Source organism: Neodiprion virginianus, chromosome 2 (genome assembly GCF_021901495.1).
Source record: "Neodiprion virginianus isolate iyNeoVirg1 chromosome 2, iyNeoVirg1.1, whole genome shotgun sequence".
Taxonomy (NCBI): Eukaryota; Metazoa; Arthropoda; class Insecta; order Hymenoptera; family Diprionidae; genus Neodiprion; species Neodiprion virginianus.
In genome coordinates this window covers 21,651,018-21,777,384 of record NC_060878.1, presented here as the reverse complement: position 1 = coordinate 21,777,384, position 126,367 = coordinate 21,651,018, and the positions used below count along the sequence as shown (strand labels likewise).

The window sequence follows — 126,367 nt, the reverse complement described above, 5'->3', positions numbered from 1 at the left end:
CTCATCCGCTACTACGTTACTTTTTCCCGAAACATGTTCTATCAGGAATGAGTATTCCTCCAATCTTAGTCTCCAACGCAGCAGGCGTTGACTGGGGTCTACGCAATTTTTCAGCCATACTAGTGCACGATGATCGGTGCGGATGATGAAGGGTTTATCTGGTGTATTGAGCAAATATACTCTGAGTCTCTTGACGGCCCATACAACAGCAAGCATCTCCTTCTCCGTCGTGCTGTAATTCCTTTCCGCATCATTCAGGGTTCGAGATAAGAAATATATGGGGTGGCCGTCTTGAGATAGTACCGCTCCAATTCCATCGTTTGACGCGTCGGTGGTTACGACGTATTGTTTAGCTGGGTCTGATCTCACAAGTATCGGTGGTGTGACCATTTTTTCTTTCAGGGTTTCGAAGGCTTCTTGGCAGGCTGCTGACCAATCCCATGGGGTGTCCTTTCTTGTTAACCTGGTTAATGGTTTCGCTAACATTGAATAGTTTTGTATGAACTTTCGGTAATACCCCGTCAAACCAAGGAAGGATCGAATCGTCTTAACGTTGACTGGAACGGGTAATTGTTGTATCACTCTGGTCTTTTCCGGATCTGGTTTGCTTCCTTCGTCAGTGATGACATATCCGAGGTATCTCACTTCAGTTTTCATGAAGGCGCACTTCTCTGGCTGGAGTTTCAAGTTACATTGTCTTAAACGCTGAAATACGGTTCTTACATTTCGATGGTGTTCTTCCTCCGTTTCACCAAAAATTATTACGTCATCAATGTAGACGCAACAGATCTTCTGATTCAATCCTCTCAGCGCATCGTTCATCATGCGTTGGAAGGTCGCAGGAGCGTTCTGTAATCCGAAAGGCATTCGTTGGTATTCGAAATGCCCGTCGGGGGTTGAGAAGGCAGTATATTTCTTGGAGTCAGTAGCCATGTTGATCTGGTGGAAACCTGCGGCCATGTCGACAGTAGTAAAGAACTTGGCCCTTCCCATGTGATCGAGTAAATCCTCGATTATTGGTATCGGATAAGAATCCTGAACGGTAAGTTCATTAATCTTCCTGAAATCGATCACAATTCTATACTTGGGCTTTCCGTCGGGGCCCGGTTTTTTGGGTACAACCCAAACTGGCGAGTTGTATGGCGACTCGGATTCCGTTATTATTCCTTGTTTCAACATTTTCTCTACTCCCTCTTTTACAACCTGCTGGTGCAGCTGTGGAGCACGGAAACTTTTCACATTTACAATGCGTTGGGGGTCTGACAACTCGATGCGATGTTCAGTCATTGAAGTTCCATTGACCATGTCTTCCTCCTGTAAGGCAAAGATATCGCTGAAATCCTGAAGAATACTCCAAATTTCTTTCTGGTACTCCTCCGGTAGGTGTTTCAAGTCGACAGTATGTTGGAGCGCCTGCTCTCTTTCATCACGTGGTTGTTGCCATACACCCGGGGTTGACATACTCTTTACTCGGTGGACTTGGATGTTCTCCAGTCAGAGCTCGATATCTTCGTCTTCAGCGGTGGTGATGATTCCATAAGCCGTACCATGATTGTTCGTGTGTACAATCTGCACCGGGATATTTTCCATAGGCATTCCGTCTTTATAGACCATGCGTAACATGAGATCGAGATGAGATCGCTACTAAGGTGGTGTATCTTATTCTTCAGGGTGAGCGTCAAGGCATTCAACTGGAAATCTCGCCTCCTCATAAACGGGTTTCCCATGATTCCATCTTCTTCGTCAGGCAGATAATCGTCTGGTATAATGACAAATTCGTCCTTTAGCCCCATGTGAGTTAGTACAGCAATTTCATTCGCGGAATTTAGCGCTTTGCCAGTCGTAAAGGAAATTTTGCGTTTGATAATTGGACAAATTTGTTTATCCGATGGATAAATAACCTTCCGTTTTATGAGGTTTATTGATGCACCTGTATCGACCATAAGGGCTACTCCTTGCTTTGTTTCTCCAAATTTTATTACAGCACACTGTAGTAACCCCTGTGAAACTGAACATACACGGGCTCCTGTTGGCACTCGTCCTCTAGTTCGTCCTCCTGTCCCTTTATTTCCTCTTCCTCTGACTGGAGTTCCTCTGACGTGCAATTGACTTGGTCGTTGGGCGGTTCGTCTTTGAGGCTGGCGTTTTGAAAATTTGCGTCTCGCTTATTGCCGTTAGTATTACGGCGTTGGTCGTTCTGTGGTCGGCGCGGAGCGTAGCAGTTCCGGCTGTAGTGTCCTCTGGTTCCGCAATTATGACATACTGCTTGTTGTTCATGGGCGGTCCGATGTGTGTTACAGGTGTGGCATTCACATCTCTGGAGTTCTTTATCTTCATCTTGTTCCGCTTCATCGTGGTGGTGGACAGACGCTGGTGGTCGAGGAGTTGACCTTGGCGAGTTCGTCGAGGTTCTTTGTTGTACCTGGAATCTTCGCGTATCTGATGCGCTGCCTGGCCCGTAAATTTGGGACTTGTTCCAAAACGTGGGTTTCGAGGCTGTGTCGTTACTGTTCATCAGCTGTTGTTGATGCATTCGGAAATTCAATTCCTCGCCTTCGGCTTCTTTCGCGGCCTTCTGGGCTTCTAGTAATTTGAAGTACTGACGGTTTTTGACTTGATGGAATATCCTCGGATTAAGTCCGTACAGATAGTACTGGCACACTCTATTTTCGAGGTCTTGAAGATTAGGATCGATGTTCGCTCGTAGTTGTTGATTCGAGAAGGCAGCTACGAGGTCTTGGTAGATCTGATTGAATTTGAGATTGTAGGCGTCCAAAGAGTCGCCCTTTTGGCCTGTTCTGCCAAGCTCCATTTGCAATGTGGTGGCACTTTTCTCAACAATAACGGCTGATCTTATGACTTCGAGTAAAGTTGGGATTGTACGAGGTCTCCTCTGGTTGATGGTCTTCTGAAGAGCTCCTCCTGTCTTCAAGCTGATTACCATGCTCAAAAACGGGAAACGTTGGGTTGGCATAACTACCATATCGGCGGCTTTTACTTGCATGATCCAAGCGTGTACGTCTTCGCCTGCTTTTCCTTCCAGTCTGCAATCAATCATTTTGATGGCTTCAAACGCGTGTAGGAAATCTTGGATCGCATAGGGCTCGTCCGCTGGGCGATTTGGTTCTTCGGGGTATCTTCCGGCAGCATCGGGGCGTAGGCTCACATCATTCAAGTAAGCTTCCGTTCGTGCATACGGGCCTGGGTCTCTTGGATTCCGAGGGGGAAGCACGTCTCGGGGTGGCGCAGTTGCCGTAGTTGAATTCTTGTTTGGTTTCTCCGCGCGAGTTCCTCAATGTTCCTCATTATCTCTTGCTGTTGGCGTAAAGCTTCGGGATCACTCAGCAACTGGGACATACTGAACGTCACAGTGTCCGGACGACGATGTGGTAAAGTACCAGACATTTCCAAGGCTCTTCGAAGTTCATCCTCTTCTTGCTGTTCTAGACGACGACGCGGGACGTTGTTACGGGTATTGCTACCAGTACCTCGTGGGATTTCGTAATCCGTCGGACCATTAGGCCACTGTGGACTAGGCCTTGGTGTAAGGCGTACGTTCGGCATCCGTGATAAACGTCGGCTTTCCTCGAGAACGCGTTGCAGTGTCGAATCCGTATCCGACAAGATATCATGGTTTACATTGGCTCGCGCGGTGGAGAATCGGTCGTTTTCTAATGAGCGATTTTGGTGAAGGATCGGTATTGGCATCGCATTTATACCTTGATGGTCCGAGTCTGAATTGGCTGGGGAGCCCACCTCATTGATGCGCGGTGTCGGTGGCAGCAATCGGTTTTGAGCGAGCCCGTATAATGCCGAGTAACGTGGTGGGTTTGTTACGGTTGAGGGAGCTATCTGAGTAGGACCTTCCACCTCTGATTCAACGAGACGCGCGGTATCTAGTTGAATTCGCGGTATCGCTCCGGTATGGTTTCCGGGCGGTCTCAAAATATTAGAAACATTCGGATCATCGCTAGTTGTTAAGCGATAATAGTTATTGATTGCTTCTCGATTGGTATTACTATTTGTAAGAGCTTCCTCTTGACGGTTTTCTTCGGTTAATTGGTTATTCGGTTGTTGCATTTCCTGAAACATTTGGTTGGTGACGCTTTCAGGCGTGTCTTCGGGACGCGGAACTGTTTCAGAGTTTCGATTTATTTCTACATTATTGCGACGAATGAAGTCGTGTTCACGGCGTTCTTGATTTCTCAATTGAATAAAACGGGTAACCTCTTCTATAGGCAAATCTTCGCGGCGAGCAAGTTGACGCGCAGTTAACCTCTCACCGTTTAATTGCTCTAGACCAAGACGGTATCTGCCCATTGCCGTTAAATCATTACGTTCGGTGGCTTCTTGTAGCCTATTCACAAGCTGAGTCATTTGGTTCGTCAAATCCCAAAATCTCTCCTCAAACCGGGATTCAGAAGTGACGGATTGTCCATCTTCTGCAGTCTCAACAATAGTGGGAGGTACTGCCGATCTCCGGTCATTGTTTTCGTTCACGTCCATTGTGAATTTATTTTTAAATTTACCTCGAGTCAAGCTTTGACTTTATTTATTTGAATGATTCAAGTTTGACCATCAAATTCTTAGTTTCGATCACGATTTGTCCTTCGATAAGTTTATGGTGACTCGAGTAAGTAACAAAATGCTTGTACTTACGCTAGGAGTAGCCAAATTGAGGTGTGAAGCATCACACTCGAAGATCGTGGTAGCCGTCGGTACGAGGCTTCGATGTCCTGGAGTCTCTGACAGGCACCGGGGGCAAGAATATAAGAGCGGTTCGAGTCTGAGTGTCCTTATTCTCACTTCACTTCACTTAGACGGTTTAAACGCGAAGTTTATTGTATCTAAGGAGTGCAGAATTTTATACTTGCTTCCTTTCCAATAAATACACAAGTTCACTATGGGAATTGTCCAGTGTAGAATCAGGCGGTCTACACTCAGTCCCTGGTTATCAAGCGGTCTACACGCAGTCCTTGATTGTCTACGCAAGGCGGCCTTTCACTCTATCCCTTGCTAGGTACAATTCGTAATAATTAGTTATAAACGCGTAGCCGAAGGTTCGCGCGTGAATTTATTGGGCTTATGCACTCACTTCCGAAGTTCGTCACTATGATCCGGCCGTTTGATACGCGCGCCGCGTTCGTTGGTTTAAACCGGATCCTGGCAGGATCGCCAAATTTGTCATGCAAATATTGCGCAACGATTATATATGTATTTATATGTTTATTAAAACAGAGAATTGAATGATAATTGATAACAACAAATGGTAAGAGGAAGCGTTAACGTTATATTATATTAAATTAGACGTGCGTTACGCCTGGAAGCAGCATTGAGACTGCTCACACGGCCTCTCGCCGGGCTCGGCGACAGTGCATATGAAGTGCATAATCGCGTAATTTGAGCACTGCTGCCGATAAGAAAGCCAAGCGCATAAGGCGGGCTACGCTGCATGATAAATTTTGCACCCATCTAAATGATCCCCGGCATGTTCCTACGAGAGGATATAAACTGTTACATTTCATCAGAAATGTTCCAGCTCCATCACACAATTCTCGGAATCGTCCGACGAGAACAATACTCGGAATCGTCCGACGGTGAGCGGAATGCGGTCAAAGGATTTCGGTGCGACGTTGAATTTGAGACAAACAATTCTCGGAATCGAGCGGCATGCGGTCAAAGGATTTCGGTGCGACGTTGAATTTGAGACAAACAATTCTCGGAATCGTCCGACGAAAACAATACTCGGAATCGTCCGACGAGTTTCGACTTGACGGCGAGCGGCCTGCGGACAACGGATTGCGGTGCGACGTTGAATTCTGGAAGGTTCTGAAATAAACTCTTAACTAGCGGGACAGAGGTTCTGAATAAACGGTTGTTATTGACGATGCAAAATATTTTATTGAAAAAAACAACTCAAGATTACAGTTTTACATGAAATTCGTAATGCTGATGTATGAGTGTTCTTACTCAACGGTATCGCACCCATGCTTTAGGCAATGAGAATGAATAACTGTTCGAGGAGATACCGATTGTTTTTTGTGTTTGAGTAAAAAAATTCGCAGTAACAATACGTTTTGAGCTGTACAGTTTGGACGTGATATAGCGTGATGCGTACAGTTTGAATTCGTGTCCGACATTTTATTCAACTTCTGCAACGACGGACAACCCAAATCCATCAATTCAACGACTTCAACTTTTTCACCCTGAAGTTTCTGCAGCCAACTTTTCTTCTCCAAACCTTTCACGTAAACTGTTGAAGCCTCACGCAGCGACATACATTCGATGGTGAAGTCGAGCTTCTCGAAAGGTAAATCACCACCTTCCCAGGATAGTCCATGATAATTCCGTGACAGCCACAAATTTTCGCTTTTGGACGGAGCGAGTAAATAATTCCAATCGTATGGAGGTTCGAAGAGAAAAATTGACGGGTTGGTCTCTTCGTCGAGTGACACAACTGCCAACTCTTTTGGTGTAAAACCGGGACCCGGTCTTCTGAATCCTTGTACATCGACTACGAACTCCATCGTGAAAAAAAAATACTGAATCGATTGTCACAACGTTCAACGTTTTTATACCAATTTTCTCACCCCACCACTCAGCGGGTTATATTCAATTATACGATCATGTAAAATCAAGCAGTAGGCAGATGTACCGGTAGGAAAGTTATTCTTCGCCTCAAATTATCTACCGGTCCAAATTTCAGAGCCTCGTTTTGTTTCGAACAGTCAATGAAAATCAAAGGTTCGTACTGTAGAAATTCGCTCTTCGTCAACAGAGGCTCGGGTTCTTTGCCGTAATAGGTGGCTTGAAAGTTTGCGTATATCTCGTACAGTAATGCAAAGCGATTGTGACTCATGTCCAAGTTCAGGTGACCGTACGGATAATACTCGGAATTGAAGAAGAGCTTGACGTCAGTAATGTTACAGTGATCAAGATGACTGGCATTTTTGCCGGCTTTGTTTTTTCGATTCGTTTGAAAACCGAGCATGACAAATCGCGGTTTTTCCGAATAGGTGGACGTTGTCACAGTCCAAACGTGTTTCATGGTTGCCGGTAGCAAAGGATATTCGTACAACTCCCAACTGCGGAAGCTCATGGAGACTGGTGTATCTTTTTCAATGAAATTCAACAGTGCGATTTTTCGTTGATCCGAGAGCTTCACATAGGGTACTAACCATTCCACCTGATCGATCACGATTCTAAAGTCTTCGTCTTGATTTTGAACGATGGCATTCAAATCACTTTTTGATCTTGTAAGAATCAGCTCGTGTTTCGCGTTGACGACGATCTTGCGATAGTCTTCAGCAAATCCCAATATCATGCTCAAGGGAATAACTACGTCAAAGTTACCATCGGCATCAGTTAATTTTTTCGTTTCTTGAACATCGAGCCATCCAGCATTTTCCATAAGCCAACTTTGACCAGGGTTGAGCGAAGCGAAACCTTTCAGCAGGCTGGTCAGACCGACGTTTTTACATTTATCAATCTCTACGGCGTTTAGTTCGTACCGTACATCTTCGAACAAATGGCAGATGGCGTTATTGACCAAAGTTGTGATCGCTGCTGCGGTGCCGTCCGATTTGAGCAATTTTCCAGAGATATGCAGCGAACTCTTGCTCGGTAATACGCATAAATCCTGATGCTGAACGGTGATTCGAATCGCATCGCTGTTGTTGAAAGTTGAAGATGCGTACGGTCTGTGTGCGTGTATTTCTTGGTGGGCGATTGATTCGTCAAAGACGACAGGTGTTTGAATGCTCAAGATTTCCTCCTCAATGGTACGTATCATACAACGAAACAGCAGAATCGCAGTTTTATTTGTCGGAAATGCCTTTTCCAAAAGGTGTCAGCTTTAGACCCAGAGCTATCAGGAACTCCACGTTTCGACGTGTTAGCGGTTCGGGAATCGATCGATGACTGACTTGATCGGGACATGTTGACTTACTGATATAACTCTTTTTGGACAATCTGTTATATACAATACCCATCGTTTATTGCGATTTGATGTGCAGTCTCACAGTTATAACTTGTGACGTGGTATTTCGTACCCCGTCACTTTGTTTAATTATCGCATTCCCCTAGGTGCAGATATCGCTAAAAATAACGAAAGCACGTCTGAGGCCAATACTCCAAAAATGAACGACTAATTATCTTTAAGTTGAATTCTCTTTACTAAGCTAATTGTATGCTATTTTCTAATTCTGTAATGCTCTTCGAGAACCATCTGCGAGACCTTCGCGTCAGGATACCAGGACACTGCCTGACAGGGGTCACGTACCAGCTCAACATCGACCACCACCGACTACAGACGAACGAATACCGCTGAAACCACTCCCGATGGATGCCTATCTAGTTGTCGAACAGGGTCGTGCGTGATGCACAAACAGCACCTCCAACTATTTGAGACTTATCGGCCAGGAGCCGAACCACGAACGAATGCTTCTACCGCTCGGATGCATCGTCAGGCGGCGTACAGGGCTGTGCGTCAAAAACACAACAAAGCCTCCCGTCGACGATACTTATCAGCCTGGAGCTGAACCGACCCTAACATCTACTAAGTCGTTGACTATCCAATAGAAGACGGTTTTCTCTTCACGAGCCGTCTTATCGAAGGACTGCGGCGTGGAATCGGCTAATGATATGCTGACCACGTGGATCTGGTGGATCTAGTGTGGGGATCCGGGTTGAGGGCCATCACCACCAGATCGTTCCGGCATGAGGGCTTCGATGAGCGAGGGCCGGGATGCAGCGCCGACGAAATAGCTACAACGGGAGTACCAGTAAAGCAAGGAGTGAGTTACAGTCTGTCGCAAGTCCAGAAGACCGGTGACGTAACATTGCCGCACACCTCAATATCGCAATACATGAGCAGTACGACCCCCCCCCCCTCTCACCAACGATACCGCATAGCTGAAGGAAAACACCTCTAACCACCTTCCGACGTCCCGATACCTCGATACCTGTCGTCGAGGGAAAAGAAAAGCAAGCGGCGAGGGATTATCGCCGCCTATCCGTGGACCAGGCCACGCGACCTGCTGGTCCAATTAAAATACCGCAAATTTTAGGAAGAATCACGTGACAGCAGCTCGACGAAAATCAGGATCATCGCTCATCTCGTCACTCTACGTTCAGTTTTCGCAGTAAACAGACGTGTTCTCGTTAGAAAGTTTCTCGTATCATTATCGCATCTATATCGTATATTATACCAGTTTCTATCTTCTTTCACGTAAGTGAGGTCCCTTTTCTATTTTGTGAAGCCACGAGATTACTTGCAATATATCGTACCTTTACCTTTATCTCTTTCTCTCTTTACCTTGCAGTTGGTCTGCTTGAGCCAATTGGGCTCGTATCTTTTCTCTTTATCTTGCAGTTGGTCTGCTTGAGCCACCTGGGCTCGTACCTTATTCTCTCTTATCTCTTATCTTGTCCCTTTCTCTGTCTTATTGCAAGTAACTTCGCGACTGGTTGACTATTACTTACGCATTGTAGTGACTATCGCTTTATCTTATTATCTTTCTCTTCTGGAATATTTGAATATCTAATATCGCTGTCTAGCAGCGCGTTCCGTTAAAGGATCAATTTTTATCTTAGCTATTGAGCATTGCTATTCCGCTATATTTTCTCTGATTAGTTATATCTGTCTCTTTACCTATTATCGTTGATTATCGTATCTTAGTGAGTGTACCGCGGAAGCGATCTTATATCGCTGCGCGGTCCCGCTCGTCGTTCATTTGACATTGGAGTATTGTGCCGTATCGCATAACATCTTTTTCACTATTTCCTTCGCTAATATCGCTGATCGTAGTTGTCCGTAGTCTATTTGGTTTACCGTACGTTGCATATTAATAATCTTAAATATTGTTTGTCTTATCTTGAATTGCCTTTTATCGTACCGAATATTATCTCTCTTTCTCTCGCACTTACCGCAAACTAGAGGCTACGTATTATCTGTTATTCTCTATATCTTATGCTAATTTTCTAATTGACCTGTCGCTTGAATGTACTTTGTAATTCATAATTCCCTGTCTGCCTATTTCTGATCATTCTGGTAATGTGATAACTATTACAATTGTTGTATTTCGCATGTGTTTATAATCGCTTCTCATATTTTATGATTTATTTGCTTACCGCTTAATTTAAGTACAGTATATCTTTTTCTGTTCTGCCTATCTATCATAAAACCGTGTTAGTCGTTACCTTTAATATCGCGAGCTTGCGCATATTTCCCGCTTATTCGGAAAACGTTCCGTTATTTATTAACTCTCTCGCTTAACCTTTCTCTGGCTGTAACTATTGTTAATTATCGCATTTATCGTACTTGTATCGCAAACTCTTCAGCTACTTGCTTGTCAGTAAACTTATCGCTTCTTGTTTAATATATTTGATATTATTCCTGCTTCACCTGTTTCTTATTTTATCTATTGGATTCGACTCCGCCCCTCTACCATTATCTTGTCTCTCTGAGCGAACTGTGCAAAACCGTCGTAGAACCTGACCTTACCTTTATCTATTACCTTTATCTTTACCTTTGTCTTTTTCTCTAATTATCTATTTTTGACGCATGTGCGTCTGGCGCCCAACAATCGTATCTTTCTCCCTTAGTATCTCTCTCTCTATCTAATTATTCAGGTTAGTGACTGCGTCGTAGGGTAACCAATTATCGTTCTATCGTTTTTACCCTCAAATTTATATTGGTTACAAACTTCTCCGCGAAAATTAACCAGATCTCCGTCTTGATCGACTAACCGAAGCTGTACGTGATCTATGGTCTTGACGGTGATCGGAAGGTAAATGACGTGCGACGGTACTTCCACGATCTTATATCCCGGTGGAACGATAGGGAAAAATTTGTGAATAGTATGCACTTTATGTCCATTGACGTAGGCGCCCGTTGTAATGCTGCATTCGACTCGCAACGCGTTGACCTTGAGAATAGTTACAGGCATATCCGAATGGTGAGTTTGGTTAGCTGCCAATACGCGCGGTGTAAATCCGAGAAGCTGACCAATAGAATCCTCAGGTTCCAAATTTACGATATGGTTACATTTGATTTCGCTGCGTAATGTATTATTGTTAGGCTTTATGCTGATTTCAATGTCGGTATTTTTTAACGCGTCTCGAACATACTTTTCAATATCACGAAAAAAACTGCGAAAAAACAAGTATCCAAAAAAGTCGTCGTCAAGAAAAAGACTGTAGTTATTAAACAAGTCAAACCTGTTAAAACTGCTGATTTGACTATTAAGTTAATGAAAAATTTATCTAAATATTACGGACTGGCAGTACAGAGAAACAAAGATTCAATCGATGGGATGCGTAATGAAATTTGGGCCGCATATTACCATAAGATTTCGACCGACGCGAAGCCGCAGCATACGCACTGCCCAACTAGAGATGAAACCTGGTGCAAGTATAAAAAAGCCGAAGCAAATAACACCTTAAAGGACTACGAACATCCTCCTGCACTTTCTCAAGACGTTCAAGAGGTACTCAAACCCATCTACGAGGACCTGACAAAGGATGAATTGCTGCAGAGATGTTTGGGTGGAAATACCCAAAACAACAATGAAAGCTTCAACGCTACTGTATGGAGTATGGCACCAAAACATATTTTTAATGGCAAAAAAGTTGTTAAGATCGCCACTCTTACTGCAGGATGCATTTTTAATGACGGCTTCAAAACAGTTTTAAAAATCATGGATGTGATGGGAATTCAAATAGGCCACACTGCTTTGGAGTATTCCAAGGCTCGCGATCGCAACCGTATCCGCAAAGCCAACCGCTCCTCACTGGAAGCTTCAAAAGAGAACAGAACGATACGCAGGCTGGCTAGGTTGGAACAAACTCAACGCCTGGAGCAGTCTGAAGGCATTTTGTATGGTGCAGGCATCGCTGAGTAAGCGTAAGTTATTTTTTTTTAGATTTTTTCAATAAAAAAAACTTTAAACGCGTTTTTCTCGAAACAACGTTTTAACAACTTACGTTGATGAAATTTTCGAAACTACTGTACCGATCTGTATGAAATTTTAACTACAGATTCTGTACACCTATAATTTGTTAACAATCGTTGGCTTTATAAAAATTTTCATTTTTTCTATATTTTTTTTGCAAAAAAAGTCGAAAAAAACAGCAATTTTTGGTATCGAAAGAGATTTTTGGCCGCCATTTTGTTATTTTTGCAAAAATCGAAAAATCACACGATTGCAATATAGGTTTTGAATATTTAAATAAAAAAAAATTTGTTTTTTTGGTTTCAGATGCTCCAGTCTCGAGATCGCATCAACGTAAGTTAGATACCTATTTTTGGAGGCAGTGTGTATGATGGGTGTTTTTGTGATTAAAATGTGTATGAAATGAATAAAAAAAATTTTTTTAATGTATTTAAAGAGTGTATTTACTAAGCCCAACAAACCTTACGTTAATATCTTTCTTAATAAATTCATAAAAAATTCTGAAAAATGGTGTCTTTTTCGAGGGTTCTTAGGGGAACTCCCCCCTTAATTTTGTAGCTGCCAGTGGATATAGTGACTACCTTATCGGCTACGCATATTTTATTGTGACCGACATCAACGTTGGGAATGGAATTAAAGGTTAACAGTTCAACGAGACCGAGAACATAATTTTTGTTCAGAGCAAGTTAGATCGGAGGAAAATATTGCGCTTCGAGAATCGAAGACGTTCCCGATATCGTTAATGTAGACGAATCATCCATGACTGCGAGTGCTCGACTGACGTTATTAAATTACGTGTCATGTTTATATAGCTCATCGCTTAGAAATTTCAGACACGACTGTCCGCAATCGAATGTACCGTAATCCTGATACCTTTCGTCGTTGTACTCAACGCTACCAACACCGAGATATTTCACGAGGTCTAACGGCGGTTGAAGATGACCGAAACTGTCGAAGTAAACTACATCGCTGCCGCATTTCTTATGTGCCACCCAGTGTGTCCCAGAGTCATCTTTATCGTCGAGCTTGACTACAGCTGTTTCGTTTTTACGCGGCCCGGTTTTGGGCATTTCGTTGCGCATAAAGACACCTCTAAAGTATGGAATTTTCATGATTTTTGCATACTTCAGCAAATCCCAGTTGGTCAACGCTCGGCGTGGTAGCTTGACATTTAGTTTTTTGAAAGATGAAGACCGAAACCCTTTGTATAAGGTTTGAGATGGAGACCTTTACCTAAGGCGATCGCTTGCATCGTTTTGTTATGCCGTTTGCTTTCCTCCAATTCTCGTTTAGCCGCGCTCGCATCGTTTACAGCCTTTGCTATACCCGCAGCACCTCCCGCTAACGCACTCGTAGCGCTGAGACCGGCAAAAATAGGTATGAGAAAAGGTGGAAATCCGCCAACTTTTGAGGGTACCGGTAGAATGCGCGGTGATCGTACATTATGTTTACCACCTTCTTTTTTCACAGCTTCTCGAGCACCTTTGAGTGCAGACTTGATGATCGTTTTCGCGTCGTAGCTTCGAATCATAGACTGTTTTGCCACTCGTATGATTTTGTTCAAGGAAACGTTCTTAGGCTTTCGACACCCCATGCCTAACTTTGTTTTCACCTTCATCGTGTTAGCTACAGCCCAAGCGGCTGCCTTCTCACCCAAATTCGCGTCCTTTGCGAGAACCCGTTTTCAGGCTTTTTCGGCTTACATTTTATCCGCAACGCTTCTAGCTTCAAGATTCTCACGATTTTTCGAATACGCTATATCGTGTTCATTACACGCTGCATCGAGAGGATTGATACCGGAATCGCCTCTCGCGAGTCTTTCCGTCAACTTGGTACCAGGACCGCAGCATTGGTAACCGGGAACATGCAACTCGATCGGAAGTTTGTTGATAATGCTATTTACCAAACCTTTCCCACTTGATCGCTTTTTTGACGATCGTTTACGATCACGTTTGTGCACAATCATGTCCGCTCTGCGACTAAGAGCAAGTTGTTATAAACGATACATTTATAGAAAATCCAGCCAGTCACGTTCGAGATGAGTTTCGAGACACAATCGACCAAGCTGCCCGTGATGAATTTTGACCAATTTACGCAGCAGAGTACAAAACGGAAGGAACGTCATGGCGAATTGTTGCCGAGTAGTGTACGTGCGGTATTCTGCGGACCATCTAACTGTGGCAAAACCAACGCATCATTTGCGCTTATAACGCATCCGAACGGTTTGAGGTTCGAAAACCTGTACGTTTACTCAAAATCTCTCAATCAACCGAAATACAAGTTTCTGAGTCAAGTGCTCGAAAATGTCGACGGTGTTGAGTATTACCCCTTTAACGAGCATGAGTACGTCATTGCACCGAACGAGACGCAACCTAACTCGATCATGATATTCGATGACGTAGCGTGCGAGAAGCAGGATAACATACGCGCGTACTTTTGTATGGGTAGACATCACGACGTAGACTGTTTCCATCTTTGTCAGACGTACGCTCGAATCCCTAAGCATCTCGTGCGTGACAACACCAACTTGCTGGTCTTATTCAAACAAGACGAGATGAATCTGAGACATGTATACAACGATCATGTAAACACCGATATGTCGTACGTAGAGTTTAAAGACTTGTGTGCGGCGTGCTGGAACGGTGACAAATATAGCTTCGTAGTGATCGACAAGGATAGAGAGCTCGGTAATGGTCGGTATAGGAGGGGATTTGACAATTTCATAAACATGACAAAAGAATAAAATACACGATCTTCGAAGACGATGGAACAGTAGCTTTCCAGAACTAGTTGTGTCAACATGCAGGAAATTCGTGAGGAAAAAAAAGTCTTGTATCGTATCGCTCAAGCGAGTAATGCGATTCGTCGTAAGCACAGAATCCTCAAGACGGGAAAAGAGTCGCTGCAGGAAACAATGAAGAATGTCTTCAAACCTGTGGTAACCCCGCTGCAGGAATTAGTCAATGTTTCTCGAGGCACGAAACTTGCCAAGTAAGAGGTGAAGGAAGAACTTAAAACCGAAACGAAGGATGAGCCGAAGAACGAAATGGAAGATTCTTTTGCAACTGCAGAGGAAGAGAATCAAACTGTCACGGAATCGTCGGTGCGATCAGAGGATGAATATCTTGAGATGCTCAACGATAAACAAAGACAGCACGAGTTGGATACCGTGTACGGGGTACGGAGTCTTTCTACTGCCGGGCTGATGGTTGGTGACTCACCGATAAGCTTCGAGCGCGATTCCGTTCGCATAGGCGGCACGCTCTATCCGAGAACTCAAGGACTGCTGGAGCTGCTGATTAAAAAGATGTCCAACAGCGCTCACGTTACCCACAACGACAGGGAGAATTACAGAAATATCCTTCTCGCAACAAATGCTCACAGAAAGTACTATAGCGCCACCGAACCTATCCGAAACGCTCAGAGCGCCAAATTCAAACATTTAATTGCTGAGCTGCTGAATATTTCTACGTCAGGCAAAGACGTATCACCATCGTCACAGATGTCGAAGCGTACGGGCAAAGGTGTTCTGCTACCTCAGGCTTGGGTTACTCGACAAGGTGTTAAAACAGATTATATTCTCTGGGACGACGCTAACGAGCTGGTGGAACGTCTTCGTTTACTCCTGGCATCTCAAGCGGCTGGGAATACAAGTCACAACAATGAAATTATGTCGATTCTGGAAGAATTGCGGGAAGCCGGAATCATTCATTAGTCAATTCTCGTCGACTCTGCAGTCATTTACGAGATAAGCGTCGACGTGTTTGGACGTCAGCTGAGTGAAAACACAGCTGCGAGCACTCGCGGTCCTCCGGGTGTCGGGTTTCAAATAACAGCGGATGGGCATTACGATATACGGAACAAGAGACTGTGCAATGTCGCAGATCCCGCAGAGCCGAACAATGCTGTAACTTTAAAAACCTTGTGACGAAAATTCAGCGTGCTGCAAAAACAAATCGACAACCTCGATCAAATGATCAAAGCTTTGGAGATCACCACGGAGAAAGCCTTGGATACCTTCTACACAGACTTCAAAATAGGCAGAGACTTGTCGATTCGAAACGCGGAAATCATTTCCAAATTGGACACCAGACTAATAGCGTTGGAATATGAACAAGAGAAAGCAAGCACTGGTGACGGAACTGCATAAACCTGCACGCCGGAATTACCCGCGTCGACGCGTAGACGTGCGCGGCATCGACGAGACCTGGCTGGCGGATCTTGTAGATATGACGTCGTACGCTGGACAAAACAACGGCTACAAGTACATGCTCACAGTCATTGATATCTTTTCAAAGTATGCGTGGGCTATACCGATAAAGAGCAAGTCTGGAGATGATGTTACGAAGGCAATGGAATCTGTGCTTGTCCAAGGACGGGTACCGAAAAATTTACACGTCGACAGAGAAACGGAATTTTACAACTCCTAATTCGAATCGCTTATGACACGCTACGGAATCAAACTTTACTCCACGTACAGTAATTTGAAGGCTTCGATCTGTGAACGTTTCAATCGCACGCTGAAAGGTAAAATGTGGACACGGTTCAGCATGCAAGGAAGCTACAAGTGGCTCGATATCTTATCTGATTTGGTTTCGGCTTACAACAACACCAAAAACCGAACCGTAAGAATGAAACCGTCGGATGTCACCGTTGCAAACGAGAGGCTGTTATTACGTCAGGCGTACGGAGGGCTTCGAGCGATACCTACTATATCGGCAAAATTCAAATCTGGCGACGAAGTTCGAATCAGCAAATTCAGAAATGTCTTCGAGAAAGGTTACACTCCCAATTGGACGACTGAAATATTCACGATAAGTCGAGTGGAAAATACTCATCCTGTGACGTACAAGCTCGAAGACTACCGATATCAACCCATCGCTGGTGGTTTCTACGAACAAGAGCTCCTCAAGGTTAAGCATCCGGATATCTATCTGGTGGAGAAGGTGCTCAAGAAGCGTGGAAGAAAAATATACGTTAAATGGTTAGGTTTTGACAATACACACAACAGTTGGATAAACGAATCGGACATGTAACTTTTGAATAAATGATTTTTTTTTGTAAAAACGTATGTGTCTCTTTATTTTATACCCGACACATGACAAGTATACATCTTTGTTTTTTCAGACAATCGACAGACATATGCATCGTTGTACAATTTTTTTTATACTTCGGAGCGTTCTTATTAACCATCCTACATAATAATATTTTATGCATCATGGTACAGTTGTAAAAATTAAGCCCTACATAATAATAATAATACTTTATACATCATGGTACAGTTATAAATTAAGTCCTACACAGATTACGGTAATTATAAAGCTACGGTGCAGGCTTGTAACCCCACGGAAGCGTGTCGGTCGTGTTTTGAAACACGATCCGCTTGTCGTCATTCCAGCTCAGTGCTACTTTCTGCTGTTCTACGGTGCATACCTCGTGCTTTCGACTCATGATCAAATGCTGATTTGAGGATAGATTTTCACGTTTCAACGCACAGTCCAAATAATCGTTGAAGGTTATTTTTCTTAACGCTGATCCTCTAACACCTTTGGCACGTTTGTTGTCTTTTTCATCTCCCAAGACTCGGAATGCGTACAATTTAGCTCGTAACCCTACAAATTCCGACATGATTTTCCCGTTATTCTCGTCTTTCATCAAGCCGAGAACTTTTTTGTTTGCTCGAGGTATTCCGTAAACGTTGTCAAGAGGATAATCCGACGTGTCGAATTTGTGCAAGTCCTCCTTTATGTGTTCGTATATGTCGGGGACGGTAAAATTGTAAATCAAACTGTCGGTATCCGTGTACATTAATTTTGCTCGGTTGCAAATTTCTGCTTAATGTAATTGTAATGAAAATCATAGATGTATGTTTTAGATAGATCCAGGATGGAGAAACCTGCATACAATGGTTTATTCAATTTGACTTTCGTCTTACTCATTTCGACGATAACCATCTCTTTGTCGAAAACGGTGCAGCTGTGAAAACTAGGCTTGGCTATGGTAGCTCTCGCACCGTACCGTCCATCCCATTCGGTGATCAATCGAACATCTCTGTACTTTCGCACGTTTTCCATAGTTTTGCCAAAAACTGCGTTGTTCATTAGCTTGTAAAAATTTTTCTCAAATTCGTTGTCAGATTTTTTTCGCAAATCGGTATTCAAATCTATATATTCTTTGAGCCACGGGGTTTGCCTGAATTTGAGAACTCTGTGAATTTGGAGTAATTTTAAGCCTAATTGTAAGCATTGTTTCAAAACGCTGTAGTGAACAACGTAGTTTTTCTTGGAAAATAGCGTGGGCGTCAATTTTGGCGGTTTATTGGTCGAAATCGGAGGTACATAGTGCTCCGGACACAATGGTAAATCCTTATGAGTTTCATGCAGTTCCGCAGGATATTCCAAATCTACCTCCAGCACGTAACCAAACTCCGCATCGTCCGAGATGGTAAGAACGTCGCATTGTCTGAAGTCTGATACCCATTCGAAGGAACTGTATGGCAGAGCAAAGCTCATAGCAGCACCGTACAAATTATTAACGTCAAAGTACATGAGATAAGATTCTTCGACCTCAGGATCGAATTCCTCTCCCATGTACCTGTTGTTGGCCTTTGCGTATCTGTTCAAACACTGTGATACACCACCACAAATACCTTTTTCGATAAACATAACCATATCTACGTCGGTGAGAAGCTCGAGTTCGATGCCTGTACATTTTAACATTGCATCAAACGACAGACCGGGCGCCGTGTAGTAATGTAACCGGTCCAGTTTGTAAGTCGTCCAACAATTCTGTCGAAAATTTTGAAAAACGTCAGCCAGTAAAAACACATCCGTCTGTAAATACAAGTCCGAATACTCTCCCAAAGTTTGGACGTTAAAAGTTTGCCATACGTCGCACGCGTGTGCGTAATCGTCGTCTGATATATTCCGGTCGTTCAATTTTGAATAAAACTGTTCTTTGGCTGGTAAATGTTTCTCCTCGAGTTTCTCCCAACTGTCTATGTATTCGTACGGGAAGACACCTTTCCTAGTCAATAACCGAAATTTGTTCAAGCTGCTGCAGAATTGACGTGTTATTGTTTTTTGACACTCGTCCAGATACGACGATAATTTATCGAGGCTGCTAGGCATGAAACGGTACGAATCTATGAAAAGGAACGTTACATCCGTTCCCTTAACGAATTTAGTGAAGGAAATGTACTTTTCTTTGTTGACAGGTAATAGTTTAACAGTACCTTCGAATGACGTTGCCAGGGCTTTGATCAGAAAATGCGAATCGTAACCCGACAGATTGTGGAATAGCACTGAGATAGTGTGCGAATTTTCGTAATTTAGATTACAGCTGCGGTGAGCAGCACCACGGTACTTTCCCGTGAAATGACAGTGATCCCGATGTTTCACGTCTGTGGGCGTGAGCGGTTTTTCACAAATATGACAGACCACCGATAAATCAAATTCGTTGATCTGATTGAAATTTAGTGGTTCCATCGGTACAACAGTCTTGTAGTATCCCTCCAACGAATGTGCCAATTCCTTCAACTCATTCACAAACCATTGGATGCAAGTTTCTCCGCGATTAATTTTGAATTTTAAAAGCGAATCGTCAAACGCACAATGCAGATAGTAAGCTATACTACACGGAAGATGCTTTTGATAAATTGTTCTATTTTCCCCGAAACTTTCATGTGTGGGGTGCAGTAAACATTCTAGATCTGCGTAAACGCAGAACGCAACGGTTTCTTTGTGTTGAAAATTTTCAAATTTGAGAATTTTGTCCTCTTCCGCTGGTAAGATAATTTTGGTTTTGTTGAAATTCATGCAATCTACATTGTGCTTGAACAAACACCTTTCAGATTGGAAGTGTGATAGACACCTATCGCACAACCAAGTACGACCATTACGTTTAGAAATTTGGGAACTTGTCAACCGCGATAAATTCCGAATCCATGCAAAATGATGTGTTATATTCTTTTCAATATTTTCCATACTATCATCGTTATCGTCGTTTTCAGACTCTATTACTAAAAGATGGATTGTAGGTTTATCAGACTTGTTTTGACTTAAATAAATGGGTACAATTTCACTGCGCTTTTGTTTTTCCGCACTATCTATACCATAAACGTTAATTGAAAGTTTGTTAAGTTTCTCAAATTTTGGAATCTGGTCTAAAGACATTGGAAAATGCAAACCGTCGTATTGTAGCACTGAGCTGAAATGTGGATACTATGTGATTTCGCTGGGATTGTTGTTGGCTGGAAAGAGGGCTGCGGTGACCGACCAGAGGAAGCAATACGCGTCTCTGTTGCGGATGTTGACGACAGCCTTCTTATCTTGAATGTCTTTGGATAGTGGTGTGTATGTGAACACACCCCCTCGCAGTGGCACGTACTTGTTGATATTCACAGTCAAATTGATTATTTCAGTCAGCGACCAACCAGAGTCTCTCTTTTGAAAATCTTTCACCTTGGCCAACACTTTTCGCTTCACTTTCTCTTCGAACCATCCGTGTATGTCAGCTGGCTGGAGGATGATCTGGTTTCTGGTGTTAAAATATTTCATTTCCTCAACAAGTTCAGCGTTTTTCGTTATATTGAATTTACAACACAAGACACAGTTTGCTTTTAAACTTTCCACTTTTCGTAGCATTTTCTTCAGTCTTGCAACGACAACGTGTTTCGCATCTCCCAAAAACCTGTTCAAATCTTTATGCCGCAGACTGATAATGGCTCCCGTTCGAATTTGACTCTCGAAAGCTGTCTCCAAATCTTCCCACCGTACTTGATCGCTTCTTCGTCGGCTTCGTAATCCGTCACCCACTTTTTGAAACTGTGGAAATTTGACTGTCAACGATTTCAGAACTCCAATCGTGGTCAAAATTCTTGTCTTCTCCCTGATCGTTAAGGCGTTGTTGCGTAAGATTTTATCCAAAAGCCTGGTATTTCCAGTTCCGAATCGAATCCATTTTGCAATCTCTGCCGGTGACGATTTTTCAGTTAAAATCTTGAACGCCGTTTCCATGATTTGTATTAATTTCAAACACTTTTCAGAATCCATGTTTCTTCTTCTTTCGATCATACACTTGACAAAGATAGAGCTGCAAATCTTGCTCTAGAATGACCGCTCTACGCTGACATGGTCCCTTTTATGGGTAAACAATGACGTGACTAACACACCGAGGCGGCTTCTTCACAGGGCTCACGAACTCAACGTCGCAGCGCAATCCGTTGTCCGCAGGCCGCTCACCGTCAAGTCGAAACTCGTTGGACGATTTCGAGTATTGTTTTCGTCGGACGATGCCGAGAATCTTTCAGGGTCAACAAAGCTCTTTCTCACGGTCCCGGACCACTCGCCGTCAAGTCGAAACTTGTCGAACGCATTGTTTGTCAGCCTACATTCGTTCAGGGTCGAAGCAGCCGCATACAAACTTCAGAACCTTCCAGAATTCGACGTCGCACCGCAATCCGTTGTTGGCAGGCCGCTCGCCGTCAAGTCGAAACTCGTCGGACGATTCCGAGAATAGTTTGTCTGAAATTCGTTCAAGGCCAGAGCGGGTCTTTCAGAATTCAACGTCGCACCGAAATCCTTTGACCGCATGCCGCTCGCCGTCAAGTCGAAACTTGTCGAACGCATAGTTTGTCAGCCTACATTCGTTCAGGGTCGAAGCAGCCGCATACAAACTTCGGAACCTTCCAGAATTCGACGTCGCACCGCAATCCGTTGTCGGCAGGCCGCTCGCCGTCGAGTCGAAACTCGTCGGACGATTCCGAGTATTGTTTTCGTCGGACGATTCCGAGAATTGTTTGTCTGAAATTCGTTCAAGGCCAGAGCGGGTCTTTCAGAATTCAACGTCGTACCGAAATCCTTAGACCGCATGCCGTTCACCGTCGAGTCGAAACACGTCGGACGATTCCGAGTATTGTTTTCGTCGGACGATTCCGAGAATTGTTTGTCTAAAATTCAACGTCGCACTGAAATCCTTTGACCGCATGCCGCTCACCGTCGAGTCGAAACACGTCGGACGAATTGTTTGTCAGTCCAGATTCGTTCAAGGTCGTGAGAATCTCCTCGATCCTTCTGGAAGCTCTCAAAACCTGACACACGCCATGATTCCCGGTCGAACGTTCAAGGATCCACGGGGTCCGCTGATTTATTTGGAGATTTATTTTTATTTTCATTCGTAGATGTGTGTTTCGTAGTATTGTGTAGCTGGGCAGTCGCTTATGTTTCACACACACGAGTGTGCGTCCGTGGGTGTGCGGCCAGCAGCGTGTGCCGCGGCAACAATACCGAGGTCAGCGCTCGAGAAGGGGTACAACAGGGAGAGAGGGGAGGTGCCGATATTTAATCCGTAAACAAATAATAATAATTCACTCAGACGAACAAAACAGCAATTTCCGTGGTGGGAAATCCAGATGAAATGGTGAACTCTGATTGGCCTAACGCTATCGCTTATAATTCAAAAACTATGCGTCGGACGAGCTTCCGGCAAAGAAATTCTTGGTTGGATTTGAGTCAGGTATCACGCTGGCTGGTCCGTGTCCCCCAATTTAGGGACATCCTGTATAATAGTGTGAACCCGAATATTTGAAACACGTTTTTAAAATTGCTCCTATCGATTGTTTACATGTAACATTAATTATTTTCATTGACACTTTGTAGGCGCGAATTTTTTTGCTTGGAACTTGGCGCGAGCGTAGAGTTTAAAATAATATATACCTAAATGGTCTGCCTTTGGAAATGCAGCGCTCCGGATGTCTGCCTGTTCGATTTTCTTCGTTTTTGGGATGATTTTGACCATCAGTCCAAAGGACAGACATGATCAAATAATTTACCACACCTTTTTTTTTTACATTTTTGAAGCCATGCAACTTCAAAAGTCAGCCTTACCATGGTGGCAGACTATTTTTTTGTGGTTTTTCACATTGTCTTTAATCGAACAATTAAGGTCTGCCAAGTGTTCATTTCATATACACTTTTTTAAATCATAAAAAAAAATTAAAAAGTCGATTACTACTAAAGTTATAGGTCTGGATGTCCGCCTCTTCGGTTTCTTCGTTTTTTTGATATTTTTGACCATCAGTACAAACGGCAGATATGATCAAATAATTTACCACACCCTTTTTTTTACATTTTTGAATCGATGTAACTCAAAAGGTCAGCCTTACCATGGTGGCAGACGCGGTCCTTAATGTTTCTTATGATACAAACATCGATATTAATAACGTCTGCCACATGATCAGATCATATAGAAATTTTTGCACCCAGCTCCCTAACTAGAAGAGATTTCTTGTAGTGTTAGTCAGGGTCAAACAGAGAGTGTGAAAAGTAATCCAATAACCACACGTCGTTGTCGAGAAATTAGGAAACCAACCTACCGAAAAAACAATTGCTTAAAGTTAAAGTAAATAGATCAGAGCGTTTAGTACATGCGAGAAATTTTGTACAGCTAAAATCATCTATAATCAGCAATAAATTTGAAAGGAATCAAAATAAGCGCAAGTAGTCGAACTTTGACTCGCAAGTTGATGTATGGAGCGGGAAAAGTACATGATTGTTGTAAGTACGATCCAATGTAATCACGTATTTTCAATGTTTGTTTATCATACTGTGAACTACAAGGTTGCAATGGGAAGTCTGAAAGACATGCATAAACATTAGTAGAAAACTGTAATATTTATTTGTTGAAACATGTGGCTAGTTAATTATAATTTTGAATATGCAAATGTGTGTCTACTCCGGACAGTTCATTTTGGTCCTTAAATTGTATATTATGTTACTAACGCTACATTGTCATCCGTTAGCATTTTTTACTGTTGTATCTTGAGACATATTGTTAGTACAGCAAGTTATTTTTAGGAAACTGTAAAGGAATATTTTATACTTGAAAAAAGAAAAGGATGTTGTATATGTGTGATCTATGTATGCGACTAGAGAGGGCCGTCGAATGATAAGGCAATTGGTGCCAAGATAGCTAAGAGAGAGTTTGTATAGTATATAAATCACCCTCTTGTAATAAAATACAGTAATTAATACTAGTAACTTACATCAATTATAAACATTCCTTCCAAATATTACAGGAAGGAGTTCGCCATGGGGAAACTTTATTGGGGATTTGTATTTGAACTATTGTAAGTGGACAATTACTTAATTTACTACTATGAGATATTTACATGATTTTCAATCATCAAGACACTCAATTCGTAATTCTTATTCATAAAAGCTTTTGGATTTTTATAATGTTTTCATTTATTCATTCATTTATTTATTTTACAAGAGCTTTTTTGACCTCACAAATTCGTTTTTTTTTTATTTTCCTCATATCCAATGTGACTTGTTTTTACCCGGGAAAAAATGAATTTGCCTAATTATATAAGGTTATATATGATTATATATAGCGTATATATAATTATATATGGTTATATGTAGACATACATATAAATATATATAATCATATATAATCCAACCTAAGTATTCTTAACTAATATGGGCCCATATATAAATATATATAAAGTCATACATGATTATATATAAATCTATATATAATTAGATCTGTTCAGATCTAACTGATAGAGGACCATATCTAGTTATATATAATCATATCTAATCGAATATAAATTATAAATTCATTAATAAATGATTTTAGTATATATGTTTATGTACCAGATTTTTTTTATTAATACTTACAGATGTAGAGCTAATATATAAATTATATAGTTAATAATTTCTTGACTTATACTCTAATTTATATTGTTATTATTATTACTTGTAAATCTATACTAAATTAATAATGCAATTGATTTATGTATAAAAATAAGGCATTTATTATCATGCAGTTATATAAAATATTTTCTAAATTTTACATCATATCTTTAAGTCTTTTAATAGAATACACTTTGTTAATAGCATTTTCACCAAATAGTTTTTAAAGTAGTTGGTTTTTTGCAGACACAATTCCTGACTCTTGTAAGTTGTGTGACTTCTTTAACATCAGAATACTTGATTAGCACTGTATCATTCATTTCTGTTATAGGAATAACATGTTCAATAATACTTCTGGTTTTCATGTGATAGAAGAGTTTAGTATGTTCAACAGTGAATTGGTTTATAATGATATACAAATTCTCTTGAAACTCAAAAATATATTTAATTGATCCATTAATTAAAGATTCACCAAAATCTATCTGCACAGTGTGACTACTCGTTTCGGTCATTTTATAAATTTCTGATGTATAAATTTCATTTTTTATTTTGACACGTGCATAGATAGATATATTTTCTAATTCAATGCCATTAGATAGCAATAAGCAGAGCTCAAGGTCATTCAATTTTGCATTTGTAATCATCTTTCCTAAAAATTTATCACCAGAACGCCATGGCGCGGCGCCTCTAGTAACTATACATCACCAGAGCGCCATGGCGCCTCTGCACTGGTAACTAAACAATACTACACATAACTTTCGCACACACTTGCATACACAAATCACAAATAAAAGTCGTAACCGTTTTGATTGCACGTGTCCGCTTCTGTTTTATTTTCTTAAATACTACTTAGTAATATTTAATTATTGATTTAAATAATTTTATTTAAATCTGATAATAAAAATAAACTTACAAAAATAAAGACACGATGTTTATTCTAAAATGCACAAGAGATAATTCTTTTTGTAAAGTTGATGACAATGAGGTTATCTTCAGTAAAGATCGCCCGCCAAATCAAGGTGAAACTATTAAATTCCAGTGGAATGGGAAAGAGGAACTTGGTGAAATAATTATGATGTCTGGTAAGTGAAAATCTGTTAATACACAAGCTAAATATTAATACTGTATTTATTTTGTCGCTTTCGTGTAAATTATATATGTGAGATTAATAAACCCTGAATATGTGCTTGTTGGGTTCAGAACAAAAATTTACTTATATTTATCAGAGTTTTAATGAAATACTATATTTGAGTATACATTTTTTAGATAACATTAAAAAAATAAATACGAAATTTGAGCAAATAAAGAAAAGCTTGCAAAAAAGACCCCGTACACCAAGCATGTCTCCTGAAAGGACGAATGAATCACAAGTTCCTTTAAAAAGACCAAGGAAACCGAATTCAAAGTATACTTCAGAGTCGTATGATGTTGATAGCTCACTAAAAGACTTGTTGGATGATAGGCGGGACAGTAGTGAAAGCGATAAGAGTTTTGAGAATTTGAAAGAATCATGCGCTGATGATAACGACAAGGAAAATGATCCTTCGACTTCTAGATCTTTCAAAAAGTCAGGTCACAATGATAAAATTCCAGTGGGTGTTACAGATGATGACGATGATTGCAACGACCCTGATCTTTACGGTAAAGATTGGCCTGGAGAAAAGGTATGTTTTTTAATTATACTGTAGTATTTTATTATTATATTAAGAAATAATGTTATAGTGATATTTTCTGTTCTGGTACTAGTTATATTTATTTCTAATGATTATTTTTCTATGATAGATGGTTAAGTTGATAGACAAAATTTACTGTAAAGAGACAGAGCACAAAATATGCAAGACACAGTGCAGTCAAGCTTCTCACGTCGTTCGAAGAATGATTCCAGGAGTTTTTAAGCCAGATGGCTATTTAGATGCTACACTGACTGGACCAGCTCCTAGACCTCATCTTCAGGCTGGAAAGCCAACTCCAGTGAAAGCAATGAATGCTTTAGCGAAAAATGAGATTATCGGTAATAAAAAAAAAAAATTTGTAGAAATCTCTAATTATATTCTTACAATATTTTAGTATCGAGTATTTTTTATAAATATTTTTAAGACCTAACTTAACTTTTAATTCATATTCATACGTTCATAAACTGTTTAAATGTCTGCACGTGTATTTAAATTATTTTCATTTTATTAAGTAACATTTTTATTTTTAGAGTTCGCTATGGCTTTAGCGGAGACCAAGGGTTGGAAAACTAAGAAAGGAGTCCCGCAAACTGAAGAACAACTAAGAAGTGTCATGTCGCAACGGATTGGGGAACTAAAAAGAACTCATAAGGCTAATAACGTCGAAGCTAAGTCTTAAATAGTTATTGCACGACTGAAATCTTTTTGTTCACTTTCCCTGAATATTTATTTTATTTTATTAAAGTTAAAATTCTTGTCCTTTAATTTATGAGATTTTATATGTAATTAACAGCAGTAAGAAGTCATGCCAAATATAAAAGTTATAAGTATTACAATACCTAGAATTAAAAAACTAGAATAATATATGCTTGATTATATTGAATAATATTTTAGTAAAAAAATTGTTACATGAATAAGCTGATTTGCAATTATAATAAAAGTTCCTCATCTCTACTTCGGAAAATTCAATAAGTGTTGAATATACTAATATAAGTGTTAAATATTACTATATCTAAGTATAGTTATATGCATAGTTATCACATAAACTGAAGTGTAATTTTTAAATAGCTCTTTGAATATGTAATACTATTATAATAAAAAATAATTTTCATTTCTCTTTTAAAATTTTGTGAATTATTACATGAATATATATAATCATATATGATTAGGCAAAATCATTTTTTCCCGGGTACTGTTAAATTTTTCAATTCCCATTGAATAATTGCGCTTTTGCAGCTTGTACATTTTTTTTACTTTTTATATCAATCAGTTTATCATTCTACAATTTTAATCGTAGATTTTTACATAATTGTTACTAATTTTTCAAGCAATCTTTGTAAGTAATGATTTTTTTGTACTGATTTATTTTTTATTTTCCACTATTTTATAGTCTGGTTGACCAATGGTACCAATAAATTTACACCCTATGTGTTACCAAAATAAAATACTTCAATTAATGCTAAAAATACAAAGTTAAAGGTCCGAAATTATATTTCAATCTTCCATAACCAATATCTGTTTCTCCATTAGAATTATATCTAAATCGGCTATGCAAGCCTTTTAAAAGAACGTATTTTTTGGTCAAAGTACAGTTCAACTATTGTGGAGGTAAACACATGCTGAATGAAGTACACATATTTACTTGAAACATTTGGTCAACGCGTCAACAAACTAATTGTAAGCTTTGCAACGTGTATCTGATCAAAATGTGTTTCCCGCTTCAAAAGAGCCCCAAGTTTTCCCCTTCCTCCGCCCCCCCCCCTGCCCCTCGCCGTCCTAATGGGTCCAAGCTGTAACACGTAGAAAAGGTACCCGTCCACTATCCAGTCATATAGAGATCATTGCGTCGTGCCCATAAAAGAATGAAAAATATCGGTTTTTAATTTTTTTAACAATGACGCACCTTTAGGAAAAATCTACAGAAAATCACAGAAAATCACACAAAACCTGACGTTCAAGATGTCGAAAAGAGAAGGTGGTCACTTGTTAGTATCCACCGGAAATCAGCAATCTAAATGTTCAACAATTTTTAGACTCTCGAGTTTGCTACCGAAAAAACTGAAAAAAAATCCTTCACACGTGTACAGATGTCTGCTAGATTTGTGATTTGTTTCATAATTTTCGGAGTTAAAATGGCGGATTTAACGCGAGAAGACTGAAAATCGCGTGTTTTTTTACGATAACTTCGGGTAAAATGGAGTTAGAAAGCTTAAATTTGGTATGGGTCAATCATTCATCAGCAGAAAACTTGCACTTCCATTGCAGAATCCATTCCGAGCAGGGGCACTTTTGACATGCTTACCCGGCTATGCCCTTTTCCATTCTAACAATTACGACATAATTAGTTGAAACATTTTGTTTGCGGACATTTTTTCTCAGTATTTCCCAAAATCAAATAATAATGAATCGCAAAAAATTTTTAACTATTCATGTCGAAATTACAGCAAAAAAAATTTCAGTAATGCAATTAAAAAAAAAAAACAAAACGATATCCTACCCTCGTGTTGGTTTTCTACTCGTTGTTTCAAATTACAGAATTCGTATTGATTTTCTCAAAAATTAGAATATTGTTTTCCAGATGGCTTAAACGACTAAAAAACCGAGTTGATAAATAAATATGAAAAAAATCTCTCAGGAGTTTTTTGAGTGACGAGTATCATCAAAAATGAAAATAAAGTATACATAATGGTCAAGGTCACAGGCGGTGTTATTTTGCCTGGAATGGCCTATATGTATTTCGTTCAGCACGGAACTATTCGACCAATGCTTAGCTCCTTTTTTTAATATTCTTGAAATATTGCTGAAAATTATTTCATTTCAAACATTGAAATTTGTTTTTACATTTATGTAATAAATGTTTCAAGAAATAAGAAGGTATCCAACAAACATTTCAAAGGTGCGCGAAAAAAGTCGTTCGATAGTCGAATCTATTCTATCATCTTAACAATACGAGGTCTCCGGGATACACCTACTGGAAATTTATTATTGAATTATCTATGAAATGTTATACATGAAATTGAATTATGAGCAATTGAGAGAGAACCTTGAATATGTTTACTAATTGAAAACATAGAACTATAAATAAAACAAAAGAGAACCTAAAAAAATTAGACAAAACCATTCGTTCGATCGCAAAAATTTTGATGTATTCTGGAAACGGTAAATTAGATAATTTCTTCAATAAAATAATTCTCGTATGTATACAAATGGCTTACTAGCATTAAAACTTCTCCACACTCGTTACGTTGATCGTGTACATTATCGTATAGTGTCTGCAAGCTGATTATCTGTATGCGCAAAATTCGCGTGGAGAAATGAAAAGTATACGGGGCACTGAACTTCTAAGCGAATTATGATAATCCCAGCACTAACGTCAGTGTTTGTGAGATTATAAGGAAACTCCACGTAGACCAGTTCATTTGCTGGCTCTTATACTACATAGAGCGAGAATTTATCTTGATTTATAATGCTTTTGAATAATTGAATGTTCATTGTAAATTATTAAAAATTATTATCGTGTCCCCTAACAATATATTGATTGAAAATCACAAAAAAGAATACGGTTGTAACTGAAAATTATAATTCATCTAGTTCTGCATTCACGAATACTCGGCAAGACAATGATGCAATTCGAGAATTAGAAAATACTAAATTCGGTATCTAGCAGTCAGAGATTTTGAAACAGATGCCATCGTTTTATGTCGCGAATGGAATAGTAACTATTCGCGATGGCCACTGAGTTAATGTGAGAATAATCGTTACATCGATTAATCGATTCCAAAAAAATAATCAAACACGACTCAATCGAATCGGTAAGAATTGATCGATTAATCTATTATTTCGTGTTTGTTTAAAATCAATTTTGAAACCAAAATTTCGTAAATTTCAGCATGTAGTCTGAAAAGAGGAAATTTTTATTTATTTTTTCTCATAATTTATAATTTCATTCAAAATATTCTTTAATTTCAGGTAAAAATATTCATTTATTTTTCACTTATTATATCAAATAGGTACCTAGTAAGTAAGACAATGATAATAATCGATACTTTAATCACGTAAAGTGATATTGTATTGCATCGTTCGTGGAAGTATAAAACAAAAACCGATTGTGAGGAAAAACAACCAAGTCAGTTGATTAATGGGGTTTGAAAAATAATCGATCACACTCGATTAATCGGGAAAAAATAATCGATTAAAGGGGAGTAGGCAGCGAAAATAGGTCGAAACTGGAATAAAATTCAAATGTCATTTGTGAAGAACGGAAACAATATGTACATACATTTTATTTTCTACGATATTTTTATTGGAGTTTTGGCTATGAAATTCGGTGGCTGCAATTTTAAAAATATTAATGTTTATGGGAGGTATGGGCGGATAAAGAAGACCACGCGTCTCATGCGCTGCTCCTTTATTTCCACGATTCTGAGTGAACGCTAAAAGTTTTCGACAAATTTAAAGCACCATTCTCTTCAGGGGATGTTCCTCTACAGACTGAATTTAAATTTTTGAAAAAACATGAAAAGCAAAGAATTGGCGGCTAAAATTTAAAAAAAACATTAAAAAATTAATGACCTTTTTGTAATAACAACGAAATTAAAAAAAAAAAAAATTACATAGACGTTAGCTCACTTTGTAGAGATAGTTGATATCTTCATATAAAAGAAAACTCAAGGCGATATCTTGAAGCGTTTTTGAGTTATCGTGGCAAAACTAATGACAAACTTTGATTCGAGAAAGACGCGTGTAAATATGAACTGCACTCGAACGCACGGTTGTCTCCAACGCTCGCAATATCTTGCTTTATTATTAATATTTTTTTACGTACACCACTGATTTTCACCGACAAAAATGTGACAAACAAGTTAGAAATAATAAAAATTGCGTATGTTTTTTCAATTGTTCATAAACGCGAATTGAATGGTCACCCCTTTTTGAAACGTCAAAGCCTTTATAGTCCCGCTGACGTGAGCTTAACTTTGCGAATTTTGCAGTTTTTCTTACCACAAAATGTTTGGAAGAGATTGTAGTAACGTAATCCAAAAAAAAAAAAAAATGAATTTTTCGATGCCTACTCCCGTTGATCGAAAATAATAATCGAATAATTGGAATAATCGAATAATCGAAAATCGATTATTTATGGTCATTCCTAGTAACTAGAGCCTGCCCTCTCGCGTTGCTTGAATACGCTGTCGGCTTCAGAGAAGTGTCCGCGACCTACAAACTGTATGTACGAATTTGCAGCAGTGGCCTGTGGCAGTCAGTACGTGTTTGGCAACCGTGGGGCTTACGTCCGATAGTGGTGATTTTCTTACTATTGCTCAAAACGCGATATTGGCAGATGTTAGTGATGTCAGAACAATTATTCATTTCAAATTTTCGATGATTGACTATCGCCGTTGAACATTTCTCATCAAAATATCATAGCCCAAACTTGTGCACCAAATTGACAATTAGTGTTATCATGAGTCACCAGGTGAAAAGGTCTGAGAATGAAACTTTCAAGACAGCAGAGCGTAGCAGACGTTCTCGGGCCAAAGTCCCTCGTTGGAAAGCATTGCGACTAGCTATATATGATCCATCGACAAAAAAATTTCTAGGAAGAACAAAATCTAGCTGGGGTAAATATAATATACGAAGCTTCATTTAATTTTTATTTTACTCTTGGAACACGTAAATGTAACTCGATAACATATCAACGACAGCACAAAGTATTCATTCAAGCATCAGCATGAATAGAACAACCGCATCTTTAGGATTACCGTGAGCCAGCCCTCGAATTCCCGTTTTCACACTGCAGGTTCCAAGATCACACAACAAAAAAATATTGATATTCAATTTGAACTTCGAATTACAAATTCAGATGCGTGATTAACAATTCAAAAACCCTTTGATACCTTATTTCATGAATATATGACGGTTTTGTTTTAATTTCAAACCACTGTAATGAATTTACCATTACAAATTTTGGGATTTTGACCTTGGATTCGTGATCAGCGACCCAAAAAGCATACCGTACCAATTTTCATTCAGATCTATTCTCGATACATCATTTTTATTTTATTTTTACACTAGGGAAACGGGAAGTTAAAAACATTGTTCCGACCGAAATATTGCAGGATGATATTCCAATGTTTTAGTTTTACTTTTTTAGGTAGATTGTTTCATTCTCAGTACGTCAACCTACTTTCCTTTACGTCAACAAGAAAAAAAATGTCACTGACAATAGTGCAGTTTGACTTATTACGGTACATGTCATTTAATTTACTCGGACACTCATTTGTATCATTAAGAGTCGACCTTTCCAGATATTTTTTATTATGATACAAAGTTACACCTATAATCATTGAAACTAAAAACGTGTGTTATTTTCTTGGACTGCTGTACTCGTACACCGTTTTACCTCAGTTAGAATATACAGCTTATCAGGAACATACCTTCACTCTCAGAGTATGCTGGAAAATTCCTAACAGAGATTTGGTTGTCATATTTTCTTGATTTTCCCTGGTCCCAATAACAAACTTTGGAATCGCTTTCTTGTAGAATTCATACTTCCATAAGATGTTATTTTTCGAAAATTTACTCACAATGTCACCGTAATATTGAAAATGTCATTACTAATGAAATTGATCGGCAGCTGAATGAATTGAGTTCAGTGACAGTTCATTTTCGTTTGAAATTGTAGATCAGTGACATGTAATGCAGTACAGCACTTGTGGATTTTGGTGGTACAGGAAGACACATTGGAATATTTTACTGTAGCACATTATTGTTACAAATAAATTATCGCATTATGTGATAGCTGGGGGCTTAAGTTACAAGATTCAACAAATCGGATGAGGTGCAATATACCAAGGATATTTCTTGTATTGCATCGTCTGTTTACAGTTTGTTGTATGTGGCTCATTCCATGTGAATTCTACCTGGGTCTGACTCTTGACCTTTCTGATTTAAACATTTTTGTATGTAATACCAGATTTAAAAAAAATTCGGATTTTCGGAAAATATTTTGAGTCTTCAGGTTGAAAAAATTGCAAATAATCAATTAGTTTGGAAACATTTTCAAAAAATTCTAAAAAATGCAGTGTTATATGTAAAATTGTTTGAACAGCCGTTCACAGTAAACTAACTTTTCATTTTATTTTTTTGTTTGTTTTGATAAAAACTCGAAAAAACTGAGAAGGAAGCGCTGGTTCACTTCAGCCTGAAGCTCAATTTTTTTTTTTATTTGACAAATGATTTTTCAGAATTGTTTCGGATTTTTAAATTGTGTCGATCAGTACGTTCATTTTTAAAAATTGTCATTAATTCAAATAGATTCGAAAAATTAAAAAAAAAATTGAATGTCTTTGAGAGTCAAAACAATCACCCAAAAAAATGCGAACCAAATCCGAAAGGTCAAGAGTCTCAGGTCGAGTTCGTATGAAACACCTTCATACGCATCTGAAAATAGTTAACCGTATTACTTATTTGATAAACGCTACTGAAATGCAACAACTTGTCAAGGGTACTTTTTTGTGATTGATTCGGCAAATATAATGTGTAACCCATTCGAATGATGTCTTGTCGTTTGACTATTTTTATATCTTACCATATAGAAAAATATAGTTCGAGGTACAAACTGAAAATCAGTTACACACGTCCATAAACTACGAAACGCACTTATGGTGGGGGGAGGGGGCGCGCATTTCCCGAAAATACAATTACGTAGCTTGCGGATGGCTTCATGTATGTATGTGTTTAGAGAGATTACAATAGAGACTGGACCATTGACATGGGATCCGCGAATTAGTGATGGATGACTATAGCGAGGAAGCGGGATGATCGATGACGATAGATTATATTTGATTATCAATATAGAATACTTTATTCGAGGAAGATACAGAGGTGATGCGATCTGTATCGCAAGAGAAGAGAACGATAACTGATGATTTACAGTCGAGAATACAAATTGATGATACACATACACGATTTTGAGACAGTAGACAATACATGAGATACAGCTGATTTGTTTTGAGTCACGACACGGGCAAGCGGCGAGATTTGACGCAGAAACGGCAAGTAGACATTGCACGCGAGTGTGCGTCCATGCGTGAGGACGATTTTGAGTGTCGCGAGACACACATTTATCTGATTCGACACTTTGCTGAAACAGTATGTGTTACGATTCTTTTTAATTATGTTTGCTCGTACGATATTTTCTCGTGAATATTGTGGTAATTTGATTTTGGTGCAACGGTGAATTGTTTTAAGGCCTTATTGAAGTAAAGAAACTTAGTCAACTAAACAGACAGACTTAATTTGCAATAACTGGACAATGTAGTATTGATAACTATATAATTATACTAAATAGTTACTTATACTACATTCTTGTATAATGCTATCAATATTTAAATTGTTGTTGCATCGGTACTCATTTTACTATAATGTTTCAGTCACCGTAATACAGGAAGTTACTCCTATTGTATTAATTGACCTTTCATATTTGAATGCGAAAATTGAACATAATTTTATGGTGTTAACTACAATCAGAAAAAGACAATTAAAGACATATGACTGACAATGAGTGATTTTTTAAAATCTGGATTACCTGTTATACATAATTCATTGCCGTAACCTGAAATATATACATTTAAATTCATATTTCGTGACAAATAATTTCACCACAGCAATGTAGTGCGTAAATAATGATTTTCGTTATTTTACTTTTGAGCAGAATATTTTTACTCTATATTTCAGAGCTATATTATACAAAAAAAGTTGAGATTTCACTCGATTGCATCGGGTTGAATGATTTGAAGTTATAGAATGTTAGATTTATGGGAGTCGAGAAAAAAGTACCGTTTCAAACTTTCAAAAGTGTGAATTTGCTAGCAAACTGAATTTGGATACGTTCATTGGGTGACTCCTCTAATTACCACCAAGAACGGCAAAAAAGAAATATTGCGGCCAAACCTTCGTTAGAACATTAAGACATATTCTTTGTTATACCGATCAATATTACGACACTTGAAGTGTGTTACGCAACTACCTGTGGCAGTATTCGCTAGGTTATTTTTAGTTACTGAACACGGTCACGATGGTGGCATACTCACAGAGGCATCACGTAACTTTAATGCAAATTATCCAACTCCAGGTTACCTGCCGCTTTCAACCAACTGTCACACAGTTATGAGAGCCGAAAAATCTATTCGGTGGAAATTAGTACCAGTGTGGTAATTAGGTGTTCAATTTCATGAATTCTTCTTCTCCTTTACTTTCATGGTAGGTTTCGAATTAATATCTTTTCACATGATGTATATTTAGTCTGTACACAGATGAATAGACGTTACCTCGCTGCAATTATATGTAGAATGAAAAATAAAAATGTTATCATCACCAGTTTTATGTAAAGCTTCGGTGATCTCAGAAATCCACTAACACTAATTGGTGTGTCTATGAGAATATACCTAATATGTAAAAAGCGGCATTCATTAATCATGTGATACCTTTCTAATCAATTTTAGACCCCCTCCCCCCACCGTGATCATCCATAAGATTTTGGTAAACCTTTTGGTTCGCTACCCCCCTAGCTCATTACAAAGTGATTTTTCTCACCAATAGCAATGATGATAAATATGTATTCGGAAAATATAAATCGGATGGTTATTAATCCAGGGATTCTCGTTGCTTTTTTTTACACTGACAATTAAAGCTGTGCTGTCTTCATTTTGAAGGCAATTTCTTTCGAGTTGATCAATATTGTTATCCTGTATATCATTTGGCTCGGTTACCTCATTTACTCCTCGCTACGAGCTGGGTTAACGCACGTTTTTTTGTTTACCAATGCATAAAAGTTTTGTGCATTGAAAGCTTTTTTAAACTAAAAGTTCAACCCACATTCTTTACACGTTCTGTCTGCAACTAATTCAGGTTTCGATCTTAGACTTGGATAGTGGATATCGAAATGAAAAAAAATCTCTCAATATACTTGGTGTTTTGAGAAAAAATGCACTAAAAATATACTTGATATTGCCTGAAACCCCGCCCTACTCCCATGTGATCAATCGTGATATTTTCAAGTACCCCTCCCTCCCATTGTGAGTCTCACGTGATCAATGGGTGCCCTCAACGGGCTAGCTCAAAAAATGAAACGCACAATCGAAGCTGAGATGAATATGATAATAAAATCATAATGTATCAAAGGGGCACTATTCAACATATTCCCTAGATCTAACCTGACTACCAATGAATATGCTAATCATTACTCATTGGTCGTGATTCGTTATTTTAAAAAGGCGTTTTGAAAGAGGTTGCGATGTTAATTTGTATTTTACTAACAGTCTTAGGTTCTTTAGTAACTCAGCTCGTAGTTGAACATACTATAGGTAGTACAAATTAATTATTTACAAAGACCGTATAACACTTTTTTGTATTAAGGATTAATCGATGCTAAAACTTCAAAAGATTTAGAATTCCATAAGACAATTATGATTTCAAATTCCAAGAACTTTTTATCGCATGAAAAAATGAGTGCATGATAGGATGTGAGATATCGTGGTGAACTGGATTACTGTGAAACAGTCGAGGAATATCTAAAATATTGAATCAATTATTTCACCCGCAAATACCCAATTAAATTAGCATTGGTCTAACTAACAATAAGGAAATGCTTCGGCACGCAGACTCGTTGGTCTAATGTCTTTCGCCAGAGTATTCTATTCCTGACATTATAACTTCAAGAAATTCCCATGATTCGTTGACTTGACTCGGATTTTAGTTATATTGCCGTGTTCTTCTTCGTATTACTTTGTCCTGTTCACGTATTGTTACTTATTATCACAAGTAACTAAACAGAAAACACAATTGGTGCATTCATATCACCGCAACATGGCATTGTGAAATCACTGATACATCGATGGACTGTTATGCGTTGGCTTTACAAAACGTGGGTAGCTATGTTTCTTTTTTATGGTTTATTTAATGTTGGACAATACCAATGTTACGAATTAACGATTTTTCCTCAACATGCATCGTTGCAGTAACGTTACTAACTTCAACCTCGTCTGTGAATTATATTCACCACTGGTATATTACAGATATTTCAAAAAATGAGGAAGCGTTCGTAATTATTGTGTAACCGAGTGACACTAGAATCGAAGTGTGTAGCTGATGTCTGGTTTATACGTAAAATTGACGTCACGGAGTATTAACTGTTTTCCACAAAATCAATGTAGTGCTCAAGATGAGTAAAGTAATACAGGCATATCGCATTGTTATATAACCAGGGAGGCACAATTGGTACTAAATGTATTTTACATTATAGTAGTCCATGAAGTATCGATCAAGATAAGGAATTGATATTTCCGATGGATCCAACAAATTTCCTATAAAACTACTGGTCGAAAAATAATGCTCCGCCCTTTTTCAAATTTTTTCAACCACTAGGGGCTTCGCCCCTGCGCGCTTCGCGCGCCAACCCTACCTCGGTGCTACGCGTCTCGTTGTTCGGCGCTTCGCGCCTCACTAGTTCCTTATACAGTGTCTGTTAGACAGGCGAATTTATTTGTGCTGATTTGATGACAGGTCCGCAACTGTTAATCGGTTGTTTCCGGTCAACCCGACATTGCTATTGGCTCCATATGCAGGTCTACTCAGATTGTTTTCGTAAACGAATCCACTCACATGTACAAAACCCCCGATGCCATGCATCCCCAATTGCATTTGGCGACTTATTTTGCCATTGTTATTATTTTCCCCATAGTAGAAGAAATTCATAGTTTTGCTATAAGTAGAATTTCTATGGCTTTAGACAAATTGCAAACTCGTTATGATATTCGAGCCAGTGATATAAAATCTAATCCCGGAGATTCTGTCTGGCTCTTTTAACCTCGAAGACAGAAAAGACGATGTCTGAAACTACAAAGAAACTGGGAAGGCCCTTACTTAGTGGTTAACCGTATCAAGGATTTACAGGATATAACTCTCCTCGAGTTCTGTTTCATTACTTCTACTGACGTGTTTGCCAGTATGATTTATTTAAAACGATACTTAGTCTCACCTCTGCGTGTCGATCTTGAGTGCCGTATACACAATACGCCAGCGCGCGAAAACGACAATTCCCGTCGGAAATCATCTTGATAATTCTCGTTTGCATGTTTATTTTTTGCGTGTCAGAAACAGATACCTATAAAAATATATTTCAAAGACTGTCATAAACAGCCGATGACAGCTGTCAAAGGAAGTTTTGTTTGCTAGATACTTTTTGTTTTGTTTTTGGCATCTCACCCCACCTCCAACTTTATGCGTATACTATTGTTATTATAATCTTTTTCATACTATTGTTATTACAATATTCTTTATACTATTGTTATTATAATGTTTTTTACCTGTTCATTTGTTCAGAATTTTTTTATTAGATAGAGAGATTTGTTATGTTTCCGGAAAAAGTCTACGAAAGATCTTCGTTTCGGTGCTTAATTCAGATTTATATTCGATTCACAAATTTTTTTATGTCCATGCGTACGAAGTCTGTTTGGTTTGTTTAGGTTTCTTTTTCAGCTCGTCACCATCTGTGAATTTGGTTATTTTGGATTGTGGGCGATAGAAATAATTCTATTAATACAACACTGTGATTCAAAATACTCAGTTATTACCAAAAAACAAGTTCATCTGATCAATTCTTAACGTTAGGTTGTAACAAGGTCTTATTCACTCGCAAGGTTGTTTAATTATGGTTACAGTAGCAATACTTGGACGTCGGAGTTTCTGAATCTAAGAATTGTTTAATTTTAGTTTATTAACTCTGCACCTGTATTTGGAATTGGTTTTAATTGTGTTCTAGGTTTAATTTAGTTGTGTACTGTTCGATCTTGAATTATGTTCTTTATTGTCCGATATTTAATTGTATTCGTTATTGTTTGATGTCTAAAATGATTCTTCTTTAATTTTGTGTTGTACTATTCGATGTTAAATTTCATTCTGCTTTCTGAGTTTGAAAATGAGCTCTTTGATGGTGAACTAGGTATTTAGATAAGTCGACACAAGATGATTGGTTTATATTGTCTATTCACGTTTTTAGGAATAGAGAATATTGTAAAATGCTTATGAATTTCCTATCTCACCATCTTCGTGTTTCATTTTGCAGGTTTACCTTATCTGTCTTATTGTGTCTAAAATCTGTTGTAATATACATAGTATACTGTTTAGCAGTGCACAGCTACGAGCTTGGTTTTGCTTAATAACGTATGGTATGGTGCATAAGAATTCGGAATGCAAGAATATTGTACACTAGTAGTTAGGGAGCTGGCTGCCATTTTGGTATATGATTTGTTCATGTTTCATATCGATAGGGATGAAAGTTTAGATCAATGTGAATCGATTTGGTCCAGTTAATGAAGGTCCTACATCGCTGCGTTTTTGAGTTACCGCGCTTCAAAAATGTTAAAGAAAAAGGTGTGCTAAATCATTTGTTCGTGTCTGCCTCTTGGACTGATGGTCAGAATCATCCTCAAAACGATGAAAATCCAAGAGGCAGACATGCAGGGCTCTGCATTATCACGGGACGTAGTTGTAAAAATGTAAAAAAAAAAGCTCTACTAAATCATTATTTGTTCATGGTTCTAGTTGCGACCATTCGATTCGTTAGAACTACACGAATACAAAAAAAAGTTGGCAGACATTTTGGTCACTGATTTTGAGTTGTACCATTATTTGAAGTTCACGCAGAATCAAGGGAAAGCGGGTATTACGACTCATTATTGTTAGTATTAATAGTTGTAGTATAATTATATTGTTTAATGTTTATATATACATGGGTATGTCCAATACTTTTTGACTGCAGCCTGCGGGCTTGGGTCAGCGATTCGGCTGCTGATTTTTTTCAAGAAAGTAGGTTATAAAAAAAGACAATTCTCCAAATTTGAGCTTAATGTAAGAAAATCTGGTGGCTATAGATATTTTTGAAGTTTTTAATAATTCAATTTTTTAGTTATTTTCACGATTTTTTCATGCGAGCTCTATGGGACTTAAAGACTCGAATTAAACGGCATTAACCTTCTCTGACCTTGTATTTTGAGGAAAAAAATATTTTTTTTACTCCAAAGCAAAATCCAGTTTAATTAGGACCCTTTTCATGAACTACTATTTTAGCAAAATTTCGCATAAATTTGAAACGCTGCCAATTCAAGAATTTTCCAAGTAGACGGCCAATCGACCGCTCAAATTTTTCGTCTAGGTTTACTTTATCACTACCTACACGAATTATTATTAATTACCACGTTCCTTTTTATATACGGCCTCGCAAAACCAACTGATTTTTGAAAAATCGCTGTTTGCAGATGGCTGTAACTTTTTTCTATCAACTCGAAATCGCTTGAAATTTTCAGGGAAGATACTCCATTCTATCCCCAAGCAACGCTGAAAATTTCCAGCTAGGAGTCGAAGTTGTTAACGAGCTGTGAATTTTCAAAATGCTCAAGTTTCCCACATAATATTTCGTATTTCATGACATTATCACCCATATAACAAGTATTGAGTACGACTTCATGGGACACAAAGAAACAAATATTCAATTTAAAATAAATAATTACGATACGAATGATAAATGAAATTATTTTATACTGCTATAAATATCCTATTCTCGCAGTCAATGAGTTTTTTTCTTAAAGTGATACAAATTATAGGGATGTCAGCCATATTTTTATAACATTACTTCAGTATGTAGTTTTGCAAGGTCTTCATTTTTCTTTTTTTTATTTAAGTTAATAATCGACAAGTGTAAATTTTCCACGCGCAATTCAAGAAGTCGTTGATAATGCCATGAAATACGAAATAATACGTGGGAAACTTGAACATTTCGAAAATTCACAGCTCGTTAACAACTTCGACTCCTAGCTGGAAATTTTCAGCGTTGTTTGGGGATAGAATGGAGTATTTTCCCTGAAAATTTTGAGCGATTTCGAGTTGATACAAAAAAGTTACAGCCGTCTGCAAACAGCGATTTTTCAGAAATCAGTTGGTTTTGCGAGGCCGTATATAAAAAGGAACGTGGTAATTAATAATAATTCGTGTAGGTAGTGATAAAGTATACCTAGACGAAAAATTTGAGCCGTCGATTGGCCGTCTACTTGGAAAATTTTTGACTTTGCAGCGTTTCAAATTTATGCGAAATTTTGCTAAAATAGTAGTTCATGAAAAGGGTCCTAATTAAATTGGATTTTGCTTTGGAGTAAAAAAAAATATTTTTTTCCTCAGAATACAAAGTCAGAGAAGGTTAATGCCGTTTAATTCGAGTCTTTAAGTCCCATAGAGCTCGCATGAAAAAATCGTGAAAATAACTAAAAAATTGAATTATTAAAAACTTCAAAAATATCTATAGCCACCAGATTTTCTTACATTAAGCTCAAATTTGGAGAATCGTCTTTTTTTATAACCTACGTTCTTGAAAAAAATCAGCAGCCGAATCGCTGACCCAAGCCCGCAGGCTGCGGTCGAAAAGTAATGGATCTACCCATACACATATTTATAATGTACACGGTAATACGTTATATATCTATGTATAGGTAAGCCCCAACTGTCCACGGAGTTATAACGTTCTCTCTTCTCTTTAAGAAAGAAAGACAAACTATACTGTTACTCTATACCTGCGGGACGACAGGTAACAGATTTAGAACCCAAATATTTGAAATATGTGTTACGTCCGTGAGTAGAGTTTACTCCTGAGCGGAAGGAGTAACCTGGTTGGCTTCGCTTTTACGTTTCAGGTCAACCGGAAATCAGGATGAGGATTGAATGAACTTGAGTATGTTTGATATATCGATTATATATTTACTGTGTAGAAGTTGAGATACTGGTAGGAATGAATTGTGTTGTGCGAGAGATATATAAGAAGTCTGCATGTGGAGTTGTCGAGAGTTAGAATAGGAGTGTCGCTCGAGACTTGAAACGTACGGGTGCAGAAAAGGTGTGACAATGCTAGAAGTAGGGAATGAAATTTGATGAGTAAGCGGGATAGTGAGTAGCGTGAGACTACGTAGAGATAAGAGGACAGGACAGGGACCATGAGATTAATGGAAGAACTGTGGGGGAGTTAGCGAGTAGGAAAAATAGAGAGAAGTGGTATGCTGGATGTAACATATATTTTTAAAATCGCTCCTATCAATTGCTTATATGTAACATTAATTATTCTCATTAACATTTTGTAAGCGCAGAATTTTTTACTTATATATTCAATTTCACATTATATTTAAATTGTCTGCCTTTGGAAAATCAGAGGTCTGGATGTCTGCCTCTTCGATATTCAACGTTTGTTGGATGATTCTGACCATTAGTCCAAGAGGCAGACATGAACAAATGATTTTGCCACCTTTCTTTTTTAAACTTTTTTGAAGCGCCGTCAATTGACAACGCAGGCTCGCCATGGTGGCAGACGCAGTCCTCAATGTTTCTTATGGTACAAAAATCGATATTAATAATGTCTGCCACATGAACAAATCATATAGAAATTTCGGCAGCCAGCTCCCTAACTGTAGGATGGTAACTGTGCAGATCGATATGGATTTAGGAACTTACGGCAAGAGCGTGTAAGGGGCCGTTCAAGTATTACGTAAGCAGATTTATTGCAATTATTTACCCCCCCATCCCCCTTGTCAGCAAAAGTAAGCAAAGCTCTTACCCCCTCCCCCCATGGTTACGTAAACATTTGTCAATTAATGTATTGTTTTTTTAATTTTATAATGTTATAATTATAATTTGAAAAATAAGAAAATAGATTTAGGATAGAGATTATATTTTACTGAAACGGTATTCAACATAGAGTAAAGGACAAAAATATTATATCTTACTAACATAACAAACTTATTTTAAATTTTTGGTACATATATTAAATTCAAATTAACAGTCTTCAGTCCATGAAACCCGAATCCATGATTCTAAGTTTTCGATGACATTGGATTGCTTCGATTGCTGCTCAGTGTTGTGAGTCTGCTCGCTTTCATCCGATTTTGGAATGTCTACGTCATTCTCATCGAGCCATTCAACATCATGGTGCTCTAAATTTTGAATAATGCACATCAGTTCATTAGCACGACGAGCAGCGACTCTTACAGGTCTAACTTTCCTATCAGTGTGCGTGTTTACTTTCTTATGGATCTTTTCGATGTGACGATTTAGTGACTTGACGGAAGCATGATAAAGACCACACGTTTTGCATGTTCGACTTGATAGCCTCAATTGTACCGTCGGACAAAAATAATCGTATGGCATTTGCAGGAAATCTTTGAGTGAAGCACTTAAGCGTAGAGCTAAATTGACTGGAAGATTAAGAAATTGCCCTCCTTCATCTAAAACCAAGTCATCAACTGTTTGTTTTACTTTTACAGGTGGTGGAAGAAACCTGTTGTCTAGTAATCTAAATAGTCCACTTCTTGGACGACAGCATTCTGTATTTCTACATTTTACAATTTGGAGCAAGTATTGGCTTTCACGCACATGTTCTGAATACCATTTAATGTCTGGAAAATCAGGAAGATCTTGTTCACCTGCCCCAACATATTTTGCATTAACATTATAGCCATCAATTTCCATTGAACTCCATACTTCAGCTAATACTTTTCCTGCAAATTCGAAATTAGATCTTTCTAAATGTTCATCAATTGTAACGCCACGTTCATCCAAATGAGACCCAAAATGGTCATGAGGCAATATTAAACCAGCCAGTTCCCGACTAAGAGGAGCCATTCTGCGCTCTACTCTGTTGTACGCACTTCTTCCGGGAGCATTGGTAGCTAAAAACAATGCATCGAGATCATGTCGCTTAAAGTGTTGTATAGCAAACCCTATGACTTTTTGATAACGCGGATTTTCATCTGGCCCTCCATCAACCGTCATGATTACCACTGGTTTTACTAGTCCATGGTCAGTTTTAGCTAATGGTCGAAACTCTTCAAGTTCGAGAAGCGTCTCGAAATCCTGAGCATGAGTATTAGCAGTAGATGAACTATGCTTTCCACTTCGAATAGCGATGTATGTTGGTCCAGAATATCCAACGGCTTGCGGTTGTCCTAGCATATTGGAAGTGATTTTGATACCAGCATAAACAGATGGTATTAATTTATGACGCTCAGCGATTACCCAATCGTGATCAGGCAATTTGATTCTATATTCCATGTGCATTAGAAGAGGTGCTTGCTTATTTGCCGCAGTTACGCCAATAGGGACTCGAGCTTTATCATCTTGAGATATGAAAAATACTTGATCTGGTCCTAGTATGGATGCTATGTTCTCTAAATAATGGATTGATGTTTCAGCGAACTTGCTATCTAAGTGGCTCTTGTGGTGATCAGTTTGAGCCCGAATGAGCTTAACAGGGACTGTCGATACATGTCTTCGTCCCTCTGCAGAATTAGATTTTCTGGGAATCAAACGAAGATATGTCCCACTGCGACTAATGTCAAATCCCATTTTACGTAATTCTTGTGTGAGTTCATCAAGAGTTTTTACGCTGCAAATTGATTCCGTTCGTCTTCTATCATCTGCTGCACTCCCAAATAAAGCTATATCCGCGATTGTTTTCAATAGTAAAGGTTGATTGCTTTCAAGATTAGGACGTCCCACTGAATCCCTCAGAGATAGTCTTTTTTTCATTTCTGGATTTTCATGACAAATATCTTCTAACTTTCTTTTCATACCATCCCTGTGTTTCTTCTGGGCAACTGCGTTTTGAACCTTCCTGTTCAAAGACTGTTTTGCTGTTTTTATTTCCTCGCGCAACTTAATGATCTGTTTATCAACTTCAGCACGGATTGACATAGTATCTCTGGCAGAATACAAAGCATTCAAATTTTTTTCGAGTAGAGCAATCTTATTTTTCATAGCTTCCTGAGAAGGTTTTGGTCTCTGTTTATCTGTATTTTTATTAATTTCGCATTGCTGTTGTGATTCATTACCGGTTTTTATTTTATCTTCTTCCTGTTTTTTAATATTTGAAGCTGGCTGTGTAATTTGTGTTTTTTCTGCAGGTTTACAGGTTGCCTAAAAATAAAAACTTTCTATGGGTTCTGCTAAAGATTCTCTTATTAAGCTACATAAATACAAAGTATGGCAATAAATATGGTAAATACAAAACCCTATGGCTTTAAATCTAATATCTTTAAACGAGCAAATCGTTCCGATCACAAAATACAGGGTGTTATAGTCTATTCAAGTAGGTATTTAAAAGAATATAAACAATCTTGATATGTCTTTTTATTGAAATATGCAATTATAAAATCAGATATCTGTAAAGGTGCGTACAGACATCGCGAGGCTTGCGCCGCGAATGGTTCGTCTCGCATACATCAACCTGAGGCATGCTACGGCACATGTATACGTGCGAACCATTCGCGGCGCACGCCTCACGATGTTTGTACGCACCTTTATGTACTTACAGAAAAGCAATTTTTTAATATTGGTTGAGTTTTTAAATGAATCACAACAGATTTTACACAGTTTACAATTTTAAACCACATATTTCAATAAAAAGACATATAAAGATTGTTTACATTCTGTTAAATACCTATTTGAATAGAGTATAGTTTTCTGTAGGTATATATATATATATATATATATATGTATAAAACTGACATCCTGTATTTTGTGACCAATTGACGGAATCAATTATAAGAAATAAATCTATATAATGAATATTACCTCTATACTTTAAGATAGGCCATAATATTTTCTAATTAGCAAAGAGAAACTTTTTGGCGATTTCTAATATTTCTAGTAGGTACTCATAGGTACCTAAAATGATTTCGTCACTCACCTTAGAAAAAAAATGTAGTAAATTGGATTTATTCTTAGTCGCTGCTTGCAATTCTTCTTCGATTCTCTTAGATACAATAATATCTAGTTCCTTGTCGGATTTTGCTTGTAATTTATAATTTCGCCACACTTCGTTAACTAACTTTTGTACATTTTGTACTTTCGTACTTGTATGAGATTTTTTAAAACTTTCAAACAATTTTTGGTATAACTTGGATTTGTCTATTTGAAATGACATCTTATTTAAACATTAAACTTTGGATAATGGAATGAATGGTAACACAAATGTTAACTTGCTTTACTATGCTTACAATACGTCTACTCGCTATAGCAGCCAAACGAAACAATACACTGATAGAGGAAATTTAGACAAGTGAACAGCGCGCGGTAATTCCCTTACTCGGTTCTAAAGCGAGTAGGGGAATTACCGCGCACTGTTCACTAAATGTATGTATTACTTGCGAGAATCCCCGAAAATGCTTTTCGTTTTCAAGCAAAGACAATGTGTGGGTTGCCATTCGTGTAAAAAAGAAAATAACTACCGATGACGTAATCATCATCTAGACTCCCCTACCCCCCATGTCATCCAAAATAAGCAAAGCAAAGACCCCCCCCGCCCCCCCCATAGTGCTTACGTAATAATTGAACGGCCCCTAAGATGTTGTTATGGTAATTGCGAGTCGGTAATTAGCGGCTCAGAGAAGACGCTACCGCGATTCCCGGCTGGCACGTAACACAGTCGTGACTGAGATATTGCCATTTTGAGACAGCGCGGTCTCTAGAATCTGAAATAATTCAGAAAATTTTATGGAAATGTCTAAACAATTTTTAATCACATTGAAATAGATAAATTTCATCACAGGAAAAGTTGCATTTCGAAAATGATTCGACTTAAAAACGTTTTTATATTTTTCTCGAATTTTCTGAATTTTTCAGATTTTAGAAATTCCGCGGATTTGAAACAACCATATCTCGGTTACGAATGGTTATAACAATTTTAAAAAATCGAGGCTTTGGTTTTCGACCAGTAGTTTTGCGGAAAAAAATTTGAATTAAATCGGAAATATCAACTTCCAATCTTGATAAATGCTTCGTGGAATACTGCGTGACAGAGTGTTACCCTTACGGGAAGAACCCCTAATTTTACCCCCAAAATAACCCCCAAAATAACCTTCAACCTCTAAGGGGTAAATTCGTACCCTTTAATTCAGGGTTAACCTCGAAGTCAAGGGTTAACCCCCAAGTCAAGGGTTTACCTCCAAATTGAGAGTGAACCTCCCAATCGAGGATTCACTTTGAAAGAATTCTCTAGTCAAGAGCTTATTATATCATTTTATTGGGGTTATAGATGTAACGGTATTACAAAAGTGCATTACGCACCATTAGTAAATACAATAGAAACTGATTAATCAAGAAGTTGTCTGGTTATTTCTCATTTGATTATTGTAAAAATTTTGAAAATTATTATTAATATTATTAAATTCTTGTATATCTAAACGAATTCGCGTTTAACACGTTAACTGCCACGCGTGTTTACAGCGAAATCCCCGTCAGGCCACCCGTGCCACTGTAAGATGCATGCTCTGCTACCGCATGTCTGTTTGCATTTCTTTCGGTACTCTCACCCTGATATCTGCTACGATCCTCACTTATCACGTTATTACTCTGCACGAGCAGTTGTAATCTTTGCCGTGTACTGAGTAGTACTATTTAAAATCTCTATCCATAATTTTTCAATGGTAAAGAAAAAGATGAAAAAGTCAGTGTGCAGTAATTCACATCGCAGTGAAAGGAAGATTAGTCACGCTAGTTGCTCAAACTCGGATAGCAGCGATGAGGAAGTGATCAAATTGCCCAAGAGAAGAAAAGTAAATCGAATCATATCGTCAGATTCTGATACGGATACGGATAAATGCAATCTTAGTGATAATGAATGTTATGAAGATACTATTGACAAGATGTTACGAGATTTGGTCGTGGAAAAAAGGAGCAACGTTGATGATACTGAGGAAGTTCCAATTCAACAGAGTGAATGGAGTGAATTTAGTGGTCGGCAAAAATCATTTTCTTATCAAGAAACAGGCGGTCTGAATACGCAATTATCTGACGATATAAATCCGTGTGATGTATTTACGTTGTTCGTCGATGATGAAATCATAAACTTGCTGGTATTAGAAACTAATAGATATGCACAACAAAAACTAAATAAATCGACGCTGATTCTAGGTTCACGAATGCATAAATGGAAACCAACAAATCCTGAAGAAATAAAACAATTCTTGGGATTATTGTTGTGGATGGGACTTGTAAAAGTGAGCCCTATAGCCAATTATTGGGCCAAAAACGAATTGTACAATTTCCGGCTACCGCGTCGAATTATCTCACGGAACAGATTTGAACTATCATTGTGCAACTTTCATTTTGTCGATACTATGTCCATTGCCCGTGATGACCGGCTTGGTAAAATACTTCCATTTTTCAACAAATTGCACGGAAAGTATCAGGAAGCTAACACGCCTGGAGAAGATATTGTTATCGATGAAACGTTAATTCCATGGCGTGGAAGACTCATCTTCAAACAATACATTCCAAATGAAGCGCACAAGTACGGAATCAAATTATTCAAATTATGTTCAAAGGAAGGATACACACGGGCAATGAAAATTTACTCTGGTAAATCAGCAGAAGGTATTAGAGAAACCATATTGGCACACAATGTGTGTCTACAACTGGCAGAGAAACTTTTCGATCACGGAAGAACATTGTACATTGACAATTTTTATACAAGCTATGAGTTAGCTATATCATGTCTAAGACGCAAGACTCATGTAGTTGGAACACTTAGATATAACAAGACATCTATTTCAAAAGATGTTCTTAATTGCAAACTAAGAAGGGGAGAAATGGTAGCTAAAGAGGATGATAACGGGATTGTGATACTCAAACGGAGAGATACACGTGACGTGAGAATATCATCTACGAAACACGTTCCTATCATGACACAAAGCACAAAAAACATTCATACTGCTTCTTCACGCCGACAGCCATCCGCAAGACTCAAACCTCTGGCTATCCTCGAATATAATAAGGGTAAATGTGGTAAAGATTATTCAGACCAAATGGTTTCCTATTCCACGACGATGAGGAAAGGAATCAAATGGTATAGAAAGCTTGGTGTTGAACTTCTGTTGGGGACGTCCATTGTAAACGCTTTGGTCCTTTACAATATTGCGACAACAAAAACTGTGAATATTACACGATTCAGAGAACTGATTGCTGCAAAGTTACTAGGACTGAGTGAAGATTTAACCGTGCCTTCTGATCGACTAAATACGCATTGCATCGCCGTTCGCAGAAATAATTCGGGCAAAAACCTTAGACGCACATGCAAACGGTGCTACGCAAATAAAAGAGAAGAACTGGAACGATCAAAGGCACGAGCAAATCTCAGAAAACCTACTTTTTGTCCAAGGTGCCTGGACAACCGCAATTTGCATTGAATGCTTAAATATTTTTCACTGTAAATAATTTTGTTAATAAGCGATTTAAAAAAAAATTCAACAGTATTATTATCTCCTGTTAAATATTTATCTAAATATGTTCGGAAATCCTTTGGAAAGAGTCACGGAAGTACGGGGGAACCGGCCTGATGAGAACTCTTGCTGTCACCCGAATACGGGTGACGTGGCCTGATGAGAACTTTTGCTGTCACCCGAATACGGGTGACACGGCAGTCAACGTGTTAATATAGAAGGAGGGTATAATGTATCCCCACGCAGAAGAATAGTCGAAAATGAAATTTAATGTACGTATATATAATTCATACAGACATGAAGAATTATTTATACCTAATGCATTCCATTCATTAATATATTATAATGAAGATATATGCGTACATGTAGATACACTATATGAAAATATATAAAATATATAAAATATTCAGATTCGATAATTTTCAGATAATTTCCAAGAACTATCATATAAAAAATCACTGAGAAAATCGAAGAGGGTCAATGTTTTTGATTCACCGAGTTGACGTGGGAATCCCCATATATAGTGTAGTTTATGATTTCTAATTTCAACCCTGAAAAAACTAAGTAGTATTCTTATAGAGCGTTGCATAATGGCATGCAGGGTAAGTAAAATGCAATATTGTTAGAATGGTTGGGAAAAAATGAGGCTCCAATAATTCTATTGGTATATTTATTATATAGAAATACGTTAAGAGTTAATATTTGAATATTCGGGACAACACCAGACATTCGTGGCGCTTTGCCTGCGATCTTGTTTTCGACTCTGTTCGACTCTGTGTACAGAAAAACAACACTCTTGCTTTTCACACACTCACTCGGTATTAGAATACATACGTGTAGGTCAGATTCGGTTTCCTCAATGTCAGTATACAATACAGAGTGTAGATATATGTGTGTACAATATAAATGTATAGTATATACATCACACGCCTCCTTACATTTGTATTGTACACTTGATCATTTTCATTTTAACTTATACGATATTCATCATTATTCTAAATCTTTCAAATTTTTCCCTACATAAAGCCTTTGTGAATATATCCGCAATGTTTTCATTAGAATCGATCTTACATACTTCGATCAGTCCTTCTTTTACGCTCTCGTGTACATAATGGTAATGAATTTCTATGTACTTCGAATTTTTTGTAAAGTTCCCATAATTTGCAATATTTATCGCGCCAGTGTTATCCTCAAAAATCTTTATCGCTTCAGACATTTTAACATTAAAGAAATTTAACAATTCTTTGACAAACTTTATCTCGCTCACCGCCTCTGAAAGAGCTATATACTCAGCATATGTTGACGCTTTCGTTACACCTTTTTGCTTTCTCGATTTCCAGTCGATCACATTTCCAAACAGTCTAATAACATACCCGGAAGTGGACTTTCTGTCAATAATATCCCCAGCCCAATCCGCATCTACAAAGCAATCAATTATTTCACTATTCTTATTTCTATTATAGTTCAGTTTTAGGTTTTTAGTCAGGTACAAGTATTTCAGTACACGCATTGCATACTTCCAATGTGTTTCGTTATATTCATTCTGATACCTGCTTAAATAATTTACACTGTGTTCAGCATCGGGTCTTGTTTTCGTACTTATGTGAGACAACTCACCTATTAAATTTCTATATTTGATGTGTGGTTCACAATCATTAGCCTTTTCTAATTTCAAATTGGTTTCCATAGGAGTGCTGTATAGTCTGCTGCCTTCTAGCTGATATTTACATGCCAATGACTCAATATACTTTTCCTGACTTAGTTTCATATCACCTCTTTTATAATCGTACACTATGTTTATACCAAGATACTCTTTGACTTCTCCCAAATCCTTCATTTTAAATCTTTCTGACAGCAATACTTTTGTTTATTTTTAATTTACTCTCGGTTTTACAACAAATCAGTAAATCATCAACATAAACTAACACATACATAATATTTTCACCCACTCCATGACTGCACAAGCAATTATCAATTTCACTCCTTTTAAAGTTTAACTTTGTCAAATACTCATCCAGGCATTCGTACCAAGCTCTTGGACTTTCACGTAGTCCATACAGTGCTTTAATCAGTTTACATATTCTTTTTGTATCATCTTCATAACCTCTAGGTTGACGTACATATATCTCTGAGCTTACTAAGCCGTTAAGGAAAGCAGTAGCTACATCTAATTGTTCAATTATTAATCCATATTGGCAACAAAAGCAAAATAGAATCTTCATAGTTGAGCTTTCGCTACAGGTGCAAATATATCGTCAATTACATTTGTTTGTTGATACCCTAATACAACCAATCTTGCTTTATACGAACCATTAGATTTCCTCGTATAAACCCATTTTACGTCTAAAATTTTCATATCCTTTTTTTCGTTTACCAGGACCCATGTTCCATTTTCATCTAGACTTTCTATCTCTTTGTTCATAGCCTCAACCCACGACTCCTTTTCTTCACTATTAATCGCCTCCTCAAATGTGTGAGGTATATCGACTCTACAAGAATTTACTTGAATGCTATGTGCACTATTTAAAGGATATCTTACCGGAATCTTTCTTTCACGCGCAGGTCTAAGTGGAAGTTGTAATTCTAGCAAATTATCCTTTTCTGGGCTTTCAACTATAGTTTTATTCAACTCATTTTCATCCTTTAACATGTCATCATCTGAGTTCACATCTTCATTAGTATCATACTTATTATTCAGATCATTATCATCATAGTCAATTCCTATAAATTTTACATCCTTTTCAATTATATCGACATTTCTAGCAACTATTATTCTGTTATTGAGTAGGACTCGATAGCCAACATCACTGTAACCTAATAATACACCCATTTCGGCCTTCTTATCAAATTTTGAATCCCTACATTGTTCAGGCCTTTTCACAAAAACTTTACTCCCGTATACCCTCAAGTTCTCTATATTTGGTTTTTTCTTAAAGAATATTTCATACGGTGTTTTTCTTTCGACTGTGTTTGTCAAGGTACGATTTTTTAAGTACGTTGCTGCCATAATGATTTCAGGCCAAAATCTTTTATGTACATTTGCTTCTGTTAACAGACAACGTGCCATATTCATTATTGTCCTGTTAAATCTCTCAGCCGTACCATTTAGTTCATGCACGTACGGTGGGCAATTATTTAGTGTTATTCCCTTTTCTCTTGCATAGCTATAAAATCTGTTATTTAGGTATTCTTTGCCATTATCGCATCTCAAAATTTTTACTCTCTTTTCTGTTATGTTCTCGACTTCATTAATGTATTGAACTAGACAATCAAACACTTCACGCTTGGTTTTAATGCAATACGCTTTAGCTACTTTACTGTAGTCATCAATGAAGGAAACAAAATATTTTTCTCCGTTCAAACCCGCTGTTTTGAAACTACCACAAACATCAGTGTGGATAATTTCTAATACGTCTTTAGCCTTAGTTCTATTGTTATTAAAAGGTAAACAGTGCATTTTACTCTCAATACAGGTTTTGCATTTCATGTATTCGGATTCCAACTCACAAGGGATACCTGTTACCAATTGTTCTTTACTTAATGTGTTCAGATACCCAAAATTAACATGGCCTAACCTCCTGTGCCATTTTTCTTTTAAACTCATTTTATATGTATTATTGCATTCGATATTGTTAACATTACCCATTTTATTTTTTAATGTACCTTTTAGTTTCAGAATTTTATTCTCTCTGAACCCTACTGCAATTACTTTATTATTACTATCAATAATCTCCGACGTATCACCCTTTGAGACAATTACGTTTTTTTTTCATTATTTTTCCATAGCTAATTAAATTTCCATGCATTTTTTCCGCGAGAAATACATTTTTCATATTCACTTCATTTTTTGTTCCATACGCATTAAAATAACACACTCCGTTCCCTATCTTCGTTGCTTTTATTGATCTATTATCCCCCAAGAAGATATCAATCGGTTTCTTTAGTTTTATACTCTTTTCGAAATATTTCTCATCGTTGACAATGTGATCGCTACATCCGCTATCTAGTAGCCACAAAATTTCATTGTTACTTAACTTTTCGCCCTGCGCCGCATGCGCCGTCGCTACCCATACGCTTGCGCCCGAATCGTTGCTGTGTTGTTGTTGTTGACCTATGTTGTCTCCCTGCCGATGAGAGTTTCCGTGCCCTCTGCCATAGCTTCCTCTTCCTGCTCTGCCTCTGGTCCGACCACGTAGCGAGCCTCTCCAACTGCCGTTGCTCCGTCCAGAGCTGACGCCATCTTGTCCCGCATAGCAATCGCGTGCGAAATGCCCAAATTTTCCGCATTTGAAACAGCCTTCCCTTTTTTCCTTTTTGGCGGCAAATACATTCGATTTTCTTTCTCCTAGATCATTTTTATTCTTCATTTCTGCTATTTGAATTTTATTCTTCACGTAAGCTGCTGTCTGATCTTCTTTCAGTGCATCGATCAAGTCACCAATGTAACTGTACTGACTTGGTAGCGTATTCAACATGTAATTCAATTTTTCTCTTTCATTTACGTTTGCGCCCGCACTTTTCAATTCGTTCACGCATTTTTCAAATTCACTAAAAAATGTCACCGAGTCTTCATATTGCTCAAGCTTAATTTTTTCTAGTTTATTTCTATAAGCAATTTGTAGCGCCGTAGATTCTTTCAAGTATATTTCATCGAACTTTTTTATTATTCCGTGAGCCGACGTCTCGTCGCACACGAACTCCAACTGCTTGTTTGAAATCGCACTGTAGATATAGTTGATCGCTTTTAGATCGTTTTCGTCCCATTCTTCTTTATCTGTACTTTTTTTTCTCTTTTTATCACCTCATCACACTTTTTCATTCTTAGGAACATCATTACTCTTTTCTTCCACATGTTATAGTCTTCCCCGTCAAACACTGGTATGGTGGTCCTTTTTTCCTCCATCTTGGATCTTCTCCAACGTTCTCGAATGTTCCTTCGTGTTCGAATTTTCTGCGTTTCACATACGCGCACTTTCCCGTTTCACTTTACTTCAAGCCAAGAAGGAACCACGCTCTGCTACCATGTTAGAATGGTTGGGAAAAAATGAGGCTCCAATAATTCTATTGGTATATTTATTATATAGAAATACGTTAAGAGTTAATATTTGAATATTCGGGACAACACCAGACATTCGTGGCGCTTTGCCTGCGATCTTGTTTTCGACTCTGTTCGACTCTGTGTACAGAAAAACAACACTCTTGCTTTTCACACACTCACTCGGTATTAGAATACATACGTGTAGGTCAGATTCGGTTTCCTCAATGTCAGTATACAATACAGAGTGTAGATATATGTGTGTACAATATAAATGTATAGTACATACATCAACAAATATCAATAGTGATCCTTATACTATATGATGCGATGGCCTAATTCCAGCGAGTTGCTCGAAACTTGAATTCAAATTGGATCATTGGTTTTGCTATAAATTATATATAGATAGATCATTTCAGATGTTGTTGAGAATAATAGAACTTCAACGAATATCATAAAAATTACCATGGAAATTTCACGGGTTATATTACCCTGCAATGGAATGAACAGTTCATTACCAATATTTTACATAGTATATTTTCGCGTTGATACCCAAGTTTTAGAGTTTACCCTCAAGAAGAGTTAGGTGTATCCCTTGGGGTTGCAGGGGACAATCCCTGCAATGTTGATAGTTCACCCTCACATTTAACATCAGTTAAATTTTGGGGATATGAATTACCCTCATCGTTGAAGATGTACCTTCAATGTCGAGGGTTCACCTTGTGATGGAGCTGGAACATTTCTAATGAAATGTAACAGTTTATATCCTCTCGTAGGAACATGCCGGGGATCATTTAGATGAGTGCAAAATTTATCATGCAGCGTAGCCCGCCTTATGCGCTTGGCTTTCTTATCGGCAGCAGTGCTCAAATTACGCGATTATGCACTTCATATGCACTGTCGCCGAGCCCGGCGAGAGGCCGTGTGAGCAGTCTCAATACTGCTTCCAGGCGTAACGCACATCTAATTTAATATAATATAACGTTAACGCTTCCTTTTACCATTTGTTGTTATCAATTACCATTCGATTTCTCTGTTTGAATAAACATATAAATTGATATATAATCGTTGCGCAATATTTGCATGACAAATTTGGCGATCCTGCCAGGATCCGGTTTAAACCAACGAACGCGGCGCGCGTATCAAACGGCCGGATCATAGTGACGAACTTTGGAAGTGAGTGCATAAGCCCAATAAATTCACGCGCGAACCTTCGGCTACGCGTTTATAAGGAATTATTACGAATTGTACCTAGCAAGGGATAGAGTGAAAGGCCGCCTTGCGTAGACAATCAAGGACTGCGTGTAGACCGCTTGATAACCAGGGACTGAGTGTAGACCGCCTGATTCTACACTGGACGATTCCCATAGTGAACTTGTGTATTTATTGGAAAGGAAGCAAGTATAAAATTCTGCACTCCTTAGATACAATAAACTTCGCGTTTAAACCGTCTAAGTGAAGTGAAGTGAGAATAAGGACACTCAGACTCGAACCGCTCTTATATTCTTGCCCCCGGTGCCTGTCAGAGACTCCAGGACATCGAAGCCTCGTACCGACGGCTACCACGATCTTCGAGTGTGATGCTTCACACCTCAATTTGGCTACTCCTAGCGTAAGTACAAGCATTTTGTTACTTACTCGAGTCACCATAAACTTATCGAAGGACAAATCGTGATCGAAACTAAGAATTTGATGGTCAAACTTGAATCATTCAAATAAATAAAGTCAAAGCTTGACTCGAGGTAAATTTAAAAATAAATTCACAATGGACGTGAACGAAAACAATGACCGGAGATCGGCAGTACCTCCCACTATTGTTGAGACTGCAGAAGATGGACAATCCGTCACTTCTGAATCCCGGTTTGAGGAGAGATTTTGGGATTTGACGAACCAAATGACTCAGCTTGTGAATAGGCTACAAGAAGCCACCGAACGTAATGACTTAACGCAATGGGCAGATACCGTCTTGGTCTAGAGCAATTAAACGGAGAGAGGTTAACTGCGCGTCAACTTGCTCGCCGCGAAGATTTGCCTATAGAAGAGGTTACCCGTTTTATTCAATTGAGAAATCAAGAACGCCGTGAACACGACTTCATTCGTCGCAATAATGTAGAAATAAATCGAAACTCTGAAACAGTTCCGCGTCCCGAAGACACGCTTGAAAGCGTCACCAACCAAATGTTTCAGGAAATGCAACAACCGAATAACCAATTAACCGAAGAAAACCGTCAAGAGGAAGCTCTTGCAAATAGTAATACCAATCGAGAAGCAATCAATAACTATTATCGCTTAATAACTAGCGATGATCCGAATGTTTCTAATATTTTGAGACCGCCCGGAAACCATACCGGAGCGATACCGCGAATTCAACTAGATACCGCGCGTCTCGGTGAATCAGAGGTGGAAGGTCCTACTCAGATAGCTCCCTCAACCATAACAAACCCACCACGTTACTCGGCATTATACGGGCTCGCTCAAAACCGATTGCTGCCACCGACACCGCGCATCAATGAGGTGGGCTCCCCAGCCAATTCAGACTCGGACCATCAAGGTATAAATGCGATGCCAATACCGATCCTTCACCAAAATCGCTCATTAGAAAACGACCGATTCTTCACCGCGCGAGCCAATGTAAACCATGATATCTTGTCGGATACGGATTCGACACTGCAACGCGTTCTCGAGGAAAGCCGACGTTTATCACGGATGCCGAACGTACGCCTTACACCAAGGCCTAGTCCACAGTGGCCTAATGGTCCGACGGATCCCGAAATCCCACAAGGTACTGGTAGCAATACCCGTAACAACGTCCCGCGTCGTCGTCTAGAACAGCAAGAAGAGGATGAACTTCGAAGAGCCTTGGAAATGTCTGCTACTTTACCACATCGTCGTCCGGACACTGTGACGTTCAGTATGTCCCAGTTGCTGAGTGATCCCGAAGCTTTACGCCAACAGCAAGAGATAATGAGGAACATTGAGGAACTCGCGCGAAGAAACCAAACAAGAATTCAACTACCGGCAACTGCGCCACCCCGAGACATGCTTCCCCCTCGGAATCCAAGAGACCCAGGCCCGTATGCACGAACAGAAGCTTACTTGAATGATGTCAGCCTACGCCCCGATGCTGCCGGAAGATACCCCGGAGAACCAAATCGCCCAGCGGACGAGCCCTATGCCATCCAAGATTTCCTACCCGCGTTTCAAGCCATCAAGATGATTGATTGCAGACTGGAAGGAAAAGCAGGCGAAGACGTACACGCTTGGATCATGCAAGTAAAAGCCGCCGATATGGTAGTTATGCCAACCCAACGTTTCCCGTTTTTGAGCATGGTAATCAGCTTGAAGACAGGAGGAGCTCTTCAGAAGACCATCAACCAGAGGAGACCTCGTACAATCCCAACTTTACTCGAAGTCATAAGATCAGCCGTTATTGTTGAGAAAAGTGCCACCACATTGCAAATGGAGCTTGGCAGAACAGGCCAAAAGGGCGACACTGTGGACGCCTACAATCTCAAATTCAATCAGATCTACCAAGACCTCGTAGCTGCCTTCTCGAATCAACAACTACGAGCGAACATCGATCCTAATCTTCAAGACCTCGAAAATAGAGTGTGCCAGTACTATCTGTACGGACTTAATCCGAGGATATTCCATCAAGTCAAAAACCGTCAGTACTTCAAGTTACTAGAAGCCCAGAAGGCCGCGAAAGAAGCCGAAGGCGAGGAATTGAATTTCCGAATGCATCAACAACAGCTGATGAACAGTAACGACACAGCCTCGAAACCCACGTTTTGGAACAAGTCCCAAATTTACGGGCCAGGCAGCGCATCAGATACGCGAAGATTCCAGGTACAACAAAGAACCTCGACGAACTCGCCAAGGTCAACTCCTCGACCACCAGCGTCTGTCCACCACCACGATGAAGCGGAACAAGATGAAGATAAAGAACTCCAGAGATGTGAATGCCACACCTGTAACACACATCGGACCGCCCATGAACAACAAGCAGTATGTCATAATTGCGGAACCAGAGGACACTACAGCCGGAACTGCTACGCTCCGCGCCGACCACAGAACGACCAACGCCCTAATACTAACGGCAATAAGCGAGACGCAAATTTTCAAAACGCCAGCCTCAAAGACAAACCGCCCAACGACCAAGTCAATTGCACGTCAGAGGAACTCCAGTCAGAGGAAGAGGAAATAAAGGGACAGGAGGACGAACTAGAGGACGAGTGCCAACAGGAGCCCGTGTATGTTCAGTTTCACAGGGGTTACTACAGTGTGCTGTAATAAAATTTGGAGAAACAAAGCAAGGAGTAGCCCTTATGGTCGATACAGGTGCATCAATAAACCTCATAAAACGGAAGGTTATTTATCCATCGGATAAACAAATTTGTCCAATTATCAAACGCAAAATTTCCTTTAAGACTGGCAAAGCGCTAAATTCCGCGAATGAAATTGCTGTACTAACTCACATGGGGCTAAAGGACGAATTCGTCATTATACCAGACGATTATCTGCCTGACGAAGAAGATGGAATCATGGGAAACCCGTTTATGAGGAGGCGAGATTTCCAGTTGAATGCCTTGACGCTCACCCTGAAGAATAAGATACACCACCTTAGTAGCGACCGAAAAATTCGATTTAAACCAAATTCGGTGAACAAAATTGCCATCGATACCGACGAAAAGAATCTCGATCTCATGTTACGCATGGTCTATAAAGACGGAATGCCTATGGAAAATATCCCGGTGCAGATTGTACGCACGAACAATCATGGTACGGCTTATGGAATCATCACCACCGCTGAAGACGAAGATATCGAGCTCGGGCTGGAGAACGTCCAAGTCCACCGAGTGAAGAGTATGTCAACCCCGGGTGTATGGCAACAACCACGTGATGAGAGAGAGCAGGCGCTCCAACATACTGTCGACTTGAAACACCTACCGGAGGAGTACCAGAAAGAAATTTGGAGTATTCTTCAGGATTTCAGCGATATCTTTGCCTTACCGGAGGAAGACATGGTCAATGGAACTTCAATGACTGAACATCGCATCGAGTTGTCAGACCCCCAACGCATTGTAAATGTGAAAAGTTTCCGTGCTCCACAGCTGCACCAGCAGGTTGTAAAAGAGGGAGTAGAGAAAATGTTGAAACAAGGAATAATAACGGAATCCGAGTCGCCATACAACTCGCCAGTTTGGGTTGTACCCAAAAAACCGGGCCCCGACGGAAAACCCAAGTATAGAATTGTGATCGATTTCAGGAAGATTAATGAACTTACCGTTCAGGATTCTTATCCGATACCAATAATCGAGGATTTACTCGATCACATGGGAAGGGCCAAGTTCTTTACTACTGTCGACATGGCCGCAGGTTTCCACCAGATCAACATGGCTACTGACTCCAAGAAATATACTGCCTTCTCAACCCCCGACGGGCATTTCGAATACCAACGAATGCCTTTCGGATTACAGAACGCTCCTGCGACCTTCCAACGCATGATGAACGATGCGCTGAGAGGATTGAATCAGAAGATCTGTTGCGTCTACATTGATGACGTAATAATTTTTGGTGAAACGGAGGAAGAACACCATCGAAATGTAAGAACCGTATTTCAGCGTTTAAGACAATGTAACTTGAAACTCCAGCCAGAGAAGTGCGCCTTCATGAAAACTGAAGTGAGATACCTCGGATATGTCATCACTGACGAAGGAAGCAAACCAGATCCGGAAAAGACCAGAGCGATACAACAATTACCCGTTCCAGTCAACGTTAAGACGATTCGATCCTTCCTTGGTTTGACGGGGTATTACCGAAAGTTCATACAAAACTATTCAATGTTAGCGAAACCATTAACAAGGTTAACAAGAAAGGACACCCCATGGGATTGGTCAGCAGCCTGCCAAGAAGCCTTCGAAACCCTGAAAGAAAAGTTGGTCACACCACCCATACTTGTGAGATCAGACCCAGCTAAACAATACGTCGTAACCACCGACGCGTCAAACGATGGAATTGGAGCGGTACTATCTCAAGACGGCCACCCCATATATTTCTTATCTCGAACCCTGAATGATGCGGAAAGGAATTACAGCACGACGGAGAAGGAGATGCTTGCTGTTGTATGGGCCGTCAAGAGACTAAGAGTATATTTGCTCAATACGCCAGATAAACCCTTCATCATCCGCACCGACCATCGTGCACTAGTATGGCTGAAAAATTGCGTAGACCCCAGTCAACGCCTGCTGCGGTGGAGACTAAGATTGGAGGAATACTCATTCCTGATAGAACATGTTTCGGGAAAAAGTAACGTAGTAGCGGATGAGTTATCTAGAGTCTTTCGCACAAAGGAAGAGATCTTCGGAAAACTCACCGAATTAGAAAAGGGACTATACGAAATCACACCCATTGATAGGAATCCCAAGTGGGTCCACCATATTGCCGCACGCCACATTGACATCGAGAGATTGTCACTCACAACAGGCAGAACAAAATCTCACATCAAACTCGTTCCCAACCGAAATCGAAAAGGGGAGGACGGCAAATGGGTGAAGATTACCCTAGAAGAAAAGGATGCCTCTGACAACACCCTGATTATACCAAAGAATCAGACTGATAGACGTGAGAAACTCAGAAACTACATTCATCCGAAAAGGTACGAAAAGATATACTTCTGGATTGACCCTAAGAAAACCACCAAAGAAGAAACCAATTCGATCATTGAAGATCTCAAGAGGATACGTCAGGACTCAGGTGCAGACATATCATTTTGCTTGACAGGAAAGGATGTGCCTAACAAACAGCAACAGAAAGAAATCATGGCCAGCGCTCACAACGACATCAATGGACACTTTGGCCTAGCAAAAACAATTGACCGAGTAAAAGAAACGGCCGTATGGTCACGTATGGAGAATGATATCAATTCCTTTATCCAGGCATGCCCCACGGGTCAGATGTATAAAAAGGAAAGGATACAAATGAAATCACCCGCCATTCTTTTCGAAACCTTTGCTGAAAAACCTAACGATCAAATTTCAATAGATATCGTCGGACCTCTGGTCGAATCTTGGAATAAACACCGATATATCCTGACGATGCAGGATTCAATAACTAAATTCATTAAATGTGCCCCACTTACGAACAAAACCGCGACAGAAGTTATCAAGGCTCTATCAGAGTACTGGATAGGTAACTTCGGGTGCCCCAAAGTAATCCTGACGGACATGGGAAAGGAGTTTTGTAACGAGCTGACCGATTCCTTTCTCGAACACTATAATATCAAACATATCACCACAACTGCATATCACCCGCAGTCGAACGGCTCTATAGAACGAATGCATAGTGTCTTGAAAGACTATATTCGAACTGCCTGCAAAGAGAGAATACACACTTGGGACAAGGTTTTAATAGAAATGGCACGTGCCTATAACACTTCCGTTCATCAATCAACAGGTGAAACGCCTCACAACCTCATGTTCTGTCACGAAGCCAACAATCCTGACGGTTTCCGCGAAAACCGATTGGAAACCGTGATTAGTAAGAAAATGTTGTGGATACGAAAATGGGAGGAACGGTTCGAGAAAGCTCTGGTCTGGCTTACCAAATCCAGAGAGAAAAACCAAAAACAAGTGGACCAAGGAACACGACGACAAACTCCTTTATATCAAGTGGGAGATAAAGTAATGATCAAGAACCATACGCGACAGAACGCCTTGGAAAGGATTTGGAATGGACCATTCGTCGTCGTCGAGATCAACGAACAAAAAGGAAATATCACTTACAAGAAAACCGCGGATGATTCCACAGCGTCTTATTGGAAGACCCATCTGAATAATACCAAACCGTACTACGAATACGACACCGGACCAAGGGAAAACGATCCAATCCCTAGAATTAAACTAAAACGGGTTCAGGGTAACGATTGGATCTCCACGGAATAGAGTCTTAGTTTCTTTTGTTATAGGTGTAGCAGTCTGTCCCTAGCCTACTTCGATGTCTCAGTTATCAATGGGACTCTACTCCAGGAGGAAGTGGGCAAAGTATACATGTACCAGGAAAGATGGAAGATATTCCAATCCATTGACGCAAGTGGGTTCACCAAACCATTACTCGACATTCACGACAAACTCGGAGGCCTCCAGACGATACGGGATACCTATCTGGACCATTGGAACCCTGGTCAGCGATCCCTCGCCCAGTCCGCCCTGGAAGCTTTAGATTTAGAATTTGCCCGTGCCTCGTCACACAAGAATATTTTGGAAGTCATTTTAGACTTGGGTGCGCCTATTCTTCAAATGACGCGCCGCCCCTCTAAATTAAGGGAATCTCAATCCCACGGAACCAAAACAAGTACTCCGAAAACGCTCGCGTCGAGCGACGTTACTTACGAAGCCTCGCGCGAAGCTGAGGCGGTTTTTGGAAAACATGTCCTTCTGACGGGCCTGGCAAATGAAATGTATCCCCTAAGGAAATCTTATCTCACGCCAAACATCAGACCGAAAAAAGGAATGTTTAACTTTTTAGGAACAATCCAAAAATCAATCTATGGAACTGCTGACGCGGATGATTTGGAAATAATTAATGGGAATCTAGCCTCACTAAAAAATGTAACGGACACTCTAAATCTTGTTGTAACCAAGTCCTTGCACATAAATCAAGTCCAAATTAATATCTTGAATACAAATCAGCTCAAACTTAAACACTCTTTGGAAACTGTATGGGGACAATTAGAATCATTAAAAATAAAAGGTAACGAAACGCTTGCTTATCAGGAATACATGGAAGCTATAACTCTAAGTTTATTTGAAATTAAGGAACTGCAACGACTAATCGACCTGGTAATGACTGCCGTGCAATTAGGAAGGCATGGTATCATCGATAACACCCTTTTTACTCCAAAGCAGCTTATGACAGCTCTTCAAGCTTTCGACGCCAATGACAAAAAGACACTAATACCTATTAAGGAGGAAAATCACGAGAAGTTTATTAAAATAAGTGATTTAACTATAACCACATATAAAGGCAAACTTATCTATATACAGTAGAGCGTCGATTATCCGAACTAATTGGGACCGGGAACCATTCGGATAATCGAAAATTCGGATAACCGAACAGTGTGAAAAAAACGCTGATTCGTTCAATGTATAAACATACGTATGTATTTAAAACAGATGAACTATCTTCTTATTATATACATAGTACATTTTGTTAACATTTATAACGGTTACGTAATAGAATATAGTGTACAAAATATATGTATTGAAAAACAAGTGTCTATACTAATTTTATAAGTGGTAGGTGTATGTACATACTTGGTTTACTTCTTTGGAAAAAAGTTCATGATTTTCCTCTGTTTTACAACGGAAGCTCGCTTCTTTGCAGCCAAATCCCGCAATCGTTTCATGAGAAGAAGTTGCGTTTGACAACATTCAGGTTGTTTTTCGTACCACTCCATCGCCGTTTCCAGAGCCCCGAAGGCCTCACCGTGAGAGGGCTGCTTTGACGCTTCCACACTTTCGTCGCTGTGTTTGTCATCAGAATCACTATCTTCGTCGTGGAGAACTGAAGATACGATTTGATCGTCGGTTAAAATTTGATAGCCGGGATCGTTCGCGTCATCTTTCAGCCAATTTTCGGCGTCATCGTTGTCACATTCCGTGAATCCAGGGATGGCGTGGAAGATTTCAACGAATTCATTTATGCCACCTTGCTCGCAATTAGAAATATCTTCTTGAATCTCGGCCTGCGTTTCTTCTGAGGGTGGCCACAGTTTGTTCCAAGCGTTCTTCAGATTTCTTTCTGTTAGCGATGCCCACGCATCAGCTATCATGTAGCAACAATGTTTCAAATTTATGGTTTTCGCGAATTGAACAATACTGTCTTCGGTGTTTTCTTCTGCCATAAACAGTCTCCTAAGAACTTCTTTTCTATACAATCTCTTCATTTTCTCTATCACACCCTGATCCATAGGCTGGATAAGAGATGTTACGTTCGGTGGAAGGAATCTGACTTCGAAGTCTGGATCGAGACTGTTCAATACCTCAGCGGATGGATGAGAAGGCGCGTTATCTAGGAGCAGCAACACTCTACCAGTTTTATGTTGAGCCTTGCGCCATTCTTTAACGTTCTTCATAAAATCGTTTGTGTACCAATCGCAAAACAATCTTGAGTCCATCCAAGCACTATTCTGGGCTTTATAGATCACAGGCAAGCCAGTCACATTTTTGAAGCACCGCGGTTTCTTCGCCTTTCCGATAAGTAATAACGGTAATCTATGAGTGCCGGCTGCATTAGCACATGTCATAGCCGTTATTCGTTCTTTGGACACCTTGAATCCGGGTGCTGCAGTTTCACGCCTAGATGCGAGAGATTTGGTGGGCAAAGACTTCCAATTTAACCCAGTCTCATCTGCATTGTACACATCATCTCTAGAATATCCTTCCTCTTCTACGATGGTAGCGAAGTTCTGTTTAAACTTCTCAGCAGCCTCCGAATCTGCCGATAACGTTTCCCCTTGAACCTGAAGTTCTCGTATTCCATGGCGAGTCTTGAAGTTTTTCAGAAATCCAGAGCTGGCTTTAAAATCAGACGATCCGCCGATTCTATTGTTCAAGTCAAGAGCTTTCTCACACAAGATTGGACCGGAAATTGGTTGTCCTAAACTTCGCCTCTGCGTGAACCACTCGGATAAAGCCTTGTCGAGAACTGGATTCTGCGCGGATTTTAAAGCTTTTCGTTTCTGGGCCCCATGTTCACCGTCCGACGTTGACACAAATGACAAAATTTTATCCTTATTCTTTTTAATGTCCGTGATTGTTGCATTTCCCACATTGTACGCGAGAGCTAGAGATGCACCGGTCTCTCCTTTATCTAGCTTAGAAAGAATCTCTCGTGTTTGTTCCAAGGTAAGAACGTGTCGTTTACGCTTAGAAGTTAAAGGACTAGACGTAGAACTCATTATGAACGTGAGTTAGGAATCACATACAATCAGATTCAATATCGGGGCTCGCTCTTTCACAGCTCTGCAGAAAAGTACATAAAGACTGACACTGGAAAACTAAATGCGCGCGAGCTCCTGTCAAGCGGGCGGAGGGGAGGTACGCCGTGCAAGTCTGAGCTCGTGACCAGGTAGAACCCGCGATACGGTCCTAACAGTTGCACGACTCGGCCATAAAACATCTGGTCGCCAAATGCAAACTGCACATGCACGTCTACGCGGACCTAACGGTCAACCTCGGTCAGGTTTTCCGTATACCTACCAACAAACCTAATCACTACCCCCACAAATCTTTCGGATAATTGACGTTTCGGATAAACCAAATCACCATTCGGATAATTGACGTTTCGGATAAACCAAATCACCATTCGGATAATTGACGTTTCGGATAACTGACGTTCGGATAATCGACGCTCTACTGTACTCACAGTGCCTTACTTAGAAAAGGAACCTTGGGTAATAATTCAGAATACCCCGGTACCCGTAAGAATAAATCACACTTATGTAACGCTTAACCCAACATATGCTTTGAAATTAGTACGTAAGAATTTTATAAGAGAAGTCACATTTTCTCAACTGAAACAGATAACCGATTATTTCATTGGTGATTACCGCGATGTGGGACATCGCAACGATACTATTGAACTTTGTGAGAAAATAACTGATCCCATACCACGAGGATGCACTCTGAGTCGTTTTCTCGTCACAGATATTGCTTACATAAGAACGCAGGGATCGCAAATAATCTTACCTTCGAAGCCAATTGAGGTAACCATAACATGCGCTTCAATGCAGACTTTTATTATTCAAATCACCAAGCCATCCCTGATAACCACGAATCAGAGCTGCGAACTCCAAACTTTGAAAACGCGAGTCAAATTAATCGTAGAACATATGACTTCTCAATTAACAGAAATACATGCAGATACCATTTCCCCGCTAAACAAATTTGTAACAGGCCGGGAAATTGTATTGCATCACGTGATTAACTTGGATACCCTCAAGGATCAAGGACAAGCCATTTTAGACCTTGAGAGTGTCCTCGCGAATAACGAAGCGACCCTTCGGGTAAACAATACATGGGCTAACTTCAAAGGTATAGGGATCCCATCAATAGCTGCCGTTTCTGGAACGATAGCCGTCTTGTCTATTCTACTCTTGTTGTGGAAATTTAATATACCCACCTATATTTCGGCGTTCGCCGGATATTGTTGCCAAAGGAATCCCTCTGCTTTGGAAGTAGTAGAACGAAGGAAATTAAAACGCAGGATTGAGACACAAGCTAAACGTAACGAAAGAATCCTACGAGAAATCAGAAGCCGCAGAGACGCGCCTTTGTCTTCGTCGGGGGATGTGATGGAGCTGGAACATTTCTAATGAAATGTAACAGTTTATATCCTCTCGTAGGAACATGCCGGGGATCATTTAGATGAGTGCAAAATTTATCATGCAGCGTAGCCCGCCTTATGCGCTTGGCTTTCTTATCGGCAGCAGTGCTCAAATTACGCGATTATGCACTTCATATGCACTGTCGCCGAGCCCGGCGAGAGGCCGTGTGAGCAGTCTCAATACTGCTTCCAGGCGTAACGCACGTCTAATTTAATATAATATAACGTTAACGCTTCCTTTTACCATTTGTTGTTATCAATTACCATTCGATTTCTCTGTTTGAATAAACATATAAATTGATATATAATCGTTGCGCAATATTTGTATGACAACCTTCATGTCTTGGGGATTGAAGCCTCAATTGTTAGTAATTAACCTTTATCGTTATGGGTTTACCTTCAACGTCGCGGGTGCACCTTCAACTCTTGGGGATGAACCTTCAATTGTTGAGGGTTTATCCCAAACAGTTGGATGATTGTATTTGATTTGATATTATATTATATTAATGATGGTTTACCTTCAACTTTTGGGAGGGGTTTATCCTCAACTTTGAGGGTAAACCCCTAAATTTTGAGGTTTACCCCCAAAAATTCAGTGTTTTTTTCTGTGAGGGTACATATATGTATGGGACTTATCACGTCGATTTCAACCTCCAGAACTCGGCCCATTTTATTGTTTCCCTTCCTGGGTTTTGGTACACTACGTAAGAGTAGCTTACCTGATTTTTGTCAAATCTTTTTGGTTCTTCACTTTTGAGTTTTCTATTTACTATGAAATAAGATCACATTTTCTTCAACTTTTTTTCACAAATTATGTTATTTAGAAAAACTTCGAAACATATCTTCGGATTCTATAGGTTTTTTCAAATTTGATAAAGTCATTCCAGCGATGAATCTATTCAATTTTATCAAGTCCCACTAATTACAAAGAACACAAAAAAACTAATACTGTTGTGGTAATTAGAAATAGAGTTTTTTTATCTCTGAGAAGACGTTATCAAATGTGAGAAACTGTATAGAATCTGAAAGGAACTATATGAAATTTTTATAAATGACTAATTCATAAAAAAGTGAAAATAAGTGATATTGTTACTGAGCGAATTCAAGAGAAAAAATCGAATAAATTGAAGGTGTCACAATTTGCGAATATTTAATTTGTTTTTCAAATATATTGAATCTTGTCATACTCTGGTTGCAATAAAAAAAATCAAATTTGGTTTTTCAGGAACCTGGTTGTCTGTAATTCGATATTCGATGCTATAACGTAACGTATTTTAACGCAAAACTTCGCTTGCGCGCTAACAACCTAGTATCACCAAGATTCCTGGTAGACCAAACAATTTCGTCATATTTGCTACGGACTTACAATGAGCCCACGTTGTACGCAGTGTTCGTTATTATAATTCTACATTTTATATAGGTACACGACAAATGGTTATAAAGGGTGTTCCATTTAAGTTGACAAACGTGGATAACTTGGAAATGAAGCATTTTCGACAAGGATGTTTCAACCAAAAGTTTCGTCATTTTTGAAGCAGGATCTAATGGATATAATTTTTTTCAGGTCAGCTTAGAAGTTCAAGGGCAAATGAAGGTCGACTTCGATTTTTTTAAATAGACACCCCCATTTTTTTGTCTTGACAGATTCGTATTTTATGTGAAAAACGTGTGCGGTCGGGGGACCCCGCCAGGAACGAAGTTCCTTACGATTTTTCTTTAACACCGAATGTGATTAGATATAGAGACTTACATCGTTTCTATTTGTTAATTTTCGTGACGTTCTGAAAAGCGTTATGCCCCCTCCATGTGACTTTCTGTCTCTGTCTCCCTCCCTCTCTCCCTCTCTACTTCTTTCAGTAGACGAACAGCGAGAGGGAGAGGGAGAGGGAGAGGGAGAGGGAGAGGGAGAGGGAGAGGGAGAGGGAGAGGGAGAGGGAGAGATAGATAGATAGATAGATAGTTTAATATGCCCTAGCACGCTATGGGGCAACATATAATACATAGATTTATACAGAGGATATTCTTAATGACAATAGATGATTATACAGGTGTAATAACAACTTAAAACTAAACTTAAACTAAATAACTTGAAAAGAACTGGATATGGAAATAACAAGATAATAATGATATATGGGAATCGAATACAGAGTAATATAGTAAAATGTTAGGCTCATAGGACTAGAAATCGAAAGAAGGATATTGCAATGATATATTGTTAATATACTCAGACCGGAGCCGAACCAAGAAGAAATCAGAAATAATTTATGCTGAATTTAATGAATGAATTTCTTATGTCTGAGCACTTAACAAACCCTGCTCTAGTTGCAAAAAATGTGCAAAAAATTGTGCTTTGAACGTATTGTTACGAAACGGAAAATTGAGAGAGGAAACGGATTTATTTAGTGATGAAGCTCTCCTTTTAAAGTCTCGAGATAGACTGTTTTTACAATAATGTAGGTTGACGCAGCAACCTTATTCTTTTGGAAGACATAAGAGGTTTATAAACGTCTTTTATCTATGATGACTACTAAATCATTTAAAAGGGGACAAAACGGGTGATTTCACCCTTTGTAACATTACTCCCCCCCGAGGAAAAGAGTCGACCCGACTCGGAAAAGTTAAACAATTGCAAAAAAAGTGATCTAGCAGTCAGTGCTCAAAGGTGAGTTGGAGCTGTGGCTCTAAAAATTAAAAGACTCCCTTTTTACTTTCTGGTATTTGCCCACAGTCTCAAGGTAAACCACAGAAAACCTTGAGCAGATAGGTGAGCGTTCAATTGAATTTCAAAATTTATGTGCCTTGTTTTATAAAGGTAAGTGTTAAGGGTGAGTTAGTGAATTCTTCATGAGATTCCTTGGCCGAAGACACGAGACAGATCGAAGGGCAGGGGAAAGAACGGATCCCAGAGAAAGAGATTTTCTTTCGAAGTTCTTGCGGGGACCAAGATAAGGACAGGTAAACCGACCCGGGGTTTCCTCCGGACACAGCACACCCTAGAGTTGGGAGGACAAAATTGAGAGGAAGCGGATGATTCCCAATTCGCTAAGCAAATTTGGGGGAAAAATACACGATTGATTGGATTTATAACTCATTCAATAAAAGAAAAGGGACGATCTTATCTGAATATCCTGAGAACCCAGGCTAAGACCGGACAAACAGTACAGCTGGAGGTAACATCGGGAACAGCCAAAGACGGCAGATTCGTCGGGGAAAATCTATAAAAACTCAAAGAAACTGATATATTGGTTAGAAACAAAAAAGAGAGGACCGACCAAACGCTCACTACTTCATCCAAGCGCAGAACCGAAACACTCTTCAAGCCAAAGAAATCGATGCATCAAAATTTCCCGTATCGAACAACATCGAACTAACCTTAACCTGTCAACGAACTTTCTAACCTTCAGAGAGCTACTGAAACGATGCTCTTGACTGATAAGGAGCTGAGCGATCCAGATGAAAACTTTGGATTTGGAACGAGGGGAACGGCTCATTCTGAAAACAACGTCTTTAATCCGGTCAACAATAAAATAAGGACCTTTCCAATTACTTTGGAGTTTGGGACAACGCCCTTGTTGCCGACGAGGTTGAAATAACTAAACGGAATCTCCCTTCTCAAATTTTAGATTTCTAGCTCTAATGCCATAACGATCCTTAGTCTTATCGGAGACCATACGAATTCTTTCCCTAGCAAATTCATGAACCTCGTCCAATTTTTGACGGAAAACGGAATTAAAAATCACCTGGGACAAAGTCACGGAAGGATTGACGCCCTTTTCTAAATCTGACGGAAGTCGAAGACCCCGACCTGTCAACATCATAGCTGGAGAAAAACCGGTGGTGTCGTGAATTGCAGAGCGATACGATAAAAGAAATAAGGGAATCCACTCATCCCAATCTTTCTGATCCTGATCAACGAAAGACTAAAGATAACGAAGAAGTGTCCTATTCAATCTTTCTACCATTTCCTTAGACTGCGGATGCAAAGCGGTGGTACGAGTTTTTCTGATCCCTAAAATTTGGAGGAACTCCTTCATCAAATTCGACTCAAAATTTCGACCCTAATCTGTGTAATTCAAGAGGAGCTCCGTAACGACAGACGAATTCTCGAACGAAAGCTCGAGCAACGGTGCTAGCTTCTTGATTCGGAATTGGGACTACTTCTAACCACTTTGTAAAATAATCTGCTGTCACCAGGGCATACCGATTTACTGACCTAGAAAGAGGAAGAGGGCCTAGGATCCATTGCGACTCTTTCAAATGGAGCTCCTACGTTATATATTTGAAGAGAACTCTTCCCTTTTTCTGGAGGTCCCTTCTTGGCTAAACAAACCGTGCAAGTTCTGCACCAATTTTCAACGTCAGCTCGGCAGTGAGCCCAAAAATACCTTTCTCTGATCCTACCTAAAGTCTTATTAGAAGCGAAATGGCCACCGACAGGTGAATCATGAAAGCTTGACAAAATCTCGGCTATCTTTTCTCTAGGAACCAGAAGCTGCCAACGTACCGACCTGGAGTCAGGTGATTCCCATTTCCTATAAAGCAACTGATCGAGGAGAAACAAGGAGTCCCACTGCGCCCAGTAAATTTTCAAAGACTGACTCACAGAAGATATTTTTTCCCACTAAGACCTAACTCCTGTGAGTTTCCAATTCCGAACTAGAAGGAGATCTAAATCCTTCTCCTGAGCGATGATTTAGTCTTCTTCATTATCAACGACGGAAATTTGTCGAACGTTAAGCGAGGGATCTTGCTGTTTATTTAAACGAGAGCACTGTTTGCAATCGTCCCCGCACGGACGACGAGAAAGTGCATCAGCATTACCATGCAGAACTCCGGGAGGGTGTTTAATTTCGAAGTCATATTGACCTAACCTCTCCAACCATCGAGCTACTTGGCCTTCAGGTGATTTGAACGAAAGAAGCCAAGTTCAGGAAGCATTGTCCGTACGAATCAAAAATTTCCTTCCATAAAGATAATGATGGAAATGGCAAATAGATTTCACCATCGCCAATAATTCCCTACGGGTAACACAATAATTGCGTTCCGGTTTAGACAAGACCCGACTGAAGTAACTAATAACGCGCTCTTGGTTATCCTGTATTTGAGACAAAATCCCACCCATACCACAGAGAGAAGCGTCAGAATCTACGATGAATTGAGAATCGGTGATGGGATAAGCTAATATCGGTGACGAAGTTAATAATTTTTTAAGGAGAACAAAGGCTCCTTCGCATTCGGAAGTCCAATCAAAAACAACTTTAATTCCTGTAAGAGCATGAAGGGGTCTCGCTATAAAAGCAAAGCCCTTAACGAAACGTCTGTAATAAGTACAAAGTCCTAAGAAACTTTGAACCTTTGCTTTTGAATCGGGACGAGGCCAATTCAAGACCTTTTCTATTTTAGAAGGATCTGTCTTAACACCTTCTGCTGAAACGACGTGTCCGAGAAAAGTTACTTCCTTTTTGAAAAAATGACATTTTTTGGGACTCATTTTTAGACCAGCTTGGAATAAACGACTAAAAACCTGCTTAAGATTTTCCAATTCTTCATCAAAAGTCTTACCAAACACGATGATGTCATCGCGATAAACTAAACAAATCTTGCCAGTCAGACCTTGAAGGGCGAATTCCATCGCTCTTTCGAAGGTAGCTGGTGCATTACAAAGGCCAAAAGGCATAACTTTAAATTGCCAAAGTCCACCTAACCCTGTGACAAAAGCTGTTTTCGCTTTGTCTAACGGATTCATTTTGACTTGCCAATAACCACTCTGTAAATCAATCGTAGAGAACCAACGGGCACCAGAAATTAAATCAAGGGTATCCCCTATCTGAGGAAGCGGATATGCATCTTTCTTGGTGATCTCGTTCAACTTCCTATAATCTATACAAAACCTCTTGGAACCATCTTTTTTATTGACCAAGACAATGGGAGAAGCCCACGGACTAGAAGACGGCTCAACAACATCTGCTGTTCTCATATCCTCTACTAATTTTTCAACTTCCCTGCGACCGTTTAAAGGAAGCCGTCTAGCTGCCTGTTTAATCGGAGCGTTATTCCCTACATCTATTGAATGCTTAGCTATGGTACATCTCCTGATGTCGGCAGAGTCTTTAGCAAAAGTCTCTTTGAAATCGTTAAAAAGGCAAACGAGACTGTTAGTCTGAGCGATATCTAAATCTTCAGAAGACCTAGTAAAGAGTTCCGTGAGATAAGAAGGAACGACTAAAGAGTCCGAAACATGTTCTAAAACGCGCAAAGACGAGAGGGTTTCTTTCTGTTGAGAAAAGTTAATAAACCTAGACGTTTCGAGGTTGATTTTACGGTAACCAGAACAGAGAGTCGAATCCCCGGTAGAAATGACGCAGTTGTGAGCGGAAAAAAATCTACGCCTAAAATGCCTTCATTTTTATATCAGCTACTAGAACTTCATGTGGGGATTGAAGACAATCCGCTACTGTTACCTGCACGACCATCTTACCTAGGACAGGGGTAGTTGCTCCGGTAGCAGTACGAATAGACACAGAAGGATTAATTGAAGCAAGAGACGAAATCATATCAGGACGAACAACGAAAATTTCGGCTCCGGTATCTATCACCCACAAACAACCTAGTCCATTAACGGAACCTTTAGCATATAGGCCGGTACGGCGCAGGCATCTAGCCACGAACTGTGAAGCAATAGGGCTAAGGAACTTGGAAGAAACCGATGATATCCGCCCTTTCGATACATCGGTAGCTAGTTTCCCGAATTCTGAGGAACAGAAGGTTGAACCGGATTAGAGGGTGCTCTCTTGGAGGCATTATTGCGCCACGAATCTTCCACAGTCTTCAACTGACGGTCGAGTTTGAAACAATTCTTCGCGATATGTTCCCTTACGCCGCAAAACTGGCACTCTGAGACAGGCCGATTGGAGTTTGATCTATTATGGTAACGAGGGAAATCACTATTTTTCCTTCTTGGAAGAAAATCCAAGCTAGGCTGATTGACTGAAGGACGGGACGAAGAATTTTCCGAAGGTTCAGCTTTTCTTAATCGATGAAGTTGACACGAACCTCAATCGGCCTCGTTTATGGCTTCTAATTCTAAGCCCTTAATAATTGCTTCATGTAGAGAAGTTGGAGCTGCGAGCCTCAGATGATACCGAAGCTCTGGATTCTGAATTGTATTTATGAATTTCGCCCGAGCTATCTGATCTCTAGCTTTTTCCGCACAATCGGTAAGGGAGTATCGAGCGAGACGTTCGATGTCGTTTCCGAGAGAGGCTAAATCTTTCTTGGGCCCCTGACGTCTATTTTCAAACTGAGTGAAATAAATAGAAAGTTATCGTCTCTGGAGCACCTGATGTAAGAAAGTATGTAGATGAATGTTTACATGTTGGAATCTTACGCTCCTGATGGGAAGCCACGCAAGATGGTCAAAGCTGTCTAATAAATGATATGCGGATGTGCAGTATCATTAGTTACGAGAAAATTCATTGTTGGAGATATAAATTTGAAAAACTAGTGATTTCGTAAAATTAAAGACGGAGCCAGGAATCGAACCTGGTATCTAGAGATGCTTGACCGGAGCCTTACTCCACTAGACCACCTAGCCGCCTCGACTCTGTTGTCGTTAATTCCTCTCATCACCAGTGAGTGAAATAAAGTTTGGAAAGATGTTCTTTGCCTAACTGAAGTTTAAGAGCCGCACAAATGCTGTCGAAGTTTTCAGAATCCATATCTGAAAGCGATCCAAAAACTACCAAGGTCGGACGGACAAAGAGGCTGTCAAATTAGGTGCTTTCTGGGACGGACTCCAACCATTAACCTTACCTATCATGTTGAACTGACGTTCGTATAGACTCCAAGCAGACAAACCGTGATACAAACCGGGCTTTAAATTCGATTGTTCCGAAGGCAACTCTACAATACTCGCGGCAGGTACAGAGACCTGATTGAGTCCGAACGAGCTCTGAGTCTGCGCAGAGAGACCTTTGACAGTACCGAGCGATTTTGAGAAGGCCAAGAACTCTGACTGAATATCCACGCTAGGATGAGACGACGCGACAGGAGGCTCAACTACTTTTGAAATATCACGTGACGGAACATCGTGGCATTGCGGAAAAGAGCTAACCTGAGCTTGTCCTGACACATGAGTAGGTGGAAAATTATTAGCAACAGGGGGAATTTCGCCTCCCCCATAAATAGCGACAGACCTTGATTGATCCGGAGTTGAATGAATGGATGTCCTCTTTGCTGGGACCGGGACTGAAGGAAGAGAAGTCCTTCTACTTTGGGACGGGACTGGGGGAATTGGGAGTTCCCGTGGCCGCTCCTGTAGCCTCTGCACACCTTGCAGGATCCTGATCAGCGCCTGGGACACGATTTCCTGTTGTTGACGTTGTTGGGAGAGTAGTTCTTGCAGAAGATTCAGCTGTTCTCGTTGCTGCTATTGTTGCTGTTGTTGTTGCTGTTGTTACTGTCGCATCAGTAAATCTTGATCTCCTTGGATAAGCTCTGCCAAGAGAGCTAGTTGGGGCTGGGGCTGAACCTCAGCTTACAAACGAGGAGAAAAAGGAAGAAACGCCGGTTCAGGAGAGCGTTAGCACGACGAAACGCGTCCGGTAGCTCGTCGCTCCACGCGTGATGCTCTCATCAGAGGAGATCTTTCCATTTTTTTTTTTTTGTTTACTTCCTTTCACTCGAAATCCACTTAAAAGGCACAGAAGAGATCCCACTTCTGACACCAGTGTAACAACGAGGAAAAGTACGAATGGACTGAGAGAATCAATGGGTTCTCTGTGCAAATTAAGCGTACGCCGAGCCAAAGAAGTCTCACGAAACGAGGATTATTTGAGAAGGAAGCGGATATATTTTGATACGAAGTTCTCTTTTTAAAGTCTAGAGACTGACTGTTTTTACGATAATATTTTTTGACGCAGCAACCCTACTCATTTTATGCCATATAAAAGCTTACAGTTTAAGATGACTACTAGATCATTAGAAAGACGATAACACGGGTGATTGATCATTTCACCCTTTATAACAATATATATATATGTGTGTATACACATATGCACTCACACACACCGGCGTTCGACTCTACATTTTACCGTGCATATACGTACCTATGCAGAGTATACTGTAAGTAGTGAACGCGAGCGCGTGTGCACACACACACACACCCCAAGTAAACTTCGTGTGGACACCAGGCGGATGAAAAAGATAAACATATTTCAAATGATTTCACCATTTTTATTTTATTTGTATTGCACTTATTACACGTGTAGTTATGAAAATAAAATATCACATCCAATTTTTATTTATGTAGTACTTTCCATCGCTTAGTTTATTCACGTATGAAGCAAAATCATTTTTTGTGTCTTCTCTTGTAACGATTTCTCAAGTGAAATTCTGAGTATCGTATACCTTATACGATCGAGTGTGTGTTAGCGATGGTGAAAATTGATGAAAAGACTTTTTATATACCTCTTTTGTAAATAAAAAAACAATATATAAAAAACCGAAATTTCCACAAAATTTTATCGATGTCCCCTCTTCAAATTTCAAGTGTTGGAAATTATTTAACCCTTCTGATAATTAGAATATTTGAAACAAATTGAAGTAATGAATATCGAAATAAGAAAGTAATAAACTGAGAACCTTCAACAGGATTTCAAATTTCGTATTTTACTTACTTTTAGTGGGGACTGAGACGGCCTCGGAGAAAGCCGTTCTTGTTTATTTGCATTTATGCTTCCCCGAATCTAAGCTCTGAAGGAAATAATTCTACATCATCATATTTTTGATAGAATGCTAAATCATTCAATACACTTTATTCCCAATTCCTACCGCTAAGGTTTTAATCTTAATATTGAAGTTTATTTGCTTCAATCGACGATATTTGCGACTTACTATAGATTGAGGTCACTGTAAGGACGCTCACTTAGACCTCAGGTTCGAAGTCACCGACCAGATCACCGAACATTTTTTAGGTAAATATAAATTATTAAAGCCTCGATGTACTTTTCAATATTTAAAAACCAATACTACCTTCAACATTCGGCCTAACAATCATCAGAATTTCTTTTATATTATAAAAAGCCAGTATTTGATGTGGCGTTCCTTACCTCAAAAACTACACGTGTTTTAGTAAGGGTATAAGCTTTCAAATCACAGACTTTCGTAATCCGTTAATACTTACACTTCTTTCATAAGGATAATTGCAACGCAATCCAGTAAGCCAACCACCACAAATATATTTGAAAAATAATTGTTACTAATCGTGTACGTTCGAAAGATAAGATTCACACAACTAGTACTGAGTACACACAATCCCAATAACACAAGAGAACGCGTGTCCTCGATGTAAGGGCGGTCTAGTCCTTCGGTTGAATTCGGGACAGCTCGAAAATATTTGGCCGAGTAGTATAGAAAAGGGGGTTCTGAGTCACAGTCTGCCGTACCGGCTTGAGGGCGCAGCAGGGGCGAGAACTTTTTTACCGTCCCGCATTCCTTTTCCACGTTATCAACCACGTGATGACCTCACAGTCCGCCGTACTGGCTTGCGACATTCTCCCCAGACTCAAACCCTTTTCCGCGATGACGTCACAGTCTGTCGTACCGGCTTGAGGACGCAGCAGGGGCGAGAACTTTTTTACCGTCCCGCATTCCTTTCCCACGTTATCAACCACGTGACATTCCAAAATTAATAGTTCCGAGAATTGTTTTTTATCCACTCGGATATCGCTGATGTGTAACATCAACCACCCCCACATTCCTTTCCCACGTTATCAACCACGCGACATTCCAAAATTAATGATTCTGAGAATTGTTTTTCACTCATTCGGATGTCGGTTTGATATCAACCACGTGACATTTTTTTGGCTTGTAACTGCCGTGTGAACTCAACGATGAATTTTGGACGGGTTCAGACAAGACCGGAGTGCAAGGTCGGCCGATAGCTGCGGTACATTCAGAGCCAAGGATCTGCGGTGTTGGGTTACTATCGCTCAGGGAATGCTAAAAGGTGCGCGCGCATACACAAACATACGTACAGCTGCCCTATAAAAAGGACGCTCATCACAGCAAACGATCATTAAGTCACAACTTGTCAAGTATACGTGAGGAAAAAGCTCAAGATGGAATCCGCGAAGTGTTTGAGATTGATCGATATTATGGAATCGGCGTTCAAGATTTTATCTGAAAACTCGTCGCCGGCAGAAATTGGAAAATGGATTCGATTGGGAACCCAAAATATTAGGCTTCTGAACAAAATTTTGCGAAAGGCTTCATCGATTGGAGAAAAGATGAGAATTATCACAACGATCGGACTCTTGAAAGCGCTCACGGAAAAATTCAAACGACTTCAGAAAACGGGTGGAGGTACGCGGAAAGTAAGAAGAAGCGATCCAGTTCACTGGGAAGATTTGGAATCAGCTTTCGAGGAGAGAATTCGAACTGGATCCATCGTCAATTTAAAGCATAAAGATGTGGAGAGATTTCTAGAAGACGCAAAGGTACTAGCTGTGACGAGACTAAAAAACGCTCTGAAGAAAGACAGGAGCTTGAAAGCCAACGTTATCCTGGCTGGTAAATTTGAAGTTAGAAAAGATAATCGCACGGTGGAAGAGATCAAATTTTTTAATACGAGAAATGAAATCATCCTCCAGACAACGGATATCAACGAATGGTTCATCGAAAACGCGACGGAGCGTTTGTTGAAAAAGGTGGAAGATTTCCAGGAAAAGGATTCAGGCTGGTCGCTGACTGAAATAATCAATTTGACTGTGAATATCAACAAATACCTGCCACTACGAGGCGGTGTCTTCACATACACACCACTACCCAAAGATATTCAAGATAAGAAGGCTGTCGTCAACATCCGTAACAGCGACTCTTACTGCTTTCTTTGGTCGGTCACCGCAGCTCTGTTCCCAGCCGACAACAACAATCCCAGTAAAATTACTTCATATCCGCATTTCAGCTCAGTGCTACAATACGACGGTTTGCATTTTCCAATGTCTTTAGACTAGATTCCAAAATTTGAGAAACTTAACAAACTTTTAATCAACGTTTATGGTATAGATAGTACGGAAAAACAAAAACGCAGTGAAATCGTACCCATTTATTTGAGCCGAAACAAGTCTGACAAACCTGTAATTCATCTTTTAGCGATGGAAACTGAAATCACTGACGATGATGATGATGATGATGTCGATATGGAAAATTATGAAAAAAATAGAATCTTTCATTTTACTTGTATTCGAAATCTGTCTCGATTAACAAGATCTCAAATTTCTAAGCATAAATGTCGTACTTGGTTGTGCGATAGGTGTCTGTCTCATTTTAATTTCGAAAGATGTTTGTTGAAGCACCGAGCTGATTGCATGAATTTAAACAAAACCAAAGTTATTCTACCTACAGATGAGGAAAAAATACTCAAATTCAAAAATTTCAAGCACAAAGAAACCGTTCCATTCTGCATTTACGCGGATCTCGAATGTTTACTGGAACCTACGCTCAAAAAGATGGGTACAAGAACAATTTATCAGAAGCATCTTCCGTATCGTATAGCTTACTATCTACATTGTGCGTTTGACGATTCGCTTTCAAATTTCAAAATTAATCGTGGAGAGACTTGCGTTCAATGGTTTGTGAACGAGTTAGCGCAATTGGCACATTCGTCAGAAGTTTATTTCAAAACTGTTGTACCGATGGAACCGCTCAATTTCAATCAAATCAACGAATTTCACTCAACAACAGTGTGTCACATTTGTGAAAAACCGTTTACACTCACAGACGTGAAACATCGTGATCACTGCCATTTCACGGGAAAGTACCGTGGTGCTGCTCACCGAGGTTGCAATCTAAATTACCAAAATTCGCACATTATCCCAGTGATATTCCACAATCTGTCGGGTTACGATTCACATTTTCTGATCAAAGCACTGGCTACATCGTTCGAGGGCACAACTGAGCTCCTACCCGTAAACAAAGAAAAGTACATTTCATTTACAAAATTCGTTAAGGGAACGGATATAAAGTTTAGATTCGTAGATTCTTACCGTTTCATGCCCAGTAGTCTTGAGAAATTAGCAACGTATCTCGGTGATGATCAGAAAACAATAACACGTAAATTTTATCGTAGCTCAGATAAATTTCAGTTATTGACCAGAAAAGGAGTGTTCCCGTACGAATACATAGACAGTTGGGAGAAGCTCGAGGACACACGGCTACCATCCAAACAACAATTTTACTCAAAATTAAATGATCGGGATATATCAGACGACGACTATGCACATGCATGTAAAGTTTGGCAAACTTTTAACGTTCAAACTTTGGGAGAGTATTCGGACTTGTATTTACAGGCGGACGTGTTTTTACTGGCTGACGTTTTTCAAAGTTTTCGACAGAATTGTTGGACGACGTACAAACTGGACCCGTTACATTACTACACAGCGCCTGGTCTGTCGTTTGATGCAATGTTAAAATGTACAGGCATCGAACTCGAGCTTCTCACCGACATAGACATGGTTATGTTTATCGAAAAGGGTATTCGAGGTGGTGTGTCACAGTGTTCGAACAGATACGCAAAGGCCAACAATAGATATATGGGAGAGGAATTCGATCCTGAGCTCGAAGAATCTTATCTCATGTACTTTGACGTTAATAATTTGTACGGTGCTGCTATGAGCTTTGCTCTGCCATACAGTTCCTTCGAATGGTTATCAGACTTCGGACAATGCGACGTTCTTACCATCTCGGACGATGCGGAGTTTGGTTACATACTGGAGGTGGATTTGGAATATCCTGAGGAACTGCATGAAATTCATAAGGATTTACCACTGTGTCCGGAGCACTATATACCTCCGATCTCGAATAGTAAGCAACCGAAATTGACGCCCACGCTACTTTCCAAGAAAAACTACGTTGTTCACTATAGGGTTTTGAAACAATGCTTACAATTAGGCTTAAAATTACTCAAAATTCACAGAGTTCTCAAATTCAGACAAACCCCGTGGCTCAAAAAATACATAGATTTGAATATCGATTTGCGCAAAAAATCTCACAACGAATTCGAGAAAAATTTTTCCAAACTGATGAACAACGCAGTTTTTGGCAAAACAATGGAAAATGTTAGGAAGTATAGAGATGTCAGACTGATCACGAAATGGGATGGAAGATACGGTGCTAGAGCTACCATAGCCAAACCCAATTTTCACAGCTGCACCGTTTTCGACAAACATATAATTATCGTTGAAATGAGTAAGACGAAAGTCAAGTTGAATAAACCATTCTATGCAGGTTTCTCCATCATGGATCTGGCTAAAACATATATCTACGATTTTCATTACAATTACATTAAGCAGAAATTCGGCAACCGAGCAAAATTAATGTACACGGATACCGACAGTTTGATTTACAATTTTACCGTCCCCGACATATACGAACACATGAAGGAGGACTTGCACAAATTCGATACGTCTGATTATCCGCTTGACAACGTTTACGGAATACCTCGAGCAAACAAAAAAGTTCTCGGCTTGATGAAAGATGAGAATAATGGAAAAATAATGCTGGAATTTGTAGGATTAAGAGCTAAACTGTACGCATTCCGAGTCTTGGGAGATGAGAAAGACAATAAACGTGCCAAAGGTGTCAAAGGATCAGCGTTGAGAAAAATAACTTTCAACGATTATTTGGAATGTGTTTTGAACCGTGAAAATCTATTCTCAAATCAGCATTTGATATTGAGTCGAAAGCACGAGGTATACACCGTAGAACATCAGAAAGTAGCACTGAGCTGGAATGACGACAAGCGGATCGTGTTTCAAAATACAACCGACACGCTTCCGTGGGGCTACAAGCCTACACCTTAGCTTTGTAATTTATAACTGTACCATGATGTATAAAATATTATTATTATGTAGGATAGTGAATAAGAACGCTCCAAAATATAAGAAATTGTACAACGATGCATATGTCTGTCGATTGTCTAAAAAATAAAGACGCATACTTGTTGTGTGTTGGATATAAAATAAAGAGGGACATACGTTTTTACAAAAAAATTCATTTATTCAAATGTTACATATCCGATTCGTTTATCCAACTGTTGTGTGTATTGTCAAAACCTAACCATTTAACGTATATTTTTCTTCCGCGCTTCTTGAGCACCTTCTCCACCAGATAGATATTCGGATGTTTAACCTTGAGGATCTCTTGTTCGTAGAAACCACCAGCGATGGGTTAATCTCGGTAGTCTTTGAGCTTGTACGTCACAGGATGAGTATTTTCCACTCGACTTATCGTGAATATTTCAGTCGTCCAATTGGGAGTGTAACCTTTCTCGAAGACATTTTTGAATTTGCTGATTCGAACTTTGTCGCCGGATTTGAACTTTGCCGATACGGTACGTATCGCTCGAAGCCCTCCGTACGCCTGACGTAATAACAGCCTCTCGTTTGCAACGGTGACATCCGACGGTTTCATTCTTACGGTTCGGTTTTTGGTGTTGTTGTAAGCCGAAACCAAATCAGATAAGATATCGAGCCACTTGTAGCTTCCTTGCATGCTGAACCGTGTCCACATTTTACCTTTCAGCGTGCGATTGAAACGTTCACAGATCAAAGCCTTCAAATTACTGTACGTGGAGTAAAGTTTGATTCCGTAACGTGTCATGAGCGATTCAAATTTCGAGTTGTAAAGTTCCGTTCCTCTGTCAACGTGTAAATTTTTTGGTACCCGTCCTTGAACAAGCACAGATTCCGTTGCCTTCGTAACATCATCTCCAGACTTGCTCTTTATCGGTACAGCCCACGCATACTTTCAAAAGATATCAATGACTTTGAGCATGTACTTGTAACCTTTGTTTTGTCCAGCGTATGACGTCATATCAACAAGATCCGCCTGCCAGGTCTCGTCGATGCCGCGCACGTCTACACGACGACGCGGGTAATTCCGGCGTGCAGGCTTATGCAGTTCCGTCACCAGTGCTTGCTTTTCCTCGTTCATATTCCAAAGCTCTTAGTCGGGTGTCCAATTTGGAAATGTTATCAGCGTTTCGAATCGACAGGTCTCTGCCTGTTTCAAAGTCTGTGTAAAAGGTATCCAAGGCTTTCTCCCTGGTGAGCTCTAAAGCTTTGATCATTTGATCGAGGTTGTCTTTTTTTGTTTTTGCAACACGCTGAATTTTCGTCTGAAGATTTTTAAAGTTACAGCATTGTTCTGCTCTGCGGGATCTGCGACATTGCACTGTCTCTTGTTCCGTATATTACGCTTCGACTGCCATGACTTTGACGTTGATATAAGCTGAACTTTGTATAACTTTTTTGACTTGCACGTATCGTGTAAGACTGACGAGTCTGCATCGGATGCGTTGAGCTTATATATATATATATATAGTCCGATAGATCGCAAAAATTTGGAAACGGTGCGCACTGCGTTCTGCGCATCTCGGAGGGAAAAATGACGTCAGAGACGACTGGGTCCACCCTTTATCCGACCCGCCATCCCTAAATTTTTGAGTTTTATTGCTCTCCCGCCGTCTCTGACGTCATTTTTCCCTCCGAGATGCGCAGAACGCAGTGCGCACCGTTTCCAAATTCTTGCGATCTATCGGACTATATGTATATTTTTTTATTATATTGACTATATGTATAGTCCGATAGATCGCAAGAATTTGGAAACGGTGCGCACTGCGTTCTGCGCATCTCGGAGGGAAAAATGACGTCAGAGACGACTGGGTCCACCCTTTATCCGACCCGCCATCCCTAAATTTTTGAGTTTTATTGCTCTCCCGCCGTCTCTGACGTCATTTTTCCCTCCGAGATGCGCAGAACGCAGTGCGCACCGTTTCCAAATTCTTGCGATCTATCGGACTATATGTATATTTTTTTATTATATTGACTATATGTATAGTCCGATAGATCGCAAGAATTTGGAAACGGTGCGCACTGCGTTCTGCGCATCTCGGAGGGAAAAATGACGTCAGAGACGGCGGGAGAGCAATAAAACTCAAAAATTTAGGGATGGCGGGTCGGATAAAGGGTGGACCCAGTCGTCTCTGACGTCATTTTTCCCTCCGAGATGCGCAGAACGCAGTGCGCACCGTTTCCAAATTTTTGCGATCTATCGGACTATATATATATATATATAAGCTCAACGCATCCGATGCAGACTCGTCAGTCTTACACGATACGTGCAAGTCAAAAAAGTTATACAAAGTTCAGCTTATATCAACGTCAAAGTCATGGCAGTCGAAGCGTAATATACGGAACAAGAGACAGTGCAATGTCGCAGATCCCGCAGAGCAGAACAATGCTGTAACTTTAAAAATCTTCAGACGAAAATTCAGCGTGTTGCAAAAACAAAAAAAGACAACCTCGATCAAATGATCAAAGCTTTAGAGCTCACCAGGGAGAAAGCCTTGGATACCTTTTACACAGACTTTGAAACAGGCAGAGACCTGTCGATTCGAAACGCTGATAACATTTCCAAATTGGACACCCGACTAAGAGCTTTGGAATATGAACGAGGAAAAGCAAGCACTGGTGACGGAACTGCATAAGCCTGCACGCCGGAATTACCCGCGTCGTCGTGTAGACGTGCGCGGCATCGACGAGACCTGGCAGGCGGATCTTGTTGATATGACGTCATACGCTGGACAAAACAAAGGTTACAAGTACATGCTCAAAGTCATTGATATCTTTTGAAAGTATGCGTGGGCTGTACCGATAAAGAGCAAGTCTGGAGATGATGTTACGAAGGCAACGGAATCTGTGCTTGTTCAAGGACGGGTACCAAAAAATTTACACGTTGACAGAGGAACGGAACTTTACAACTCGAAATTTGAATCGCTCATGACACGTTACGGAATCAAACTTTACTCCACGTACAGTAATTTGAAGGCTTTGATCTGTGAACGTTTCAATCGCACGCTGAAAGGTAAAATGTGGACACGGTTCAGCATGCAAGGAAGCTACAAGTGGCTCGATATCTTATCTGATTTGGTTTCGGCTTACAACAACACCAAAAACCGAACCGTAAGAATGAAACCGTCGGATGTCACCGTTGCAAACGAGAGGCTGTTATTACGTCAGGCGTACGGAGGGCTTCGAGCGATACGTACCGTATCGGCAAAGTTCAAATCCGGCGACAAAGTTCGAATCAGCAAATTCAAAAATGTCTTCGAGAAAGGTTACACTCCCAATTGGACGACTGAAATATTCACGATAAGTCGAGTGGAAAATACTCATCCTGTGACGTACAAGCTCAAAGACTACCGAGATTAACCCATCGCTGGTGGTTTCTACGAACAAGAGATCCTCAAGGTTAAACATCCGAATATCTATCTGGTGGAGAAGGTGCTCAAGAAGCGCGGAAGAAAAATATACGTTAAATGGTTAGGTTTTGACAATACACACAACAGTTGGATAAACGAATCGGATATGTAACATTTGAATAAATGAATTTTTTTGTAAAAACGTATGTCCCTCTTTATTTTATATCCAACACACAACAAGTATGCGTCTTTATTTTTTAGACAATCGACAGACATATGCATCGTTGTACAATTTCTTATATTTTGGAGCGTTCTTATTCACTATCCTACATAATAATAATATTTTATACATCATGGTACAGTTATAAATTACAAAGCTAAGGTGTAGGCTTGTAGCCCCACGGAAGCGTGTCGGTTGTATTTTGAAACACGATCCGCTTGTCGTCATTCCAGCTCAGTGCTACTTTCTGATGTTCTACGGTGTATACCTCGTGCTTTCGACTCAATATCAAATGCTGATTTGAGAATAGATTTTCACGGTTCAAAACACATTCCAAATAATCGTTGAAAGTTATTTTTCTCAACGCTGATCCTTTGACACCTTTGGCACGTTTATTGTCTTTCTCATCTCCCAAGACTCGGAATGCGTACAGTTTAGCTCTTAATCCTACAAATTCCAGCATTATTTTTCCATTATTCTCATCTTTCATCAAGCCGAGAACTTTTTTGTTTGCTCGAGGTATTCCGTAAACGTTGTCAAGCGGATAATCAGACGTATCGAATTTGTGCAAGTCCTCCTTCATGTGTTCGTATATGTCGGGGACGGTAAAATTGTAAATCAAACTGTCGGTATCCGTGTACATTAATTTTGCTCGGTTGCCGAATTTCTGCTTAATGTAATTGTAATGAAAATCGTAGATATATGTTTTAGCCAGATCCATGATGGAGAAACCTGCATAGAATGGTTTATTCAACTTGACTTTCGTCTTACTCATTTCAACGATAATTATATGTTTGTCGAAAACGGTGCAGCTGTGAAAATTGGGTTTGGCTATGGTAGCTCTAGCACCGTATCTTCCATCCCATTTCGTGATCAGTCTGACATCTCTATACTTCCTAACATTTTCCATTGTTTTGCCAAAAACTGCGTTGTTCATCAGTTTGGAAAAATTTTTCTCGAATTCGTTGTGAGATTTTTTGCGCAAATCGATATTCAAATCTATGTATTTTTTGAGCCACGGGGTTTGTCTGAATTTGAGAACTCTGTGAATTTTGAGTAATTTTAAGCCTAATTGTAAGCATTGTTTCAAAACCCTATAGTGAACAACGTAGTTTTTCTTGGAAAGTAGCGTGGGCGTCAATTTCGGTTGCTTACTATTCGAGATCGGAGGTATATAGTGCTCCGGACACAGTGGTAAATCCTTATGAATTTCATGCAGTTCCTCAGGATATTCCAAATCCACCTCCAGTATGTAACCAAACTCCGCATCGTCCGAGATGGTAAGAACGTCGCATTGTCCGAAGTCTGATAACCATTCGAAGGAACTGTATGGCAGAGCAAAGCTCATAGCAGCACCGTACAAATTATTAACGTCAAAGTACATGAGATAAGATTCTTCGAGCTCAGGATCGAATTCCTCTCCCATATATCTATTGTTGGCCTTTGCGTATCTGTTCGAACACTGTGACACACCACCTCGAATACCCTTTTCGATAAACATAACCATGTCTATGTCGGTGAGAAGCTCGAGTTCGATGCCTGTACATTTTAACATTGCATCAAACGACAGACCAGGCGCTGTGTAGTAATGTAACGGGTCCAGTTTGTACGTCGTCCAACAATTCTGTCGAAAACTTTGAAAAACGTCAGCCAGTAAAAACACGTCCGCCTGTAAATACAAGTCCGAATACTCTCCCAAAGTTTGAACGTTAAAAGTTTGCCAAACTTTACATGCATGTGCATAGTCGTCGTCTGATATATCCCGATCATTTAATTTTGAGTAAAATTGTTGTTTGGATGGTAGCCGTGTGTCCTCGAGCTTCTCCCAACTGTCTATGTATTCGTACGGGAACACTCCTTTTCTGGTCAATAACTGAAATTTATCTGAGCTACGATAAAATTTACGTGTTATTGTTTTCTGATCATCACCGAGATACGTTGCTAATTTCTCAAGACTACTGGGCATGAAACGGTAAGAATCTACGAATCTAAACTTTATATCCGTTCCCTTAACGAATTTTGTAAATGAAATGTACTTTTCTTTGTTTACGGGTAGGAGCTCAGTTGTGCCCTCGAACGATGTAGCCAGTGCTTTGATCAGAAAATGTGAATCGTAACCCGACAGATTGTGGAATATCACTGGGATAATGTGCGAATTTTGGTAATTTAGATTGCAACCTCGGTGAGCAGCACCACGGTACTTTCCCGTGAAATGGCAGTGATCACGATGTTTCACGTCTGTGAGTGTAAACGGTTTTTCACAAATGTGACACACTGTTGTTGAGTGAAATTCGTTGATTTGATTGAAATTGAGCGGTTCCATCGGTACAACAGTTTTGAAATAAACTTCTGACGAATGTGCCAATTGCGCTAACTCGTTCACAAACCATTGAACGCAAGTCTCTCCACGATTAATTTTGAAATTTGAAAGCGAATCGTCAAACGCACAATGTAGATAGTAAGCTATACGATACGGAAGATGCTTCTGATAAATTGTTCTTGTACCCATCTTTTTGAGCGTAGGTTCCAGTAAACATTCGAGATCCGCGTAAATGCAGAATGGAACGGTTTCTTTGTGCTTGAAATTTTTGAATTTGAGTATTTTTTCCTCATCTGTAGGTAGAATAACTTTGGTTTTGTTTAAATTCATGCAATCAGCTCGGTGCTTCAACAAACATCTTTCGAAATTAAAATGAGACAGACACCTATCGCACAACCAAGTACGACATTTATGCTTAGAAATTTGAGATCTTGTTAATCGAGACAGATTTCGAATACAAGTAAAATGAAAGATTCTATTTTTTTCATAATTTTCCATATCGACATCATCATCATCATCATCGTCAGTGATTTCAGTTTCCATCGCTAAAAGATGAATTACAGGTTTGTCAGACTTGTTTCGGCTCAAATAAATGGGTACGATTTCACTGCGTTTTTGTTTTTCCGTACTATCTATACCATAAACGTTGATTAAAAGTTTGTTAAGTTTCTCAAATTTTGGAATCTAGTCTAAAGACATTGGAAAATGCAAACCGTCGTATTGTAGCACTGAGCTGAAATGCGGATATGAAGTAATTTTACTGGGATTGTTGTTGTCGGCTGGGAACAGAGCTGCGGTGACCGACCAAAGAAAGCAGTAAGAGTCGCTGTTACGGATGTTGACGACAGCCTTCTTATCTTGAATATCTTTGGGTAGTGGTGTGTATGTGAAGACACCGCCTCGTAGTGGCAGGTATTTGTTGATATTCACAGTCAAATTGATTATTTCAGTCAGCGACCAGCCTGAATCCTTTTCCTGGAAATCTTCCACCTTTTTCAACAAACGCTCCGTCGCGTTTTCGATGAACCATTCGTTGATATCCGTTGTCTGGAGGATGATTTCATTTCTCGTATTAAAAAATTTGATCTCTTCCACCGTGCGATTATCTTTTCTAACTTCAAATTTACCAGCCAGGATAACGTTGGCTTTCAAGCTCCTGTCTTTCTTCAGAGCGTTTTTTAGTCTCGTCACAGCTAGTACCTTTGCGTCTTCTAGAAATCTCTCCACATCTTTATGCTTTAAATTGACGATGGATCCAGTTCGAATTCTCTCCTCGAAAGCTGATTCCAAATCTTCCCAGTGAACTGGATCGCTTCTTCTTACTTTCCGCGTACCTCCACCCGTTTTCTGAAGTCGTTTGAATTTTTCCGTGAGCGCTTTCAAGAGTCCGATCGTTGTGATAATTCTCATCTTTTCTCCAATCGATGAAGCCTTTCGCAAAATTTTGTTCAGAAGCCTAATATTTTGGGTTCCCAATCGAATCCATTTTCCAATTTCTGCCGGCGACGAGTTTTCAGATAAAATCTTGAACGCCGATTCCATAATATCGATCAATCTCAAACACTTCGCGGATTCCATCTTGAGCTTTTTCCTCACGTATACTTGACAAGTTGTGACTTAATGATCGTTTGCTGTGATGAGCGTCCTTTTTATAGGGCAGCTGTACGTATGTTTGTGTATGCGCGCGCACCTTTTAGCATTCCCTGAGCGATAGTAACCCAACACCACAGATCCTTGGCTCTGAATGTACCGCAGCTATCGGCCGACCTTGCACTCCGGTCTTGTCTGAACCCGTCCAAAATTCATCGTTGAGTTCACACGGCAGTTACAAGCCAAAAAAATGTCACGTGGTTGATATCAAACCGACATCCGAATGAGTGAAAAACAATTCTCAGAATCATTAATTTTGGAATGTCGCGTGGTTGATAACGTGGGAAAGGAATGTGGGGGTGGTTGATGTTACACATCAGCGATATCCGAGTGGATAAAAAACAATTCTCGGAACTATTAATTTTGGAATGTCACGTGGTTGATAACGTGGGAAAGGAATGCGGGACGGTAAAAAAGTTCTCGCCCCTGCTGCGTCCTCAAGCCGGTACGACAGACTGTGACGTCATCGCGGAAAAGGGTTTGAGTCTGGGGAGAATGTCGCAAGCCAGTACGGCGGACTGTGAGGTCATCACGTGGTTGATAACGTGGAAAAGGAATGCGGGACGGTAAAAAAGTTCTCGCCCCTGCTGCGCCCTCAAGCCGGTACGGCAGACTGTGACGTCATCGCGGAAAAGGGTTCGAGTCTGGGGAGAATGTCGCAAGCCAGTACGGCGGACTGTGAGGCCATCACGGAAAAGGGTTTGCGTCTGGGCTGCGCGGAGCGGCTTGGTCGGTAAAGAAGGTGTTTGTACTCAGAACCCCCTTTCCTATACTACTTGGCCGTTTTCCGTATAAAGTTTTAGAATTTCTCTCAACCCCAGTAGCAGAGAGTATAAGTGTTACCCACTTTGTCACGCCTTCTTATAGAGAATATTAAAGTTTAATATATATTTTACAATTTCTGCTCCTTCGAATATTTATATTGAGAATAACTTTTACAAAACTTCTTATGTTTAGATCGTTCGACCAGAGTTCTTCTCTAACTTCAATCGGGATGGGATGAGTGAGTGAGAGGGTGAATAAATAAATAACACGATTTCGCGGGAAAGACAAGACGCTTGCTTTGGCATAAAAACCCTCACGGTGCAGAGGGAAAAGCCGAAGCAAGACAAGTGTTCATTAACTGGAAATCAGATTATCATAATACAGGATAATACAGTCGCTTGTGCGTTCCTTGTCAACTAGATTGAATGATCATTCAATAATCTTAAGCCAACTTATCTAAGTCTCCATGAGAAACCGTGCTCCGCAACTTCTAACGCTAACGTGGAAGCGGGTCATGGGAAGCGTGCAAGATGGCCCAATGCCGTGTACTCGTATGAGTAAACCATGAACCGCAACTTCCAACGCTAACGTGGAAGCGGAGAATGGGCAGCGTCAGGGTGGCCCAATGCCGTGCAAACAGCGGTCCCGACGTCTCGGGAAACCAACGCTGAAGTGTTCGGGCGACAATGTATGTCGCCGCGATGACGCTCGCCCGGGAGACGGGCACCTCCGGTCCAACCGGAGGGTGAACCGCGTCTCCCCCGACTAACTTAAACGGATAAATCTTAAAACTACGCGAAACGAAATAATCGACGCACGTGGCTAAGGAAAACCTAACACGTCCTACCTATTCGAGCGCTCAAGACTAACTAACTTGCGCTGCGCCCTTACCGGCCAAGCGAACGTACGTAACTGCCGATTCGAGTATCGGCCCACGAATTTCTGGCGCGGACAATAAGTACTTAATTTGAATTACTATAACGTAGAACTATTTGTCATGTGGAATAAGAAAGTAAATCTACTGTTGTGACCCTTTAGTCACCTTATATGTGGTAAATAGGTACAACATACGAATATAACGAAACTAAAATATTTGTTGTTATAACTTTACAAACTAACATAATATTAATAAAGTTGCGCGAACATCTTATTTATTGTTATCATTTTTTAACACTTTCAAATATCTAAGAGTAGACAGTACAGTTTATAAATGTACTATACTAATTCCTACTTATATTATAAATATTCAGATAATGCGTAGAGAAATATCATAATTTCAAATTATTGTAGACAAGATTATAACAGTGACTTAATTATCTCTAAATTCTTATATTTTATGTCAATTTTCCATATGCAATAAAACAAATATTTACCCTAAAAGTCCATCTGCGTAAAAGTCTTCTAGTTATATAGGAAAGCTTTTGCTTGAAATGTTGGGCGAATAAGAAAAAAATACAATATATAACAATCATAATCTAATATACCTAAGTAGATACTGTCCACGAATTTTGATGTATAACCTTTCAACAAATTCTACTAGGTGTTGTCGGTCTTTTCTACTTGGTCTTCTTCACCGTGCTAGTAATACTCTGTGCGATTTGCTACAAAGGATTGATGCTATCGATTGATTTGAAACGACCAACATACATATTAGAAGATAGTCTCATTGGTACAAGCCCTGGTAAGATATGATGATAGTATTTTAGTCGAGAAGCAAGGCATGATTTTAAAATAAGTATCAAAGTTGTGTTGTATGGTCAATTTTGTTAAATTTTTTGGTAGAGAATCACTACCTTTACTTGAAGTATTTCATTTCAATAACAGTATCTTTAGACATGGTTTGGGATAACTATAAATAGAAGTTGATAACAAACTAGGCAAAGTGTTATCAAGAATGAACTCAATAACGATAGTTGAGGCACAACAAGTGTTCAGGCCAAGAAAAAATTACGCCCATGCATGCAACTTACTTTATGTTTCAATAAAACGAGTCATCTCTTGCAAAAAAATTCCCATAGCAACATTAAAATAAATAGTGTTTATTTGAAATATACATTTTCGTTTCAACCCTTCTTCATTTTCAGGCCTTGGTTTTCGTCCGATTTCGGATGATATAAATCAGGGATCTTTGGTCTGGTACAACACGAGTAATTCAAGTGACGTCAAAACATGGAAGAAAAGAATTGACAAATTTCTGGATGGTATGAATTATTTTTACCACTATTTCTCGTACTATGAAATGAAAAATATTTTTGTGTGCTCACATTGCATAGATTTAGAAGTAAATTTAGGAACTCTAACTATGAAAATTGATGTAAATCGATTCATCAAAACACAACTTTGTACTGAAGCGTGTGATTTGATTCAAAAATTTTAATACCATACAATCAGCTCTTGATGGAATTTCTGTTTGTTGCTAATGCTGCATTCTAAACGATTTGTGTTGAATTACGAAATAAAAAAACAGCATGAATGTGCAATATTGTATTGTAAATACTAGTAATTATCTGAAATTTATATTATGCAATTCTTCAATCGATGACCTGTGTTCCGAATAGCTTTCAATTCGGAAGGCATACGACTTCCTGCGTATAATGGTTTCAGTTAGGATTGCATTATACGCTCTAGACATACGTTACTTTAAAGTTTTGGTAGTAGTTGTGATAAAATTTTTACGGGGTTATGTGAAAGACATGGTCGAATCAAACTCAACGCGTGCAGATGAATTTTTATTAAAAGTTTTAGTCGTATTGATAATGACCATTATCAGTGTTTTTTCAATATGACGTTCATATAAGGGTTTTAAGCTAGGAACGTGCTTTTATAATTGCATTTGGTTAAGATTACTTGTCATGCCATTGTCAATTCTAATAAGCTTCATCTGCAGATAAAACATGATATTGCCAGTAACTAGTCACCATTCATTTCGAGGTACGATTACTATTCCAGGCTTCGCGGGACTCGATATAAAATCGACACGAATGGAAAAAGCCTCACCGTAAACAATTGAATCGCAAGCTAAATTATGGTAAATCACAAATCACTATCAAAGAATCTAATTCGTTATTTCTATTTTCAGTGTACGTAAATAGTTCGCTGTTACCAACACGAGGTAAAAACCAGAGATTCTGTACCAATATCCAACCAGTTTCGGCAAAAACTGTGTGCGCTTTTGACGTTACCGGTTGGGGTGACTGCTCCCCGGGTGGTAACTATGGTTATGACAATTCAACGCCATGTTTTTTTATCAAGTTGAACAAGGTTAGTTTTTATGATGATCATTGAATTCTGCTGATTTGTGCAACTAATCAATGCCATGATTGCATATTACTTCGAAAAAGATGATCAGTCATGTTACTCAAAATATTGATCAATGAAATGTACTTCTTACGATCATGTAGTACTCTTACCTCTACTGACCGTACAAACTCAGTTTTTTCTCCCTATATCAAATCAGCAAACGAACGGAAAGGTTTCAAATTACGACGGTGCATCACTCTTTTTTGTAACAGAATTCAGGAAAGTCATATCCCGAAAGTCGTCAGGAAATGTGTGGTTTTTTCACACGTTTTACTATTCCCACGTTTCTCGCATTTTAGGAGTCAAAAAGTGCAAAGCTAACTTACTTTGCGCAATTCTGGAAAGAGTGAGGAGTAAAATCAGCAATCGTGAGACTGTTTTCATACAACATTGAGGTCGCTTGACGTGAACTAGGAATTACAATAATTTCGTAAACAAAAGATGCTCTCATGATCAGCTGGGCGCACGGCTGGTTCCTTAGCTTAACTATGCACTTTCTGGCATTCTTGTGTAACAGAAATTTTCAGTATGCAATTGATACGATGAATCAATTATTAAGCATGTTATAATTTCTTTTTTCAGATATATGGATGGGTACCGTCTTATTACAATGGAAATAAACCTTTACCCCTGGACATGCCACCGAATATCAGGGATAAGATAAAATCAACTAATTTTTCAAATGTAAGTGCACGATAAAAATCGGAAACGAAGAAATGTTCTAGAGTCGTGAAATCCCAATGAAGAGACACAAGTTTCGAAGGAATCTTTTTTTAATTTTTTAGTTTTTCTATCGCGGGTTCATGAAAAGTCTTCGTCTCGAGGTTTACGATAAGCAGATATTTCTTTCGCAGCAAGAAGGCTTTCCCTAAAAAGTCACACCGGTACAATTTCATACTAGCCACACAAGAAGTGTCATTTTAATAGATTTGTCCGTGAGATAAACCTGTTTATAAACGCGTTTTTTTTTGTTTTACAGTAAATCCTTGATTTGCATACCAAAATTTGAAGACAGTAGGTGGATAGCCAATTCTAGAGAGCGATTCTATTATTCATATTATTACCAACATCTAACTAAAACATAAACCTTTGTCTAGAGTGTTTAATGGCGTGTGGTTCTGTGAGAAAAGATGTGAGTCGATTCCGATTCGCTGTGTGACTTAGTTGTATTCTTGAATCACCTATTTCGATGGGTATAAATCTCGAAAATCTGCTGTTAAGCTCATTAGGTTTTTCCGTTCAGCTCATCTATATCTAAAAGTTTGTTAGTTGCGTCGTGCCATCTATCACTATGTGTGATTGAAATAATTATTGGTAACAACACTTGGGTTAAATACACATTTATGTACACAATTTCATTCAAGTTCTCAATAGTAAGGTGAACAATTGTTGAATTAATTGACGGTTATGACTTATCACAGTCACATAACTGTGACTAAGTCTCGGAGCTTCTGAGTTTAATAATTCTACGATTTTAATTTCTAAAAGGTTCTCTTTTGTGTAAAGTATAATTTTCTTCTGTTCAATATATTAATATCTTCTGTATCAGGGTGGAATTAATGAAAAAGTAAGTGGAGTACAGAAAGTGTCGCGATTTCTCGCGGGACTATCATGATTGGACATAGAGGGGCCTTTCCTATAGTGAATACACGGAGAAACGCATGGCTGGCTGGATTGAGAAAGAGGCAATGCTTCTATCTCTCTCATTATTACCAGACAGGAGATGCGCATGCGTTGAAGATAACGCAGGCGTACGATGATTGTTTACAATTGGGCAAAATACAGAGGTTATGGGTGGTCTGTTTAGGTTATCGTAAATGTGTTATTCCGTTTCCATATAGTGCACGTGTGAAATAGATATACAGTGAATAAAAAATAACAAAATATAATAAACTTGAAGTATTTACAATGTTTACATGATAATTTTTTTGCATCTACAATAATTAACGAATCCCTTGTTCAGGTAATGCAAGTAATAGTGCTCCCGTGCGACCCGTAATACGTGTCCAGTAATAGTGAAAAATACAGAATAGAATATCCAGCCCTCTCTCTCTATCCAACCGGCCACACTGCCCGAGCGACCAAGGACCCTCCTTTTGCTTTTCTTTTTATTTGTTTATACCGTTAGGTACTGGACGTCGACCATGTCCCAATACACTCTGAAAATTTCAATCTGGATATCAGGTTGTTTCGTGAATGGTAACAAACTTCTAAGAACCTTCGCACTTTATTCCCACCCAGGATTTTTGCAAGAACACCACCCCATGTACCTAATTTAATTTGGTGTATTTTGGTTTCAAAGATGGACGGCTTGAGACAGGGGTGAATTAAGCCTAACCACCGCCCTAGGCTTGCGCGAAAAAGCCCCCTTTTCACGCAGACGTGGGATAGGTGAAATGAAATACGATGCCTGACAGATCGAAAATGATTATTCTTAGTTTTTCTTAATAGCTGAAGTAGGGTTCTAGGTTACATGTATCCAGTTTTCACATGCCCAGCTCTTCTGTTTGCAAAAGTACCAATTAGATCATCACAATTCAATGATCCCAATACTTGTGCCTCGATGCTCAGGATAGCAAGTGCATTCAGTCGATCTCTAGTCATTGTTGAAAGCAAATGTTTTTCACTGGTCGTCACCACGAAAAGCTACGTTCGCCAGAACAGTGTATAATAGGAGTACAAACGCAAATACGTAGCGCTATATTAACTTTTGGATATTCGTTACGTAAGTCTTCCTCTTGCAGCCACTTCGATAAAGTCAACGCAGTATCTCGGTTTTTCCGAGTCACAGATAAATGAAACTGGAGTTTAAGACATTCCTTGACAAAATTCTGCTCGAGATCAGCAACGTAGCAATTCTTCAACGCACTTGCTTTATCTCTCACTTCTTTCGTGCTGAGGTTCCTTAGATTTGTGAGAAATGCAAGCTTTTCGTAAAATCGATGATACACCTCTCGTCGCTTTCGAAGCTCTCACAGAAGCCTATCAGCGATGGCAAAAAATGTAAAGACTCGTAGTGTTTCTCTGCCAGTTATATGTACTCCTTCTTCAGACTGGTCCGGTCGGAGCTTTCCCTTCTTTTGTTTTTTGGTTTCGTCTTCGAACTCTTGAGCCACGGATATCTTCATTGCCTTCTCTTCTATTTCATCAAATTTTTCACGAGTGTCAGAAACTAGAGCGATCAGCGAATCGTAGAGCTGGAAAACGTTGTGTATATCAACATTCATAGCTTATAAAGCTTTATTCACTACGCTGAAAGGCTTGAGCAGAGAACTCTAAAAAAATGTCATGAAAGCGGTTTACAAACGCTCAAGCTTCAATCGGCTGCCTTCAGCTTAGCATTTAACTGTTGCTTTCTGTTGTTTACCGCTTTCGATGTAAAGGAGTGCATTATGAATTTCTTCCCAGGATTCGTATAGGCTCCTGCAAGCATCTGAGCGAGCTGACCAGCGCGTCGCCGACAAGCTCATGACTGTAACTGCTTGCTTTGAACATTGCTTAGATCAACATTCAGATGATAAAATTTCCCAACGATGTGTCGACGCTGTGAAAAATAACGGTGAAGTTCCTGCAACAGTGCAAAGAATATACAACCCTCTTCTGAACTCTCTGCAGCAGACTCCCCGATTTAGCGAGTGAGCTGCACATGGAACGTATTCTGCTCGTGGAGTGATTTTTTTCATTTGGGCTTGCAGTACGTTATACATATACGTTAAAAAGGAGCGGGCTCAAAATCAATCTTTGTGGAAGACCTTTTGCACATTTTTCCCATATTTTCTTTCCTTTCATAAAGCCTGTACGGATTCAATTCTTCAAAGTTCATTTCAAGTCAGAATTTTACTAGTTTATCACAGCAGAACTTTCCTCTCCTGATACCACTGAAATTTGAAGGTAACTATTTTTTTAACTACACCCACCACATGAGCCTATCGTTGATGACTATTTCCATAATTTTCATCAGCTGCCGTGACATAGCTCATTAATCCCCTCCATGTCTATAAGCTTTATGGTTGAAACTGTTGAATTACTTGAAGGCAAAGTTTGTGATTAATCAGTGGTGTCTTGGCGGGGTGTTAGCGCGTGATGATTATGTTAGAAAATGAGGTCTGGGGCAACATAAATAATTATTTTAGACACTTCAATAATTTAACAGGGTTATTAGTAAATGATATTTATTCCTTTTATTGAAATGATTGTATCTCTTCTTTAAGATTACGTTTACAGGTGCGTTGATTAGCTCTCTTCTACTCGCCATTCGTCTCTTACTCTTTCACACCTTTCGCGTTGCGCGCGCATCCTTCTCACACTCATACGCATACACACCATACAGTTGAGCTCGATGTAGCATACAAAATTACGCATATTTCAACAGATTAGTTCAGAGAAACAAGCGATGAAGCGCTAATCGGTTCCATCACGGTTAAAACAAAAGCTATCCCTACTGCTGGGAATAAGGGCTTCTCTGTTTGTGAACAGTCCATGATTCCTCGTTCAACGTTTGTTCAAATCAGTCTATGAAATTATCTTAATTAAGTGATAAGTTTGAAATATATAGCAAGCATTTGTTACTTTGAGTTATTGCAGCTGCGATTGTAACTTAAGGGTTTTATATGAGGGCTAAGGTTAAAAGATACAACGGTCGAATGTGGAAAATTATATATACGCTGCTCAGCGCTTCATAGATATGAGCTTGGCTAATAAAACAATGTGGCGTGTAAGAACTATGGTAAGAGTTGCAATAAGGCCAGCGAAGAGGTATACGTGTATAAGTCGTGTTTCCCTCGCTAAGTCACCGATTGAGTGACAGGATCGAATGCAGCGGTTGCTCTCTCTTTCTGATTATGGCTTCAGCTCAGTGCATAGACCGCGCAGTCTATCTCTATAGGTCTATAAGAGAGTGCTGCTGAAGTTATCGGCTAGGTCATAAAAATGGCAACGTTATCTTTGAAAGTTATGCCTACTCGGATTGATTTTATCATACATCCGATGATTCCGTTACCTTACGTCATTGACTTCACCTATCATCTGATAGGTTTGCTGACTAACGTTATCGACTGTCCGCTCTTTCCACAAGTGATTCGCTCTGCCTTACCATAATTTTGACGCTTTCCGTGGGGACTTTCTGCTTCCTTACAATACTTTTGACCCAGGTGCGTATCTCATCCAACAAAAACATTCCAACGCATTTTAATTCGATGCAGAAATAAAGAAATGTCAAATGAAAATGCTTTGGAGTGTTTTGTTCAAATTGCGTATAGAATAGGGTTGTCAAGCAGTTTTTCACGTTTGAGATAAGTGGACTTTGATATTTGGAGATATGTTGAAGAACGTCGAAATCGACCAGGGCACCCCTTAATCAAAAGTGGCGGCCTTTACAAAATGTGTATTTGTGTGTGTGTGTGTGTGTGTGCGTACGCGCAAAAGCAATTAATAATTGGAATGGGAAAGGACCGTTTATACTAGTACGTTTCCACAATGCACATGCCTATAAGTTCGTTTTTACAAGTGGCAATCGTACACGTTTGTTTCTCCTGATTCGCCTCGAAAGATTCGTTGCTACAGGTTGCGATCCTACATATTCGTTTCTACAAGTGAAGATCAAATAATTTAAATTAAATTAAATTAGATAAAAATTTTCTAAAGTGACAAAGAAACGTATTCGTTTCTATAAGTGGCGGTCAAATAATTTAAATTACATTAAATTAAAATAAAATGTACGAAATTGATAATTGAATGTGTGAGAAACGAACTTGTAGGAAAACCAATTGGAGAAACAAACTAGTTGAAACGATACCCTCTCATAGGAATTCTTCCTACTACAATTTTCACAATACTGATTATAAATATGATAAATTTTATGATGATACCATGAACATTCTTTTTACCTATAGCTCAATGTGGTGTGGGTTTCTTGTCAAGGTCAAAATCCAGCTGACCGTGAAATGATAGGCGATATTAAATACTACCCGACACACCATGGATTTCTTGGTTATTACTTTCCTTTTACCAATACGCCTGGTTACCTCAGTCCTCTAGTAGCCGTGCAATTTTCCAGCTCCAAAAGTAAGTGTGATTCTACAAATTATATAATTAATAGCTAAATTGGTGATTCTTTTTACTGGGTAATGGGTAAACTATTTTGGAGAACTATTTCAAAATACTGCTGTCAAGACGAAGATCAAAGTATAAAAACGGTTACGCTTGTTCCGTAACTTGCTGCGCGCAATTTCTCAGCGATGCTACATCACTATAAGTACGAATAATCTACTAAAGTAACTCTGCAATTCCAAAATAAAAACGCGTCATTCAGCGGTCGTCACAAAATCATAATAGTTACTCTGTACGGCTCGTAAACTTAGACTTTGAATTACTTCTGGTTAATAGTCACTTATTTTCTCATCTTGTAAGCTTTAGACTTATAAAAATGAGTCGTCTTTTGAAAAACTCAAAGATATGTGACGGAAGCTTTCCGGTGTTACGGAGGTTAATCAGTGTGTGCCAATCCTCTTTGTAGAAGAACATGGATTATTCTGTAACATGAAAAACTATGAAAAGTTTTTGTCTGCTCTAACCACATTTCCGTGACTTTGCATAATAAATTACCGTTGACCTCGGCACCAGTGAAATCGTTACTATTATAAATAAATTAATTTAAGCAGTCGCAGTTATACAAGACAGCTGAATCTGTCGGTAGTTTTTACTTTGTTTTTTCACGTGAAAATGTATTTGTTTAAATTTAAGGGTCATGAAAGTTATGTACAAAGTTAAGAAATACGTTTTTTTCAGAAAATGTTATTATCAATGTTGAATGTCGAGCATGGGCTGAAAACATCCGATATAGTGGCCGTACTCAAAATCGAGAAGGATCTGTACATTTCGCATTTATGATTGATATTTGAGGTAAAATAAAGCTAGTAAAAACTGTGAATTCGTCCAGTAAATGAATTATCTCTTGCAAATTTGTGCAATATAGGAAGGTTGAGGGTAATTATGGTGCACGAACATTTATTATCAGCCTAACGTTGATATATTCTGGCCAATACTGTTCAAGTTCAATAAGACACACCCAGAGAAATAATTGAATTCAGTTGACAAATTTATTTTGTTCACTTCATTTATTTTTTATTTCATGGATATCCGATCAATAACGTGACGAAATGAACTAGGTTGCCTAATTTCTGTTTACTATCAGTAGAAACGGGTGTTTTTAACTGTAAAAATTTTGCCTAGTAATATTTTCCATTTTCTCTCTCCTGTGAAAATAGAATTTTGTTAATCAATGTCTAAATTTGCTTGCAGAAACAAAGTACACTGTTTCGGCTTGTGCATCGCGACATCCTGAATGCCCCATCTACACACTTACTTTCCTATGACTTTATCCTAAACGTAGTGAAAAATATTGTATCGAAATGCAAGTATATATGTTACTCCAGTCAGAGTTCATTTATACTAATCATTTATTATATTCAAATGTAGCGAATAATAAAAAACTATCCTTCTGAAGATGTGAGTCGGATAGTGTTTGCAAACATTTGACGACGTATGTATAGATTTCAGAATGAAAACAAAAACATGTTATGTGTCTCTCAATAACCATTCATTTTATTTTTACCTCATTCTACATATCGTTTACTTACTTACATTTTTATTTGTTATTGGTAGCATTACAACAAAATGAGAAAAGTCTGAAAAATCCATGCTAGAATTGAATATTTTGTTCCACAAGATTATTTTATTTCACTGTCTTAGCAAGAAATGTTTACATGAATTTAACCAGATTTTTATCAATACATGTAGTATAAATAATGATACTGACTCTATAGTAATATTTTTCCTAATATAGGTATACTGGCTTGAACTTGTTCAAGTAACGATTGGAAATTTTTTTCGAAGTCGAAGGTTCTGACCTCTACATGCCAGCCCTAGATGATGGTACTCGATGTCCTAACTTCAAAACCCCCTTCAACCCTAGTAAGATCTGGACCGTCAGAAAAAAAACTAGTTAAGGCATAAAATAAAAACATATTTTGCTCAAATGCAAACAAAAAGGCATTACCCGTAAATTTCTTAGTATCATTTTCAAAGGTCCATCCCATCTTAATAATGACAGATCTTTTATATTTGCTGTTACCAAATTGCAACGAACAGTAATCAATGCGAAAATCAGTATTCCGTATCGATCTCTGAGAAATTTATGAACTTTAATTACCAAAAAATCTACTCAATTTCAATCGGGCAATAGCACTGTCTCAGAGATAACTAAATTCATCTTAGACATTAATAGAGCCGAAACATTATTTCAGCTAGTCAAATCCAAAAACATTACTAAACTCCATAAACTTGAATGTGCGCAGCTTCCAATCATATACCTGACAAATGGCTTGTCTATATGATTAACACTGAAATACGACAACGTATATTAAAAATAGCTTGGCACTAGGACCGAGACATAGTATTTCTTACAGCAAACACAAAATAGAGGTCCATGAAATAATTTGTTCCTTGGAAACAGCAATTTGGGATAAGCCTACTACAGCCGAAGATAGAATGAGATAGAACGTAGCTCGGCTTATTAAGAATAAACAGACTGCAATTACTAATAAAGACACCCTTCTGGACATATCTAAGTTTACCTAACAAAGATTTTTTTCAAAGATCATGATGATATATTCGTATTTAATGCAGATAAAGGTAACGTGACAATCCTAACGGACAAAACCGAATATGAAAATAAAGTATCTACTATCCTAAATAATACGACAATACAGAAATTGCTAGCTAGAGATCATACCAAATGAAAAAAAAAAAAGAAACAGAATAAACCGTCAACGATCTTATGAATCTGTGGCACAAAAAGAATTATATAGACTTCGCCACTATGAAGGTTCTTAAAATCACACAACTCGTTTCCACCGAAAATCTGTTTCGTACCAAATATTCCTTTAAGGTGCTTTTAAAGACGCTTGAAAACTCCGATAGAGTCCCTTTCCAACTCGATAATGCAGAGCAGAGTACCAAAGTACATCCGCACACCGCTAGGTGGTGCAGCGCGCACTTCCAACCGGGTTCAGTAGTAAAAACCTGCGTAGACGACGCCCGCTGCATTATGAAAATTCGTGAATCTTTCACAACAATGCTCATCAGCATCGCAATGTATGCAACTGGCTGCATAAGTTCATGATCCGATTGCTTCGGAAATTATTTACGTACATGAATGTACCTTAATTCTGCATTCGACGAATGTCAAGTTGACGAGAAACCAAACTTTGATTTCATTAGCAAAAAATATCAACTTTTTTCTAGGAGAAACGTTCCCCACACAACTGACGAATCTTTCGTCTCTCGCCCTATGACAGAGCGGTTGTTGCCAGTGAAAAGTAAATTACTTTGTATAAGTGACGAAACTTTCGTTTCTCCCTCTTAGACAGACCGATGATTACTGGTGAAAAACTTATTTCACACTCTATTACTTATGACAAGGCACAGAATCTATGAATCAATACAGAGGTTGAAAAGTAGTACGGATTACCCATACAACTGACAATACTTTCGTCTCTCGCTCTTGGATAGAGCGGTGATGACTAGTGAAAAGTAACTTATTTCACTCTGGTTATATCTACGACAAGGCATAAAATCAGTAAATCAATACAGAAATTGAAAAGTAGTATGGATATCCCATAAACGTTCCAAGACATTCATCGTATTACCGATTTCCACGTCATGTTCAATATTAAAATACAACTCGAATTCCAGTGATGTCCAGTGATTTAGAATTAATTCCTCAAGTCAATAGTCCCTTGCTGCTGATGTTCGATCCTGCGTTTGGTTCGTTCATATTTGAAAAATTAGCTGCCCATGCTCATGTCACACCAATTCTGCATGAGTCGAAGCCGTTAATGTCTAAAATATAGAAAGAATGTGTTAATATTCAGGATAGACAGAAAAATAGATTACGTGAATCAATGTACTACACTCGTACATTTCATATAGGTTTTCACTCAAAGTAAAGTCTCGAAGAATACATTAAACCATAAATAGTGTTCAAGTGATTATCTGTGGACCTTATAGCTTGCATTATGTAGCACAAAAATGTCCAACCTCTTTGACGATAAAGAAAAGAACAGAAACCAAGTAAAAATATATGACTTCTTCATATCTCTCTGATGATCGGCCGGGTCCGGTCTAAGTGGCTTGATACAAGAGTGTAATGAGTTACACTCACAAACACGCCACGATTATACACTGTCTTAAACTGTGCCTTTTGCGATGAATCCTTCAACTTCTATTAAGCTAATACCTCTCTATTTTCTATCTTTCGTACCGCATCACAAGAGCACCTGCCAAAAACATCGCTTCGAGAGAACCATACATCGTAAGGCAGAGGTCACGGACCAGGTCAACAACGTCCTACCGGCAGCCAGAGGACAGATTATCGCAACCTAACTCCAAGTGGATGCCTGCAAGGATTGAGAGTAGGGTCATGTTTGGTAACAAGTGCAAGGTGTTAATACAGAGCTCCAATGACCAGACTTATCGGTCAGGAGCCGAACCGCCAGATTATCGCTACAGCCGCTTGGACGCGTCACCGACGTATACGCGAACCGTCCACGACACTTATCAGCCAGGAGCTGAACCAACCCCAACGCCTATTTCGCCATCAGCCATCAAGTAGGAGCATGTTTGTCTGATGCACATGTCTCATCGAAGTGTTGCAGCGTGGCCGTCAAACCCGAGTAGCTGGGGATGGGCCATCTCAGATTAGTGAGTTTTGGATGAGAGGTCTGTGTGGTAATCACCACCACCACGGCATCTCGGTACGGTGGTGCCGCCGGGCGAGTACCGAGCTGCGAAACCGGAAAAATAAACTGTGCCGGGAATACCAGCATAGCGAGGAGCAGGCATCGTCTTTCGACCTTTTTACTATTGACACCGCAACATGAAGTAAGATCATCATTTACCGCCAAGATCTATTTCTGCATCGATACCGCAGTACCATGGAGCCTAGAGTAAAGGAGCCTGAACGCTGTACTGCGGACGTGGGCTATGAAAGCAGCGAAAATTTTTACTGAAATACCCGCTGGTGCTGCTGTACCCAAGAGAGCATGACAGAGACGGAATGAGAAAAGAGAGAGAAGAGAATATTCATATTCGTAGCGCAGTTATACGTAAACAGATGAGGAAAACAGTACCGTATTGTTCCGAGTATAAGTCGACCTCTAGTTCTAAGCTTGGATTAGAGACATTTTTTTTAGAGTCCGAATATCAGTCAACTTCTACTAAGAAATTGTCATTTATAATTTCATGTTTAATATTTAATATTGCTTCTTCTCCATTAGTGAATTCTAATAAATATGGATATCATAATAGGTATAATCAGGTATATTGATACATTCTCAACATCGGAGTCTTGGTCAGTGCCGCTCTCATCAGAGCCGTCTTCACTCTCTTCATTTGAGGTACTATCATCTTCTGTAACATCTCCATCCTCCCAAAGAAGATCGTCTTCAGTCCCGTCCATGGAATTGCTGATGCAACATTTTTTGAACCCTCTAACAATGGTTTCAGGCTCAATGGATTGCCAGGCGCCTTGAATCCATTGCAGTAATAGGGTTGCTGATGGTTTTTTTTATTTTCCCAGTTGGTGTCAGGGCGTGTTCTGCTTCCAGAGTCCACTTATTGTTAGTGTAATAAGATCTTAGTCCGTCTTTAAATGGTTTATTAACTACAAAGTCCAGCACTTGTTGCTGTGAAGTCATGCCTCCTGGTATGACAATCAGGTCTATGTTCAGTTCCTAAACCACATGTTTCACACCCTGGGTTGTGTGATCTCGGAATGCATCAAGCACAAGCATTGCTCTTTTTTTCAATAATGCACCAGGTCGTTTGTTCCACACTGTTTGTAACCAGTCTTTCACAAGCTCTTCGGACATCCACCCGTTGTCTTGGCACCGAACATGGATTCCGTTTGGTAGATTTTCTTTTGGTAGACGCTTTCGTTTCAATATCACATGAGGTACTAATTTGGTACCATCTACCAATACTGCTAGCATGACGGTGATCCTCAACTTATCATTGCCGTTAGTTTTTATTACAACACTTTTCGCACCTTTTGCGTTGACAGTTGTATTTGATGGCTTGTCAAAATACACCGGTGCTTGATCAGCATCACCCATCTGACCAAGCAGGTAATTATGATTCCTTCGAAGGTTTAGAATATATCTTTGATATTCCACCAGTTTTCCAAACTCGCCTTGAAATTCGCATGAGAGATATTCATGTTTCTTGCCTTTTCCAGTACTTTCGATTGTATTACTTGGCGAGTTATGGCAAAGCCTTGGTTCCGTTTCTCTATAATATAATTGGATACAAGATCGTCAATTTCTGTATATTTACCGATGCGTCAACCTCTAAAACTCAGCCGTATAGAACACGCGCTTTTTAATTTTTGTTTCATTTGCCGCCAATCACGAACGTCTTTTTCTAACACACCATATTTATCTGCGGCTCGACAATTGTTAGTTGTTTCCGCATCTCGAACTACAGGTAATTTGAAATTCACGTCGTAATTGTTACGAATGCTTTTTTTCACACGATTTTTCTACGAACCTCTGGATTCAACTCTATTGCAACTTTGATGATCCATTTCTCTCACAATTCTCAATAATCGCACGAAACCTCTTGTTTGCAATCTATTTATAAATGTAACCGATGCTATCTAAAAAAAAGATGCGCGAAACAATTGCTTTTTGAAAAAATTGAAATCCGAATTTTGGATACATCGCAGATTACGCGCGCATCTTCGAACTATCGATAAAAACCGATCGGTCGATAAAAATGTTCGCTTAACTGGTAAGGTAAATTTATCATATTATCCCGAATTCAAGTCGACTTCGCATATAAGTCGAGGGCGCATTTTGGAAGGGATATTTGTGACTTAAAACCTCGATTTATACTCGGAACAATACGGATATTTGTTCGTTTGTCGATTAATTCTGTCATCATGCATTTGTTAATTGGATAATATTTTTGGACATAATTCCAAGTCAAGTTGAGCTACACCCTAGAAATATTTATTGAGAAAAATTATTTTTATACAGTGCGCGTCAAATCCAAACGAATTAAATAACAACAACAAAAGGTCCGAATATTGATTATTTAGTGCACAATAGGAATGTGTTTTTTTTTTGTACAGACAGGAAACATGAACATTTTCAAACAATGAAACAAACATTTTTTGACAATAGATAATATTAATAATGCGATAAACTGCGGAACTGTGGAAATAAATCGATTTTTACCGAAATCGAAGTTCATCCAAGAGCGAAATTTTCATCGCAGACCCTCGACGATTACCGCATTATCATAAATTGTCCAGCTTCGGATGGCCCGATGAACTCAAGTGTATTTCTAGCCGAAGCGATGAAACTAATGTTTCCTCGGTGAATAATTTATATGGAGCATTCCACCCGAATTCGACCAGGCTCGGACCCTCACCCTTTTCGCTTCGACTCGAAATTTTGTATGTCGTTAGTAGTGTATATACGCCGGTTCTGGATCATACAATGGCGCGCCCCCCCCCTAGCTCCCACTTAGCTCCACCCTAGCTCCCCTCGACCCTCGGCGCTCTCACTCTCTCTCTCTCTCTCTCTCTCTCTCTCTCTCTGTCTCTCTCACGCTCACCCCCCTTGTTCCCCCCTCGCTACCCCCTCGCCCTTTGATCATTTACGCGGTTTGCCGCAATATGGCTATTTTCATAGGATTTGACACACACACACACACACACCTACACACACGCACACAAAATAATTCCTGTCGAGACCTGTTTTCCGCCGAACGTCATAAACGTAGGTATTCGGAGCAAGGGCTATGGGCCCCGATTTTTTATACCTGCACCGCTCACTACCTGCACTTCGTTGACCGATTTCCACCGCATGCTTGGGAAACTATACATTGCTACTTTACTCACAGCATTTGCGCAGATTTTTATACTTAGGTGGGCAACATGAGGAACGAGGACGATAGATGTCTTCTCTGGTCCGTCATAGCAGCCCTCCACCCGGTCAACATCAACACCGATAGGACTCACAACTATCGTCGCTATATTTCCGAGTTGGACTGTACAGGTATCAAATTCCCTGCTACTCTACATAATGTGAAAAAGCTTGAGAGATTGAATAATTTGCGCATCAATGAATATGGTATAGAATCTCAAACTTTTTCGCATCATGCAAAATCAAATAGAAGCGTCATCGTGCCAATTTATTTGAGTAAAAATTTGCATGGCGTGAACATTGACACGATCCATATTTGAATGGTTGAGAGTAATCCGGAAGACGATAAGACTGGCGAGTTTGCACCGAGATTCCGCTTTGCTTGGATTGAAGATCTTTCCCAATTGGTGAGCAAACAATTGTCCGTTCATGAACAGAAAACGTTTTTATGTGACAGATGTCTGTGCCACTTTAGCGTGAAACACGCCTACGACAATCATCGACAAGATTGTATTATGCTAAATGAAGTACGCACGGAATTTCCGAAGTGTAAAGATTTAGTATTTTCCAATTTTCAAAACAAAGGCGCCGTTCCATTCGTCGTATACGCCGATCTCGAATGTATATTAATCTCCGAACCCGTAGATGAATTTGAAAACTCGTAAGACTTGTAAAATTCAAAAGCATGTCCCGCACAGTGTGGGGTACTACGTACATTGCGCGTACGATGAGACATTATCAGAGTTCCGGTTACAATTCTCCCTTTTCAATAAAATCCCTCACGTCAACTTTCCCCGGTAAAATTACACTGCTACCCATAAATAAGGAAAAACATATATCCTTCACAAAACGCGTCGATGGAACAATGATGCACTTGAGATTCATCGATTCGTTTCGATTTATGGCTAGCAGCATCGATGAACTTTCCACATATTTGACCGATACCGATAAACGCATAACACGCAAATTTTATAATAACCCGACTCAGTTCAGTTTGATGACCCGCAAAGGCAATTTTCCCTATGAATACGTCGATTGTTGGGGGAAACTCGATGAACCGCGATTACCTGCAAAGAAGCATTTCTACTCACACCTCTGTGATGCAAATATTTCAGACACCGATTACGAGCACGCGAAAACTGTTTGGAGGGAATTCCATTTAGAGTCATTGGGGGGCTATTCAGATTTATATTTAAAGACCGATGTTCTTTTGCTAGCCGATATTTTCGAAAATTTCCACGCTAGCTGCTTCAAAACATACGATTTAGAACCGTTGCACTACAGCACCGCACCGGGACTTGCTTTTGACGCGATGCTCAAGCATACCAATGTGAATTTGCAACTTTTAGACAACCCTGAAATGGTGTTATTTATTGAAAGAGCTATTCGAGGCGGCGTAGCACAATGTTCTAATCGACAACAAACATCAATCAACAAACCATCCGGACGATTCGCCGATCAGTTACTTTCTGGAGGTAGATTTGGACTATCCTGTGGAACTCCACGAGGATCACCAAGACTCACCTCTTTGCCCCGAACATTTTACTCCTCCAGGTGGTAAAAATGCCAAACTAGCGACCACCCTTCACCCCAAAACAAAGTATATATTGCACTATAGAAATTTGAAACAGTGTTTGAGTTTAGGATTGAAATTAACGAAAGTGCATAGAATTTTGAAGTTTGCACACTCTCCATGGCTCGAGCCGTATATCACTCTCAACACAGACATGCGTAAGCAGTCTAGAAATGAATTTGAGAAAAACTTGTATAAGCTAATGAACAACGCTGTGTTCGGCAAGACTATGGAGAATGTGCGAAATCATAAAGATGTTAAATTGGTCACAAAATGGAAGAGAAGAGGTGGTGTGAGAACGCTTATTGCCCGAGCAAACTTTCACAGCTGCACCGTATTTGGCACTGATATGGTTATCATTGAAATGAATCGTGTCAAAGTTCACTTTGCCAAACCTATTCACGTTGGCGCATCAATTCTAGATCTGTCAAAAATCTTTCTCGACGATTTCCACTATAATTATATTAAAACCAACTTTTCGAACAAACAAGCTAAATTGATGTATACCGACACAGACAGCCTTATTTATCAATTCAGTGTGTCTAAAATCTACGATATCATCAAACGTGATGTAGATACAATGTTTGATACCTCTGACTATTTGCCCGACAATGTGTATGGTATTTGCCTCAAAAATAAGAAACGACTAGGGTTAATGAAGGATGAAAATAACGGTAAAGTTATGACAGAGTTTGTGGGACTGCGAGCAAAGCTGTACACATATACTACGATGGGTGAGGATGAGGAAAAATATGACAGTGGCATAAAAGTGAGTAAGCGCGCCAAGGGTGTGAAAAATTCATCGATAAATAGCATCACGTTTGATGATTATAAGCGCTGTCTGATGGCTTACCAAGAGTTGACTCTCCCACAGTGTTTAATACGCAGTAAAAAACATGAAGTAAGCACGATCGTACCAAAAAAATTGGCTCTGAGTTGGCAAGATGACAAACGGCAATTGATACCTGGGCAGACCGACACCGCACCTTGGGGGTTTGTCCCAGCCCCCCAATAGCTATGGGATAAACTGTAGACGTAGAATTGATGTAAATATTTGATGTTTGACGCATCGGACGATCCACCATCAGGCGGAAACGTTTCACCATCAATACCATATTTAATGGATTTAAAAATGTGAATTCATATACTTAACAATTATTTATGCATTATTATTAATATATCGAGCAATTATTCATATTTATTCGGTCAACACAAGAAAAGTTTTCAGAAAATGAAGAAAATTTTCTGGAAAACGAAGAAAAGTTGTAAGAAAATGAAAAAAGTTTTCAGAAAATGAAAAAAAGTTTCCAGAAAAAGAGAAAAAGTTTTTCGAAAACTTATTTTCCATTTGATTAACACGTAAAAAAAGTTTCCAGAAAACGAAAAAAAGTTTTCAGAAAATGGAAAAAAGTTTCCGGAAAACGAAAAAAGTTTTCAGAAAATGAAAAAAAGTTTCCAGAAAACGAAAAAGTTTTCAGAAAATGGAAAAAAAGTTTTCTGAAAATGAAAATAAAGTCTTACAAAAAGTAAAATGTGTAATTGTATTGTTGTTGTTGTTGTTGTTGTTGTTGTTGTTGTTGTTGTTGTTGTTGTTGTTGTTGTCGTTGTCGTTGTCGTTGTCGTTGTCGTTGTCGTTGTCGTTGTCGTTGTCGTTGTCGTTGTCGTTGTCGTTGTCGTTGTCGTTGTCGTTGTCGTTGTCGTTGTCGTTGTCGTTGTCGTTGTCGTTGTCGTTGTCGTTGTCGTTGTCGTTGTCGTTGTCGTTGTCGTTGTCGTTGTCGTTGTCGTTGTCGTTGTCGTTGTCGTTGTCGTTGTCGTTGTCGTTGTCGTTGTCGTTGTCGTTGTCGTTGTCGTTGTCGTTGTCGTTGTCGTTGTCGTTGTCGTTGTCGTTGTCGTTGTCGTTGTCGTTGTCGTTGTCGTTGTCGTTGTCGTTGTCGTTGTCGTTGTCGTTGTCGTTGTCGTTGTCGTTGTCGTTGTCGTTGTCGTTGTCGTTGTCGTTGTCGTTGTCGTTGTCGTTGTCGTTGTCGTTGTCGTTGTCGTTGTCGTTGTCGTTGTCGTTGTCGTTGTCGTTGTCGTTGTCGTTGTCGTTGTCGTTGTCGTTGTCGTTGTCGTTGTCGTTGTCGTTGTCGTTGTCGTTGTCGTTGTCGTTGTCGTTGTCGTTGTCGTTGTCGTTGTCGTTGTCGTTGTCGTTGTCGTTGTCGTTGTCGTTGTCGTTGTCGTTGTCGTTGTCGTTGTCGTTGTCGTTGTCGTTGTCGTTGTCGTTGTCGTTGTCGTTGTCGTTGTCGTTGTCGTTGTTATTATCATTATTTTTATAGTACAGAGTATGGCACATGTGCGTACAAAGTAGATAAAATGTGGAAATATTTGTATATTCAAAATCTTTTATTGTAATTCGGAAAATACATACAAATTCTGTTACATGTCTGTTTTATTTATCCAACTATTGTGCGAACTATCAAAACCCAACTACTCCACATAGAACAGATTCCCCCGTTTGCGTAATACATTCTCCACAAGGTAGTCGTCGGGATATTTCACTTTGCTGAGCTCTTCCTCGTAGAAGCCCCCCTCGATGGGATGATCTTGATAATCGGTAAGTTTGTAGGTGGGTGGATTGGTATTTTTCACCTCACTTACGGTGAATATTTCTGTCGTCCAATTGGGTATATAACCTTTTTCGAATACATTCCTGTACTTGCTGATTCGAACTCAAACGCCTACACTGAATTTCTGCGCTTGATCACTTCGCTCGATTTGCCGAGACTTGTACACGCCTCGATACAGTTGTTTTTCATTGTCCGTGCAGGCATCCACCAGTTTTATTCGTGTGTGTGTGTGTCAAATCCTATGACAATAGCCATATTGCGGCAAACCGCGAAAATGATCAAAGGGCGAGGGGGAAGCGAGGGGGGAACAAGGGGGGTGAGCGTGAGAGAGAGAGAGAGAGAGAGAGAGAGAGAGGGGGGGGGGGGGGGGGGAGAGAGACCGAGAGAGAGAGAGAGAGAGAGAGAGAGAGAGAGAGAGAGAGAGAGAGAGAGAGAGAGAATGAATGAATGAAATGTTTATTTAGCTAAAAAGCTATTTATTATACACATACATTTTACATATCCTTATATCGTACATCTACCTTACAGCTACCCGGTATTATTATGTTTCTACATATTACTCATTACTTCAGCACCTGCATCTCTTTATGTACTGCACTACTTTCCTCTTCCTTTCTTCCATATGTTTTATACCTTTTATATCTTGTGGCAGTTTATTGTAAATTTGGAAACCCTTATAATATAAATCTTTTTGTCCCATAGCTCTTCGCCCGTGTTCTATTTTAAAATGTTCTGCTTGTCTTGTTCGCATACCAGTTTTATTCCACACTTTTGCAACCGTTTGAACATTTTGCTCTTTCTGCACGTTTACATCCACCATCTTAAATACGTACATAATTACATTATATTCTATTCGCTCCCTTACAGTAAGAAAACATAACGCGTCCAGCATATTATTCACTCTCGTCCAACGGCAACACTGTGATATTACACTCATCGCTGTGTTCTGTAGTTCCTGAATTTCATCAATATCTGTTTTATTCATATTAAGCATCACCGTACTACAATACTCAATATGTGGTGCTATTATAGTCTTGTACACTGTACATCGTGGCATTGGTGATAAGAATGTGCCCAGCCTATTTAAAAAACTGACTTTTTTTCCGACTTTTTTAATTGTGTAATCCTTGTGTGCTGTCAGGTTGAGTCTCGAATCTATCATTATTCCCAAATACTTTATCTCCACTACCCTTTAAAGTTCTTCTCCATTTTTACATATAACTTCAATTTCACCTCCTTTCCTTTGTCGTGGTCCTCTTATGATCATAATCTTTGTTTTTTAGGCATTTACTTTCAGTTTATTCTTGGACAGCCATTTCTCTGTTCGTTCTAGTTGTTTAGTGAATTTATATTCTAGTTCTGCAGATCCTTCTGCCTTCGTGTAAATGACTATGTCATCAGGAAATGATATGATATTAGAATCAGAAACTTCGGCAACAATGTCATTTATCTACATAATAAATAATAAGGGTCCAAGGACTGAACCTTGCGGCACGCCATATTTTGTCCTCATTTCTTCTGAATTAGTCTTATTTATAGATACTATCTGTGATCCATTTGATAAGTACGACTTTAACAATCTATAACTTTACCTCGAATACCAAACTTTGTTAGTTTATTTATAAGCCTCTCACGATCTATAGTTTCGAAAGCTCTCTTGAGATCTACAAATATCGCTTCAACTATCTTTCCGTTACTGATGTCTTTGTTCCACTCCGTTAGTATTTGCTGTATAGCGTTCTCACACGATTTTCCTTTCCTAAATCCGTATTGCAGCTCCGTGAGTAGGTCGTTTCGTTCTAGATATTCCATTATTTGCTCTGTCACTATGATTTCTAATACCTTTTCATACTGTGGCAACATATTTATCGGTCGGAATTCATCTACCCTTCTAGTTTTACTCACTTTCGGTATCGGTATAATTTCCGACCTTTTCCAACTTTCTGGAAAGTATTCCTGGCGCAGGAATTGATTTATAATCAGTGTCAGTTCTCGACTTTAAATGCTAAGGTTAGTATTTTGCTCGATATCCCCTCTTGTGTCCCAGTTTTCTTTGGCATATTTCTTATTTTGATACCCAATTCTTCTTCGCTAAGCTCTTTAAATTTTGTAAACGTCGTGCTTACATGTATCATTTCTTCATCACTATTTTCTACAACTACATCTATACTACCTACAATCTCCTCGATACTGTCTATATAATATCTATTGAAACAGTTTGCTATTTCCTTTACGCCCTTTATTAGTGTGGTATTAAAATAAATGCCCCCCGTGTAATCGATTTCTTGCTGTTTACCTTTTATGATTTTTTTCAGTGTCTTCCACATCTCGGAACTGTTATTTTTTTTACTATCGGTTTTTCTCTCATAATATTCCTTTTTTTCCTTTCTCAAAAGTTCTACCGCCCTATTTCTACTTTTTCGATATTCTTTTCAGTCATATTCGGTGTTTCTGTTTTTAGCTACTTTATAATATGCGTCTTGCTCCCTTAATGCTGTTTTTATTGTCTCATTTATCCATTTTTTGTCGTTCTTATCGCTGATTACTTTTATTCCTTTGTACGGAATCTCTTTGTCCACTGCCTCTATTATTTTATTTATTGTTTCATTTGTGTAGTCTTGGTAATTTGTTTGGCTCGCTTCCAATTTTCTTAAATACTTTTTACTCTCTTCGAGCCTTTTTATAAACCTTGTGTCGTCAAAGTTTCTCACATCTCTTTCCATCGCATTTGATTTGATATTGTTTTCCGTTGTTAAATTTATTTTCACGTCCAAGATTTCGTGGTCAGAGAGAGAGAGAGAGAGAGAGAGAGAGAGAGAGAGAGAGAGAGAGAGAGAGAGAGAAATGTGGGGGGGAGTGAGCGCCGCGGATCGAGAGGAGCTAGGGGGGAGCGCACCATTGTATGATCCAGAACCGGCTTATATACACTACTGTCGTTCACTCACATTAGTAGAGGCTACCATATTTCTTTTTACATTTTTTTTCATCCCGTTCTCGAGTAACAATATTTTGAAAAAATCCATGAAACCCAATTCAATCAGTGATATGTTCTGATTGAAAAACGGCTTCCCGACTCCAAGTGTATTGCCTAGTGATGTCTTCGATACATTCGCTTCCGGGCTCAAATTTCGTCTTGTCCTCGTATGGAAGTCGTTTTTTTCCGAATATGTACTGGAAATATTGTAACATTACGTTACGATTGTACAAGCTTGTGAAGAAAATTTTATTGTAATTAATATGAAGATACAGGTAAAAACAAAGCGCGTCTAACTTTTATATACGACAAGTCATTGAACAAACATATTTTTTTCTATCGGCAAAAATTGGTATGCAATAACTTAATATTTCGTCAACAAAATATACGCGTTGACTTATTTAACAAAGAGAAAAAATTGTAACCGGAGATTCACCTTTGGTACGTTGAAGACAGACAGCTGCCGTCGTCCCAAACGCTTGCAATTTGCGCTGCTGGCATCTCGTCCAGTTCGACAGCCTGGGGATAAGAACAATATTTCCCCATTGTGCACTCTGCTACCAGAAATAAACTCAAAATAAAATTTGTGATTACACATGACAATATATGAATTTTAACCTCACTTTCATGCTCCTTTCATTCAATCCGTAAATTACAATTCAATAAAGTATTGAAAATAGCATATGTATTTAAAAAAATACCATTTTCACACCTGCTTAGGTATAATGTGGGGCAATCACTCACTTCACCTTACGACACTGATTATTATCTCAAAAAAGAAATCTTTAGAAAACTCGTTTATACGTGCAAAGACGAAAAGCCAAGAATGACGTGTAAATGCGAACCCATCTTCCATCTTTGGAGCACTGGAGCTTCCCGTGGCTGTATTTCGAACCCAACCTTTCGTCACTTTCAGGGTCCACGTTTATAATACTTTTCCAATAGGCGTTCGGGCTCCTTTACTCTAGGCTCCATGCGCAGTACCCTGAGGGGTACACCTTCCCCTCTCACGCGTAGCGCGGGGCAGCCGACGACAAACCCCCCTACATATCGCTCAACGGATCGATAAATTCATATATGTCAACGAGGTAGCAGATGGACTACCGCCCATCTTACCTGTTGACCTGTCTACGTGACCTGCCGGCCCAATTGTATGGAGGGTGGAGGTAAGGAGGGCAGTCTTATATGGGGGACAAGTTGAAAAAGTGTCCAGCGTAAACTGCAAATGACAGTTCCAGAACCCACCAGAATAGCGCTAGCGCTGCAATGGGGTATGATGTGAATTTAGTAGTTGTAGTCGGAGTGAAGCGTGCTAAGTTAAACAATTTAATATTTCCGGTGACTAGTGTAGTTAATGAAATCGCAGTATACAAAACCTGAACTATTTACGTAGTCCAAAATAATGTAGTAAACATAACTCATAAAAATGCTGTGAAATAATGTGGAAAGTGATTTGATTTTTGTGAATTTTTGACATGAATGTTTAGTGATTTTATAGTGTATACGGTTATGAAAGTTTTTGAAACAACTGGTTAATAATGGGAAAAACTTGTATTGTTAAAAGTTTTGCAAGTGGGCGAAAAATAAAGAATAAAAAAAATTATGCGTCTCAGTCCCTGTCTTTTTTTTGACCAAAGGTATGTAAAATAATTTTTCATGAAATATTTATTCAATGTACGATTTGTTAATTTCATATTTTTCTTCATAACTCAACACATTAATATTCTTTGTTTGAATTAACTAGGGGCTTCGCCCCTGCGCGCTTCGCGCACCAACCCCATCTCGGCGCTGCGCGCCTCACTATTTCCTTACGCATTGTCTAGTAGACAGGCGAATTCCTTCATGTTGATTTGATGACAGGTCTGCACTTGCTGTCCACTTCAATTCCTTCTGTGCTTACTTTTCTTTTTTTCATCAATCTAAGCTGCCATTCGTTGGTTGAAAATTGGTGTTCCTTCTCTATTGATATCGATCTATCTCCTTGACTTGCTGAATTATTTTTGCTACCGCTCTGCCCGTTATTCTCCAAAATCACCTTCTTTATATTATTTTTTGCTCTATATTTGTGTTGCTGTTCACTCCGCAAAACACCTCTTTCTCTTGTGGTTAACATAGATCCTGGTCGTCCTCTTGCCTGGTTATACGAATATTTGATAGATATTATTCTATGGCTTATTTGGTTATTCGCACTTACAATTTTATTTTCCTTTTTCTTTTGTGATACGTCCGACCATCCACCGTCTCCATCGCCTTGTCTGCTGGTTCAAACTCCTCCTTTCTGTTCGTTGGTTGAAAAGCCAGTATGATATTTTTTGTTCGCTTCTCTATATTTTTGCTGCTGTTCTCGTCGTCTAATTTTTCGCTCTTATATAGATATAAAAATGTACGAAAAGTTCAGCATTGAAGGAGAGCTCAAGATTTTTCCTATAATGAAAAAAATACTAAGAGATGAAGCTTCGCCGACGAACGAACTTCAGTGTATTCCCATACCAGCATATGAGCTCCAAGTAAGAATCATCATACATAGTATTAAAGTTCAAAACCAAATGTTGGATGTTCGGATGTACTGATGTTCAGAAAGTGACGTCACCCAAAATTTTTTCTCACTTGACGTCGTCGATCTATAGTAATCGTTGATGACGAAAATCAGATAGCCGAATTCCTCAGTCCGGAAACAACCGCGCAGTGGAGAGGACGTATGAATCGCACTCCGCGGATTTTGAGTACCGGGTTCTGCAGCTTCTGGATCCCTGCGCTCCACGTCCGCTACCTGCTGAAACTCGACTCACAGGACAAACGCTCCGTGGCTCTTGCGCTCCCGGTCTACTACCTGCTAAAACTCGACTTCCAGGATAAACGCTCCATGGTTCCTGCACTCCAGGTCTGCTACCCGGTGAATCTCGACTTCCGGGACAAGCGCTCCGTAGTTCCAGCACTTCAGGTATGCTACCTGGTGAAACTCGACCTCCAGGACAAGCGCTCCGTAGTTCCTGAGCTCCAGGTCCGCTACCTGGTGAAACTCGACTTCCAGGACAAGCGCTCCGTGATTCCTGCGCTCCAGGTACGCTACCTGGTGAATCTCGACTTCCAGGACAAGCGCTCCGTGATTCCTGCGCTCCAGGTACGCTACCTGGTAAAACTCGACTTTCGGGACTAGCGCTCCGTAGTTCCTGCGCTTCAGGTATGCTACCTGGTGAAACTCGACCTCCAGGACAAGCGCTACATAGTTTCGACAGTCCAGGTCCTGGACCTGGTGACTTTTGACTTTTATGAGTATTTTTTTGTGGTTCTTATGCTCCAGGTCCACTACCTGGTGAAGCTCGACTTTCAGGACAAGTGATCCGTAGTTCTGCGCTCCAGGAGCGTGACCTGGTAACTTTTGACCTTCGGGACTAATTTTCCGTAGTTACTGCACTCGAGGTCCGCTACCTGGTGAAACTCAACCTGCCGTACAAGCGGACTAACATTTATCACCCATTGGACAATCCTCAAGCAGCGAGGGCGTGAGGTATCTGGTAAATCTCGTACCATCTGCTAAAATACTGATAACGAGTAAGCGAGCACAGCGAGCACACGAGCACAAAAACCAGCCAACTAGGCAACAGATCCCAAGTGAGCTTAGTCTGTAAAAACTAATATTATCTTGCGTGTGGTAGTAAATCATCACACCTTGATGTTTTGTTAAAATCATATTATCTTTCCCAATATGGTAAATTGATACAGTCTTCAGGTTTAGTTGAAATTGTTGTTGCTGTTTGACCTCTAATGACCTATGCTTGAGAGCGTAGTATACATGTGTAATAATTCTTATTTCACGTAATGCGTGATCTATGACCCATCTACCTCTCCATAATACCATGATTCTAAGGATAAGACCGCATTTAATCAGTATGTTCAATTCAAATTGTTGAATACTGTTTCCATCGATACAAGTCACCTCGCACAGCACAATGCCACGCAAAATGTTGACTATAGATATTCTCAGAAAATATACTTAAGCAAAGGTTGTGAAGGGAGTCGGTAAGATGAATATTCAAGTATGTGAATCAGTGTTAGAAATAAGTTTGTCCGAAATGAACGTCGCTATGTATAAAAAAAAATTCCTAAAAATTGTGTCCGCTTTGAATAGTATCGATTAGAACAAACTGTTCCTTAATTTGAACATCGAGGAGGCCGTAGATATCTTTCACCTCATTCTCTATGACACTTGCGATAAATTTGTTCCTATTAGGGTATTGCGTGCCAGAACCTCCCCTGCGTGGTTTAGCGTCGAACTCATAAGACTTATTCGTGAGAAAAAGATTGCTCATGAGAATTTTAAGCTTCTCAGATCAGTGTCTTCTTATTCTACATTCTCAACCCTTAGGGCTGAATGCAAAACACTAACATGTTCCTGCTTCATGAACTACCATAATTCTATTGAGTACTCTTTACAGCATAATATAAAAATTTTCTGGAAATATGTTAATTGCTTGCGTAATGGGAACCAAATCCCCAATAATATTCGCTCTGATACTAGACTAACCTCTTCCAATCAAGAAGTCACGGATCTCTTTGCGGAACAATTTGAGTCCGCGTATTCAATCACCAGTACGTTTGGACGGGCTCTAATGTTTCGGAGCATGTTGATTTTCACTCTTTATCTTTCACTGTTGAGGAGGTCTTCGTTTCCCTTGATAAGATCAATACTAGTACGGGTCCGGATCTGGACAGTCTCTCCAACTTTTTTCTGAGAAAGTGTAGATTCGCGTTATTAAAACCATTGTGCTTGTTATTTAATTTGTCATCTGGGTCAATCCCACCAGTCTGGAAAGCGAGCAAGGTTATTTCTATCCATAAAAACGGAGATAGAGCTGATGTTGCTAACTACCGTCCTATTTCATTGCAGTGAAGCAACAACATGGGTTTGCTCCAGGCAAATCAACTGTCACTAATCTTACTGTATTCGGTAATTACGTTTCATGCGCTATACATAGGGGATCTCAGGTGGATTGCGTCTACATTGATTTCTCTAAGGCCTCCGATAGGGTCAGCCATTCTATCCTCATAGACAAGTTCAAGCGTTATGGTGTCTCAGGCCCTATGTTGCCCTGGTTTCAAAGCTAATTGTCGGATAGATCTCTGGTGGTCTCAGTTCTTGGGACAACCTCAAGTGCTTATCCTGCTGCCGGTGTCCCTCAGGGTTCTCACCTTGGTCCGCTTTTCTTCAACATTTTCATTAATGACCTACCATCTTGCATCAAACACTGCAAGGTCTTGCTATATGTGGATGATGCCAAATTCTTTGCCGCAGTCGACAATCCGGACTATGCTGCATTAATACAGGATAATCTGAGGGCCATTGAGAACTGGTGTGCCTGCGACGCTCTGTCTCTCAATCTTGATGAATGTAATATAATCAGCTTTACCAGGAGACTCTCTCCAATTTACTACTCGTATACGTTAGGGTCGAACCTAATGCTTGGTGTGAATGAGGTTGTGGACTTGGGTGTTATCTTCACTTCGACATTAAAGTTCTCCGGACCTATCGACCAATATACCAAGAAAGCATACAAAACATTGGATTTCGTAGGACTTCCGGTTTCCGGTGTGGATGTGAGTGGCAGCGGTGAGAAAGAGTGAGAGTGGAAAGACGAAAATTAGCAGGATAGCAAAGGTGAGGAGCAAAGCAAATAGGACAGAGAGGAAAAGGGGAAGATCAGGACGGGCTAGCAGGTAAAGGGAATGGGGAGGCAGGAGCAGAAGGGACGGACAGGCGAGGAAAGGGGGAGAGTTTTAAGGTTAGGTAGTAAGAGCTGGCGCAAGGTGGGGGAAAGAAAATACAAAAGAACAAAAGGGGACATCTAGGGAGTAAGAAGTGGCATAGAGCAGAAACAGATAGGCGGCAGGCAGATAAGGTAGGGAGCGGTGGCGGAGCGAAAGAATATGAGTAGCGCGGGTGGTCAGAAAGAAGGGCCGAAGAGAGTAGAGGAGGAGAAAGGAAAAGGTAGGCCGGGTGTAGTAGCAGCGATAGGGAGGGATAGGAGTCATAGCCTGGGATCGGTGATGACGGTGGTAGATTTATGGAAGAGAAAGCGGGAGGAGGTAGGGGAAAAAGGGGAGGAGGATGCAGATGAGATACAAGAAACAGAAAGAGTATTTGGAAAAAGCAGAAAAGTTCACCGGTCGCCGGAGGGCAAGGCAGAGAAGGAAGGGAAGGAAGAGGGAAGGAGTATACAGGATATGCTAAGGCTGATAAGGGAGTAGTTAAAGATAGGGCTAGAGGAAGTCAAAGGGTAGGGAAGGGGGATCAGGGAAGAAATGGAAGAGATTGAAGGGGAAATGAATAGAAGGGAAGAGCAATGGGAAGTAGAGAGGGGGGAGATGAAGGAAGCAATGAGAGACATAGGTAGAAGAGTAGAAGAGGTAGAAGAGCGGAGAGGGGGTGAGAGGGAAAGGGTAGAGGAAAGGCTGGCAGAATTAGAAAAGAAGAGTGTAGAAGGCGGGGGGGAAAGGCAGGGACAGGGGAACGCGGAAGTGGCGCAGGTATCAATAGATAGGCTGGAAGAGATAGAGTGGGCCTTAGAGAGGTAGGAAAGGGAAGAAAGAAGGGAAAATATAGTACTGAGAGGAGCCAGAATAGAGAAGGAAAGAGAAAAGGAAGGGTTAAAAAAGATTATGCAGGTAATGGGGGTAGAGGTCGAGGTAAAGGATATGTGGGAGGTAGGAGCGAAAGGGGGAAGAAAAGGGGATATGGATAGCAAGGCTAGGGAATAGGGAGCGAAAGAGGCAGGTAATGGAAACAAAAAGCCTTCTTAGAGGGGGAGTGAGGAGAATAGAGGAGGATCTCACTTGGGCAGCGAGGAGAATGAAGTGGAAATTGAGGGAGATAGCAGTTGTTGAGGAGGGAAGGGGAAACAGAGTAATAATGGAGTATGCAAAGATTTGGATAGAAGGGAAAATGTGGAAGTGGAATGAGTGAGGAGAGGTCCTTGGGGACGGTGCAGGGAAAGAAAGTGAGGAGGGGCAAAGGGAGGGGAGGGGAAAAGTAGGGAAAGATGATGGGGATAGGACAGCAAGCGAGGAAAGGTAAGAGGGAGGTATAAAGGCACAGGCCGGGGGAAGTAGGGAAAGGCAGTCGGGGGAATGGGTATCGGGAAGAGGCAGGGACAGGGGGCGCGGAAGAGGAAGGGGAGAGATTGGGACGTAGGTGAGACAGAAAGGGAAAGGTGGAAGGTAGTGTTCTGAAATGTGGCGGGACTTGCGAGAAAGGACAAGGATTTTTGAAGGGGTCTAAGGGAGTGGGAAGTAATATTTTTAATGGAGACATGGATAAAAAAGAAGGGGTGGGAAAGCATTGGGAATAAGTTTCCAGCAGGGTATAAATGGGAAGTGCAGTATGCGGTGAGAAGAAATAGGAAGGGAAGAGCAATAGGCGGAATGCTGTCAGGGGTAAGAAAGGAGATAGTAGGTGGGGAGGGAGGGAGGGAAGAGATGTAAGAGGGGATGATAATGAGGAACATGAGTGTAGGGGGGGAAAAATGGATAGTAATAGGAATATACGTAAATGGGGATCTAAAAGAGAAGATAGGGGAATTGAAGGAGCGGGCAGAAGAGGTAGAGGGAGGAACAAAAGTGCTAGTGGGGGGTGATTTTAATGCCAGGACAGGGCAGGAGGGGGGAGGATGTTGGGGGGAAGAAGAGGAGGAGAGTAGGAGTAGGAAATCAAAGGACAGGAAAATAAACTCGGAAGGTAAGCAGCTGGTGCAATTTTTGGAAGAGACAGGATGTGCAATGATGAATGGGGACATGGAGGGTGATGAGGAGGGAGGATTTACGTATGTAGGAGGGGGGCGGGGGTGACGGTGATAGACTACGCTATAGGAAACAGCGAGGTAAGGGATAGGGTCAAAAGGATAGAGATTGGGGATAGGGTTGACTCGGACCATCACACCCCGGTCATAGTGTGGATGAGGGGGGCAGTGACTAAGACAAGAAAGGGAAAAAAAGTGGGAGGAGCTAGTAAAGGAGACTGGACAGAGGAGGGTAGGATGAAGTTTAGAACAGAGGTCAAATGGCAGGGGGTAGGAGAAGCGGATGTAGGCAAAGAGATAGAGAAAAGAATAAGGGAGTTTAGACGAGCCTTAGATGTAGGAAGGAGGGGGAGTGAAGTGAAAAAGGGTTGGTGGGATGAGGAATGTAGGCGAAAAAACGCGGAAGTTAGGCAGAGTCTAAGGAACAGAAGAAAGGGGGAGGGGGAAGGAGAAGCGTATAGAAAGGAAAGAAGGGAATATAATAGGCTATGCGAGGAGAGGAAAAAGAAAGAAAATGTGGGTTTCATAAAAGAAGCAGCGGAAGCAAGGACAGAAAGCAAGGTATGGGAGATAGTGAACAGGGAAAGAAAGAAGTGGAAGAGAGTGAATGAGGAAATAGGCGATCAAGAGTGGAGGGAGTATTTCATGGGATTATTGGGCGGAGTGGAAAACAAGGTAACAGAAGGCGGGGGGACGGCAAACAGGAAGGGGGACGGGGAAGGGGAGCTGCAGAGGGAAGAGATTAAAAAGGTGATAGGAAAGCTGAGGGATGGAAAGGCACCGGGGGGGGATGGAATAGTTAGCGAGGTATGGAGGTATGGGGGGGAAAAAATGGAGCAGTAGATATGGAAAACATGTAACAGAGTTTGGGTGGGGGAGGGCTGGCCAGAGGATTGGAGAGAGAGAATTGATAGCGCCGATAGTAAAGAAGGGGGAGGGGAAAAGGGTAGAAGAGTACAGGGGGATGACGCTGATGCGAACTCTGTATAAGGTGTATGCGATGGTATTAACGGAAAGGTTAGAAAGAGAGGTAGAGGAGAAGGGCATGATACCGCAAAATCGAACTGGCTTCAGGAAAGGAATGGGTACAATTGACAACGTATATGTGCTTAACTATTCAATCAATAGACAGGTGGGAAGGGATAAGGGAAAGATGGTGACGTTCTTTGTGAACTTAAAAGCGGCGTTCGATTCGGTGGTGAAACAAAGAGTCGGGTGAGGAGCGGGGGAAAGGTAAGAGAGGCGTTCTGGACAGCGAGGGGGGTAAGGCAGGGATGTCCGCTCAGTCCGCATGTATTCAACCTGCTGCTGGCGGATTTAGAAGAGGAAATGGGGAGAGGGAGAAGGGTTGGGGGGGTAGAGTTGGCCGGCGGCAGGGTATGTACGTTAGCGTATGCTGATGACATAGTACTACACGCGGAAAGTGAAGGGGAGATGGAGGTAATGATTAGGAAGTTAGAAAGGCATATGGATAGGTAAAGGCTGACGGTAAATATAGGGAAATCAAGGATTATGAGATTTAGGAAAGGAGGTGGCAGAAGGAAAAACATGAATTGGAGATGGAAGGGGAAAAAGATAGAGGAGGTCAAAGAGTTCAGCTATCTAGGGTATAGAGTAAAGTGCAATGGGGGACAGGAAGCACGCGTGAAAGAGAGAGTACGGTAGGCAGGGGTAGTAATGAGGCAGGTATGGGGAATAGGAAAAAGAAGGTTTGGCAGATATTGGGAAACAAGGATTTGGTTATTTGACAGGCTGGTATGGACGGTAATAGAGTGCGCATCGGAGATATGGGGGTGGAGGGAGTGAAGGGCGGTCGAGGCGGTACAGGATAGATTTTTGAGATGGACATTAGGAGTGGATGGGCGAACACCGGGATATTTAGTAAGGGAGGAACTACAGAGGGAGAAGCTAAGGGTTAGGACAGGGAGAAGGGCATGGAATTTTGAAAGGAAGCTGGAGAGAGGGGAGGGTAGCTAGTTAGCTAGGAGATGCTGGGAAGAGATAAGGGAAAAGGCAGAAGTTGGGAGGCAGGAATCGAGATGGGAAAGAGAAAGGGAAAGTTTCTTTGCGGAAAGGGGAGCAGAGAGTAGAGAGGTAGTCGCGAGAAGGGAGAGGGGAGAGGTGGATTTTAGGGAAATAGATGAGAGAAAGAGGGAAGAACAGAGGAAAGAAAGGTTGGAGAAAATAGGGGAATCGAGGTACAACAGATGGTACAGGTTCGTGAAAGGAGGAGGGATACCAGGTTATCTGGGAAAGGGCTGGGGGAAAGTAGGTGGAAAAAGGAGACAAGATTTAGGTTAGGAAGCGACATGAAGGAGGCAAGGTACTAGGAGGAAAAGGAAAAGTGTGCGAGGGGGAGGAGGAGACATGGGAGCACGTCTGGGAAAGGTGCGTGGTGAATGAATGGGAAATGGAAGTCGAGTGGGATAAGGACAAATAGGGAACAGAATAAGGTAAAACAGGATTAGGTTGAGTAAAGATAAGGATAAAGAATAAGGAAAGGATAAGAGGGAAAGTAAGGGAACGGCAAGGCAACTGCACAGGGCGCAGGCTGGCAGAAAATAAGTAAGGATAAGATAGAATGTAAGAATAGGATAAGAATAGCTTAAGAAAATATGTAAAGGGTTTGTAAAGGGAGAGGAAAACGGGAGTCGCTGTAACCCTAACGGGAGCAATAAATATTACTACTACATTGGGTTTCGTCAATCGCAATACTGCCTTCTTCCGGAATCATTCCACTTACCGGCATCTATACGTTTCTCTAGTACGACCATTACTTGAATATGCATCATCGGTCTGGTCTCCTTCTACCTATGCAGATGTCTATAAGCTAGAGAAAGTGGAGCACCGATTTTTGCGTTTCTGGGCGTTCACAGCTGGCATACCTATGCATCATCATTCACACGACTACACGGATACGGAGACCTCTTGGAACGTTCGCTCTCTCTCGTCTAGACGATTATACTTCGATCTCTTGTTCTTACATCGCATTATTAATGGAGAGATCGACAGCTCGGAACTCCGTGAACTTATTTACTTAGAAGTTCCTTCTCGTAATCTTCGCCTGAGGCAAAATAGAATTTTCGGGAACCCTCCTCACAGGAGGGCTGTTGTTGATTTCAGTGTTATTAACAGAATATGCTGTGAGGCTAACAGCCTGGTACATGAACTCTACTCCTTCCGGGGTAGGTCTGCGAATTTGACAAGTAGCCTACATAGAGCTGTAACACAGCGCGATTCTCATATACCTTGAATTACATTGTAAATATCTTGAAGATGATGCACACTCAATTCAAAATCTCATCTAAATTGACATAGCTCTCTCTCTCTCTCTCTCTCATGTAATTAGTTTACTACTGGTTGATCCCATGTATTATGTATTCTGTATTTTGTATTTGTTTTGTGTATACCCATATTTCTTCATGTAGGTATACCTCACGCCAACTTATTTGTAGCTCTACTTGCGTTACTTCTTTTATACTCTTTAAAGGCCGATCTGATGCTTCTAAACCAGTTAAATGAATGATAAGGAGCAAAAGAAACCAAATCGATTCCTCAGTACAAATACTGAGACTGATTTCCAATGTATACAAGCAAATACGAAGAAAATCACAGGATCCATAGGAAATACAGACGAAATGCGGGCGGCTACATTATGCAACGTAAGTGCAGATAGAATGAAACGCAGGCGCGTGGAAGAATCTGAAGAACAACGGGCTACAGACAGAATCTTGGCAGCTGCAATGTACAAGAAGCAAAAAAGAGAAACCATCAAAAATGTGGAAAACACAGAGGCGTTCGTGATACGTCAAAAAGATGCAATAGAATGAAAAAAAGTCGCGCAAAGGAATCAGAGG

The 126,367-nt window shown here is 39.9% G+C and overlaps 2 protein-coding genes across 3 annotated transcripts; one reads left to right on the top strand and one right to left on the bottom strand.

The window, feature by feature from the left end:
• Positions 1-6,634: 6,634 nt before the first annotated feature.
• LOC124297773 (uncharacterized) lies at positions 6,635-7,324 on the bottom strand. The gene has a single exon (XM_046749084.1). The coding sequence runs from the start codon at positions 7,322-7,324 to the stop codon at positions 6,635-6,637; it is 690 nt and encodes a 229-aa protein (XP_046605040.1).
• A 24,279-nt stretch (positions 7,325-31,603) lies between these two features.
• Positions 31,604-101,114, top strand: LOC124298819 (sodium/potassium-transporting ATPase subunit beta-2-like). Of its 2 annotated transcripts, XM_046751343.1 has the most exons (8): positions 31,604-31,943; positions 91,817-91,957; positions 92,361-92,477; positions 93,356-93,537; positions 94,159-94,260; positions 99,468-99,639; positions 100,363-100,476; positions 100,876-101,114. In XM_046751343.1, the coding sequence occupies exons 1-7, from the start codon at positions 31,787-31,789 to the stop codon at positions 100,473-100,475; spliced, it is 984 nt and encodes a 327-aa protein (XP_046607299.1). In that variant the 5' UTR covers positions 31,604-31,786; the 3' UTR covers position 100,476; positions 100,876-101,114. The 2 variants fall into 2 exon arrangements, with proteins under 2 accessions (XP_046607299.1, XP_046607300.1); XM_046751344.1 differs by lacking the exon at positions 91,817-91,957.
• The last annotated feature ends 25,253 nt before the right edge of the window (positions 101,115-126,367 follow it).

What these genes read in the sequence shown, in the direction of transcription:
- LOC124297773 (XM_046749084.1), bottom strand. Translation starts at nt 7,324, where the DNA reads ATGATATTGGGATTTGCTGAAGACTATCGCAAGATCGTCGTCAACGCG.
- LOC124298819 (XM_046751343.1), top strand. Translation starts at nt 31,787, where the DNA reads ATGAGTCACCAGGTGAAAAGGTCTGAGAATGAAACTTTCAAGACAGCA. An exon ending in AAGAACAAAATCTAGCTGGG is followed by an intron (nt 31,944 to 91,816) that starts GTAAATATAATA and finishes AAATTCTACTAG; the next exon opens with GTGTTGTCGGTCTTTTCTAC. An exon ending in GCAATTTTCCAGCTCCAAAA is followed by an intron (nt 99,640 to 100,362) that starts GTAAGTGTGATT and finishes CGTTTTTTTCAG; the next exon opens with AAAATGTTATTATCAATGTT.